The 140507-nt window shown below is 53.9% G+C and overlaps 6 protein-coding genes across 8 annotated transcripts in view; 2 read left to right on the forward strand and 4 right to left on the reverse strand.

The window, feature by feature from the left end:
* Positions 1 to 17265: 17265 nt before the first annotated feature.
* Positions 17266 to 18538, reverse strand: LOC135442961 (NAD(P)(+)--arginine ADP-ribosyltransferase 2-like). Its single transcript, XM_064703230.1, has 2 exons — positions 17768 to 18538; positions 17266 to 17351 (listed from the first exon to the last, which is right to left on the reverse strand). The coding sequence occupies exons 1-2, from the start codon at positions 18507 to 18509 to the stop codon at positions 17266 to 17268; spliced, it is 828 nt and encodes a 275-aa protein (XP_064559300.1). The 5' UTR covers positions 18510 to 18538.
* Positions 18539 to 28769: 10231 nt separating this feature from the next.
* LOC135442962 (NAD(P)(+)--arginine ADP-ribosyltransferase 2-like) lies at positions 28770 to 29978 on the forward strand. Its single transcript, XM_064703231.1, has 2 exons — positions 28770 to 29469; positions 29893 to 29978. Exons 1-2 carry the CDS (start codon positions 28770 to 28772, stop codon positions 29976 to 29978), a joined length of 786 nt encoding a protein of 261 aa, XP_064559301.1.
* Positions 29979 to 33590: 3612 nt separating this feature from the next.
* Positions 33591 to 36978, forward strand: LOC135443458 (NAD(P)(+)--arginine ADP-ribosyltransferase 2-like). Of its 2 annotated transcripts, none has more exons than XM_064703668.1 (3): positions 33591 to 33654; positions 34500 to 35275; positions 35691 to 36594. In XM_064703668.1, exons 2-3 carry the CDS (start codon positions 34534 to 34536, stop codon positions 35774 to 35776), a joined length of 828 nt encoding a protein of 275 aa, XP_064559738.1. In that variant the 5' UTR covers positions 33591 to 33654; positions 34500 to 34533; the 3' UTR covers positions 35777 to 36594. The 2 variants fall into 2 exon arrangements, with proteins under 2 accessions (XP_064559738.1, XP_064559739.1); XM_064703669.1 differs by having other exon boundaries at positions 33625 to 33731; positions 35691 to 36978.
* Positions 36979 to 39489: 2511 nt separating this feature from the next.
* On the reverse strand, positions 39490 to 64159 carry PUF60 (poly(U) binding splicing factor 60). 2 transcript variants are annotated; one of them, XM_064706839.1, is made up of 11 exons: positions 64030 to 64159; positions 57286 to 57381; positions 54924 to 55013; positions 53946 to 53996; positions 49542 to 49703; positions 48399 to 48491; positions 47061 to 47274; positions 46370 to 46560; positions 44234 to 44369; positions 42777 to 43015; positions 39766 to 40209 (listed from the first exon to the last, which is right to left on the reverse strand). In XM_064706839.1, exons 1-11 carry the CDS (start codon positions 64054 to 64056, stop codon positions 39910 to 39912), a joined length of 1599 nt encoding a protein of 532 aa, XP_064562909.1. In that variant the 5' UTR covers positions 64057 to 64159; the 3' UTR covers positions 39766 to 39909. The 2 variants fall into 2 exon arrangements, with proteins under 2 accessions (XP_064562910.1, XP_064562909.1); XM_064706840.1 differs by lacking the exon at positions 53946 to 53996 and having other exon boundaries at positions 39490 to 40209.
* Positions 64160 to 67489: 3330 nt separating this feature from the next.
* On the reverse strand, positions 67490 to 108020 carry NRBP2 (nuclear receptor binding protein 2). The gene is made up of 18 exons (XM_064706841.1): positions 107689 to 108020; positions 82755 to 82877; positions 82088 to 82189; positions 81713 to 81802; positions 81250 to 81290; positions 80847 to 80941; positions 80435 to 80458; positions 79913 to 79996; positions 78260 to 78315; positions 77758 to 77853; positions 76291 to 76423; positions 75936 to 76038; positions 75537 to 75587; positions 74835 to 74970; positions 74221 to 74274; positions 73204 to 73267; positions 72359 to 72414; positions 67490 to 70531 (listed from the first exon to the last, which is right to left on the reverse strand). Exons 1-18 carry the CDS (start codon positions 107803 to 107805, stop codon positions 70463 to 70465), a joined length of 1494 nt encoding a protein of 497 aa, XP_064562911.1. The 5' UTR covers positions 107806 to 108020; the 3' UTR covers positions 67490 to 70462.
* A 24715-nt stretch (positions 108021 to 132735) lies between these two features.
* EPPK1 (epiplakin 1) overlaps positions 132736 to 140507 on the reverse strand; it is a 45309-nt gene continuing 37537 nt past the window's right edge. The window contains 2 exon segments of the mRNA XM_064703232.1: positions 132736 to 135407; positions 140132 to 140228. Coding sequence (XP_064559302.1) covers positions 132736 to 135407; positions 140132 to 140228 — 2769 coding nt within the window.

Below are 140507 nucleotides of genomic sequence, written 5' to 3' on the forward strand. Positions count from 1 at the left end.
GTAAAGAAGTCCAATAGAAACGAAGTTTTTTTTGGAGAAACTGAAGTTAAAATTAGAGAAGCTACTGTATAACTTTTGAATTTTCTGGGGGGAAAAGGTTAAGGGTATCAAACGGGAAACTGTAATTTGTAGAACCAGAGGTAAAATATCTTAGGCACTTAGCAAATAAAGGTAGCTGGAAACTCAACCATGAGAGAATTGCAGGAATTTTTTCCCTTCTCTCTCCCTCTTCAAAGAAGAAGATCAGAAAACTACTTAGATTATTGAAATATTACAGATTGTGGACTGAGGGGTACACACAGGCAGTCAAATTTGTGTAAGCAAAATTGACAGAAGGAGATGATATAAAACAGACCAAGGAAGATATAGTTAAATTAAAAGAGGTGAAGTTAAAATAGCCTAAATACCAGCTTTAAGCTTACCCTTGTTAGAAAAATCCTTTATCATTTATACATAAATACAGAAAATTGAGTAACTCGTAAAATTTTAATTCAGGAGGGAGGAAGAGTAAAAAAACAACAAACTAGTAGCTTATATATCAAAGATGTTAGGCCCAGTAAGCCACAGCCAGCCAGTACGTATTTAAGCTATTTTAAGCTGTAACAGCTACTGCAATCCTAGTAAAAGAAAGTTGTAAGCTTACTTTTGGAAGTAAACTAGTTGTGTGTACACCTCGTACCATCTGAGGTGTGTTGAATCAAAGAAAAGAGAAAAAGATAAGGAAAGAAAAAGAAAGTAAGAAGAGAAGAAAGAGAGAAGTTGAAGTAGGGGGGTGGTTAGCAGACTCTGGTATGTTGAAATGTGAAGACATCTTGGTGCTAGAGGAGAGCAGAAGTGTGAATGCGGTTTTTTGTTTGCATGAAAGGCAGGAAAGTGTCTTTCCACATGGTTGTTAGGAGGTTATTCAGTGCCGAACTGAGGTCCAGAAAGGGTTTAGCAGGACGGGCCCACCTTGAGGAAAAAAAGAGGATAAGTTGACTAAAGAAGGAAAAAGAATGTCAGGAGCACCTGGGGACGCCAAGTTTGGGGTTGTCAAGTCTGGGAGGTGTCTGACCACTCCCTACGAGCGGCGGGGTCTCGGGGGCTGCGGCAGGGACCGATCCATGGAGGTGACCCTCGGTGGTGCTGGCAGCAGAGGACACAGGTTTGTGGCCAGGAGCGGGCTGGCTCCATGGCAGAACTGCCGGGGGGCTCCCAGACTGTCGGGGTCCCGAGTCCAGGATGGCAGCGTCAGCCCGGTAAGTGGGCCAAGAGAGAGAGAGAGGGAAAGAGAAAAAGAGAAGAAGAGAGAGAAGGAAAGAGAGAGAAGGAAAGAGAAAGAGACAGAAGAAGAGGGGCAAAAGGGACCCAAGGCAGCCCCACGGTCCCCATGCCCGTGGCTGTTCTCCCCTACTCCTGCCCTGCAGGGAAGTGGCAGCAGCTGGGGAAGGGCGAAGAACAGCATCGACAGCAATGCTGTGAAAAAGGGGGGGGAGGGGGGCCAACACTAAACAGATAAAATCAAAGCAGAGATTGCTGACTCTCCAAAGCTCACAAAGTGGTTTATTTTTTAAAGTAAGTGTTTTTTTCCCATTTTGTTTGCTGTTAAAAAGAGGAGGCATTTGCTCTGAAGAGTAGGTCTGTAAGACTAATAGAGTTAAATGCTGCCCAAAAAGTAAAAAACCATAGTTGTGATTCATCTCGTGTAAAAATTGGCCTGGCCTTATTTAACTAACTGTAACTGACAGAAAGAAGAATTTGCCTCTGCAGCTATTAGCACAGCCGGATATAAGAAGAAGAGGCTGCTGTGGAGAAAGCTTTTAGCTAAACCCAGAAAGTCTGGAAGAAAAGCAAATGGTAAAAGTTAATGCAGTATTATCTTTCTTTTATTACTATGCTATTAAGAAGTCCTTTCCAGGTACCGCTGAAGCAACAATCGGAATCATGGAAAGAGGGTGAATTCATGCCAGCAGAATCAAAGGACTTGTGAAGGAACCTGAGGAATGGATTATCACATTTAAACCTGGTGATATCAAACTGACTTTCCAATGGGGACTGAGTGGTAATGGTTTAGGAAAACCCAAATGATCCAAGGAATGTACAAAGAATAACACCGAATTAAGAAATAAGGCAACTCCTATATCACTGGTTTCAAGCACTGCCTGAATAAAACATCTCCTTTGTGGGGAGGAATACTTCAGATAGAAGGATCAAGACTGTTTTTTTATTCTGACCTTAGCCTGTGAATTGTACAGGGAAGAAGGGAAATTACCATTTCCATCAATATCATACTGCAAACTTTATTTGATTCATCTGGATACTGGACATGCTAGCTGGGTTATAAGTAAATGCTTGAATCGTGAGAATAATTAGCATTGTAGTTCACAAAATGTATGCTCTTGTTGTAAGAAGTGTTAAAATAATAATTTTGTTTTGTAGATGGGAATTATTAGTGCCTGTTGAATGGGAGATACCATAGGAATGGTGGGAAACCTCAGTTAAGGGATGTCAAAAATGATTTGTCTCGAAATTAGTTAAGAGCAAGTGACAAGTAAATAGAGGGCAGGACCAGATTGGCCTCTGTATTTCACCACCAAGAAGATCAAATTAATCTGCTGTGGGTTGCAACCTCGCAGGCATGGGAGGTGGGAGTATAAGCCATACTGGACCTCTGTTATTCCTGTTTCTGTACCTCATTTGTTGTCTTTTACATTTCGGGATACCAGCAAGATCATGTCACAAATGCTACAGAAATCATCACATGGAAAGAAACCAAAGTTCCTCTTTTATTACACACACCTATGTCAAGAGCCACTGTTATAACCCATCCAAAGCAAGAACCTGTATGCAAAACAGAGAAAATTATTGGATTGCAAGAAACTTAGGAAGAAGTGGTAATAGATTTGGAGTTGAATGTCTAAAAGGCGAGAGATGGATTTGTTTTACATTTAAAGATACAGTTCAGGATACGGTAAACAAAAACTAGTAAACAAAAAGGTAAAACCAGCACAGTAATTTAACTCTGTATTGACCCCAAATTATCTGTTGAGTCATGTTACAAGACTCCAAGCAGTTATAGAAATTATAACAAATAAAGCCACCCAGGCATTAGAGTTAATATCAAGTCAGCAAAGCCAAACAAAAACTGTAGAGTATCAGAATAGATTGGCTTTGGACTGTTTATTGGCTAAAAAAGGGGGTGCTTGTGGAAAGTTTAATATATCAGATTGTTGAAAATTGATGACCACAGAAAAGTCATTCTAGAAAAAGCAAAAGAAATCAAAGGAAAAAGATATATATAATAACCCAAGTATCAGTCCAAAAATTAGAAAACAACGTTAAAACCTAGATGATGATGTAATATATTAGAAGAAATTAAGATTTTTCATTTTATGTGTTACAACTGTTTTGATATTTCTTCTTTGTATAATCCCCTGTTTTATTTTGCCAGCATAGTCCAGTAGATGCAAGTAGACAAGAAATATTGCTCAAGCCAAATGATTTACAAAGTAAAAGAGTGGGAATTACAAAAATTGCATATTTTATGATTGGCTTTTTGCAAATATTCAAATGAATTTTATATGTATTGCGTTAGAAAGTAATGCTGTGTTAATTTTCTTAAGGAGTGTGTTAAATATAGTTGTAGGTTATAACAAAATGTTAAAACAAAAACTATGCTATGTAGGATATTTTTTTAAAGAAACGACACACACCAGATAGCACCCACAGGACACATGAGTCCTTCAGAGAAAAAGAAATCATTGCTCCATTATGAGAAGAAACGAACTTCTTCCCACCTCAAAGGCGCTGTCAGGATTCAGAGGAAGAAGCTGACACTGCCCAGACAGAATCGTGTGTTTGAATGGAATTTATGCATCATGTATGAGGTGTATGAATATGCAACAGGCACTTGCTTTTAAGGGTTAATCCTCTGTTAACGTGGGTCCTTTTTTTGGCTCCTGTTGCCAAGAAAACGTACCTGGACTGTCCATAACTCTTTGTTTTTATTGTCTCATATTGTCCTAATTCAAATTGTCCAAATTATTATTACTCTAATTGTATGACTATTTTTATAGCCCTTTTATTACTATTAAACTTTTAAAATTTTAAAAACTGTAATGGGTTAAAACTTTAAGTTTGTTTATCAAAGTTGACAAAGCTATTCCAGTAAGACTGCCGCACCACCTCTAGTTTATTTAAGTAAATTTCCAGACTTAAAAGGATAAGGAAGATGAAAGCAAAAGACAATAGGTTTCACAAACATTTGTTTATCTGTTTAGTAAACTGTTAATATGGGTGGGGGGGTTGCTATGATTGATAACACCGTATCAGCTTATCTGCTCAGTAAACCTAGGATTCCAGGAACTCAGCAGATTGAGCCTAAAAATTCCAGGAATCAGACAAAGGAAAATTACCAACCTTCATCTTCAGACCCTGGGAGGTGGACTATGACCACCTAAACACAAAAGAAGAATACGCAGAGTACTACACATCAACCCGGCAGAAGGACTGTATGAGAACTCCACGGAAAAACAGAAGAGGGTGACAGTGGCGGAGCGGAGACTCCCCTGTCACCCAGCGCTGATTTGCTTATTGCTTTGCCCGCTGTAATTAATAAATTCTCAATTGGTTTTACTTGGCATGTTGTCGGCTCAATTTATAACAAAAACAAGTTATTGGCATTTTGCACATTGGTAACAGAAAAAACTTATAAGAGATGAGACATTAGAACTTTATATGTCTTCTCATAATACCCCTATTCTACCAGTAAAGAAGTCCAATAGAAACGAAGTTTTTTTTGGAGAAACTGAAGTTAAAATTAGAGAAGCTACTGTATAACTTTTGAATTTTCTGGGGGGAAAAGGTTAAGGGTATCAAACGGGAAACTGTAATTTGTAGAACCAGAGGTAAAATATCTTAGGCACTTAGCAAATAAAGGTAGCTGGAAACTCAACCATGAGAGAATTGCAGGAATTTTTTCCCTTCTCTCTCCCTCTTCAAAGAAGAAGATCAGAAAACTACTTAGATTATTGAAATATTACAGATTGTGGACTGAGGGGTACACACAGGCAGTCAAATTTGTGTAAGCAAAATTGACAGAAGGAGATGATATAAAACAGACCAAGGAAGATATAGTTAAATTAAAAGAGGTGAAGTTAAAATAGCCTAAATACCAGCTTTAAGCTTACCCTTGTTAGAAAAATCCTTTATCATTTATACATAAATACAGAAAATTGAGTAACTCGTAAAATTTTAATTCAGGAGGGAGGAAGAGTAAAAAAACAACAAACTAGTAGCTTATATATCAAAGATGTTAGGCCCAGTAAGCCACAGCCAGCCAGTACGTATTTAAGCTATTTTAAGCTGTAACAGCTACTGCAATCCTAGTAAAAGAAAGTTGTAAGCTTACTTTTGGAAGTAAACTAGTTGTGTGTACACCTCGTACCATCTGAGGTGTGTTGAATCAAAGAAAAGAGAAAAAGATAAGGAAAGAAAAAGAAAGTAAGAAGAGAAGAAAGAGAGAAGTTGAAGTAGGGGGGTGGTTAGCAGACTCTGGTATGTTGAAATGTGAAGACATCTTGGTGCTAGAGGAGAGCAGAAGTGTGAATGCGGTTTTTTGTTTGCATGAAAGGCAGGAAAGTGTCTTTCCACATGGTTGTTAGGAGGTTATTCAGTGCCGAACTGAGGTCCAGAAAGGGTTTAGCAGGACGGGCCCACCTTGAGGAAAAAAAGAGGATAAGTTGACTAAAGAAGGAAAAAGAATGTCAGGAGCACCTGGGGACGCCAAGTTTGGGGTTGTCAAGTCTGGGAGGTGTCTGACCACTCCCTACGAGCGGCGGGGTCTCGGGGGCTGCGGCAGGGACCGATCCATGGAGGTGACCCTCGGTGGTGCTGGCAGCAGAGGACACAGGTTTGTGGCCAGGAGCGGGCTGGCTCCATGGCAGAACTGCCGGGGGGCTCCCAGACTGTCGGGGTCCCGAGTCCAGGATGGCAGCGTCAGCCCGGTAAGTGGGCCGAGAGAGAGAGAGGGAAAGAGAAAAAGAGAAGAAGAAAGAGGAAAGGAAAGAGAAAGAGACAGAAGAAGAGAGAGAGAAGGAAAGAGAAAGAGACAGAAGAAGAGGGGCAAAAGGGACCCAAGGCAGCCCCACGGTCCCCATGCCCGTGGCTGTTCTCCCCTACTCCTGCCCTGCAGGGAAGTGGCAGCAGCTGGGGAAGGGCGAAGAACAGCATCGACAGCAATGCTGTGAAAAAGGGGGGGGAGGGGGGCCAACACTAAACAGATAAAATCAAAGCAGAGATTGCTGACTCTCCAAAGCTCACAAAGTGGTTTATTTTTTAAAGTAAGTGTTTTTTTCCCATTTTGTTTGCTGTTAAAAAGAGGAGGCATTTGCTCTGAAGAGTAGGTCTGTAAGACTAATAGAGTTAAATGCTGCCCAAAAAGTAAAAAACCATAGTTGTGATTCATCTCGTGTAAAAATTGGCCTGGCCTTATTTAACTAACTGTAACTGACAGAAAGAAGAATTTGCCTCTGCAGCTATTAGCACAGCCGGATATAAGAAGAAGAGGCTGCTGTAGAGAAAGCTTTTAGCTAAACCCAGAAAGTTGAGAAGGAAAGCAAATAGTAAAAGTTAATGCAGTATTATCTTTCTTTTATTACCATGCTATTAAGAAGTCCTTTCCAGGTACTACTGAAGCAACAATCAGAATCACAGAAAGAGGGTGAATTCATGCCAGCGGAATAAAAGGACTTGTGAAGGAACCTGAGGAATGGACTATCACATTTAAATCATGTGATACCAAACTGACTTTCCAAGGGGGACTGAGTGGTAATAGTTTGGGAAAACCCAAATGATCCAAGAAATGTACAAAGAATAATACTGAATTAAGAAATAAGATAACGCTTATATCACTGGTTTCAAGCACTGCCTGAATAAAGCATCTCCTTGGGGAAGAATACTTCAGACAGAAGGTTCAAGACTGTTTTTGTATTCTGACCTTAGCCTGTGAATTGTACAGGAAGAAGGGGAATTACCATCTCCATCAGTACCATACTGTAAACTTTATTTGATTCATTCCAATACCGGACATTCCAGCTGGGTTATATGCAAATGCTTGAATGGTGGGAATAATTAGCATTGTAGTTCACAAAATGTATGCTCTTGTTGTAAGAAGTGTTAAAATAATAATTTTGTTTTGTAGATGGGAATTATTAGTGCCTGTTGAATGGGAGATACCATAGGAATGGTGGGAAACCTCAGTTAAGGGATGTCAAAAATGATTTGTCTCGAAATTAGTTAAGAGCAAGTGACAAGTAAATAGAGGGCAGGACCAGATTGGCCTCTGTATTTCACCACCAAGAAGATCAAATTAATCTGCTGTGGGTTGCAACCTCGCAGGCATGGGAGGTGGGAGTATAAGCCATACTGGACCTCTGTTATTCCTGTTTCTGTACCTCATTTGTTGTCTTTTACATTTCGGGATACCAGCAAGATCATGTCACAAATGCTACAGAAATCATCACATGGAAAGAAACCAAAGTTCCTCTTTTATTACACACACCTATGTCAAGAGCCACTGTTATAACCCATCCAAAGCAAGAACCTGTATGCAAAACAGAGAAAATTATTGGATTGCAAGAAACTTAGGAAGAAGTGGTAATAGATTTGGAGATGAATGTCTAAAAGGAGAGAGATGGATTTGTTTTACATTGAAAGATACAGTTCAGGATACGGTAAACAAAAACTAGTAAACAAAAAGGTAAAACCAGCACAGCAATTTAACTCTGTATTGACCCCAAATTATCTGTTGAGTCATGTTACAAGACTCCAAGCAGTTATAGAAATTATAACAAATAAAGCCACCCAGGCATTAGAGTTAATATTAAGTCAGCAATGTCGACGGAAGGAGACCAGGACATCAGGTTGATCATCACAGGCCCAATTTTATTGATCAGCACAGCGGGTTAAATACAGTTCGTAATTAACTTCATGCATATTGCAAAAGTTGAGCTCAGGATTGGTTAGTTACATATCAGCAGTTACACCTACTTTTACATTCCTATGGTCCTACTTTTGATACTTTCTACATATTCTTAGGAGATATTCAGGACTAATCTCTACTCCCTTTCTCCATGTTGCAGCAAGGCCACTGATTGCAAGCTGCTGACATCTCCTTTCAGCTTGCTGACTGCTGATTTCTCAGCTTGACCAGTGGCAATATGTCAGCATGGCCTTTCTCAGCTAACCAACTATTAATAAAGCTCTCCACATTAAAGCTCTCCACACAGCAAAGCCAAACAAAAACTGTAGAGTATCAGAATAGATTGGCTTTGGACTGTTTATTGGCTAAAAAAGGGGGTGCTTGTGGAAAGTTTAATATATCAGATTGTTGAAAATTGATGACCACAGAAAAGTCATTCTAGAAAAAGCAAAAGAAATCAAAGGAAAAAGATATATATAATAACCCAAGTATCAGTCCAAAAATTAGAAAACAACGTTAAAACCTAGATGATGATGTAATATATTAGAAGAAATTAAGATTTTTCATTTTATGTGTTACAACTGTTTTGATATTTCTTCTTTGTATAATCCCCTGTTTTATTTTGCCAGCATAGTCCAGTAGATGCAAGTAGACAAGAAATATTGCTCAAGCCAAATGATTTACAAAGTAAAAGAGTGGGAATTACAAAAATTGCGTATTTTATGATTGGCTTTTTGCTAATATTCAAATGAATTTTATATGTATTGCGTTAGAAAGTAATGCTGTGTTAATTTTCTTAAGTAGTGTGTTAAATATAGTTGTAGGTTATAACAAAATGTTAAAACAAAAACTATGCTATGTAGGATATTTTTTTAAAGAAACGACACACACCAGATAGCACCCACAGGACACATGAGTCCTTCAGAGAAAAAGAAATCATTGCTCCATTATGAGAAGAAACGAACTTCTTCCCGCCTCAAAGGCGCTGTTAGGATTCAGAGGAAGAAGCTGACAGAAGCTGACACTGCCCAGACAGAATCCTGTGTTTGAATGGAATTTATGCATCATGGATGAGGTGTATGAATATGCAACAGGCTGTTGCTTTTAAGGGTTAATCCTCTGTTAACATGGGGACTTTTTCGGGCTTATTTTGCCCAGAAAGAGGTACCTGGACTGTCCATAACTCTTTGTTTTTATTGTCTCATATTGTCCTAATTCAAATTGTCCGAATTATTATGACTCTAATTGTATTACTATTTTTATACCCATTTTATAACGATTTAACTTTTAAAATTTTAAAAACAAGTGATTGGTGTTTTTCACGTACTACGAGCTGGGCGAGGACACCATCCGCCAGGCCTTCGCCCCCTTCGGGCCCATCAAGAGCATCGACATGTCCTGGGACTCCGTCACCATGAAGCACAAGGTGGGACAGGGTTAGGGTTCCCTGGAGGTTCCCTGCCTGCAGCAAGGGGTGGAACCAGAGGAGATTTAGGGTCCTGTCCCAGCCAAACCCTTGTGGGATTGCCTGAGTCTGGCAAAGAGGAGGTGAACTGTCCTGGGAAGGGGTGGAATTCCTTGGGGGCAGTGAGAGCTGGTGATGCTGATGCCCCATGATGAGGGGTTTTGTGGTCTTCTGCAAGGACATTTCTTTCATCCATGTGTCCTAAACACAAAATGATCAGCTTTGCAGAATTTTGGAAGGAATTCTTCCCTGTGAGGGTGGGCAGGCCCTGGCACAGGTTGCCCAGAGAAGCTGTGGCTGCCCCATCCCTGGAAGTGTCCAAAGTCAGGCTGGATGGGGTTTGGGGCAGCCTGGGCTGGTGGAAGGTGTGGAACTGGATTGGCTCTAAGGTCCCCACAACCCAAACCTTTCCATGGTTCCCAGCCCTCAAGGAACATCCTCCTCTCTTCAAGGTTTTCCAGATGCAGCCAGGAGAGGAAAGGGCCTCTATCCCTGTGAAGAACAGGCTCCTTTTAGCTCTGGAGATGAATGTTTGCAGCTGCCTGATCTGCTTAGGGCAGGATTCTGTGGTGGGAGCTGGGGGTGAGTGGGGTGAAGTGCATGGAATCAGAATCCACAGCATGTCTGAGCTCACAGGACCTCTGAGCTTGGGGGCAGCCACAGCACCTCTGAGCTCACAGGCACCCACAGCATCTCTGAGCTTGGGGGCAGCCACAGCACCTCCGACCTCTCCCACAGGACCTCTGAGCTCACAGACACCCACAGCATCTCTGAGCTCTCCCACAGCACCTCTGACCTCTCCCACAGCACCTCTGAGCTCACAGGCACCCACAGCACATCTGATCTCTCTCACAGCACTTCTGAGCTCTCCCACAGCATCTCTGAGCTCTCCCACTGCACTTCTGACCTCTCCCACAGCACCTCTGAGCTCAGCAACACCCACAGCATCTCTGAGCTCTCTCACAGCACATCTGATCTCTCCCACAGCACCTCTGAGCTCACAGGCACCCACAGCACATCTGATCTCTCTCACAGCACTTCTGAGCTCTCCCACAGCACCTCTGAGCTCAGCTACACCCACAGCATCTCTGATCTCTCCCACAGCACCTCTGAGCTCTCCCACAGCACCTCTGACCTCTCCCACAGCATCTCTGAGCTCACCCACAGCACGCCTCATCTCTCCCACAGCACCTCTGAGCTCTCCCACAGCTCTCTGAGCTTGGGGCACTCAGGGGCACCTGCAGGTTCCTCTGAGCTCAGGGCACTCAGGGGCACCTGGCCTTGCTCTTCAGGATTGATTTACCTGGGCCTGGAGTGCCAGGACATGGGAATGGTTTCCCACTGGCAGGAGGCAATTATACGGAATTCCCAGTATTCCATATAATCATATAATATCCCAATAATGAGGCGTGTTAGGCCCTGGCACAGGGTGCCCAGGGAAGCTGTGGCTGCCCCATCCCAAGGCTGGACAGGGCTTGGAGCCCCCTGGGATGGTGGAAGTTGTCCCTGCCCATGGCAGAGGGTGGGACAGGATGGGGTCTTGGTCCCTCCATCCCAAACCATCCTGGCATTCCCTGATCTTCCCGGAGTCCCTTGGAGGACTCAGAGCAGGCCCTGGTGAGGTGTCTCTGACTGAACTCTGGTGTCACTGAATCAAACCCCGGTGGCCTTTGGGCTGGAAGGGTGGGACAGGCACAGGCCAGGCCAGTCTGTCCCAAGAACCAAGTTTACCTTTGCCCCACAGCATCCCATAGAGGGGAGAGTACTGTGCAGAATCCCAGAGGAGCCCCCAGTCTGGGTGACAGGGTGGGCATTGGTTGGACTCAGTGGTCTTGGAGGTCTTTTCCCACCTGAATTGATTCTTTGAAACCCTGAGGTGTTGATCAAACAGAAGTTCATGGGAGTTGCAGTGAGGAGGAGGACAAGAATGGGGGATAGAAAAAGAACATTAAGCTGAACAATGGATTCATGGATTTTTGTGGGGGCTGTTGGAGGGGACTTGGTGATCTTGCCTGGGCATGTCCGGTTTGTTCCTTTGCTGGAGTCTCCTGACAGATATCCTGACCTTTGACAGGGAACCTACAGTGTTTCTTCTCCATTTGCTGATAGGGACAATGCTGGCAGCATTCCCAAGGAATGAGGGTTCCTCTCTTCCCAAAGGTGCCTGCAGTTAAACACACCTTGGGTCTCCTGTCCCAGCAGCCACAACCACCTCAATCTGTGGGACAGCCTGGCTTGGGAAAAGCTGAGCAGAGCTAAATACTCTCATTTAAGGTTTAAAAAAATTTAAAACCTCCAAACCACAAATCTTCAAAGTCTTTTTTAAATATAAAGCTCCATCCCAACCTGTTTTGAATTCTGAGCCTACCAGTACCCTTGGCTTGGGCTGTGAGGGGCAGCCACAGGAATTGTGTTCATGTGGAGCCTGGAATGGGATGGGGCAGAGCTTGGAATGCCCCAGGGGTGCCAGGGCCAGAGGGGAGTGGAATTCCTGTCCTTGAAGGTGCCCAGAGGCCACCTGGATGTGGCCCTGGAGCTCAGGCCAGGTGATCTGAGAGCCCGAGGGGCTCAGTCATGGAAGGGCTGGGCGCAGGTGTGTCACCCACCTGTGTGTCCTGTTGGGAGCACCCAGTGCACCGGGGGAATCCTTTACTGGGAGGGCAGGAAAGGAACACAAAGAGAATTGTGACAGAACTGGGGAATTGTTGAGGAAAAGCCAAAAATACGTGTGTGATATTTTTGGGATCCTGTCGCAGACATCTTTTCGTTAAAAATCCTTTCTTAGGATTTTTCCCTTCTGAGAAGCTGAGAGGCCTCAGAAACAAAATGTAAACAATGATTATCTGCTGCTGTGGAATGCAACAGGTGGATCCGTGATTGTTCTCATGTGGATGTTTGGAATTAATGGCCAATCACGGCAGAACTGGCTCTCTCTTTGTCCAAGCCATAGACCTTTGTTGATTCATTCTTTTGTATTCTTAACATAGCTAGCCTTCTGAGATGAAACTTTTCCTTCTATTCTTTAGTATAATTTTAATGTAATATATATCATAAAATAATAAATCAAGCCTTCTGTAACATGGAGTCAGATCTACATCTCTCATCCTAAGACCCCTGTGACCACTGTCACAGGGTCCCCTGCCAAAGGTGAGAAAAATTATGAATCTGACTCCATGTTCTTAGAAGGTTAATTTATTATTTTATGATATTATATTAATGAAGAATACTAAACTAAACTATACTAAAGAATACAGAAAAGATACAGACAGAAAACTGGAAAGACACTAATGAAATCTGTGACTCTCCCCAGAGTCCTGACACAGTTTGCCCATGATTGGTCATTAAGTAAAAACAATTCACATGAAACCACTGGAGCAATCACCTACCACATTCCAAAGCAGCAAAACACAGGAGAAGCAAATCAGATAATTATTGTTTACATTTTTTTGTGAGGCTTTTCAGCTTCCCAGGAGAAGAATTCTGGTGAAGGGATTTTCCCAGAAAATATGAGAGTGACATACCTGGATGGCAGCAGCACAGGGAAGATGGGAGTGGCGCCCAAGGCTCATTGTGCTTCCAGGGTGTGTCCCAGGAAATGGCACACAGCATTCCCAGCCAGGGAGTTCGGATCCAGGGGCCAGCAGCACACGGGCTGGAAACTTGCTGCCACATTTCTCTTCACAGAGAAAAGCAAGGCACAATTGTTCCCAAGAATATTTCTGAGTTTCACATTCTCTGAACATCAGAGAAAGGAAAAACAATTCTTATCATTTGCTGTGCCTGTGATAGCAGGGCCAGGTGTGAGTGTTTGTGTGTGGGACTGTCTGAATAGTCACGAGACAGAGTCAGGAGATGAGTGCAAAGAGAGCAGCTGTGTGCAGAGTGAGTGCTTGGCAGATTCACTTTGGATGGAATATAATACAGTATAATAAAGTAATTAATTGGCCTTCTAGTAAGATGAAGTCCTCCTCATCATTCCTCCTTCATTGGGCTGCCAGGCAGCAATAGGAACTCAATGATTATCCCTGAGAGGCTGAGCCTGCAGCCCATGGAGGGTGCCTGTGTGGTGCTGGTGTTCACAGGGGTCCCAGGAGAGGGAAGAGATGAGAATGTTGGCTCGATGTTTCAGAAGGTTGATTTATTATTTTATGATATATGTTATATTAAAACCATACTAAAAGAATAGAAGAAAGGATTTCATCAGAAGGCTTGAAAGGAATAGGAAAGGAATGATAATAAAATCTTGTGGCTGACCAGAGAGTCCAAGACAGATGGACTGTGATTGGCCATTAATTAAAAACAACCATATGGGACCAATCAAAGGTCCACCTGTTGCATTCCACAGCAGCAAATAATTATTGTTTACATTTAATTTCTGAGGCCTCTCAGCTTCTCAGGAGAAAAAATCCTAGCAAAAAGATTTTTCATAAAATATCATGGCAGCAATGCTGCAGTGGAGTTTGGGATTTGGGGTTTGGGGTTTGGGTGCTGGGCTGTGCCCCGTGCCTGTCTCCAGCCCTTCACCCCCTCCTCTCCTCCCTCCCTGCAGTCCACGGTGATGGTGCTGCAGAACATGGTGCATCCCAAGGACATCAATGACGACCTGGAGGGAGAGGTGACGGAGGAGTGCGGCAAGTTCGGGGCTGTCAACAGGGTCATCATCTACCAGGAGAAGCAGGACAAGAAGGAGGACGCTGAGATCATCGTCAAGATCTTTGTGGAGTTCTCCATGGCCTCAGAGACTCACAAGGCCATCCAGGCGCTCAGCGGGCGCTGGTTCGCGGGCAGGAAGGTGGTGGTTGAGGTCTATGATCAGGAGAGGTTCGACAACAGCGACCTCTCGGCATGAACTGTGCCCCAGGGCTGGGGCTGGGCCTGGGGATGGCCTGGACCTGATCCTGGGGCTGGGGATGGGCCTGGGCCTGTATCTGATCCTGGGCCTGGGGATAGGCCTGACTCTGATCCTAGGGCTGGGGATGGGCCTGGGGATAGGCCTGGATCTGGTCCTGGGGCTGGGACGGGCCTGGGGATGGGCCTGGATCTGATTCTGGATCTAATCCTGGGGCTGGGATGGGCCTGGGACTGGGCCTGGATCTGACCCTGGGCCTGGTACTGGATCTGACTCTGGGCCTGGGACTGGATCTGACCCTGGAGCTGGGACTGGGCCTGGATCTGAGCCTGGGACCACCTCTGATCCTGGGGCTGGGGATGGTCCAGCTCTTATCCCAGGGTTTGGCCAAGCTTGGACCCAGGGAATCAGCCCAGCTCTGTTCCAAGGAACTGGCCAATTCTCCTGGGGTTCTGCCCTGCCCTCTCTGCCTCCCGGGGTTTTTGTAGCCGTGTGTAAAGGACATTCCAGGACATTCCAGAGCGGGCACGGGGATCTGGTGTCTGGGGAGTTGAGATAAAAACGCAGAGAAAGCCGGTGTCACTTGTGTGTGTGTGTGTGTGTGACAGGGCTGGCACCACCTCGGCCTGGGCTGGCACGGGACTGGCACTGCACTGGCACCTCTTTGGCCCGGTTTGACACCTCTTCAGCCTGGGCTGGCACCCTGGGGAGCAGGGCTGGCACAGAGCTGGCACCCTGAGGAGCAGGGCTGGCCCCAGGAGGTGCTGTGGGTGCCCCTGCCCAGACCCTGCTCCCTCAGGCACACTGGGGTCAGTTCCCTGGGGGCAGGAGCGGCCCTTTCCCTCCAGGATGGGCTCCAGGGATTGGGATGTAGCCAAGGGGGAACCTGGGGAGGGGGAGTCACCCCTGCGGGCTCCTGTCCTGGCACTGGGAGGAACTGGGAGTGCTGGGATGGAGCCCCGATCCAGAGCTGAACCTGTGCTCAGGAATCCCACAGGACTGGGACCCAGCTGGAGGGAATGATCCTGTTACTGAAGAAATGCAAATCTGAGCAGAGTGACCTCCAGGGAACTGCAGCCGGGAATAGAGGGGATTCTGAGCCCAGCCTCCCTCTGGGGTTGCTGCCAGGCCTGGGGTTGTCCTGCATCTGAGCCTGGGACACTCACCCGGGGCTGGAACAGCTCAGCCTGGAGCACAGCCAGCAGGCTGAGTTTCCACAGCTGGAATGTTGGGGGGGTTGGGGGTCTGGATCAACTAGGGTTTGGGATGAAGGGATTTGGGGGTGCCATGTCTACAGCAGCTGGGATTTTGGGATGCAGGGATTTGAGGATGCTGGGGGGCTGTGGCAGCTGGGGTTTGGGATGTGGGGATTTGGGGATGCTGTGCCTACAGCAGCTTTGGTGCTGTCTTTGGCAGCCTCAGGCTTTCAGGAGTAGCTGCACAAATCTCTGAGCAGCTCTGTTGGGGGCCATGTCAAAGGAGCCTCTGGTGTTTAGGGAAAACATCCCAAAAATGCATGGGTTAAGCACGAGAGAACCAGCGTGCCCAGCAGGCAGTGCTGCTCACACCAGCACGGGACCGCCTGCCCTGCTCGCCTATCAGGGTGGGCCACTGACCCCAAACCATCTGTTCAGGACCTGCAGGAAACACGCAAGGAAGCAACCAAACCCTTCTGGCAGTGGAAGCACTGAGGAATTGGAGCTCTTGTCACACGGATCCATCAAATACATTTATGGACCGGATCCACACCGATGTTCTCCTTCTGTCCCAGAGAAGCTGTGGCTGCCCCATCCCTGGCCATGTCCAAGGCCAGGCTGGGCACTGCCTGGAGCAGCCTGGCCCAGGGGAAGGTGTCCCTGCCCATGGCAGGGCTGGCACCGGATGGGCTTTAAGGTCTCTCCATCCCAAACCATTGCAGAGCCCCCAGGGCCGGGATGGGGCGGGTACCCGGCAGCGCCAGCAGCTCGTGCTGCCACCTGCTGTTGGCACCCGGAACTGCAGCTGGGGGCAGTGCATGCGCAGTGGTACTGATTTCCCACACTCACTGCTGCCCTCCTGTGGACAATTCCCAAACTACACCTCCAGGAGATGAGACAGTAAAGAGGAAAAATCCCTGATTTGAAAGGAAAAAGAGCTTCCTGAGCCAAATATCAGGATTTTCTTCCATAAATAAATGGGCCGTGCTGCCTTTGTCCCCATTTATCTATTTTATTGTTTATCCTTCTTCATTCTGTTTCTTTTTTTTTCTTTCCTCCCAGTGCTTCTTCTGCAGTGTTATCTCAAGTCAGGAACTTTGGAACTGATCATTCATCCTTTTTCAATTGCACTGAGCAGCCCCCACCTGCCCTTCCTCAGTCCTTCCTGGTGCTCCAAACTCTTCCCCAACTCCATCCCTTCCCTGGACACGCTCCAGCCGCTCCAGGTCCTTTGTGAGGGTGTGCATTGAGTGAGGAAAAAGCGAGGATCATTTCTCCAGCACCTATTTGAACCTTTAAGTTGCCTCTATTAAAAATGCCAGGAACTGCTTTATTTTAGGAAATGAGACGCAATGCAGGAAGGGCCTTAAAGGAGCTGTAGCAGATACATCAGCCAGAAGCTGATTTTTTTAAACTTTTGATATGCCAAGCAAGCAAGAATCAAGTTTTTGACACATTTTTTATATGGCAGGGGAGTAAGCGGTAATTCATGGATGCATCAGGCAAGGCAGCCCCCCTCATGCTGGTCCTGCTGCCCTGGAATGGCTCCCTCTCTGGGTAACTCTAGGAGGGGCTTTTCCAGTATGGACACCTTGGTACAGTGACCATGGTGGCCACAGTGGCAATAATGACCACAGTGGTAACAATTAGCCACAGTGGTCACAGAGGACAAAGTGACCACAGTGGCCATAATGGCCTCAGTAGCCTTAGTGGCCTCTGGGGGTCCTGGTGCCCTTCATGATCATGGTGGCACCAGTGGCCTTCAAGACTACAGTCACTTTGGTGGCCTCATGGCTTAGAGGGTTCCAATGGCCACTGCCATGGCCATGTTAGCCAGGAGAAGCCCGCCAAGGTGGGAGGAGTTCCTGGGGAGGCTTCCACCTGTGGGGAAAAAGAGAGGGTTCAGGGGGACCATGGCATGAAGGGGTCAGGGGTTCAGGGGGCCATAGGGGAGCAGGACAGCGGTAACGGGGGTGCCCTAAGGCTGTGGGATCAGAGGGGGTCATAATGAGGTCCCTTTCCCCTGTGCCCAACCATGAGTGACCTTGTCCTCCCCACCCCTGTGGATGTCCCCAACACTGGCTGTTCCAGTACCCCTCACCTGACACTGCGTGTTCCCATCTCCTGTGCCCACCAGTGGCTTTCCCTGTCCATCTCCCCAGCACTGGGTACCCTGCCTCCCAACCACAGTGTGTGTCCCTTTCCCCTCTGGCCATGGGTGTCTCCAGAACTGTGTGTCCCTGTCCTCAACCCTCACTGACTGTCCCCATGCCCCAAGGCTGTTCCCATGATGTCACCTCGCAACCACTCGCAGTTGTAGTTGCTGAAGTTCCCAGTGGAGCGAAGCACAATCTGCACCTTCTTCCCTTCCCTGGTGACTTTGGTGACCTCAAAGGTCTCAAAGGGTGGGATCAGCACCTCCTTCTCGCTTTGATTGAAGGAGAACTTCTGGATGTCTGCTCCATGGCACATGTGCACCTCAAACATCGTGACGCACCCATAACCCTGGGCCACCGTTTTGTCCAGTGACGACGAAGCGAATTGACCAAAGCGGATTTCATGGCCAGGTGTCACATTGAACTGGACCGTCCTCACCCCACGGAACACATCTGGACACTCATGAGGGCGTCTCAGCTTCTGGAGGGCCTGGGTCAGCAGGAAATGCAGCGTTTTGAAGTGAAAGTTGTCCCGGTATTCCTGGCGGGAGCGCCCAGCCTCGCGCACGGCCGGGTTGAGCTGCTTGTGCACGTCCCCCATCGTGTAGGCCATGAGGGCCATGGCCTGGGCTGGGGACAGAGGGGATGAGGAGCTGCCCCGCTTCTGCCACTCGTCTGTGGCCTTCACCCAGGCCTGGGAAAACTCCTTGTTCTCCTGGAACTCAGAGCCATTGAGGGCCGGCAAGGCCTCAGTCATGGCAGGGCCACAGTTGAGGTACTGGTCATCAAAGGAGTTCTGGGCCATGTCCAGGGGCACCACCTTGATGTCCGCAGTGGCCACGGTCATTGCCAGCAGTGCCAGGGTGTGAGTCAGGGGGGCCATGGAGAAGAGAGGCCACAGTGGCCAGTGTGGGACACTGTGGGACACAGAGGGGACACAGAGGACAGACTGTGTGACACAGGGAAGACACTGAGTGATACCAGGGGATGCTGAGGGGACACAGGGGACGCTTAGGGACATGGGGGGACAATGGGGAGGCTTCCCTGGGGAGGGACTGGGGAGGGACTAGGAAGGGACAGTGGGGTCAGACCAGGGAGGGGAGGCAGCCCTGGCCAGAAGACACCAGGACGAGTCCTGAGACCCTGATTCCAAATCCTGGGGTCAATTCTGGTGGCTCTGGTGTCCTCCAGTTCCCCCCCAGGGACCCCAATCCCACTCCCACAGTTTTGGGTCATTCCCCTGGGGTCCTCTCAGCCCCCCCAAGACCCCAACCCAAATCTGGGGTCACTCCCTGAACTCCCAGTGTCCCTCTCAGCCCACCCCCAGATCCCAGTCCCACTCTGGGTCCTTTTTGGGGTTGTTGGAAATGATACAGTCCAGGATCACAACCCAAATCCCAGCATCATCCCCTCCTGCCTCAAGTGTCCCCCAGCTCTCCCATGGTCCTGGTCACAGTTCCTCCTGCTGCCCCCAGAGCCCTGTGAACCCCAGTCCCATGTCCCCCAGTGTCCCCCAGCTTCCTCAAGGTCTCCAAACCCCACATCACATTCCCTCCCCCCCCTCACCTCCAGGGCTCCCCCAGGGCCCCAGTCCCGATGTCAAGGTCCCCTCTCTCCCTGGAGGGGAGTGAGGGGACCTTGTGTCTCCTGGAGTTCCCCCAGCCCCTGACACCAAAATCAGCCAGAGTGAACTCCCTGGTGGAACTGGAGGCATCAGAGAGCCAGGATTCTTTATCGGCTCAGACTCACTGCAGATCTTTCCCGGTCCTGCAGCTTGGTGGGACTTTGCCACTTCTATCCACTGTACTTATAAATATTTATTAAAATAGGCTTCTTAGCTAATACAAAACCAGCATATTTCCTGTAAATAAGTGCCATGGCTCTGCCTCTCTCTTCTTTTATTTTTCTGAAGAATTCCTAAGAAGTCATCTGGAGGTCATTTTCACTAATTGCCCCAATATTCCAGATGACGTCACCCAAACTTCTGCTTTTGGCAGGCGCTGCTCCTTCTGTGTTACAGAACTTGTCAAAAAACCCGCTGGAGTTCCCTTTTATCTCTTTCTCCACTACTTTGAGCCATGTTTATTGTCCTCTGTAAATACTTATACGTCCTTTTATCATTTTTGCCAGTCAGACTTTAAGCTCTGACCAGCACCTGCGCCATGAGGGGAAAAGCCACACTATGAAAAACCAAGTCTCCACAAATCAGTCTTGAAACTTGATTGCAATAAAGGGACAGAGTTTCCACAGCCATACCCCTGTGGGGTTTCTCTCTCCAGGTTTCGGAGGGCGCAGCCTCCTTTTATCCCAAACTCCTGGCCACATGTTGCCCTCTCCCTTTCCCCATTGGCTGAGGTACAAAGAAGGTGCAGCCGTCCCAAACCACCTACCCCATATCCTCCTTCAAGCTGTCATTTTCTCCAAAAATTCAGAAGTTCAGGCTGTCCGGGTGATGGAATAGGCTGTGTGGGGACCAATTTCTCGTATTAGTCAAAAGTTCAGGACTTCCCACTTTCTGGTCAAACCACCAGGGTTCTGTGACAAACTTCATGTCTTCTTGTGTAGACATACTGAAAGCCATTTTGAAGACACTGACAACAATTTCTCCTAAAGACCCCCAACCCTCTGAGTCATTTTTCAAAGGCATCACCACCCATCTTTCCTATAAAATCCTTCCCTGTGATGGTGGTGATGCCCTGGCACAGGCTGCCCAGAGAAGCTCTGGCTGCCCCATCCCTGGCCGTGTCCAAGGCCAGGCTTTGCAGGGCCAGGAGCAGCCTGGCCCAGGGGAAGATGTCCCTGCCCATGGCAAAGCTGGCACCGGATGGGCTTTAAGGTCTCTCCATCGCAAACCATTGCAGAGCCTCCGGGACCGGGATGGGGTGGGGAGGGCGCTCGGCAGCGCCAGCAGCTCATGCTGCCGCCTGCTGTTGGGACCCAGAACTGCAGCTGGGAGGGGCACATGTGCAATGCCGCTGATTTCCCACGCTCGTTGCTGCCCTACGGTGCACAATTCCCAAACCGCAACTGCCAGAATCCCCAAATCCCAGAATGGGTCAGGCAGGAAGGACCCAGAGTGGGCACCTGGCCCAACCTCCCAGCTCAGGCAGCGACATCCCTGAGACCAGGATTGTGTTCAGAGCAGCCCAGAACTGGACATGGCACTGGGCAGAGCTGGACACGGCACTCCTGATGTGCCTCCCTGGGCAGGGCAGAGGGGCATGATCAATCCCTGACCTCCTGGCCCCACTCTTCCCAAGATCCTCTGGATTCCTCCTGGCCCCAGGACACACAGCCACCTACACTGGTCACTCACCAGCATCCCCATGTCCGTCTCCAGAGCTGCCCCAGCAGGTCCCCACCAGCAGGGATTGTGCCTTCCCAGGGACAGGACCTGTACTTGCCCTCTTGAACGTCCCAATTTCCAGCTTTTAACATCCCCCTGAAGTACAGGATATGGCAGGATACTCTGTCTGGAATGGGACCAAGGGACAATGTCCTATTTGTGGCCATTGGGGGTGCATTGAGAGGGGTCTGCTGCTAATTTTGGTGCTGAATTGGGCTAAAACCAGCCCAAATCACCAACGCCAATTTGACAACTGAGGCTGAAGCACCAGAGCTGGGCCTGGCCATCCATCAGCTGACCTTGGGAATGTCCAGTGCTGTCTCAGACAGAGTTTCCCCTCCCCTATTCCTGCTTGGAATGAAATGTGTATGACGCTCCTCCTTTAGGATGTGGATGCTCCCAGAGGATCCTCCTTGAGGCTGAGAAATAAAACATTCCCACAAGTATTTGTGTGGGGAGTGACATCGAGGCCTGCTTAAGAATTGTCACTTTTTGCTGGCTTTGTCAGATTTATTTAACGGAATAGTTTTAATTGGATTTTTTAATACAATTGCATTGCAAAATGGTACTAGTAGCCACAGTGGCTGTGGTAGCCTTGTGGCTGAGGGATTCTACGTGATCATGGTGGCCACAGTGACCTTGGTGGTTGTAGCGACCATGATGGCCAGAGTGGCTGTGGTGGCCTTGGTAGCCTTTGTGGCCTCATTTCCCTGGGGGTCCTGTTGGTCTTGGTGATCAGAGTGGCCAGAGTGATGACAGTAACCTTGGTGCCTTTGTGGCCAAGGCTGCCACAGTGGTCACAGTGACCTGGGAGTCCCTGGTGGCCTCACGGCTCAGAAGATCCCAGTGGCCACTGCCAGGGCTGCGGTGGTCAAGAGGAGTCCTCCGAGGTGGAAGGTGGCCCTGGGGATGCTCCCACCTGAGGGGCAAAGAGGGGCATCAGGGGGACCATCAGGGTAGTAAGGGGGTCAGGGATGGCCATAATGGGAAGTTAGGGGTGATAGGTGAGATGGGGGCCATGAGGTGACAGATGACAGGGTGTCAGGGAGGAACACAGGGCGGGTACCGGGGGGCCAGGGAGGTCAAGGGAGGCATTGTAGGCTTAGGGGTGACAGAGGTAAAGGGGAGTCAGGGATTGCCATGGGGGATTACAGAGGGTTAAAGGGAGGTTACAGGGTTTCAGGGAGTGGCATGGGGGGTCCTGGCCCACCCATGTTCTGTACACAGGGCCCATCCCCACAGCACTGCCTTTATCAGATAGGGACAGGGTTGGTACCCTGGGAGGGTCCCTGTCTCTGTCCCTGTTCCCTGGCACAGATGTTCCTGTGTCTGCTCCCTCCCAGAAGCGGGGATCCCCATCCCTGTTCTCTGTCATGGCTGTTCCTCTCCCTGTGCCCACTATGGGTGTCCCCAGACTTGGTGTCCCCAGCCCAGGGTATCCTTGTCCCACCACACACTGTGGGTGTCCCTGTCCCCCATCCCCAGTCAGTGTCATTGTCCCCTGTGCCTTATCATGGCCGTCCCCATTCCCCCTGGCTGTCCCCTGTAGTGTCACCTCCCAGCCATTCGCAGTTGTATTTGCTGTAGGTCCCGGTGGACTGGAGCTGGATCTGTGTCTTGTCCCCTTCCCGGGTGTATTGGGTGACCTTGAAGGTCTCAAAGGGTGGGATCAGAACCGCCTTCACTTCCTGACGTTCGGTGGAAAGCTGGATTTCCACACCATGGCACGTGTGCACCTCGAGCATTGTGGTACCGGGATGCTGGCCAATTGGTTTGCTCGGGAACATTGACAGGAATTTACCGAACCGGATGGTGTCGCTGCGCTGTGCCTCGATCCCAGTGTAATACACATCCAGGAACGCGTCCCGACACTGCCCTTTCTGAGCGTCCCGCAGAGTGGCCAGGGCATCGGTCAGCAGGAAATGCAGCGTTTTGAAGTGGAAATTGTCCTGGTATTCCTGGCTGGAGCGTCCAGCCACACGGACAGCATCATTGAATGTTCTCTCGCCAGCGAAGGCCATGATGGCGGTGGCCTGGTCTGGGGACAGAGGGGACACAGGGGGGCCCCGACTCTGCCACGCAGCTGCAGCCTTCACCCAAACCTCAGCAAACTCCTCGTTCTGCTGGAACTCAGACCCACTGAGGGTCAGCAATGCCGCCTTCATGGCAGGGCCACAGCCCTGGTACTGGTCATCAAAGGAGTACGGGGCCATGTCCAGGGGCACCACCTCGACAGCCGTGGTGGCCATGGCCATTGTCAGCAGTGCCAGGGTCTGAGCCAGGGGGGCCATGAAGAGGAGAGGCCACAGCGACCAAGTGTGGACACTGGAGGACACAGAGGGGACGTGGGGGAGACATGGGGAGGATTCCTCAGTGAGGGACTGGGGAGGGGAGTGAAGTCACCCCAGGGGGAAGGGAGGCACTCCTGGCCAGCAGACCCCAGGGCATGTCTGGAGTCCCTGATCCCAAATTCTGTGATTACTTATGCCTCCCCAATGTCCCCCAGCCCCAGGAACCCCAATCCCAATCCCACAGTACCATGGCCCCCCAGAAGCTCAATTCTAGTCCCATGACTACAAGTCCCCTCAGCCCCAGCAGGATCCTGACCCAAATCCTGGAGTCACACCCTGAGCCCCACTATGTCCTTTTCCACCCATCCCTATACTCCCAATCCCACTCCCCTTCCTCAATTTCTTTGATGTCACCCCAAGACCTCAACACAAATCCAGGCATCACCCCCTGCCCCCACAGTGTCTTTCAGACCCCCCCCAAGACCCCAATCCCACTCCCACCATCCCACGTCCTCCCTCATTTTCCCCAGAGCCCCCCATTACCCCAATCCCAGTCCTCTGACTCCCCTGGTGTCCCCAAGCACTGTAATCCCAATCCCATGTTGCCCCCAAGAGTCCCCAGGGGTCCCCTCAGCACCCCAGGACCCCAGTCCTAACCTGGGGACACTCTCTGAACCTCCAGTATCCTCTCAGCCCACCCCCAGACCACAACCCCACTCCCAATCTGGTGTCCCCTTTGGGGTTGTTGGAAACGATACACCCCAGGACCCCAGCCCCAATCCCAGGATCACCCTCTGCCCCCTGCAGAGTCCTCCAGCCCTCCCATGGCCCAGTCACACCCCAAGGTCTCCCCTGCTGCCCCCTGGAGCCCTGTGAGCCTCAGTCCCATGTCCCCACTGTCCCACAGCTTCCTGAAGGACTCCAACCCCACATCACATTCTCTCCCAGGGTCCCCCCAGTGTCCCCCAGGGACCCAGTCACAATGCCAAGGTCCCCTCTCTCCCCTTCCAAGTGTCCCCTGGAGTTCCCCCAGCCCCTGACACCAAAATCAGCCAGAGTGAACTCCCTGGTGGAACTGGAGGCATCAGAGAGCCAGGATTCTTTATCAGCTTGGACTGCAGATCTGTCCTGGTCCTGCAGGTCATGAGGGACTTTGCCACAGGGTCTTTATCCACCACAATTATGAATATTCATTTCACTGTGTCCCTCAACTATTTTAGAAACTTCACATTTCCTATAAATAATTTGCATGGTTCTGCCTCTTTCTTGAAATCCTTTTATGGTCCTGGAGAATGATAAAAATGAGTTTTCTCAGTGTGGTTTTCACTGAGTGCCCCAGTATAGCGGATGCCCTCACCTTGAACTTTCACTTTCGGCAGACGCTGCTCATTCTGTTACAGAACTTGCCAAAAACCCCTTACATGACTTTACTTTATCTCTTTCTCCACAGATTCTAGCCCCCTTTGCTCTTCTGTGTACACACTTTTGCATCCTTTCATTGGTTTTTACTTGTTCTTCTTTAAGCCCTATCCAGCAGTATTCAGGAGAACTCAAACTTTCTATTCTCTCTCTTGTTGCTCAGCCCCCATGACCTCAATCCCACCGTCCCATGTGACCCCAGTTTCCCCCAGTTCCACTCCCTATTGCTCACTGATTTGCTGCCACACCTCAGATGCCAGCTGGGATCCCCTATCAGATGACATCCCTGTAGGCACCTTGAGCCTGGGGATGATCTCTTAGGGGAGTGCCTGAGTGAGTTCCCTGGCCTTGCTGGTGTGGCAGGAGAAGTTCTACACCCCCAAAAACTGGATCCACCAACACCAGGAGATACCTGAGCCTATGTTGGTGTGGTAGCTCAGAAAAGCCATTTGCCAGTAATCCCCAGGAGTGTTTCATCTTTCAGTGATGCCTGGAGATGATGGTTTTGAATGCAAAGGGTGCTTTTCAAAGCACATCAGGCATTGCTCTATAACAGACCTGACAATTTTGTCCTAGGGACACTGAGGATCTGAGGCCACAGACCAGTGCCCATGGCATCGATTCCCCAGAGCTTTGCTGGTGCTTTTCTCCTTTATAAATTGCAGCATCAGTTAGGGAGGGCCTAACCTGGTTATTGGGAGTTACCTCTCACCCACCCACCCAGCCACCCTCTTTATTGTGTGCTTTTAGATAACCAGCCAATTTTCAATCTGCCCAACTCTATCCAGGCCTCACCTCTGGGGCTGAAATTCCTTTCTCAGGAATTAACACCAGGATGCTTTGTTGCAGAACCTCTTGTGCAGCTTTATTACAAATCTATTTACCCACAGATACTTGTCAATCCCCAAGCTGGTGTGCGCTGGAATGTAGTACGGCCACTTCTTTGGGCAGCTGAATGGAATCCACAAGGAACAATATTTGTTCTTTATATTTAATCAAAGATTGGTGTGCTGATAACTGACTTCCTTCTTCCCATATGGCTCCATGGCCATGAGCAATGCTCAAAGCAGATGGCAAGTGAGTTCCTACATTTGCTCTTTTTCTCACTGACAATTCCAGAGCTCTTTGTAATTCATCGAGTTCCACTCCTTGTTCCATCTTCTTGCAGTTACAATGAGTAGAGTATATATCATGAAGTTTTCTCTCAAATTGGATTTCCTGGCCTCTTGGATGAGGAGAGCAGTTGCTGCTATGGCCCAAATCCTGTCTGATGTCAAGTTGTTTGGAAAAACACCCCACAGGTCACCCAGAATGATCTTTGATTTGGACTCCTCAGAAAAGACATGGGTTCTGTAACACAAAGATGGCCCTGATGTCCACATCTCCCATGGGATTTCCTCTACTTTCAGCTTTTTGTGTATCAATGACAGCACCAGGCCCTGGGTGTCCTATCTACTATGCAGCTGCCCAAAGAAGTGAGCGTGATACAGTCCAGGGCACATCAGCTTGGGGATGGACAAATCCCTGTGGGAAACAGACTTGCATTAAAGCTGCACAAGAAGTTCCGCAACAAAGCATCCTGGTGTTAATTCCTGAGAAAGGAATTTCAGCCCCAGAGGTGAGGCCTGGATAGAGTTGGGCAGATTGAAAATTGGCTGCTTATCTAAAAGCCCACAATAAAGAGGGTGGCTGGGTGGGTGGGTGAGAGGTAACTCCCAATAACCAGGTTAGGCCCTCCCTAACTGATGCTGCAATTTATAAAGGAGAAAAGCACCAGCAAAGCTCTGGGGAATCGATGCCATGGGCACTGGTCTGTGGCCTCAGATCCTCAGTGTCCCTAGGACAAAATTGTCAGGTCTGTTATAGAGCAATGCCTGATATGTTTTCAAAAGAACCCTTTGAATTCAAAACCATCACCTCCAGGCATCACTGAAAGAGAAACACTCCTGGGGATTACTGGCAAATGGATTTTCTGAGCTACCACACCCACATAGGCTCAGGTATCTCCTGGTGTTAGTGGATTCCTTTTTTGGGGTTCCAAAACTTCTTCTGTTATACCAACAAGGCCGGGGAAGTCACCCAGGTGCTCCCCCAGGAGATCCATCTCCAGGCTCAAGGTGCCTACAGGGATGTCTGTTGAGGGATTTTTGCAGGAAAATGAATGCAGTGCTCAAGTCAGTCTTTATGGGGTCTGAGTAGAATTTCACATTGTCTCCCATAACTCAAAACCAGGAAGAGCCTCCTCAGGAGAAAAACAAGTCCAGGATGTGGGGCATGCTAAGAAGATGGAGCAAAAAACCACAGCAGAGCCCATGAAGTCAAAATAGTAACCCACAGAGAGAGGCATGAAAAAAGAAGACTAACCCATCAGCTGAAGGCTTGAAACACATGCACAGATTGGCTGAACCAATAATTCATTAGCTTGAGGTGCGTGAACAGTAGAACAGAGCATAAATACAGCGTGTTCTTGTAACAAATTTGACTTCACTTGATCATATTGATCCTGGCGTGATGTTCCATTGCTGATTCTCTGCAGATGTCACCTGATAGGAGACCCCAACTGGTATCTGAAGTGTGACTGCAACTCAGTGAGCAGTGGGGAATGGGACCTGGGGGGAACCTGGGGAGGACATGGGATGGTGGGATTGGGGACCTGGGAGGTGAGCAATAAGAGAGAGAATTGAATGTTTTAGATCCCTTAATGGTGCTGGATAGGGCTTAAAGAATAACTAGCAAAAATCAATAAAAGGATGTAAAATTGTGTACACAGCAGATCAAAGGTGGCTGGAACCTGTGGAGAAAGAGATAAAGGCCACACCTGTGAGGGGTTTTTGGCAAGTTCTGTAACACAGAAGGAGCAATGCCTGCCCAAAAGTGAAAGTTCAGGTTGAGGTCACCTGGGATATTGGGGCACTCAGTGAAAACTACATCCTGGCACCCCATTTTTATGACTCTCCAGGACAATAAAAAATATTTCCTAAAAGAGGCAGAGCCATGCAGATTATCTACGGGAAAAGTGCTGGTTTCTGTATTAGATAGGGGACACAATTCCATGAATATTTATAATTATGGTGGATAAATACCCAATGGCAAAGTCCCCCCTGATGTGCAGGTTCAGGAGAGATCTGCTGTGAGTCTGAGCTGAGAAAGAATTCTGGCTTTCTGATACCTCCAGTTCCTTCAGGGAGTTTACTCTGGCCAATTTAGGTATCAGGGACTGGGGACCCTTGTGGGGGAAACATGGGACAGTGGGATTGGGGTCTGGGGTGGCAATTGGGGTGTCAAGGGATTGAGATCCTGGAGTGGTCCAGGGGCAGCGATGGGGAACAAAGGACCATGGGAGTGGCAGTGGGGTACTGGGGCACACTTGGGGGGCACATGGGACTGGATCAGGGTCCAGGGGTCCCCGGGGTGGTCATGGGACTGAGAGTGGGATTGGGGTAAGGTGGGGAGGGGACAGGGACAAGTGGGACCCATTGGGGACCCAAAACCTTGGGCCAGGATCCTGGGGGACATGGGGTCACTGGGAGGGGTACAAGGGTTTGGGGTAATGGAGACACTGGGAAACACCGAGAGGCAGGGACACAGAACGGTGGGAGTGGAATTGAGATTCTGGGGGTCAATGGGGTTACTGGTGGGGGGAGTCAGGAAGTGACCTCAGGATTTGAGTCAGGGTCCTGCAAGGGTGCTTACAAGGCATCTTGAGGGGGGATATAGGACTGTGGGAGTGGGATTGGGAGTAAGGGGTCTGGGGAACACTGGGGCACCCAGGAGTGACCCACGGATTTGGGATGAGGTTCCAGGACATGCCCAGGTGTCTCCTGGCCAGGACTGTCCCCACTCTCTCTGGGCTGAACCCATTCTCCCTCCCCAAGGAAGCCTCCCCATGTCCTGCCATGTTCCTCAGCATCTCCTGTCTCCCGTCAGTGTCTCCTCAGCATCCCCTGGTGTCCCCCTGTGTCCTCCCTGTGTTTCACAATCTGTCCTCTGTGTCTCCTCTGTGCCCTACAGTGTCCCATAGCAGCGATTGTGGCCTCTCTTCTCCATGGCCCCCCTGTATCAGATCCTGGCACTCCTGGCAATAACCATGGCCACTGTGGACATCAAGGCAGTGCCCCTGGACATGGCCCAGAACTCCTTTGATGACCAGTACCTGAAGTGTAGCAATAAAATGACTGAGAAGTTGCCAGAACTCAAGCGCTCCGATTTCCTCAAGAATGGCACATTCGAAAAGATCTGGAATAAGGCCACAGCCGTGTGTGAGAATCAAGGCTACTGTGCATCCACTCTGACCAAAGACCAGGCCATCGCCCTCCTGGTCTACACAATGGGGGATGTGTATAGTGACTTCAATACAGCCGTGCGCACAGCTGGAAAGTCCAGCCAGCAATACCAGGACAAGTTCTACTTCAAAACACTGCATTTCCTGCTGACCAATGTCCTCCAGAAGCTGAGACGCCCTAATGAGTGTCTGAATGTGTTCCGGGGGGTGAAGGATGTCCAGTTTAAGGTGAACGCTGGAGATAAAGTCCGCTTCGGTCAATTTGCTTCGTCGTCACTGGACAAAAGTGTGGCCCAGGGTTTTGGGACAGACACAATGTTCGAGGTGCAGACCTGCCACGGAGCAGACATCCACAACTTCTCCTTCAAAAAACATGAGAAGGAGGTGCTGATCCCGCCCTTCGAGACCTTTGAGGTCACTTATGTCAAGAAAGAACAAAGCACATTGAACATTGGTCTTCGCTCCACTGGGATCTTCAGCAACTACGACTGCGAGTGGTTGCGAGGTGACATAATGGGAAGAATCTGGGGACATGGGAACACTCAGTGAGGGCTGGGGACAAGGAGTCACGGTGCTGCGGACACTCATGGCCCAGAGGGGACAGGGACACACACTGTGGGTGGGAGGTGGGACACCCACAGCTGGGGACAGGGGATGGGGACACCCATTGCCAGGTGACAGGGACACGGATATACAGGGCTGGGAACACTCACAGGGATGGAGAGGACAAGGCCACCCATGGTTGGTCACAGAGGAAAGAGATCTCATAATGGCCCCCTCTGACATCCCATACTCTCAGGATCCCCCATCACCCTGTCCCTCTCCCCATGGCCCTCCTGACCCCCTGACCCCTTCACCCCATGGTCCCTCCTGACCCCGCTCACCTTCTCACCCCATGATCCCCCTGACCCTCTCTTTGTCCCTCCAGGTGGGAGCCTCCCCAGGAACTCCCCCCACCTTGGGGGCTTTCTCCTGGCTACTGTGGCCATGGCAGTGGCCATTGGAACCCTCTGAGCCACACAGCAACCAAGGTCACTGTGGTCTTGGAGGCCAGTGTGGCCACCATGGTCACTGTAACAAAGCGTCCATCCTGGATAGCCCCTCTGAGAGCTTCTCTGCGAGGCAGTGGTGCCAGGGAAGCAGGACCAGCAGGAGGGGGACTGCCTTGCCTGATGTGTCAATCAATTGCCACTTACTCACTTTCTGTATAAGAAATGTATAAAAAACTTGATCCTTGCTTGCTTCGTGTGTCAAAAGTTTAACAAAATTTGCCGCTTGCTCACTTGAGGTATCTGCTACAGCTCTTTTATCGCCTTTCCTGCAGGTCCTCATTTCCTAAAATAAAGCTTTTCCGGGAATTTTTGTTAGAGGCAAATCAAAGTTTTATTTTTCAAACCTCGATCTTCAAAGAGATGCTGGAGAAATGTTCCTCCCTTTTTCCTCGTTCACTGCAGCCCCTCAGAAAGGACCTGGAGGGGCTGGAGCGTGTCCAGGGAAGGGATGGAGCTGTGGAAGGGTCTGGAGCAGCAGGAAGGGCTGAGGGAGCTGGTGGGGGCTGTTCAGCAGAATTAAAAAAGGATGAATAATCACTTTGGGGCTAGTTCCAAAGTTCTGAGGTAACACAAGAGAACATGCATTGGGAGGAAAAAAAAAAAAGAAACAGAATGAAGAAGGATAAACAATAAAATAGATAAATGGGGACAAAGGCAGCACGGCCCATTTATTTATGGAAGAAAATCCTGATGTTTTGCTCAGGAAACTCTTTTTTCTTTCAAATCAGGGATTTCCCTATTTACCCGCTCATATCCTGGAGTTTTGGTTTAGGAATTCTCCAGGACAATCGGAGGATTTCCAGAGAGAGGCAGAGCCATGCAAATTATTTACGAGAAATGTGCTATTTCTGTGTTAGATAGGAAAACTACTTTAATGAATATGTATAATTTTGCTGGATAAATTCCATGTGGCAAAGTCTGTCCTGAGCTGCAGGACCAGGAGAGATCCTCTGTGAGTCTGAGCTGATCAAGAATTCTGGCTTTCTGATGACTCCAGTTCCTTCAGGGAGTTCACTCAGGCTGATATCGGTATCAGGGGCTGGGGGGACTCCAGGGAACCCCTGGGGGGCGAGCAGGACATGTGACTATGGAATTGGCATTGGGATTGGGATTGCTGTCCTGTGAGGACACTGGGAGAGTCACAGGACTGGGACTGGGGTCATGGATTGCTCTGGGGGAAAGTGAGGAGGGACACAGGAGATGGTGGGAGTGGGATTGGGGTCATGGGGGGGCTGGGAGACATGGGAGGAGGGCAGGGGGTGATGCCTGGATTTGTGCTGAGGTTCTGGGGTGACATCAAAGTAACTGGGGACTGGCAGTGGCATTGGGATCTGGAGACAGGCCAAGGGGGACAATGAGGGGCTCAGGGTGTGAGCCCAGGATTTGAGTTGGGGTAGGGGGGCTGAGGAACTTGTATTGATGGGAGTAGGATTGGGCTTCTGGTGGTCCATGGTACTGTGACCACTGTCGCCACCAAGGTCATTGTGCAAAAATATCTATTAAACTATTCCATCAAAAGAATTCTGTTAAGGAATTCGGAAAAAGCCAGCAAAAAGGGCCCATTCTTAAGCAGGGCTCGATGGCAATCCCCACACCAACACTTTTGGAAGCGTGTCTTTCTCTCAGCCTCGAGGAGGCTCCTTGGGGAACAACCCTTTCCCAAGGGAGGAATGTCACACACATTTCATTCCATACAGGAATAGGGGAGGAGAATCTCTGAGAAGGGACGGGACATTCCCAAGGTCAGCTGATGGATGGCCAGGCCCAGCTCTGGTGCTTCAGCCTCAGTTGTCAAATTGGCGTTTGGTGATTTGGGCTGGTTTAAGCCCAATTCAGCACCAAAATCAGCAGCAGACCCCTCTCAATGCAGTCCCAATGGCCAGAAATGCGGCATTGTCCTTTGGCCACATTCCAGGCAGAGCATCCTGCCACATCCTGTGCTTCAGGGCGACATTAAAAGCTGGAAATTGGGAGTTTAAAGAGGGCAAGTGCAGGTCCTATCCCTGGGAAGGGATTGTCCCGGGTTCCCCTCCGGGGGCAGCTCTGGCGAAGGATCTGGAAATGCTGGTGGGTGACCAGTGTAGGTGGTCATGTGTCTGGGACCAGGAGGGATCCAGGGGACATTAGGAAGAATGGGGTGAGGAGGTCAGGGATTGATTGTGCCCCTCTGTCCTGCCCAGGGAGGCACATCAGGAGTGCTGTGCCCAGCTGTGTGTTCAGTGCCAGGTCCAGTGCTGCCCAGTGCCATGTCTCTTTCTGGGCTGCCCTGGACCCAATCCTGGTCTCAGCGATGACGCTGGCTGAGCTGGGAGGTTGGGCCAGGTGCCCACCCTGGGTTCTTCTGGCCTGACCCATTCTGGGATTTGGGGATTCTGGCAGTTGCAGTTCAGGAATTGTCCACCGGAGGGCAGCAGTGAGAGTGGGAATTCAGTGGCACTGTGCAGTTCCGGGTGCCAACAGCAGGCGGCAGCACGAGCTGCTGGCGCTGCCGAGCGCCCGCCCCGCCCCATCCCGGCCCCGGGGGCTCTGCAATGGTTTGGGATGGAGCGACCTTAAAGCCTTTCCCGTGCCAGCCCTGCCATGGGCAGGGACATCTTCCCCTGGGCCAGGCTGCTCCAGGAACCGCACAGTCTGGCCTTGGACGCAGCCAGGGATGTGACAGCCAGAGCTTCTCTGAGCAGCCTCTGCCAGGGCATCACCACCGTCAGAGGGAAGTATTTTATAGGAAAGATGGGTGGTGATGTCTTTGAAAAAGGACTCAGAGGGTTGGGAATCTTTAAGAGAAACTGTTGTCAGTGTCTTCAAAATGGCTCTTGACATCTCTGCATGAGAAGACATGAAGTTTGTCTCAGAACTCTGGTGGTTTGACCAGAAAGTTGGTAGTCCTGACCATTCACGTAATAAGAGAAATGGGTTCTCACTAAGTCAATTCCATAACCCTGACAGCCTGAAATTCTGAACTTTGGGAGAAAATGCGAGGTTCAAGGGGGATATGGGGTAGGTGGTTGGGGATGGCTGCACCTTCCTGCTACCTCAGCCAATGTGGAAAGGATGAAGGCAACATGCGGATGGGAGTTTGGGATAAAAGGAGGCTTTGCTCTCTGAGTGCTCGAGAGAGAAACCCCACAGGGGTATGGCTGTGGAAACTCTGTCCTTCTATTTGAATCAAGTTTCAAAACTGCTTTGAGGACCCTTGGCTTTTCACGGTGTGGCTTTTCCCCACATACTGAAGGTGCTGTGTAGAGCTTAAAGTCTGACTGGCGAAAATGATGAAAGGATGTAAAAGTATTTACAGAGCACAATAAACATGGCTCAAAGCAGTGGAGAAAGAGAAAATGGGGAACTCCAGAGGGGTTTTTTGCAACTTCTGAGACACAGAAGGAGCAGCGCCTGCCAAAAGTGGAAGTTTGGGCAACAACATCTGGAATACAGCAACAATAAGTGAAAATGAACTTCACATGACTTCTTAGGAATTTTCCAGAAAAATAAAAGAAGAGAGAGGCGGAGCCATGGCGCTTATTTACAGGAAATGTGCTGGTATTGTATTAGCTATGAAGTCCATTTTAATAAATATTTATAAGTACAGCGGATAGAAGTGGCAAAGTCCCACTGAGCTGCAGGACCAGGAGAGATCTGCAGTGAGTCTGAGCTGATCAAGAATTCTGGCTTTTTGATACCTCCAGTTCCATCAGGGAGTTCACTTCAGCTGATTTTGGTATCAGGGACTGGGGGCACTCCAGGGCACACAAGGAGGGGGGGAGAGGAAAACGTGACATCGGTACTGGGGTGCTGGGGGACACTGGGGGGACCCTGGGGGAGAATGCGACGTGGGGTTGGAGTCCTTCAGGAAGCTGGGGGGACCCTGGGGGGACATGGGACTGGTGTTCACAGGGCTCTGGGGGCAGCAAGGGGGAACTGGGAGCGTGACTGGGCCATGGGAGGGCTGGTGGACACTGCAGGGGGCAGAGGGGGACCCTGGGATTTGGGTTGGGGTCCTGGCGCGTATCATTTCCAACGCCCCCAAAAGGGGACACCAGGCTGGGATTTGGAATGGGGCCTGGGAGTGGGCTGAGAGGGACACTGGGCTTCAGAGAGTGACCCCAGATTTGGGTTGGGGTCTTGGTGGGGCAGAGGGGACTCCAGGGGAATGACCCAAAACTGTGGGAGTGGGATTGGGGTCCCTGGGAGGACTGGAGGACACCAGGGCCCCCAAGAGTGACCCCAAGATTTGGGATCAGGGTCCCAGGACACATCCAGGGGTCCTCTGGCCAGAGCTGCCTCCCCTCTCTGGGCTGACCCCACTGTCCCTCCACAGCCCCTCCCCAGAGAAGCCTCCCCATGTCCCCCCATGTCCCTCAGTGTCCCCTGTGTCCCATCAGAGTCCCCTGGTGCCCCTCTGTGTCTCCTCAGCATCCCCTGGTGTCCCTCAACATCCACCCTGTGTCACACAGTCTGTCCTCTGTGTCCCCTCTGTGTCCCACAGTGTCCCACACTGGCCACTGTGGCCTCTCTTCTCCATGGCCCCCCTGGCTCACACCCTGGCACTGCTGGCAATGACCGTGGCCACCATGTCCATCAAGGTGGTGCCCCTGGACATGGCCCAGAACTCCTTTGATGACCAGTACCTCAACTGTGGCCCTGCCATGGCTGAGGCCTTGCCGGCCCTCAATGGCTCTGAGTTCCAGGAGAACAAGGAGTTTTCCCAGGCCTGGGTGAAGGCCACGGCCGAGTGGCAGAAGCGGGGCTCCTCTTCATCCCCTCTGTCCCCAGCCCAGGCCATTGCCCTCATGGCCTACACGATGGGGGACGTGCACAAGCAGCTCAACCCGGCCGTGCGCGAGGCTGGGCGCTCCCGCCAGGAATACCGGGACAACTTCCACTTCAAAACGCTGCATTTCCTGCTGACCCAGGCCCTCCAGAAGCTGAGACGCCCTCATGAGTGTCCAGATGTGTTCCGTGGGGTGAGGACGGTCCAGTTCAATGTGACACCTGGCGATAAAATCCGCTTTGGTCAATTTGCTTCATCGTCGCTGGACAAAATGGTGGCCCAGGGTTATGGGAACGTCACAATGTTTGAGGTGCACACGTGCCATGGAGCAGACATCCAGAAGTTCTCCTTCAATCAAAGTGAGAAGGAGGTGCTGATCCCACCCTTTGAGACCTTTGAGGTCACCAAAGTCACCAGGGAAGGGAAGAAGGTGCAGATTGTGCTACGCTCCACTGGGAACTTCAGCAACTACAACTGCGAGTGGCTGCGAGGTGACATCATGGGAACAACCTGGGGGGATGGGGACACTCAGTGAGGGTTGGGGACAAGGACACACGGTGCTGGGGACACCCATGACCCAGAGAGGACAGGGACACACACTGTGGGTGGGAGACAGGACACCCAGAGCTGGGGACAAGGTCAGGGACAGCATTGTTTGGGCACAGGAGATGGGGACACCCAATGCCAGGTGAGTGGAACAGGGACATCCAGTGCTGGGAACACCTACTTGAGTTGGGACAACAAGGTCACCCATGGTTGGGCAAAGAGGAAAGGGCTCATTATGGCCCCCTCTGATCTCACAACTTCAGGGTCCCCCCTTACCCCTGTCCCTCTCCCCATGGCCCTCCTGACCCATATGACCCTCTCATCCCAGGATCCCCCTGACCCCTCTCTTTGTCCCCACAGGTGGGAGCCTCCCCAGGAACTCTCCCCAACTTGGCGGGCTTCTCCTGGCCACCATGGCCATGGCAGTGGCCATTGGTACCCTCTAAGCCATGAGGCCACCAGAGTTACTGTGGTCCTGGGGGCCACTGTGGCCAACATGAGCATGAAGGCCACAAGGACCTCCAGGGAATTGAGGCCACCAAGGCTACCGAGGCCATTATGACCACTATGGTCCCTTTGTCCCGTGTGACCACTGTGGCCGTTATTACCACTACGGCCACTGTGGCCACTTTGGCTTCTATGACCAATCTGGCCACTCTGGACATTGGAACCACCACGGTCAGGATGGCCATTGTGCCCATAGTGACCCCTGATGTCACCGTGCCCACTGTGGCTACTGTGGTCATTGTAACTACTGAGGCCACCGTGGCCAGTGTGGTTTCCAAGGTCACCAAGGTCACCGTGGCCACCATGGTCTCTGTGGCCACCATGGTCATTGTAACAAGGTGTCCATCCTGGAAAAGCCCCTCTGAGAGCTGCCCAGTGAGGCAGCTATGCCAGGACAGCATGGACAGCAGAGATTGGGCAGTGCCTGGGGCCACTTGGGCACTTCCCAATAGAGGAGTTTGGGAGTGGCAATGCCACGGCCACCTCCTAGCGCTCCTTGGCTGCCTCGCCTGTTTCATCAATAAATTGCTGCTTGCTCATGTGCCATACAAGAAATGTATCAAAAACTTGATCCTTGCTCACCTGGTGTATCAAATGTTTATCAGAAATTTGATCCTTGCTTGCCTGGTGTATCAATAGTTTACCAAAATTTGCTGCTGGCTCACCTGATGTATCTGCTACAGCTCCTATAATGCCTTTCCTGCAGAGCGCCTCATTTCCTAAAATAAAGCAGTTCCTGGAGTTTTTGTTAGAGGCAACTTAAAGCTTTATTTTTCAAACCTCGATCTTCAAAGATGGAGAAATTTCCCTCCCTTTTTCCTCGTTTGCTGCAGCCTCTCACAAAGGACCTGGAGGGGATGGAGCGTGTCCAGGGAAGGGATGGGGTTGGGGAAGAGTCTGGAGCACCAGGAAGGGCTGAGGTAGCTGGTGGGGGCTGCTCAGTGCAATTAAGAAGGATGAATTATCAGTTTGGGGCCAGTTCTATAGTTCCTGATTTGAGGTAACACAACAGAAAAAGCATTGGGAGGAAAAAAAGAAAAAGAAACAGAATAAAGAAGGATGAAAAATAAAATAGAGAAATGGGGACAGAGGCAGCACCACCCTTTTATTTATGAAAAAAATAAACCCTGATGTTTCGCTCAGGAAACTCCTTTTTCTTTCAAATCAGGGATTTCCCCTCTTTACCTGCTAATCTCGTGGAGTTGTGGTTCAGGAATTGTCCACAGGAGGGCAGCAGTGAGTGTGGAAAAATCAGCAGCACTGCGCATGCGCCGCGCCCAGCTGCAGTTCCGGGTGCCAACAGCAGGCGGCAGCACGAGCTGCTGGCGCTGCCGAGCGCCCGCCCCGCCCCATCCCGGCCCCGGGGGCTCTGCAATGGTTTGGGATGGAGCCCGTCCGGTGCCAGCCCTGCCATGGGCAGGGACATCTTCCCCTGGGCCAGGCTGCTCCAGGACCTGCTCAATCTGGCCTGGGACACGGCCAGGGATGGGGCAGCCACAGCTTCTCTAGGACAGAAGGAGAACATCGGTGTGGATCTGGTCCATAAATGTATTTGATGGATCCTCGTAACAAGAGCTCCAAGCCCTCAGTGCTTTCACTGCCAGAAGGGTTTGGTTGCTTCCCTGTGTGTTTCTTGCAGGTGCTGGACAGGTGGTTTAGGGTGGATTTGGGTCAGTGGCCCACCCTGACAAGGGAGCAGGGCAGGCTGTCCCGTGCTGGTGTGAGCAGCGCTGCCTGCTGGGCACGCTGGTTCTCTCGTGCTTAACCCGTGCATTTTTGGGATGTTTTCCCTAAACACCAGAGGCTCCTTTGACATGGCCCCAAACAGAGCTGCTCAGTGATTTTTGCAGCTACTCCCGAAAGCCTGGGGCTTCCAAAGACTGCACCAAAGCTGCTGTAGGCACAACATCCCAAAATCCCTATTTCCCAAAATCCTTGCATCCCCAAACCCCAGCATCCCAGTATCCCAAAACCCCAGCTGCTGCAGGCCCAGCACCCCCAAAATTCCTGCATGCCTATATTCCAGCATCCCCAAATCCCTGCATCCCTAAATCCCTGCATCCCAAAATCCATACATCCCCAAACCCCAGCTGCTGTAGGCACAGCACCCCCAAAATTCCTGCATCCCTATATTCCAGCATGCCCAAATCTCTACATCCCCAAACCCCAGCTGCTGTAGGCACAGCACCCCCAAAATTCCTGCATCCCTATATTCCAGCATGCCCAAATCTCTACATCCCCAAACCCCAGCGGCTGTAGACACAGCATTCCAAAATCCCTATATCCTAAATCCCAGTTGCTGTAGCACAGCATCCTCAAATCCCTGCATCCCAAAACCCAGCTGCTGTAGCACAGCATCCCAAAATCCCTCTATCCCAACTGCTGCAGGCACAGCATCCCCAAATCCCTGCATTCCCCAAATCCCTGCTCTTTTAGACAGGACATCCCAGCATTCCAACATCCCAGCTGTGAACACAGCTGCTGGCTGCGCTCCAGGCTGAGCCATTCCAGGCCCGGGTGAGTGTCCCAGGCTCAGCTGCAGGACATCCCCAGGCCTGGCAGCAACCCCAGAGAGAGGCTGGGCTGGGAATTCCCGCAATTCCCGGCTGCAGTTCCCTGGGGATCATCATCCTTAGATCTGCATTTCTTCAGTAACAGGATCATTTCCTCCGGCTGCGTCCCAGTTCTGTGGAATTCCCGAGCACAGGCTCAGCTCAGTTCCTCTGGATCGGGGCTCCATCCCAGTACCCCCAGTTCTTCCCAGTGCCAGGACAGGAGCCCCCAGGGGTGTCTCCCCCTCCCCAGGTTCCCCCTTGGCTCTATCCCAATCCCTGGGGTCCATCCTGGAGGGAAAGAGCCGCACCTGCCCCCAGGGAATTGACCCCGGTGTGCCTGAGGGAGCTGGGGCTGGGCAGGGGCACCCACAGCACCTCCTGGGGCCAGCCCTGCTCCCCAGGGTGCCAGCCTGGGCCGAGGAGGTGCCAAACTGGGCCGAGGAGGGGCCAGCCCTGTGCCAGCCTAGGCCGAGGACGTGCCAGTGCAGTGCCAGCCCTGTATCAGTGCAGCGCCAGCCCCGTGCCAGCCCGGGCCGAGGTGGTGCCAGGCCTGTCACACACACACACAAGTGACACCGGCTTTCTCTGTGTTTTTATCTCAACTCCCCAGACAACAGATCCCCGTGCCCGCCCTGGAATGTCCTGGAATGTTCTTTACACACGGCTACAAAAACCCCGGGAGGCAGAGGGGGCAGGGCCAGCCCCAGAGCAGAGCTTGGCCAAGCCCTGGGATCAGAGCTGGGCCAATTCCCTGGATCTGAGCTTGGCCAATTCCTTGGACAGAGCTGGGCTGATTCCCTGGATCAGAGCCTGGCCAAGCCCTGGGATGAGAGCTGGACCATTTCCCTGGATCTGAGCTCAACCAGGCTCTGGGATCACAGATAAACCAATTCCCAGGAGACAAGCCCAGCCAAGCCCTGGGATCAGAGCTGGGCCCATCCCCAGATCCAAGCCCAACCCTGCCCTAGGATCAGAGTAGGGCCCATTTCCTGGATCAAGGATCCGGGATCAGAGTTGGGCCCATCCCTAGCCCCAGGATCAAGTAGGCCCATTTCCTGGATCAAGGATCCGGGATCAGAGTTGGGCCCATCCCTAGCCCAGGATCAGAGTAGGGCCCATTTCCTGGATCAAGGATCCGGGATCAGAGTTGGGCCCATCCCTAGCCCCAGGACCATCCCCAGGGTCCAAGATCAGATCCAGGCCCAATCCCAGCCCAGGCCCAGGATCAGGTCTAGGCCCATCCCCAGGATCAGAGTCAGGCCCAGCCCCAGGCCAAGGTTCAGATGCAGGCTCAGGCCCAGTCCCAGCTCCAGATCAGATCCAGGCCCAGGCCCAGGCCCATCCCCAGGCTCAGGCCCATCCCAGCCCCAGGGTCAGATCCAGGCCCAGGATCAGGTCCAGGCCCAGCCCCAGGATCAGATCCAGGCCCAATCCAAATCCCAGGCCCAGGCCCATCCCCAGCCCCAGGATCAGGTCCAGGCCCATCTCCAGGCCCAGCCCCAGCCCCGGGGCGCAGTTCATGCCGAGAGGTCGCTGTTGTCGAACCTCTCCTGGTCGTAGACCTCGGCCACCACCTTCCTGCCCGCGAACCAGCGCCCATTGAGCGCCTGGATGGCCTTGTGAGTCTCTGAGGCCATGGAGAACTCCACAAAGATCTTGACGATGATCTCAGCGTCCTCCTCCTCGCCCTGCTTCTCCTGGTAGATGATGACCCTGTTGACAGCCCCGAACTTGCCGCACTCCTCCGTCACCTCTCCCTCCAGGTCGTCGTCGATGTCCTTGGGATCCACCATGTTCCGCAGCACCATCACCGTGGACTGCAGGGAGGGAGGAGAGGAGGGGATGAAGGCTGGAGACACACACGGGGCACAGCCCAGCACCCAAACCCCAAACCCACTGCAGGCACTGCTGCCATGATATTTTATGTAAAATCCTTCTGCTAGGATTTTTTCTCCTGAGAAGCTGAGAGGCCTCAGAAATGAAATGTAAACAAGAATTATCTGCTGCTGTGGCATGCAACAGGTGCATGTGTGATTGGTCTCATGTGGTTGTTTTTCATTAATGACCAATCACAGTCCAGGTGTCTCAGACTCTCTGGTCAGTCACAAGATTTTATTATCATTCCTTTCCTCTTCCTTTCCAGCCTTCTGATGAAATCCTTTTTTCTATTCTTTTAGTATAGTTTTAATACAATATATCTAATAAAATAATAAATCAGCCTTCTGAAACATCGAGTCAACAGTCTCATCTCTTCCCTCATCCTGGGACTCCTGTGAACACCAGCACCACACAGGCACCGTCCATGGGCTGCAGGCTCAGGCTCTCAGGGATAATCACTGAGCTTCTACTGCTGCCTGGCAACCCGACAAAGGAGGAATGATGAGGAGGACTTCATCTTATTAGAAGGCTAATTACTTTAATAATAATTAATTGCGCTAATAATTAAAATTAATAAAAATACTTTCAATTTTTAATGAATTTTACTCAATGTTTAATTTTAAATAATTAAAATAATAAAATTATTAATAATTACTTTAATAATTATTAATTACTTTATTATACTATGTTACATTACACCTAAAATGAATCTGCCAAGCACTCACTCTGCACACAACTGCTCTCTCTGCACTTATGTCCTGACTCTCTCTCGTGACTGTCCTGACACACACAAACACACACACACACACACACACCTGGCCCTGACAGACCAAGGAAACGAAACACCATCACTCTGGGTAAGCAATCTCCATATTGCATTCCACTTTGGCACAGCAAATGATAAGAATTGTTTTTCCTTTCTCTGATGTTCAGAGAATGTGAAACGGAAATATTCTTGGGAACAACTGTGCCTTGCTTTTCTCTGTGAAGAGAAATGTGGCAACAAGTTTCCAGGCCTGTGTGGTGCTGGCCCCTGGATCAGAACTCCCTGGCTGGGAATGCTGTGTGCCATTTCCTGGGACACACCCTGGAAGCACAACGAGCCTTGGGCACCACTCCCATCTTCCCTGTGCTGCTGCCATCCAGGTATGGCACTGTCACATTTGCTGGAAAAATCCCTTCGCCAGGATTTCTCTCCTGGGAAGCTGAAAAGCCTCACAAAAAAATGTAAACAATAATTTATCTGATTTGCTTCTCCTGTGTTTTGCTGCTTTGGAATGTGGTAGGTGATTGCTCCAGTGGTTTCATGTGAATTGTTTTTACTTAATGACCAATCATGGGCAAACTGTGTCAGGACTCTGGGGAGTCACGAGATTTCATAATTGTCTCTCCAGTTTTCTGTCTGTATCCTTTCTGTATTCTTTAGTATAGTTTAGTTTAGTCTTCTTTAATAATATAATATCATAAAACAATAAATTAGCCTTCTAAGAACACGTAGTCAGATTCACCATTTTCCTCGCCTTCGACAGGGACCCTGAAAACACCACACAGGTATTTTTGGCTTTTCCTCAACAGTTCCCCAGTTCTGTCACAATTCTCTTTGTGTTCCTTTCCTGCCCTCCCAGTAAAGGCTTTCCCAGGTGCTCTGGGTGCTCCCAACAGGACACACAGGTGGGTGACACACCTGCACCCAGCCCTTCCATGACTGAGCCCCTCGGGCTCTCAGATCACCTGGCCTGAGCTCCAGGGCCACGTCCAGGTGGCCTCTGGGCACCTTCAAGGACAGAAATTCCATCCCCTCTCTGGGCAGGCTGCTCTGTGCACCGGGCCCTGGCACCCCTGGGGCATTCCAGGCTCTGCCCCATCCCATTCCAGGCTCCACATTTCCTATGGCTGCTCCTCACAGCCCTGTCGTGTCCCTCAGAGGTGCTGTGGGTGCCCCTGTCACAGACATCTTTTATGAAAAATCCTTTCTTTAGGATTTCTCCTCCTGAGAAGCTGGAGGCCTCAGGAACAAAACGTAAACAGTGATTTTCTGCTGCTGTGGAATGCAACAGGTGCATCTGTGATTGGTCTCACGTAGTTGTTTCTAATTAATGGCCAATCACAGTCAGCTGGATCGGAATCTCTGTCCGAGCCACAAACCTTTGTTATCATTCTTTCTTTTCTATTCTTAGCTGGCCTTCTGGTGAACTCCTTTCTTCTATTCTTTTAGTATAGTTTTAATGTAATAGATATCATAAAATAATAAATCAAGCCTTCTGAAACATGAAGTCAGATCCTCATCTCTTCCCTCATCCTGGGACCTCTGTGAACACTGTCTCATGCCCCTGAGCCCAGAGGTGCTGTGGGAGAGCCCAGAGGTGCTGTGGGTGCCCTGAACTGCTATTGCTGAGCTCAGAGGTGCTGTGGGTGCCCCTCAGAGGTGCTCTGGGTGCCCCCGAGCCCCCGGCCCTGCAGAGCCCAGCCTGGCACCCAGCTGGCAGCTGTCCCCTGGCACACTCACCTCCTGCTTGCGCAGCAGCTTCTGCATGACCATGTGGCGGGCGCTGCTGCCTGAGATGCTCATGTGCTCCTGCTCGCTCAGCATCTCCGGCCGCTCCGACTCCTGGAACACCTCCTCCTCCTCCTTATTCTCCTTCTTCACCTCCACCAGCCCCAGCGCTGGGGGGCTGGCCAGGATGGGGTTCACAACGCCCACCTGCGGGATGGTCACCGGGATGGGCGGCCGGGCAGGGGTCACACCTGGGAGAGCACGGGGACAGGAGGGTGGTCAGTGACAGCTGGGCAGCGGTCAGTGACACTTGGGCAGCGGTCAGTTACACTTGGGCAGTGGTCAGTGACAGCTGGGTGATGGTCAGTGACATCTGGGCAGTGGTCAGTGACAGCTGGACAGTGACAGCTGGGCAGCGGTCAGTGACAGCTGGGCCATGGTCAGTGACAGCTGAGCAGTGGTCAGGGACAGCTGAGCAGTGGTCAGTGACATCTGAGCAGTGGTCAGTGACAGCTGGACAGTGACAGCTGGGCAGCGGTCAGTTACACTTGGGCAGTGGTCAGTGACAGCTGGGCAGTGGTCAGTGACACCTGGGCGATGGTCAGTGACAGCTGGACAGTGACAGCTGGGCAGTGGTCAGTGACACCTGGGCGATGGTCAGTGACACCCAGAAAATGTTCAGTGACACCCAGGCCACGCTCAGTGACACCTGGACAATGGTCAGTGACACCCAGTGCCAATTTCCCAGCTTTTCCCCCCATGCCAGGTGTTCCTGCTGGGAACCATGGCCTGTCCCATCTATTGGACACAAAATGAATCCATAAAACTTCCCAGCTCCAGCCCAGGCAGGGCCAGGAGCAGGAGTCCAGCTTCACGTGTGGCACAGAGTGACATGTGTGGAAAAGGGACACAGGGGACAGGGGGAGAGCACACACGGGTGACAGGAGGAAGGGACACACAGAGCTGACAAGAGGCACGGCACACAAGGGTGACAGGAGGAGGGGCACACAGAGGTGACAGGAGGCACAGCACACACGTGGCAGGAGGAGGGGATAGACATGTACAGGTGACAGGAGGAGAAGCACAAAGGTGACAAGAGCACATGCACATGACAGATAGAAGATGACACACAAATGCCAGGAGGAAGGGGACACAGGGGCCTGGAAGAAGGGACACACACAGGTGCCAGGAAGAAGGGACAGACACGGGTGACAGAAGGGGACACACACAGGTGATAGCAGACAGGGGACACAGGTACCAGGTGGAAGGGACAGACACAGGTGACAGAAGGGGATGCACAGAAGTGCCTGCAGACAGGGGACGGGGGTGCCAGGAGGAAGGGGACAGCGGGGCCAGGAAGAAGGGACACACACAGGTGCCAGGAAGAAGGGACAGACACAGGTGACAGAAGGGGACACACACAGGTGCCAGCAGACAGGGAACACACATACCAGGAGGAGGGGACCCACCTGTGATGACACCAGGGGCCTGTGCAGCCATCACAGCCTGGGGCAGGGCCCCCAGGGGCTGGGCCAGGGTCAGGGCAGGGGACACGAGCCCCGGGGTGGCCAACGTGCCCAGCACTGCAGCTCCTGCCACGGCTTCCTGTGGGACACAGGGAAAACCTGGGGTTAGCCCTGCCCCAGGGACTGTCCCTGCAGAGCAGCCAGCCAGGCTCAGCTCCCTGCACTCAGGACATTCCCAACACTCCATCCCCAGGAACAGAGCAGCCAGCCAGGCTCAGCTCCCTGCACCTGGAAATTCCAACACTCCATTACCAGGAGCTCCCAGGGCTGTGAGGGAAGGCAGAGGTGTCACCCAGGCCAGCAGGGACACAGAAACTCTGAATGAAACCCTGGGAGAAAAACCTCCTCCTGGAACCCCAATCCCAAGGAACACCCTGACTCCAGACACCCAGCACTCCAACAGCATCCAGGAGGAACATCCAGCAGAACAACAAGCACTTCCATGGAAGTACTGAAATAATGTCCCTAAAGCACACTCCAGGATCCCCATGTTTTTGGCTGTTGTTGCTTTCCAGGCCACTGCAGTCCTGGTTTAATTGCTCATATCCTCCTCTCCCTTGTGTTCTCGGGGTTCCTGTAATCCCTGGTGTGGCAGAGCAGAAGATCCCAAGGTTTTGTCCTTCCATCCCAGATGTCAGTGGATCTGTGACTGCTGTGATATCCCAACTCTCCCCTACATAAATGCCCAAGCCCTGGGATCCAACCCATCCCATCAGGGCTCTGCCCCCAGTGCCCACAAGGCCACTCCTATTTCCACTGGAGATGAAGCTCCTGTTGAAGGAGAATGGGAAAGTGCTGGAACAAACCCACTGGAATTTCTGGCTCCACTGGAAATGGCTAAAAAACTTCTCCCAATACTTCTGGTTCCTTCACTTCCCTGCAAGTCTGACTTTTCCGCCCTCAGGCAGACAGGGGTGACCCCTGCTCCTCTCTCTCTAGTGCCACTCTCCTGGCAGGAACAGATCCTGCAGTTTCCCGACAGAACAGCAGGATTTACATGTGTCTGTACCACATCCCCATCATTAAGCAGAGTTCATTCTCCCTTCCCAAGTGATTCTGATCCAGGTAATTCCAGCCATGTCTCAGCTTCCTCCCTGCCCTGACTGCAGGGCTATCCAGCCCTCTGGAATCTCTCCTGGGACCTGTGAGTTCCACATGAGGAGCAGCTCCTCCCACTCCTGCCTCCACCTTCCCCTTCAGGGAAACATTCCCAAAAAGCCTTTTGGAGCCTCAGCCACGCTGCAGCACCACCAGGGGCTGCTCTGCCCAGCAATTCCTGCCCAAGCAAACCCCACAACACAAACAGTGCTGGAATTGTCCTGCTCCATGGGCTGCAGTGCCATGGGGGGATCCTGCTGCCCAAGGCTGGGAGGGGGGCACAGCCTTGGGAATCTGTCCCACCCAGGAGCTCCTGGTACTTCAGGAAAACAAAATCAGAGAACTCAAGCTCTGTACCAATATCCAACCCACTCCATCTCTGCCTTTCCCTGTTTTTAGCAGCTTAAAGCCATCCCAGGCCTGTTCCACCCTGCTACAGGTGTGACCTACAGCCAGAGTGCTGCTCCTGCCCCCAGTCCTCATCCCTTCATGTCCTCTCCTGCTTTCTTTCAGCCTCTCCTGCAAACATTTTTCCCTCACTGCTGGCTTGGTTTCCAGACTAGGAATTCCCTCCACCCTTCCCCACCAGTTCTTGGAATGAAGGTCTCATCAGCTGTGCCAGATGATTCCACAATCTGGTGTCTCAGATTGCCCACTGCCAGGGACAAGCCTCCATGTGTGAAATCCTGAGACAGAGTATGATCTGCAATCATGGCACCCTGGAATGGCTTGTGCTGGAAGGGACCTTAAAGCTCATCCAGTCACACACCTGTCACGAGCAGGGACACCTTTCACTGTCCCAGGCTGCTCCAAGCTCTGCCCAACCTGGCCTGGAACACTTCCAGAGTTGGGGCAGCCTCTCTGGACACCCTGTGCAGTGCTCTGTGCTGTCCCTGTTCCATCCCTGTGTCTCACCTATCCCTCCCCTGTTCCACCCGGTGTCTCTCACCTGTCCATCCCCTGTCCCAGCCCGTGTCTCACCTGTGCTGTGATCTTGGCGGTGGCAGCGGCAGCAGCGACAGCAGCTGCAGGGGGCAGCCCCCCAGGTGTGGCAGGGGTCAGCAGTGGCATTGGGGGTGTCACAGCCTTGCCCACGCGCAGGTACTGACCCCCGAGGTCAAACAGGTTCATGGAGGACACGGCATCCTGGGAGGACTGGGCCTTCTCATACTCTGCAGGAGGAGATCATTCACTAGTGAGCCTTCCCTTGTTCAGTCATGGAATTATGGAATGGTCTGGGTGGGAAGGGACCTCAAACATCTTCCAGCCCCACTCCCTGCCATAGACACCTTCCACTGTCAGGCTGCTCCAAGCCTGTTCAGTTATGGAATTATGGAATGGTCTGGGTGGGAAGGGACCTCAAACATCTTCCAGCCCCACTCCCTGCCATAGACACCTTCCACTGTCCCAAGGCTGCTCCAAGCCTGTTCAACCTGGCCTTGGGCACTGCCAGGGCTGGGGCAGCCACAGCTGCTCTGGGCACCCTGTGCCAGGGCCTCACCCCCTCACAGCCACCATAAATTACATTTCTAAATCCAGCCCTGACCTGCTCCAAATTTATTCCCATCCCCTAAGGAAAATCCCAGCCCCGAGAGCAGGCCAGAGGACACCCCCTGCCCTGCCCCAGCCCAGGAACAGAGGACACCCCCTCCCCAGGTGCACCCAGCTGTACCAATGAAGCCGTAGCCTTTGTGCTTCCCTGTGGTGGGGTCCCTGGCCAGGGTGCAGGATTTGATCTTGCCAAAGGCCTCGAACACGCTCTTGATGTCATCATCGGACAGGTCCTGGTGCACCGAGGCCACGTAGATGCGGTTGAAGGCTCGGGCCTCCTCTGCCAGCTGGTCAATGATGGGCTGAGCCTGCCCGATGTTGCTGGGCCTCCCCACCTGCAGGGACAGGGTGGCAATGGAGCTGGGAAGGGCCTGGAGCACCTGAGGGAGCTGGGCAGGGGCTCAGCCTGGAGGAAAGGAGGCTCAGGGGGCCCTTGTGGTTCTGCACAGCTCCTGACAGGAGGGGACAGCCAGGGGGGGTCAGGCTGTGCTCCAGGGAACAGGGACAGGACAAGGGGAAACAACCTCAGGCTGGGCCAGGGGAGGCTCAGGATGGACATCAGGAGGAATCTCCTCAAGGAAAGGCATTCAGACATTGGAAGGGGCTGCCCAGGAGGTGCTGGAGTCCCCATTCCAGGAGACATCAAAGGAATGGCTGGATGTGGCACTCAGTGCTCTGGGCTGGGTGACAGACTGCTCGATGGCGAGATTTACCAGAACACTCCATTATCTGTGGTACGACAGCCATGGAGCAGGGCAGCTTGCCTGCTGTAAGACACCAGCTCAAGGGAACAGTCAGAACAGCTCCATATTCTGTGGTACGGACAGCCCATGGAGCAGGGCAGCATTTAGCCCCTGCCTGTGCAAAGCACAGCACAGCTCAGAGGGAACAGGCCCAGAACAGCTCCATTATCCTGTGGTTTGGTACGGACAGCCCAAGGAGCACCTGGTCCCTGCCTGCCTGTGCAAAGCACAGCACAGCTCAGAGGGAACAGGCCCAGAACAGCCTGCACTGACGGGGTCCTGGGCTCTGCTCCTCCTCCCTGTACCCATTTACCTTCCCTGACCTGCCAAACACAAACTTCCAGGGACTGAGCAGCATTCTGCAAGCAAACCACAGCATCCCTCCCTCTCTCCTAAACCCCCTGGGCCATGGCACTCTGCACACACTCAGGGCGTGTCAGAGACACCATGAAAGATATAAAGAATCCCCTTTGCTTTGTCTTCAAAAGAATTCCATGTGTGGGTGGGAAAACCTGAGTGCAGTCCCTGGGGCCAGTCTCAGGTGGGACTTGCAGGTTTCTCCCCAGGAGAAGGGACCCAGAGCCACCGTGTGCCCCATGTTGGACATCAAGGTCCATCAGGGAACAGTCTTTAGGTTCCTTCCCCCACCACAGGGCTGTGGGGAGCATTTCCAGGAAAAGGGCAGCAGGAATTTGCAGAGCAAGAGTGTTACTCACCTTGATGTTCCTTCCCCCCAGCATGACAGAGTTCATCTGCTCCAGGGCCAGCTGGGCAGCCTCAGGAACCTCGTATTCCACAAAGGCAAAGCCCTGGGATGGGAGGAGACACCTGTCAGTCACTCCAGCTGTGCCAAGCTTGCCCATGGACCTACAGGTGGGATTGATTCCCACCTCACTGATTCCTGCTCGTGGCCCAAGGAGATCCCTTAGAAAAGCATTTTAATGTGGCAGAAGATGCCTGCAGAGGTTCCCCCAAGGACATCTGACTCTGGAGCCTCTCAGACTCTGAGGCTCTGCAGCAAAACCCCACCTAACTAAGGGCTGCTGCCTTGTCAGCACTTCCAGAGCTTCAGGCTGGACAGCAGGAGGAATTTCTTCACTGGAAGGGTGGTCAAGCATTGGAAGGGGCTGTCCAAGGAGGTGTGGAGTCCCCATCCCTGGAGATGTCCAAGGAATGACTGAGTGTGGCACTCAGTGCTCTGGGAGCTCTTTTCCAACCTCAACGATTCTGACTCCATGCACTTCATCCCACACATCCCCAGCTCCCACCACAATCCTGCCCTAAGCAGATCAGGGAGCTGCAAACATTCACCCCCAGTGCTAAAAGGAGCCTGTTCTTCACAGGGATAGAGGCCCTTTCCTCTCCTGGCTGCATCTGGAAAGCCTTCAAGAGAGGAGGATGTTCCTTCAGGGCTGGGAATCATGGAAAGGTGTTGTAGGGACCTGAGAGCCCATGCAGTTCCACATCTTCCACTAGACCAGGTTACTCCAAACCCCATCCAGCCTGACTTTGGACACTTCCAGGAATGGGGCAGCCACAGCTTCTCTGGGCAACCTGTGCCAGGGCCTGCCCACCCTCACAGGGAAGAATTCCTTCCAAAATTCTGCAAAGCTGCTTATTTTGTGTTTAGGACACATGGCTGAAAGAAATGTCCTTGCAGAAGACCACAAAACACCTCATCATGGGGCATCAGCATCACCAGCTCTTGGTGCCCCCAAGGAATTCCACCCCTTCCCAGGACAGTTCACCTCCTCTTTGCCAGACCCAGGCAATCCCACAAGGGCTTGGCTGGGACAGGACCCTAAATCTCCTCTGGTTCCACCCCTTGCTGCAGGCAGGGAACCCTAACCCTGTCCCACCTTGTGCTTCATGGTGACGGAGTCCCAGGACATGTCGATGCTCTTGATGGGCCCGAAGGGGGCGAAGGCCTGGCGGATGGTGTCCTCGCCCAGCTCGTAGTAGATGGAGCCCACGTAGACCCGGCACATGATGGCGAGTGCGCGCTGCCTCTGGGCCGCCATCTGTAGCGAGACAAGGACTGGCCGGTCAGTGCCAGGCTGGCCACGGCCACGGGGCCTCCTCCCCCTGCTGCTTCCCTCCCGGAGCCAGCCACAGCCTGGACCAGAAGGAGTTCCCTGCTCGCTGCACAGGCCGCTGGAGCGGATCCGCCCGCCTCGGTCCCGGATAAAGTCCGGGGCACGCACGGCTCGGCCCCTCCGGCCGGGTCTCACCTCCAGCCTCGCCTGCAGGAGGAGGGAATCCCTTCGCTCTAGGGCAGCTTCCCCTCCAGGCAGCCAAGGGCTCAGCTCGGGGCACTGGGAGAACCCCTCCCGCTCCCCCCAGCAGCAGAGATCCATCGCACTCCCGCCCCCTCCCCGGCAGCACACAGGGCCTGGATTGGGAACCTGGGAACCTCCCCCCGCTCCCTCCGGCACCAGAGCCTCCCCCCGCCCCCGGCAGTGCGAGATCCAGTACTGGGCACCACCCCTGCCACAGCTCAACAGCAGAGCCAAGCACTCCCGTGGCCCAGCGGGACTCCTGGGAAGCGTGTGGTGCCAGTACTCATCCCTGCCTGGCGGCACTGGCTGTGCTGGGGCTGCCCCGCCATGCGGGCACTGCACGCAGGGTTCCTGCTACGGTGCCCTACGTCTGCCTGGAAACCTGCTCTCAGACAAATCCAGCCATTCTGACAGGAGGGATCCCAAAAGCAGAGCACAGTGTGTCTGTCCTTCGTGCTGTCACCCCCCGAGCAGCTCTAGAGCTGCTGAGGGACGGGGCCCTAGAGATGCGGCCACACCTCGGGGCTCTGGAGGAGTCACTGCCTGCAGGTGAGGGGACGGCTCTGGGGCAGGTGGGACACACCTGGGGCACCAAGAGGCTGGTGCAGAGCACGTGCAGCAGCAGCAGGTGATGCCTCTGGCCCTGCCCTGCAGCGCAGAGGGAGCTGTGAGCCCCCCCTTCCCTCCCTAGCACCCCCAGGGCAGAGGGGCTGCACCCAGCGCCTTCAGGAGATGACTTCTGGGGTGCCCTAAGGAGCAGAGGAGCTCTGCGACACCTGGGGACCCCTGGGGCAGAGGGAAAGCACTCAGGGCCTCCTCAAGGCTGATTTGTGGGGTGCCCCAACAAGCAGGAGCTGTGCCTGGGGATGCTGCAGCCCAAAAGGAGGGAGAGCTCATCTGTGACAGGCACAGCAGCAGGGACACAGCCTGTACCTGAGGGACTCCTGCTCCTGTCCAGGACTGCCACTGGAAACAGCCTGGGAGGGTTTGACTCCTGCCCTTCCATACAGGACACTGCAAACAGGGACAGCTCTCAACCCAGACTGTCCCTGAGGTGACATCCAGCCCCAACTGCTGCTCCTGAGGTGACATCAAGCCTCAAATGTTGCTCCTGAGGTGACATCCAGCCCCAATTGTTGCTCCTGAGGTGACATCAAGCCCCAGACTCTGCCCCTGAGGTGACATCAAGCCCCAGACTCTGCTCCTGTGGTGACATCCAGCTCCAAGTGCTGCTCCTGAGGTGACATTAAACCCCAATTGCTGCTCCTGAGGTGACATCAAGCCTCAAATATTGCTCCTGTGGTGACATCCGGCCCCAGCTGCTGCTCCTGAGGTGACATTAAACCCCAACTGCGGCTCCTGAGGTGACATCCAGCCCCAATTGCTGCTCCTGAGGTGACATTAAACCCCAATTGCTGCTCCTGAAGTGACATCCAGCCCCAATTGCTGCTCCTGAGGTGACATTAAACCCCAATTGCGGCTCCTGAGGTGACATCCAGCCCCAATTGCTGCTCCTGAGGTGACATTAAACCCAACTGCTGCTCCTGAGGTGACATCCAGCCCCAATTGCTGCTCCTGAGGTGACATTAAACCCCAACTGCGGCTCCTGAGGTGACATCCAGCCCCAATTGCTGCTCCTGAGGTGACATTAAACCCCAATTGCTGCTCCTGAAGTGACATCCAGCCCCAGCTGCTGCTCCTGGGGTGACATCCAGTTGCCCCCTGCCTGGCTAAGGATTTCCCAGCACGGCTGGGCCACGGCTCTCTTTACTCTGCAGGCTGTGACCAGCAGGACTATGGCACGTGCACATGCAGCACACAGAGGCTGGCTGCTCTGCCAGGTGCTCCAGCACATTCCCAGCTTTGGAAAGCCCCTCAGTGTGCAGCTCATCTGCTGAGGGGCTCAGAGCCACCAGCATAGCCACCCTGAGTGTCCCAGGGAGGTGCCTCTCTCAAGGAGCCTCTGCAGGAGGAAATGCCCACCTTGCCCTGCCACAGGACTCTAAAGGAGAGCTGGGGGAGTGAGGAGGACTCGGGATTTTCAGACAGCAGAAATCCCTCCTGCAAAGGGTGGCCAGGCACTGGAAGAGGCTGCCCAGGGAGGTGTGGAGTCCCCATCCCTGGAGGTGTCCTGGGAACACCTGGGCTGGTGACAGGGTGGGGATCAGGCACAGCTTGCACTCGATGATCTTGGAGGTTGTTTCCAGCCCCAATAACCCTGGGATTTTGGGCTTGCAGAAGGCAGAGCTGAGATGGGCTGTGCTGACTCTGTGACTGTGGGTCACCAACAGGAGCATCTGGCTGGGGGACGTGCCCTGGGCCCCTGAGCTCAGCACAGGTCGGTGTCAGGGCCTCCTGCCTGGACCTCTCAGTGCTCTCAGCAGCCCCAGGCTGATCTCACTGCTCCCTGTGCCTCCTTCTCCTCCTGTCACATGGAAAAGCACCTGAAGCCTCAGCCAGGCAGCAGCCCCCACCTGCAGCTGTGCAATGCTGCTCTAAAGGGACTGGAGGTTATTTCAAGGACAGGCCAAAACCACACCTTGGGGTGCTCTTGTAACCAAAGCAGGTGATGCACAGCCCTCACCACGAGTACCAGCCATGACACAGGGGATGGTGAAGGGACGTGGGAATCTCACACTGTGACACTGAGGACTGAGCCCAGGGGAAGCTGTCACTCAGGCCCTGAGACCCAGAGCTCAGGGAGTTCAGTTCAGGCTGTGCTGCCTCCACAAAGGAACTGGGGAACCCTGGCAATGGGAAAAGTGCTGGACAGGGGCCTGTTTGCACTTGGTGCATCCTGAGTGGGCTCTGGCATGAAGCACCTGCCAAGAATGGGATATCCTGACTGCTCTGAACTGTACCTGCTCCTGCTCCTGGGCTGTGTCCACCTGTCACTGCCCAGGGAGGAATGGCTGAGGAAAAGGGGTCACAAGCCATTAAAACTTTCCTGTGCCACCAACTCAGCTGTGCCCAGCTGGGAGAATGAGCCAGAAACAATCTAGGCCAAATTGCTGCAGTTCCACTGCCAGGCAGCAGCTCCAGGGATGGGGGGAGTTCCTGGGCATGAGGGCTCTGACACCATCTCTGCCAAATCCACACCAAGAAGGCTGCTCTGCTCCACTCCAAACTTACCCTGCCCCAGAACAGCCACTCTGGCTGCCCATTGACACACCACTCACTGCCAAGGGAGGGAGACTGGGCATTTCACCTCAGTGCCCTTTTCCTTGGAGTTCAAACCTCCACCTGTGTTTTGCACCAGGCACAAATCTCATAGTCCAGCAAGCCAGAGAGGTATTTACAAATGTGCAAATGAATTTACAAATGAACCTTTGGTGCACAGAGGAGTCACAGGACACTCTGCCCAGAAAAAGGAGGGGATGGCTCATGCCAGGTCATTCAGCTCTTTGTGGCCTCTGATTAGAAGGGGCACAAAGGCTCACAGGAGCTCTGTGATCAGCCCTGCAGTTCTGTCCCTCCCATCCTGCTTTGGCTGCACTCAGAACGTGCCATACTGCCCTGGTCTGGAGCGTGCACAGTAAAGAGAGTCTGAGCCTGGGCTGCACCATGCTCTGCCAACCTCCGGCACCCCGGCCCTCCCCAGCAGCGGCCGGCTCTGGCTGCTGGGAGGTCGTTCCACAACAAGTCGCCCCTTGGTGAGTTACCTTGGCCGTTAGTTTTAGGTCGGGACCTCAGAACTGTAGCATCCCTAGAAATGCAGCTCCCACAATTTCACGGGTGTGTTCAGAACTGGTGGAAATCTAAAGCTGTCTGTGCCCCCGAGTGGCAGTGTCCCCGCAGACTGCACAGCCTGGGGTCTTCTCGGGGCAGTGACACCTCGCTCTGCTCCTGGGCGTGTCCAGTACACGTGGGGATGTGGGAGGGCTGCGCTGGGCGCGGACAAGAGCATTGGCACCACTACGAACGTCCCCACGCTAGGCCCTGACTAAGACAAGTGCCCCAGAAGAAGTGAATATGTCTATTGACCGATTGTAAAGGTGAGAGAGGATCTCCAAAGCCCATTGTCACTGCTGCCATCTGAAAGACAGTAAAGACAGAGTTCAGTCTGTTGGAGCTGAGCATACTACGGCTGTTTGTACAAACTCAAGCAGAGCGGCGGCGCAGGGGCACCTGCGAGAGGCCTCTCCTTCCTCGGCCCTCACTGCCTGGTCCCCAGGAGCGTCCGGCGCCAGGACCCTGCTGAGCCCGGTCCCACCAGGCCAGGGTGGGCTTGTGCTGCTGCCGCTGCCTCGGGAAGCAGGGTGGGATCCCAGGGGGGACTCAAGGCAATAGCAACCTCTGTGACCACTGTCCTTGGTTCACCCCCAGCATTTAAAAGGAGCCCCTCAACTACAGCAGACCCTCAGAACCAGGCACAGCCCCAAACGGCCTCGGCTGCCGGGCAGGGAGAGCACATCCGCAGGGGTTCCTCAGGCGAAGCCCTCGTTTTGGGCTTCCTGACTTTGAGGAAAGGCGCTGAGAAATGTTCCAGAAACCTCTGAAGGAGGGGAGGTCAAACCCCAGTTAAGGGCTCTCCCGGTATGGGCATTCCAGTGCAAGCAGGAACAGCCAAGAGAACTTCTCCAGAATTGAGAGCACCCGGGTGCAGGGGAGGGAAATGGGGCAGCACTGGGACACAGGGACCCTCCCTCAGGCAGAGGAGATGGTGATAGGACACCGTTCCCAGGCTCTCTTCTCCCTTCACCACCTCAAACATGGCTCAGAAGCAAAGCCCACAGCAAAGTCTTTGGCTTCTCGTATCTCAAGAAGGGACGTCCAACAGGACAGGAACTTTTAACCATTTCCTCTGGGAACAAGAGAGATCTGCGGGCAATTTGTGAGGTTAGTCGGGGTGCCTGGGGGAGCTGCAGGCTCAGGGCTGTGCTCTGGTTCCGAGGGCCCTGAGAACTCCACCGTGTCGGGGGGAGCACGAGGCACGGGGAGCGGCTCGCAGGGGGCTCTCACCTGGAGGTTGGTGAGCTGCTGCTGCTGGTGGGCGATGGTTTGTTTCACCAGCACGCTCTTGATGCTCTGCTCCATCGCGTACTTCTTGGCCTGCAAGGAAAACAGGGGCTGTGGGGGCAGCACGGCACGGCGGGGCAGGGAAGGAGGCCTGCACAGCTCCCAGAACCTTCTGCTCTCCATGCCTAAGCACCAGGGCAATGCCCCCAGCTCCCCAGGGCCCTGGGACACAGAGGGTGTGGTGAGGGGCAGCCCAGGGAAGCAGCATGCACCGGGAGCTCAGCGTTCCCCTTTTCCATCCCCACAGCCCCCCACAGCCCCTTACCTGCAGGGCCGGGCGGGCACGGCCTCCTCCAGTCCTGTCCTCTGCTCTGAGAGCCTCTGCACAGACAGCTGCTACAGGAGGGAAGGGGCTCCAGCTCCCTGCTCCTCCCCATGGCCACCCCTGCGCTGGGCTCTGCCCCCTCAGCACGCCTGGCCTGCTCTGGATCTGCTCCCAAAACATGCCAGCACTTCCCTGGCTCTGCTCTCTAAGTGCCCCAGCTCACCTCTGGATCTGCTCCCAAAACACACCAGGCTCTTCCCTAGCTCTGCTCACCTCTGGATCTGCTCCCAAAACACACCAGGCTCTTCCCTAGCTCTGCTCACCTCTGGCTCTGCTCCCAAAACATGCCAGCTCTTCCCTGGATCTGCTCCCAAAACATGCCAGCTCTTCCCTGGCTCTGCTTTCCACTAGATCTGCTCCCAGAACATGCCAGCTCTTCCCTGGCTCTGCTCCCTAAATGCTCCAGTGTCACTGACATATTTTCTGAAAAATCACTTTGCCAGGATTTTTCTCCTGAGAAGCTGGGAAGCTTCAGCTTCTCCACGTTTTGCTGCTTTGGCATGTGATTTGGAGAACTGTTTACCCAGCATGTGAATTGTTTTTAACTAATGGCCAATCACAGCCAGCTGTGTCAGACTAGCCAAGTCTGTCATGAGATTTTATTATTCATTTCTTTCTAGGCTTCTGATGTCTCCTTTCTATTTCTTTAGTGTAGTTTTACTATATCATTTTCTTTTAATATAATATACACCACAATATAATAAATCAGCCTTCTGAAACATGGAGTCAAGATTCTCTTCCCTTGTCCTGGGGAACCTCAAATACCGCCACACCCCAGCGCACCTCTGGCTCTGCTCCCAAAACACAGCAGCTCTTCTCTCTGCTCCCCAAATACCCCAGCTCACCTCTGGCTCTGCTCCCCAAATACCCCAGCTCACCTCTGGATCTGCTCCCTAAATGCCCCAGCTCACCCCTGCCCTCCCAAGGCTCCCTTGGGGTTTCTCTCAGTCCTCCCCAAACCTGGCAAAGCCAGAGATGCTGGGGTGCCAGCACAGAGCTCAGTGCCAAGGCAAACCTCGCTCCCCAGGACACACACACACAGCCACCCCCTGGCACCTGGTGTCCCTGGCTGTGCTTGGGAGCTGCCAGGGAACAGCAGGATCTAACCCAGGGGTTTGAGGGCTGTGCTTTGGGAACTGGAAATGGACAGGGGGGCATGGATCTGTCAGCTCCAGATAAGCCAGAGGGAACACGGCTGGGAGGCAGCCAGCCCGCACAGAGGGACAGCTGGGACAGCCCAGACACAGCCCTACGGAGCCTCCTGAGGACAGGGGACACAGCTCTGTGTCCCTGCCACCCCGAGGACACAGAGGGACACAGCTCTGTGAACCTGCTACCCCGAGGACAGGGGACACAGCTCTGTGAACCTGCCACCCCGAGGACACAGAGGGACACAGCTCTGTGAACCTGCCACCCCGAGGACACAGAGGGACACAGCTCTGTGAACCTGCCACCCCGAGGACAGGGGACACAGCTCTGTGACCCTGCCACCCCGAGGACAGGGGACACAGCTCTGTGAACCTGCCACCCCGAGGACACAGAGGGACACAGCTCTGTGAACCTGCCACCTCGGGATACTCTGGACAGGGATACTCTGGGATGTGTCCCACTCTGGGTGTGGACAGTGACAGGCCAGGCGCAGCTGATCCCAATTTCAGCCCTCCTGGAGCTCCTCAGTGGCACCCACACCCTAGCTCAGAATTTCCATCTGACTCAGGATGCCATTTTTCTGAACTGACTTTTTTAAACGAAACCCACTCTCACCCACCCCAACAGCAATTCCCATCATGCTCCCAGAGGTGTCCATGAACTCCAAACCAAACCAAGCAGTTCCTGGCCCCAAATGTGCCTGTGGGACTCTCCAGCATGGCCACGACCCCACAGATCCAGTGGGGAGTTCCCTCTGGCGCCACCAGTGCCAGAGGCTCATTAAAGCACACCCCCACCCCCAAAGAGCAAACTCCCACCAGTTTTACTCACTTTCTGGAGAGCTTCCTGCTGCTCTGGGGTGAGAGGGGGCAGCCCCAGCTTGGCTGCCGTGCTTTGCCCGTTCTCCATCTTAATGGACTCCGTGCCCTGAGGAAACAGCAGATGCTCAGGGAAATCTGCTCTCACAGGAGTGACCTGTCTTCCCTCCCAGAAAACCAAAGCTTCATGTCAGAACATGAGAGCTGGCTAAGAACCCTTCCCAAACCCACCTGTACGCCAGGAAAACCAGTTCATATTCCCACCATTCCCTGTGGGAAGAGCCATCCCAGCAACTGTACAAACCAAGAGATTGTTGGATGTCAGGAAAACCAGTTCATATTCCCACCATCCCCTGTGGGAAGAGACATCCCAACAAGCCAAGCGATTGCTGGACACTTACAGAGTTCTCCAGCCAGGTTTGCTGTGAACAGACTATCAGATAATCCCCAGTCCTTGCGCACACCATCTCCATCCTCTCAACAGACCCACTGTCTAGTGTCCCCATCAATGCTCTCCTCCCCTCTCCCTCCCAGCTGACCCAGCTTTCTCAAGTTCTCAGTTTAAAACCTTCTCTGAAACGTTCCCAAATCACAGAATCATGGAATGCTTTGGAGGGACCCTAAAGCTCACACAGTCCCACTGCCTGCCATGGCAGGGACACTTCCCACCATCCCAGGCTGCTCCAAGCCCTGTCCAACCTGGCCTGGAACACTTCCAGGGATGCAGCAGCCTCAGCTTCTCTGGCAACCACTGCCAGGGGTCACCATTCTCACAGGGAAAGATTTCTCCCAAATACCCCAAGTGACCCTGACCTCTGGCAGCGGGAAGCCATTCCCCTCTGTCCTGCCAGCCCAAGCCCTTGCCTGAAGTCCCTTTCTAGCTCTCTGGAACTATGATTGCAGCACAGCAATCCCACTGCTGGAACCATGGATCCCACTGCTGGAACCGTGACTGACTCCAGCATGGTGATCCCACTGCTGGGGCCATGGATCCCTCTGCTGGGACAGTGACTGACTATAGAACAGCAATCCCACTGCTGGGGCCATGGATCCCTCTGCTGGGACAATGACTGACTATAGAACAGCAATCCCACTGCTGGGGCCATGGATCCAGCTTGGTGATCCCACTGCTGGGACCATGGATCCCACTGCTGGGGCCATGACTGACTCCAGCACAGTGATCCCACTGCTGGGGCCATGGATCCAGCTTGGCGATCCCACTGCTGGGACCATGGATCCCACTGCTGGGACCATGACTGACTATAGAACAGCAATCCCACTGCTGGGACCATGGATCCCACTGCTGGGACAATGACTGACTATAGAACAGCAATCCCACTGCTGGGGCCATGGATCCCACTGCTGGAACCATGACTGCCTCCTGCATGGTGATCCTGCGGCGAGGCATATGTGGCCCAAAGGGTCAGTGTCCGGCTAGCTGAGGGCAGGGGCCGACACCCAGCTGCAATTCCCTGCCAGCACCCCTTGGCGTTGGATGGCCTTGGGCGGTGCTGGCTGCGGACAGGCTCTCGCTGCTAAGATGGACAAGGAAAGGAGCTGGACACTCACTGGGGGTGAAGTCAGGTTTATTGAAGGACCCAAGACACCATCCAGGGAGTGACGAGGAATGGAGGGTGAAACAAGACTATAAAGGGGGTGGGTTTACGCTGAACCAATGGGGAAGGGTGATGGGATGAATTTAACATAACTGACATAATGGGGAAACCAATAAATACAAAGTAAAGGAGGGGCCCCAGGACTACAGCCGACCACAACCCCCACAGAGAAAAGATTCTGGAGAGTTGGGAGGAGTGGGGGGTGATTGACTGGGCCCAGGGAGGAGAGAAAGTCTACATATAAGGGAAGGAGAGGGAGAAGAAATGATATAACTGAAAAAACTGACAACCCCAATGGCGGGAGTTGCTATGGGGACAACATAATTGGCAGGACTAAACTGGGGGAGGGCAGAACCATTTACATTAAACAGGTGGAAACAATACATAAAATAGGGCAGTAATACAATAAACTTAACAACACACTACAACAGATCCCACTGCTCAGACCATGGATCCCACTCCTGGAACCATGACTGACTCCAACAATTCAGCAGCCCGGTGCTGGCACTGCTAGGACCCCAATTCCAGCCCGATCCAGTGCTGGCACCCCCAGCTCAGCCCCAGCAGCAGGACCTGGCCCTGCCTTAGGTGCTCACGTGGGTTCTGGTGGCACCATCCACCAAAACAGAGCTGTTCCTTCCCTCGACTCCACATTTCCCACCAACCATGCAAAAACCAGCGGGGACAACCCCAGCCTGTGGTCCTGGACATGTTCCTGTGGAAGGTCTTTGCTCTGAGTAAAAAGATCCATGGGAAAACCTCTGTTCAGAGCAGGAGCCATGACCAAAAGCAAAGCTTCTCCTGGACTGCCCTGAATAATGGAATGGTTTGGGCTGGAGGGACTCTAAAGCTCATCCCATTCCACCCCTGCCATGGCAGGGATCCCTTCCACTATCCCAGGCTGCTCCAACCTGGCCTTGGACACTGACAGGGATGAGGCAGCCACAGCTCCCCTTCCCAGCCCAGCCATTCCAGGATATATCCCCAATATTCTGACTCCTATTTTGCAGCAAGAATGAGACTCCTGGTTTTGTGCAGCCTCCAGGTTTGTGAACGTGGAGCAGACAGAAAACAAACACTCCCAGGACAAAATCCTGCTCTCCAGGTGTCTGGACAGCACCCAGAGCTGCAGGTGTTCCCCATGGCTGGAGTGGGACACAAGGAACACAGGGATGATGGCAACACCAGGGCACCAACAGGCACACAGAACAGAGGTGGCTGGAGCTGCAAACTGCAGTGCACAGAGCCACAGCCAAGCTGAAAGCAACAGCAAGAGCAAGGAATCATGGAATCTGAGTGGAAGCCTCACAGCACCGAGCAAGTCCACACCAGCAGGACAGTCCAAATGCCATCCCACTGGCCACAAACAAGCAGAATGCTGATCTGTCCCTCACCTGCACTAGATGCTGTACTGAGCCCAAGAGAGCACACTTAGGGAGCACCACCCTGATCCACACCAGCTGGAGTCAGGAATCAAAAAGCAGGCATGCCAGAGCTAGGACAGGGAGTGCTCCAAAATGCCCCCACAGAGGTTTTACTGTCCCAAAGGACTTGAGTGCCTGAACATGGCATTCCAGGGCAGAGAGCCAATTCGAAGATGCCAGAGAACATCAGGGGGAAGTCAGCCACAAAGTGAATAAAAGTGTCAGAAAGGCCATAGCAATGCCATGAGTTAGAGTGCTAAGATTAGCATGAAAGTAGAAAATGTCAGAATTACAAAGGACTCCTGCAGACAAGATGATGAGATTTGATCCTAGAATATGTATGTACAAGTCAATAATGAATAGTAATTTAATCCGATATAAAATCAAGTACTGATGCAATATTAAACTATTTTCCGCCTATGAGAAAAATGTATGATCAATTTGGGTGTCCTGGTCTCCTTCCGTCGACAATGAGGGGAGCACTGAACTGGGAGAACGATCACAGCCCTGTCATGGTGCCACACAATGTCCCAGACAGCTGGGATTCCTGCAGCAAGGAATCAGCTGGATCAGCCCCAGCAGGGGATCCCAGGGCCAGCACTGACACCAAGGGGCCATCCTGGAATCCCTGAGAATCCCACACACATCCCCTGAGTCCTGCTCTGTCCCACAGCACACCAAGGGCCATCCTGCATTCCCTGAGATTCCCACCCAGCACACCAAGGGGCAGGATCCTGCATTCCCTGAGAAACCCACCCAGCACACCAAGGGCCATCCTGCATTCCCTGAGATTCCCACCCAGCACACCAAGGGGCAGGATCCTGCATTCCCTGAGATTCCCACCCAGCACACCAAGGGCCATCCTGCATTCCCTGAGAATCCCACCCAGCACACCAAGGGCCATCCTGCATTCCCTGAGAATCCCACCCAGCACACCAAGGGCCATCCTGCATTCCCTGAGATTCCCACCCAGCACACCAAGGGCCATCCTGCATTCCCTGAGATTCCCACCCAGCACACCAAGGATCCATCCTGCATTCCCTGAGAATCCCACCCAGCACACCAAGGGGCAGGATCCTGCATTCCCTGAAAATCCCACCCAGCACACCAAGGGCCATCCTGCATTCCCTGAGAATCCCACCCAGCACACCAAGGATCCATCCTGCATTCCCTGAGAATCCCACCCAGCACACCAAGGATCCATCCTGCATTCCCTGAGAATCCCACCCAGCACACCAAGGATCCATCCTGCATTCCCTGAGAATCCCACCCAGCACACCAAGGGCCATCCTGCATTCCCTGAGAATCCCACCCAGCACACCAAGGATCCATCCTGCATTCCCTGAGAATCCCACCCAGCACACCAAGGATCCATCCTGCATTCCCTGAGAATCCCACCCAGCACACCAAGGATCCATCCTGCATTCCCTGAGAATCCCACCCAGCACACCAAGGATCCATCCTGCATTCCCTGAGAATCCCACCCAGCACACCAAGGGCCATCCTGCATTCCCTGAGAATCCCACCCAGCACACCAAGGATCCATCCTGCATTCCCTGAGATTCCCACCCAGCACACCAAGGATCCATCCTGCATTCCCTGAGAATCCCACCCAGCACACCAAGGATCCATCCTGCATTCCCTGAGAATCCCACCCAGCACACCAAGGGGCATCCTGCATCCCTGAGAATCCCACCCAGCACACCAAGGATCCTTTCCCGCATTCCCTGAGAATCCCACCAGCACACCAAGGGGCATCCTGCATCCCTGAAATCCCACCCAGCACACCAAGGCCATCCTGCATTCCCTGAGATCCCACCCAGCACACCAAGGTCCATCCGCATTCCCTGAGAATCTCACCCAGCACACCAAGGGCCATCCTGCATTCCCTGAGAATCCCACCCAGCACACCAAGGATCCATCCTGCATTCCCTGAGAATCCCACCCAGCACACCAAGGGGCAGGATCCTGCACTCCCTGAGAATCCCACACACATCCCCTGACCCTACTCTGTCCCACAGCACACCAAGGTACCCAGACTGTGCATAGCTCTTTGTTTTTATTGTCTTGTATTACAACACAATTATAATCTCAATTGTCCAAATTTTTATTACTCTAATTATATTACTATTTTTATAACCATTTTATTACTATTAATCTTTTAAAAATCTAAAAACAAGTGATTGGCGTTTTCCACACTATTTTTATAACCATTTTGTTACTATTAAAATGGTAAAATTTTAAAAACGAGTGATTGGCGTTTTTCACAAAAACCAACAGCCTCCCCCAAATTCCTGCTCTCTCTCACCTGCAGCCACCCAGCAAAGAGCAAGAAATGTCCCAGAACTCACAAAGGACTCCCATAAAATCAGGGAGTTCAGGTTTTATCCAGGCAGATTTAGGAACGGAGCCCAAAAGCAGCATTAAACAGGCGGATTTGGGATACCCAGCCCAACACCAAGCACTTAAACAGGTGAATTTGGGAATGGGAGCCCAAAACCAGCATTTAAACAAGTGGATTTGGGAAACTTAGTTCAACATGGAGCACTTAAACAGGTGAATTTGGGAACAGGAGCTCAAAGAGAAGCGTTTAAAGCAATGGATTTGGGAAACCTAGCCCAACACCAAGCATTTAAACAGGGGAATTTGGGAACTGGAGCCCAAAGAGAAGCATTTAAAGTGGATTTGGGAATGGGAGCCAAAACCCGGCATTTAAATAAATGGCTTAGGGAAAGCAAACCTAGCCCAACACTGAGCATTTACACAGGTGAATTTGGGAATAAGAGCCCAAAAGCAGCATTTAAACAAGTGGATTTGGGAAACCCAGCCCAACACTGAGCATTTAAACAGGTGAATTTGGGAACGGGAGCTCAAAGATAAGTGTTTAAAGCAATGGATTTGGGAAACCTAGCCCAAAAGCGTGCATTTAAACAGGCGAATTTGGGAACAGGAGCAGCATTTAAACAAGCGGATTTGGGAAACCTAGGCCAACACGGAGCATTTAAACAGAAGAATTTGGGACCGGGAGCTCAAAAAGCAGCATTTAAAGCAATGGATTTGGGAAACCCAGCCCAGCACCGAGCGCTTAAACAGGTGAATTTGGAAACGGGAGCCCAAAAGCAGCATTTAAGATTTGGGAAGCCTATCTCAACACCGAGCATTTAAAGAGGAGAATCTGGGAACGGGAGCCCAAAGAGCAGCGTTTAAAGCAATGGGTTTGGGAGCCCAAAGAAGCGTTTAAAGCGATGCATTTGGGAACGGGACCCCAAAGAAGCATTTAAAGCGATGCATTTGGGAACGGGACCCTAAAGAAGAGTTTAAAGCGATGCACTGGGAAGTAGAAACCCAAAGAAGAGTTTAAAGCCATGCATTTGGCAGCAGCAGCCCAGAACAGCGGCCTGCCTGCACGGCACCCAGCACGGGACGGCCGAGCCCGCTCCCCTCACTGGGACACCCACGGCGGGGCGGCAGCTCAGGACGGCGCGGGGGACACCGACACCTTCCACACGGAGAAGGCCGCCACGGGAGGCCACAAGAGACGGGAAGCGGCGCCGACCCCTCATAGCCGCGGGACCGGAGAAGGCCCGGCCCGGGCGGATCCGCCCGGCGGCCGCGCTGTATCCCGCCCCGAGGAGCCGGCCCGGCTCATCTCATCCCAGCCCGGCCCAGCCCGGCTCAGCCCAACCCGGCCCGGTCCCGGTCCCGCCGCCCCCTCACCAGAGCCGCCGTCGTTGTCGCCGCCATCTTGTCCTTCCCGTCTGCAGCACGCGGGTCTCGCGAGAGCTCCGCGGGGCGCGCGCGCGGGAAACGGCTCTGGAGGCCCTCGCGAGGAGAAGTCTCGCGAGAGCTCGCGGGGGGGTGTCATGTGACCCCAGCGGCTGTCAAGATGGCGCCGCCCGGCCGCTGCCGGAGAGGGGAGACGGGACGAGACAAAATAAAACAAACAAAACAAAATAAAATAAAATATGGTGTAATCCCGGGGGAACGGGGCTCCAGCGCGGCTGCTGCGGCCTCAGCGCTCCTGGATCGGTGCTGGGCTGGCAGTGCCCGGTGCCTCGGGACGGGCCAAAGCTGCCTGTGCCACGGGCAGGGCTGTGGCTGGCCGGGCCCCGAATAAAACGGGCTCAAACGTGCTAAAATGCGTTAAACCCGAGTAAACCCAGCTAAAACGGGATGGAACGTGCTAAATCCGACTGACACCGGGTGGCCTTTGGTCGCAGCCGAGGGAGGGAGCAGCGGAACCCCCCCGGTACCGGCCGTGGGCACCGGGAGGTGCCGGATGGGTCACGGGGGCGGACCGGATCAATAAATTATAAATTGCAGGTGTAAAAAATGCGTATTGTATGATTGGCTTTTCGCACATATTCAAATGAATATTGTATGTTTTATGTTAGAAAGTTATCCTGTGTTAGTTCTCTTAAGTAGTGTGTTAAATGTAGTTTTAGGTTATAAAAAAATGTTAAAATAGAAACTATGCTGTATAAGATAATTTTTTAAAGAAAGGACTCACACCAGATAGCAGCCACAGGACACCTCGATCTTTCAGAGAAAGAGAATTTATTGCTCCATTATCAGAAGAAAGGCACTTCTTCCCGCCTCGCTCAGCCCTGAAGATGCTGTCACGACTCAGAGGAAGAAGCTGACACTGCCCAGACAGAATCCTGTGTTTGAATGGAATTTATGCATCATGTGTGAGGTGTATGAATATGCAAAAGGCTGCTGCTTTTAAGGGTTAATCCTCTGTTAACGTGGGTCTTTTTTCGGGCTTATTTTGCCCAGAGAGAGATACCTGGACTGTCTGTAACTCTTTGTTTTTATTGTCTCATATTGTCCTAAATTTAGTTATTTTTATAACCATTTTGTTACTATTAAACTTTTTAAATTTTAAAACCAAGTGATTGGTGTTTTTCACAATTAGAAAGTGATGCTGTGTTAATTTTCTTAAGTAGTGTGTTAAACACAGTTTTAGGTTATAACATAATGTTAAAATAGAAACTATGCTGTGTAAGATACTTTTTTTAAAGAGAGCACTCGCACCAGATGGCAGCCAGATAGTATTGTCCTAATCCTAATTGTCCAAATTTTTATTACTCTAATTATATTGCTATTTTTATAACCACTTTATTACTATTAAACTTTTAAAATGTTAAAAAACAAGTGATTGGCGTTTTTCACACAAATATTGAAATGAATGCAATCTGTGTTGTGTTGGAAAGTTATGCTGCATTAATCTCTTTTAAATAGTGCTGTATTAATCTATTTTAGGTAATGTGGTAAATATAGGTTTTTGGCTGTAGCATAATATTAAAATAGAAACTATGTGATGTAAGATACTTTTTGTAATTTGCCCAAGGAATGGAAAAGATAATAAAGAAATTCTCATTATTCTATCTGGATTGGAATAACAGCACAGAAATAGAAATATAGAAATAACAGACACCACGATCCCAGAGAAGAATTGTTGCCTCCTTATTGGGGAAACCCAGAATTTGAGGAACCAAGGAAATTGATTTACAAGATGAGGAGGGAGCTAAAACTAAGCAGAAAAATGCCATGAATCATGTATGAGATCTATGAATATGAAACAGGCTCCTGCTTTTAAGGGTTAATCGTTTGTTAGCAAGGTGTGCCATATGGCAGAGGGCCAGGCACCCAAATTCCACAATTCTTCACTTTTTATTTGTATTTTTTTAATCTTATTTATTGTTTATTTTATTTATTTACTTTCATTTTATTTTATTTTATCTAACTTTATTTATTTAGCTTTTAAATTATTTTATTTATTTTATTTATTATTTTTATTTATATTTATTTATCCTTTTTTGTCTTATTTATTTTTATTTTATTTATTTTCTCTATTTTCATTTTATTTGTTTTTATTTATTTACTTTTATTTTATTGATTTTTATTGATTTGAGTTTATTTATTTGTTAATATTTATATTTATTTAACTTTATATAATTATTTATATTTATATAGTATATATTTTCCATTATTATATTTATATTTTTTATTTATTATAATTTTTATCTCTTATTATTCTAATTTTTATCACAATTTTCATTACTATTAAACCTCTAAAATTTTAACAAAAAGTGAATAACGTTTTTCACATCTTGGCTCTGCCCCTGGTGCCTGAATTTCAGTGCAGGGCCAGGGGCACAGGGAATGGAGCCGGGCTGGGAATGTTCATGTGGGGAGGAGAACGTTCCAGAACATTCCAGAGACACCTCAGAGCCATTCCAGGGGCTCCAGGATAGCTGGGGAGGGACAGGACCCAGGGATAAATGGGATTGTGGGAATTGGGAATTGTTCCTGGCAGTGTCAAGAGCAGGATGGGCAGGGATGGGAGCAACCTGGGACCCCTGAAATCCATGGATTTAGGGCTGTGTTGGACCCCATGAAATCCATGGATTTAGGGCTGTGTTGAACCCCGTTAAATCCATGGATTTAGGGCTGTGTTGGACCCCATGAAATCCATGGATTTAGGGCTGTGTTGGACCCCGTTAAATCCATGGATTTAGGGCTGTGTTGGACCCCATTAAATCCTTGGATTTAGGGCTGAGTTGGACCCCGTTAAATCCTTGGATTTAGGGCTGTGTTGGACCCCTGAAATCCATGGATTTAGGGCTGTGTTGGACCCCATTAAATCCATGGATTTAGGGCTGTGTTGGACCCCATGAAATCCATGGATTTAGGGCTGTGTTGAACCCCATGAAATCCATGGATTTAGGGCTGTGTTGAACCCCATTAAATCCATGGATTTAGGGCTGTGTTGAACCCCGTTAAATCCATGGATTTAGGGCTGTGTTGGACCCCGTTAAATCCATGGATTTATCGCTGTGTTGGACCCCGTTAAATCCATGGATTTAGTGGACAGCTGTGCCAGGAGGGGCCAGGAATGGGCTTTGATGTGCTGGAGTGTTCTGGAATGTCAGGGGCCCAGAGGGGCCGCACTGGAGGGACTGGGAATTGGCAGCTGTGAGGTGTCCCTAAATCCCTCCCCCTTGGGAGTCGGGAATCACAAGCAGAGCCCTCCAGTGGGGATGGAAATGGGCAGCTGGAGGTGTCCCTGCATCCCTCCTTTTGGCTTCCCAGGAGTCAGGAATCAGGAGCAGAGCCCTCCAGGCGGAATGGGCAACTGGCATCCCTCCCCTTGAGAGTCAGGAATCACAAGCAGGCTGGAACAGTGAGAATGGTTTATTGATTTGTGGGGATGGGCTTTATTGATTTGTCAGGTGGGACATTGGCACTGCTGGGGATGCAGCACTGCTGGGGATGCAGCAGGGCTGGGGATGCAGCACTGCTGGGGATGCAGCACTGCTGGGGATGCAGCACTGCTGGGAATGGAGCCTGGGCCAGGAATGCAGCGCTGCTGGGGATGGAGCAGGGCTGGGGATGGAGCACTGCTGGGGATGGAGCAGGGCTGGGGATGGAGCAGGGCTGGGAATGCAGCACTGTTGAGTGCAGCCCAAGCCAGGAGTGCAGCCCAAGCTGGGAATGCAGCCTGAGCCGGGAGTGCATCCCGAGCTGGCTGAGCGTGGGTGAAATCCCGGTGGGATGCAGCTGGAGAGCTGCAGCAGGAGCAGCGCAGGGCAGGTGGTGGCACCCGGAGCTCCTGCAGGGAGCAGGGTGCCAGGGGCAGCTTCCCACGGCACAGGGGAGCAGCAGCAGCAGCACTGGCACAGCACAGAGCAGGGTTCCAGAGCAGCTTTCCCTGGCACAGCACGAGCAGCACCAGCATGGAGCAGTGCAGAGCAGGGTGCCAGGGGCAGATTTCCTTGGCACAGCAGGTGGAGCACAGAGCACTGGCACAGCATAGAGCAGGATTTCAGAGCAGATTTCCCTGGCACAGCACAGAGCAGGATTTCAGAGCAGCTTTCTCTGGCACAGCAGGAGCAGCACCAGCATGGAGCAGTGCAGAGCAGGGTGCCAGGGGCAGATTTCCCTGGCCCAGCAGCAGCAGCACCAGCACAGAACACCAGCAGGATGCCAGGGACAGTTTCCCCTGCACAGCAGCAGCAGCACGGAGCAGCACCAGCACAGAGCAGGGTGCCAGGGGCAGATTTCCCTGGCACAGCAGCAGCACCAGCACAGAGCACTGGCATGGAACAGCAGTGTGGTGCAGATCACCAGGACAGCACAGAGCACTGGCACAGCACAGGATGCCACAGCTGGATTCCTCTGGCACAGCAGCAGCACCAGCACAGAGCACTGGCACAGCACAGGATGCCAGAGGCAATTTCTCCTGCACAGCAGGAGCAGCACCAGCACAAAGCAGGAGGCCAGAGATGGATTCCTCTGGCAGAACAGGAGCATCACAGAGCACTGGCACAGCACAGGATGCCAGAGCCGGACTTTTCTGGCAGAGCAGGACCAGCACCAGCACAGCACAGGGTGCCAGGGCCAGATTTCCCTGGCACAGTATGGGCAGCACAGAGCACTGACACAGCACAGCACAGAGCAGGCTGCCAGGGGCAGATTTCCCTGGCACAGCAGGAGCAGCACTGGCACAGAACACCAGCAGGGTGCCAGGGGCAGTTTCCCCTGCACAGCAGGAGCAGCACAGAGCACTGGCACAGCACAGGATGCCAGAGCTGGATTCCTCCGGCAGAGCAGGAGCAGCACTGGCACAAGGCAGCACAGAGCAGGATGCCAAGGGCAGATTTCCCTGGCACAGCAGGAGCAGCACTGGCACAGCACACTGGCATGGAGCACCAGCATGGTGCAGATCACCAGGACAGCGCCAGAGCTGGATATCCCCAGCACAGCAGGAGCAGCAGGAGCAGCACCAGCATAGAGCAGGATGCCAGAGCCAGTTTTCCTTGCCACAGTGGGAACAGGACAGCACAGAGCAGGGTGCCAGGGGCAGATTTCCCTGGTAGGAGCAGCACTGGCACAAACCCTGGCACAGAACAGCGCAGACCAGGGTGTCAGAGCCAGTTTCCTATGGCACAGCAGGAGCAACACTGGCACAGCACAGAGCAGGATTCCAGAGCCTGTTTCTGATGGCACAGCAGGAGCAGCACCAGCACAGATGCCAGAGGTGGTTTTCCCTGGCACAGCAGCAGCAGTACCAGCACAGGGCAGGATTTCAGAGCAGCTTTCCCCGCAGCAGCAGGAGCAGCATTGGCACAGCACAGAGCAGGATTTGAGAGCACGTTTTCCCTGGCTCAGCAGCACAGCACAGAGCAGGATTTCAGAGCAGCTTTCCTGGCACAGCAGCACAGCACAGAGCAGGATTTCAGAGCAGCTTTCCTGGCACAGCAGCACCAGCGCAGAGCAGGATTTCAGAGCAGCTTTCCTGGCACAGCAGCACCAGCGCAGAGCAGGATTTCAGAGCCAGTTTCCTATGGCACAGAGCAGGAGCAGCACCAGCACAGAGCAGGATTTCAAAGCAGCTTGCCTGGCACAGCTGGAGCAGCAGGATTTCAGGGCCAGCTCTCCCTGGCCCAGCTGGAGCAGCCCCACACGGCCCTTGCACAGGGACATTCCTGTCTGCAGCTCTCTCCCCGTGTGTCCCTGGCAAAGGGCAGCCCTGAGGTGGTGCCAGGGGCAGTGCCCATCTGCAGGCCGGGCAGGAACAGCTCCAGGGCTCTCTCTGAGAGATTGTGGAAGGCTGCAGGGGGAGCTGGGCCATGCCAAGGGTTCTGTGGAGCATCAGTGACGTTCCTGGTGGTGGGTCAGGGATTCCTTCTCACGTCCAGCTCACGGGGAGGGCTCTGAGCACAGGCAGCACCCTGCAGACCCCAGACCTGGAGAATTCCGGCCTCCAGGGCGGAATGTGACACATGGGAAGCTCCACGGGGCTCTGCTCTTCCTCTCCCTCCCCTCAGCAAGGAGCGCTCCAGATGGCAAAGGGGCAGGAATCAGCTGTGGGAGCTGCAGGAGAGGGGCTGGTCCTCCCCAGAGGGACATGGATCCGGCTGGGGGCTCCTGCAGCAGCTCCCAAACCCCCTGGAAGGCCCTGCTGAGGGTGCTCCCCTCGGAGCAGGGACCAGAGCACGTCCCAGGATGAACTCCTGGGCTTGGCCGAGCCCTGAGCACGGCCTGGGCGAGTCCCCGTGGGCCCAGTGGGTCCTGCTGGGCTGGCTGGGGCCGGGGAGCCCTTTGGGGTCCTCCCGGGGTGCCTCAGTCCCCTGGGCCGGGCTCACAGGGCTTGGGAGCGGTGCTTGTGGAAGGCGCTCTCCAGGAACGCGGCCAGCTTCTCACAGTCGTCCTGCAAGCACAGAGAAATGGGCTGGAAACCCTTTGGTCACAGAGAAATGGGCTGGAAACCCCTTTGGTCACAGAGAAATGGGCTGAAAACCCCTTTGGTCACTGAAAACCCCTTCGGTCATGGACGTGTTTCATGGAAAATCCTTTCCTTAGAATCTTTTCCTCCTGAGAAGCTGAGAGGCCTCAGGAACAAAATGTAAACAATGATTAACATCATAATAATTAGTAAACAATGGTTATCTGCTGCTGTGGAGTGCAACAGGTGCATCTGTGATTGGTCTCATGTGGTTGTTTCTAATTAATGGCCAATCACAGTCAGCTGGCTCGGACTCTCTGGTCAGTCACAAGATTTTATCATCATTCCTTTCTATTCCTTGGAAGCCTTCTGATTAAATCCTTTCTTCTATTCTTTAGTATAGTTTTAGTATATACTTTTCTTTTGATATAATATATATAATAAAATATTATATCATAAAATATTGTATTATGTATGTATATATGTAATAAAATAACAAATCAGCCTTCTGAAACATGGAGTCAAGATCCTCATCCCTTCCCTCTCCTGGGACCCCTGTGAACACGGTCACAGCCATTAATTAAAAACAATTCACACGCTGGGTAAACAATTCTCCCAATCACATCCCAAAGGAGTAAAACACGGAGAAGCTGAAGCTTCCCAGATCCTCAGGGAAAAAGATCCTCCTGGCCAAAGGCTGTGGTGGTGTTCACAGGGTCCCAGGATGAGGGAAGAGATGAGGATCTGACTCCATGTTTCAGAAGGCTGATTTATTATTTTATGATATATTATTTTAATACATATTTTTATCATATTTTATGACATATTATTTTATTGTATATATCATATTAAAAGAAAATTATATATTAAAACTATACTAAAAGAATAGAAAAAAGGATTTCATCAGAAGGCTTGAAAGGAAAGGAATAGAAAGGAATGATAATAAAATCTTGTGACTGACCAGCCAGACCGATCCAGATGACTGTGATTGGCCATTAATTAGAAATAACCCCATGAGACCAATCCCAGATGCACCTGTTGCATTCCACAGCAGCAGATAACCATTGTTTACATTTTGTTCCTGAGGCCTCTTAGCTCCTCAGGAGGAAAATCCTGGCAAAGGGATTTTTCATAAAATATCATTACTACAAATGGCCAATCACAGCCAGCTGTGTCAAGGCTGTGAGCAGTCACAACATTTCATTATTCATTATTTTCTAGACTTCTGATGTCTCCTTTCTCTTTCTTTAGTATAGTTTTAGTGTTATAATATAATATAATATAATATAATATAATATAATATAATATAATATAATATAATATAATATAATATAATATAATATAATATAATATAATATAATATAATATAATATAATATAATATAATATAATATAATATCTTAATAAATCAGCCAGCTCCCAATATAATATCATAAAATAATAAACCAGCCCTCTGAAACATGGAGCCAAGATTCTCATCTCTTCCCTTATCCTGGGACCCCTGTGAACACCACCACAGCCATTAATTAAAAACAATTCACGTGCTGGGATTGGAGCCCCAGGAGGGGCTGAGGGAGCTGGGAAGAGAATGTAGTCGTTAATCTGGGAGGTCTTTTCCCAAATGGATGGTTCTGAGATTCCTCAAGTGAGGAATTAGCCTCCCTCCTCTGGGAGCTGTCCTGGTACCCCCACTCAGAATTATTTAAGCTCCAGCTAATTAGCACGTGCCACAGCGGGCAGCTCCCCCTGGAACAGCTCCTGGAGCAGAAATCCCAGAAATCCTGAAGGGCTGTAGGAGCTCTGGGGAACTCACCTCGTGGATGAACCCGTAATGCACCAGCTCTGTGGCCAAATCCTTGGAGTTGTCAGCTGCAGAGACAAGGAGAACAGGAGAACAGGGGCATGGATTCAGCTCAGGGAGCTCCTGAGCCTGGGAGAGCTGGAAATGGGGCAGGGAGGAGGAACACGGTTCCTGAGCTCCCAAAACACAGCTCTGGATAATGTGGTACAAGCAAATGGGGAGTGAGGTCCCAAAACACAGCTCTGGACAATGTGCATGTGGAAATGGGGAGCAAGGCCCCAAAACACAGCTCTGGACAATGTTCCATGTGGAAATGGGGAGCAAGGCTCCTGAGAGCTCCCAAAACACAGCTCTGGACAATGTGGCACCAGGACAAGGGGAGCAAGGCCCCAAAACACAGCTCTGGACAATGTTCCATGTGGAAATGGGGAGTGAGGTCCCAAAACACAGCTCTGGACAATGTGGCACCAGGACAAGGGAGCAAGGTCCAAACACAGCTCTGGACAATGTTCATGTGAACGGGAGCAGCCAACACACTCTGGACAATGTGGCATGAAAAAAAGCTTTGTGTGGTCAGTAGGGCAGAGCCTGGGACAGGAGCAGCTGCCAGGCACCATTCCTCAGCTTTCTGAGGAAAGGAAAGTTCCAGGAAAGGAAAAAGGGAAAAAGAAAGAAAAAAGGCAAAAGGGAAAAGGAAGGGAAAAAGGGAAAAGGAAAGGAAAAAGGGAAGGGAGGAAAAGGAAAGGAAAAAGGGAAAAGGAAAGGAAGCTGTCTGGAAGCTGGCACACTCCATGCCCACCAGGGGCTCCCCCAGCCCCCCAGAGGAGGGTGCCCACCCGCCCTCCCTGCACACGTACTGGGCAGCAGGTCGTAGCTGAGCTGGCGGTGCAGCTTGTCCTCCAGGATCAGCAGGAGCGTGAGCTGCAGGGACACCAGAGAGTGCTCAGGCAGCCCTGGGGGACTGGGAGGGCTGGGCACTGCCGGAATGGGAGCTCTGGGGGAACTGAGAGCTCTGGGGGAATTTGTGACTTCTTTGGGAATTCCTTCATTGCACAGGACAGCAGTGAGATCTTTGGGGGCCACAGAAACTGGCTGAGGGCTTCCCCAGCCAGACTTCCCAGTCCCATTCCCATTTCCCAGTCCCATTCCCATTTCCCATTTCCAGCCCCATTCCCAGCAGGATGAGCAGGGAGAGGAGCAGGATCCAGACACTCAGGTGCCACTGGCAGATTCCCCAGTGCCATTTCCATTCCCAGTGCCATTTCTCAGTCCCCTTTCCCATTCCCATTCCCAGTTCCATTACCATCTCCCATTCCCAGGGGGATGGGCAGGACCCTGGCACTCATGTGCCACTGGCAGATTTCCCTGTCCCATTCCCTTTCCCATTTCCCACTCCCATTTCCTAATCCCATTTCCCATTCCCCATTCCCAGTCCAATTCCCATTTCCCAATCCCATTTCCCATTCCCAGTGGGATGAGCAAGACCCAGACACTCACATGCCACTGGCAGATTTTCTATTCCCAGCCCCATTTCCCATTCCCCAGTGCCATTCCCAATCCCATTTCCCACTCCCACTCCCAGCCCCATTCCCAGCAGGATGAGCAGGGATCAGGGCAGGACCCAGTCACTCACTTGCCACTGGCAGATTCCCAGTCTCCTTCCCTTTGCCATTTCCCAGTCCCATTCCCAATCCCATTTCCCACTCCCATTTCCCCGTTCCCAGTAGGATGAGCAGGACCCAGGCACTCACGTGCCACTGGCAGATTTCCCAGTCCCATTTCCCACTCCCAATCCCATTCCTATTCCCATTTCCCATTCCCAGCCCCATTCCCAGCAGGATGAGCAGGGATCAGGGCAGGACTCAAGCACTCACGTGCCACTGGCTCTTGTCCTCATTCAGCTCCATGTTGCACTGCATCTGCACCACCTGCAAGAGCCCAGCTGGGATCAGCCTGGGCACGGCCCCCGTGCCTCTGGCAGCCCTTTGGAATTCCTACAGGAGCCCCAAATTCCTACAGGAACCCCAAATTCCCATCCCAGCTCTCCCTGGGCTGACAGGAGAGGTGTCCCTGTGGCAGGGGTGGCAGCAGGGCAGGGCTGTCCCCACCTGGGTGGGAGCAGAGCAGGGCTGTCCCCAACTGCAGCTGCCCTGGAGCTCCCTCACTGTCACAGACATGTTTTATGAAAAATCCTTTGTGTTTTATTGAAAATCCCTTTGCCAGGGTTTTTCCTCCTGAGAAGCTGAGAGCCTCAGGAACAAGATGTAAACAATGGTTATCTGCTGCTGCGGGATGCAACAGGTGCATCTGTGATTGGTCTCATGGAGTTGTTTCTAATTAATGGCCAATCACAGTCAGCTGGATTGGACTCACTGGTCAGACACAAGATTTTATCATAATTCCTTTTCCTTTCCTTTTTCCTTTTTCCTTTTTCCTTTTTCTTTTCTCCTTTCCCCTTCCCTTCCCTTCCCTTTCTCCTTTTTCTCACCTTCCTGGTCTCCACGTCGAAGGGCTCTGGCGTGGGGGTTTTGGCTTTCTGTGGGTCCTCCGGGGGCTGGGACAGGGCTCGGGGCAGCGCATGGGGCCGGGAGGCGGCGAAGTTCATCAGGGGGTAAATCCCATTCCTGGGGAGACACCGAGGGGACACGGGGAGGGTGACATCCCCTGGCAGGGCTGGGGACAGCAGGCAGTGGGAACCTTGTGACAGTGGGACAGACCGGAGGGACATGATATCCCATCCTGGGAGTGGGCAGCTGGACGCAGGACATCCATGTGCCCGTCATGGGACAGCAGGGACACTCCTGTGTGCCCATCCAAGCACAGCTGGGGACACCAGGGACACTGCCATGTGCCCATCCAAACCCCACATCACCCTGGGACACCAGGGACACTCCTGTGTCCCCACCCCATGTCCCCACATCCCCCTGGGGACACCCGTGAGCCTCCCATGTCCCCATCCCGACTCCACAGTCCCCTGAGGACACCAGGGACACCCCCATGTCCCCGTCCCATGTCCCCACAGTCCCCTGGGGACACTCCCGTATCCCCATCCCAGGACAGCAGGGGACACCAGTGAGCCTCCCATGTCCCCATCCCATGTGCCCACATCCCCCTGGGGACACCAGGGGGCAGCAGGGACACCCCCATGTCCCCATCCCAACCCCACAGCCAGGGGGGCTCTCACACCCACCTGACATCCTCCAAGAACTTGTCCAGCTCCAGGAAGGAAACCTCGGAGTACCTGGGCAGGGAACAGGTATGGGGGGTCAGGGGGATCAGGGGGGTGCAGAGGGGTCCAGGAGGGTCAGGGCGGGTCCAGGGGGGTCCAGGGGGCTGCTGCCCATGGCAGGGGGGTCTCCAGCTTCTGGGGGGGTCTCTGGGCTGGGGTCTCCAGACTGGGGGGGTCTCCAAGCTCTGGGGGGGTCTCCAGGCTTGGGGGTCTCCAGGATCTGGGGACTCCAGGGTTGGGGGGGTCTCAGTGCTGGGGGGGTCTCCAGGCTCTGGGGGATCTCAGAGCTCAGGGTCTCCAGGCTCTGGGGGGTCTCCAGGCCCTGGGGGTGTCCCCAGGCTCTGGGTCCCCCCTCCTCACCTCCACTGCACCCCGGGCCGTCCCTCCCTGCGGATCTCGGCCATCACCATGTTCAGGTCCAGCTCCTTGATCTTCTCCTCCACCACGTTCTCGGGCATCAGATCTGGGGCACAGGCACGGGGTGGGGGGTGAGGGTGCTGCAGGCCCTGCTCCATCCTGACCATTCCCAGCTCTCCATCCTGACCATTCCCAGCTCTCCAGCCTGTCTCTGTTCCCCACCCTGACCATTCCCAGCTCTCCATTCCCAGCTCTCCACCCTGACCATTCCCAGCTCTCCAGCCCAGCTCAGCTCCCCCTGCCGACCCTCCCCATCCCTCCCCAGCTCCCAGGGCCCAGGATCACTCCCAGCACTCACACTGGTGGTTGATGAAGCAGTGAGCTGCCAGCAGCTTCAGCGAGTGCACCTCGAAGAGCACGCGGTGGAACAGGAGGCTGTTGGCGCTGGGGCGCCGGTCGGGGTTCAGGGTCAGGCAGGACAGGATGAACTCCTGGGGCACAGCAGGGCCAGGGGGTCAGCAGGGCTGGGCAGTGCCCTGCTGCTCCAACAGGGATCCTGGGGTCACTGGGACAGAGCTCATGGAGCTGCCCCTGTGCCCCATCCCGGCCCTGTGCCCAGCTCTCAGTGCCCATTCATCCCTTGGGCACTCCAGGGATGGGGTCTCCAACCCTCCCTGACCCCCTTTCCATGGGGAAACTCACCCTGAGCTCCCCTGGCCCAGCCTGGGGCCATTCCCTCTCCTCCTGTCCCCGTTCCCTGGGATAAATCCCACATCCCCCCTGGCTGTCCCCTGTCACAGACATCTTTTATGAAAAATCCTTTCCTTAGCATTTTTCCTCCTGAGAAGCTGAGGCCTCAGGAACAAAATGTAAACAATGATTATCTACTGCTGTGGAATGCAACAGGTGCATCTGTGATTGGTGTCATGTGGTTGTTGCTAATTAATGGCCAATCACAGTCAGCTGGCTCGGACAGAGAGTCCGAGCCACAAGCCTTTGTTATCTTTCTTTGCTATTCTATTCCTAGCTGGCCTTCTGATGCAATCCATTTTTCTATTCTTTTAGTATAGTTTTAATGTAATATCTATCATAAAATAATAAATCAGCCTTCTGAAACATGGAGTCAGATCCTCATCTCTTCCCTCATCCTCAGACCCCTGTGAACACGGTCACAGTCCCCTCCTGTCAGGAGCTGTGCAGAGCCACAGGGTCCCCCCTGAGCCCCCTCTTCTCCACCCTGAGCCCCTCCCCAGCTCCCCCAGACCCTTCCCCAGCTCTGTTCCCTCCCCCGGGCACATTCCAGCCCCTCAATGTCCTCATCTGGGCACCCCAGACCTGCCCCAGCAGTGCCAGCAAAGGGGCACTGCCCCAGGCCTGGCTTGGACCCCATTCCCCAGGAAATGCACCCAAAGGGAGCAGGAGCCCCAGGACACTCAGGGACAGGGGCAGGGACAGGGCAGAGCCCACCTGTACCCAGGGAATTGGCAAGTGGGGATTTGCACCCAGGAGGGAGAGATGAGGATGGGATTTATATTGAGGAGAGAGAGATGAGGATGGGTTTCAGCCCAGCAGTGACTCAGGACACAGATTTGTCCCCAGAAGTGGCCCAGGACAGGGATTGTCCCCAGGGGTCACACAGGACAGGGACTGTCCCCAAGAGTGACACAGGACAGGGATTGTCCCCAGGGGTGACACAGGAAACAGATTCACCCCCATGGGTCACAAAGGACAAGATTTGTCCCCCAGGAATGACACAGGACACATATTTGTCCCCAGGGGTCACACGGGACAGGGTCTGTCCCCTCAGGTCCCCCCGTGCCCTCACCCTCATGTTGGGGTCATCCAGGGAGTGCCGGGCCCGTGCGATCGCCTCCTCCGACACCCGCGTGTCCCCGTTGGTCTGGATCTCCAGCACGGCCATCTGACAGGGACAGGGACAGTCCTGGAGGGCTTCCAGGGGACAGGGACAGGCTGGGGGCTCCAGGGACAGGGGACATGGCCATCTGACAGGGGCAGGGACAGGGACAGGCTGGGGGGCAACAGGGACAGGACAGGGACAGGGACACGGCCATCCAACAGGGGCAGGGACAGGGGCATGTGGGGGGGCTCCAGGAGACAGGGACATGGCCAGTCTGGGGGGGGTTCCCAGGGCACAGGACAATGACAGGGGACAGCCCCAGACAGGGCAGGGACAAGAGACAGCCCCAGACAGGGACAGTCCTGGACAGGGGACAGCCTGGGACAGGGCAGGGACAGGGGACAGCCCTGGACAGGGGATATCCCCAGGCGGCGACAGCTCCCGACAGGCTCCCAGCCCCTTCCCACACCTCCAGCGCGCACATCCCGAAGGAAAAGATGTCCACGGCCGTCCCGTCTGCCTTCTCTGGGGAGGAGAGGGACATGGGGCAGAGCTCAGTGCTGGAGTGCACCTGGGCACCCCTGGGACAGCCCCACCTGGGCACCCTCAACCCATCCCCACTTGGATACCCTTGGGACATCCCATCCCCATGGGCAGACACTACTGCCCTCACCTGTTCTCCCCTGCCCTCACCTGTTCCCACCTGTGCTCCTTCCCTTCCCCTGCCATCCTCCACCGTGCACCCCCCGTGCCCATTCCTGTTCCCATTCCCTGTGCCTGTTCCCCATGCAGCCCCCCAGTGCCCCATACCCCATTCCCGTTCCCCATTTCCCTTCCCTGTGCCTGTTCCTGTTTCCCGTTCCCATTCCCTGTTTCCCCTTCCCTGTGCCTGTGCCCGTTCCCGCGCCTGTTCCCCATTCCCCATTCCCATTTCCCCATTCCCATTCCCCATTCCCGTTCCCATTCCCCACTCACAGCCATATTCCAGAGGGAAGAAGTGCAGGTTCCACAGCTCCCATTCTTCATCCCCATTTCCCTGTTCCCATTCCCATTCCCCATCCCCATTCCCGTGTCCCATTCCCGTTCCCCATCCCCATTCCCCATTTCCCTGTTTCCCATTCCCATTCCCTGCTCACGGCTGTACTTCGGGGGGAAGAAGTGCAGGTTCTGCTGCTCCCATTCCCATTCCCATTTCCATTCCCATCCCCACTCACGGCTGTATTGCGGGAGAAGAAGTGCAGGTTCCGCAGCTCCCATTCCCCTGTTCCCATTTCCCATTTCCCATTTTCCCCATTCCCATTCCCCATTTCCCTGTTCCCATTTCCCCATTCCCATTCCCATTCCCATTCCCCACTCACGGCCATATTCCGGAGGGAAGAAGTGCAGGTTCCGCAGCTCCCATTCCCCATTCCCATTCCCCATTTCCCTGTTCCCATTTCCCCATTCCCATTCCCCACTCACGGCTGTATTGTGGGAGAAGAAGTGCAGGTTCCGCAGCTCCCATTCCCCTGTTCCCATTTCCCATTTTCCCCATTCCCATTCCCCATTTCCCTGTTCCCATTTCCCCATTCCTATTCCCATTCCCCACTCACGGCCATATTCCGGAGGGCAGAAGTGCAGGTTCCACTGCTCCCATTCCCCATTCCCATTCCCCATTTCCCTGTTCCCATTTCCCCATTCCCATTCCCATTCCCATTCCCCACTCACGGCCATATTCCGGAGGGAAGAAGTGCAGGTTCCGCAGCTCCCATTCCCCATTCCCCATTTCCCCATTCCCATTCCCATTCCCATTCCCCACTCACGGCCATATTCTGGAGGGAAGAAGTGCAGGTTCCGCAGCTCCCATTCCCCCGTTCCCATTTCCCATTTTCCCCATTCCCATTCCCCATTTCCCTGTTCCCATTTCCCCATTCCCATTCCCATTCCCCATTTCCCTGTTCCCATTCCCCATTCCCATTCCCATTCCCCATTTCCCTGTTCCCATTCCCCATTCCCATTCCCATTCCCCATTTCCCTGTTCCCATTTCCCCATTCCCATTCCCATTCCCCATTTCCCTGTTCCCATTCCCCATTCCCATTCCCATTCCCCATTTCCCTGTTCCCATTCCCATTCCCCACTCACGGCCATATTCCGGAGGGAAGAAGTGCAGGTTCCGCTGCTCCTCGCGCTCGATCCTCATGGGGCTGCGCAGATCGTCCGGGAGCGCTGGGGAGAGAGAGGGGCACGGGCTGAGGGGCTGAGAGTGCCCACCCTGAGAGTGCCCACCTGTGAGTGCCCACCCTGGGAGTGCCCATCTGTCAGTGTGCCCGTCTATGGGGGTCTGTGAGTGCCCACCCATAAGAGTGCCCACCTGGGAGAGTGCCCACCCATGAGTGTGCCCACCCATGGGATCAGTGTGTGCCCACCCGTGGCATCAGGGGGGATCCATGCCCCTGCCCACCCCCATGCCAGGAGTCTCCTCTGCTCCCACCCACAGCAGCCATTCCCAGTGGGATGGAGGTGCCCCTTCCCCACAGAGCCCATGGTCATGTCTGGTGCCTGGTGTCCCCTCCCCACAGAGCTCATCCCTGGTGCCCCTGGTGGGTCTGGGGGCTGCAGGGGTGCCCCCAGGGCAGGGGGTGGCCGAGGGGAGGGGTCACTCACCGTTGGCAAACACCCGGTGCCAGACTGCCAGGGCAAGACAGGTCGGGGGGAAAGAAAAGGGCACAGCGAGGTTGGCACCCCAAAAAGGGACCCTGCTCCTGCCTGCCCAGGACCCCCCCCACCCCCTTTCTCCTGCCAACCCGCTTTGACCCTTCAGACCCCTTGGACCCCCTTGGATCCCCCAGACCCCTGTGCCCCCCTCAGACTCCCAGAGCCATGTGTCCTCCCACCCCCATGTGACACCCCCCAGTCCCCTATGAACCCTGTGACACCCCTGCCTCCCTCAGCCTCCCCAGATCCCTGTGACACCCCCAGCCCTCTGTGCGCCCCCAGACCCCCCATCCCCCTGTGCCCCCTGAGCCCCCCAGCCTCCCGTGCCCCCCTGGTGCCCCCCTGTGCCCCCCGGGCGCACCGGAGCCGATCTTGACGAGCCCGTTGTGCTGGATGAACACGGTGTCACTGGTCAGGTTCCCGTGGATGATGGGGGGGTCACAGGAGTGCAGGAAACTGGAGGACACAGGGGGCATGGGGGGGTCACATGGGGCATGGGGGGCATGGGGGGCACAGGGCACATGGGGGGGCATAGGGGGGTCACAGGGGGCAGAGGGGACACAGGGGCAGAGGGGGGTACAGGGGGGGTCACAGGGGGGTCACAGGAGTGCAGGAAACTGGGGAGGCACAGGGGGGGCATGGGGGGGCACAGGGGAGGCACACAGGGGGCACACAGGGGCACACGTGGGGGGCACAGAGTGTGCTGAGCTCTGCCCGCAGCCCCGCAGCCCTCAGGGCAGGGTTTGGAGCTGCAGGAGCCTCACCTGAGAGCTGAGAGGATTTGGGTGCACCAGCGCTTCCAGGCCTGGGGAGGGGACAGGGGGACACGGCTGCGTCAGAAGGGACAGGGACAGCCCCCTGTGCCCTGCCAGCCCTTCCCAGGGACAAGGACAGAGTGAGGACAGAGTGGGGACAGAGCTGTGTCATGGGGACAGGCTGGCACCCAGGGACAGGGAACATCCCCCCTCGTGCCAGGGACAGGACAGGGACATCCCCAGTGTGCTGCCATGCTCAGGGTCCATTCCCAGTGACAAGGACATCTCTCTGTGCCCTGCCACCCCTTCCCAGGGACAGGGACAGAGTGGGGATAGAGTGGGAACACAGCTCTGTCAGAGTGGGGACAGGGACAGGGACAGGGACATCCCCCCGTGCCCTGCCAGCCCCTCCCAGGGCCAGGGACACTCAGAGCCCCCTCCCCAGAGGGACCGTGGTGTCCCCGGCGCTCACCCGGGCGTTCATGGCCTTGTGGTTCTTCTTGGTTTTCTTGAGGAACTGCTTGAGGCTCCCCGAGGACACGTACTCTGTGATGAAAATCACCTGGGGGGGGATGGGGGGGTCAGCTGCCTCCAGGGCCCCCAGAAACCCCCAGAGACCCCCTAGACCCTCACCAGACACCCCAGAGACCCCCAGGACCCACTCATGGCCCCCCAGTACCCTCCCCGTGCCCTCAGAGCCCCCCAGTGCTCCCCCAGCCCCTCACCCAAGCCTCGTAGCTCCTGACGTCCAGCCAGTCCCCCCAGAGCCCCCTGGAGACCCCCCAGAGACCCCCCAGTGTCCCCCAGAATCCCCCCAGACCCCCCCAGCCCCTCACCAGACCCCTACCCGAGCCTTGCTGTCCCTGACATCCAGCCAGTACTTGTGCAGTTTGACAATGTTGGGGTGATCCACCAGCACCAGCTGCTCAAACATGGTCTGGATCTTCTCCTGGGGGCACAGGGGTACGGGTGAGGGACTGGCACAGGTGGGACAGTGAGGTATTGGAATGGGCAGGGCAGGTGAGCTCCTAGGGGCACAGGGCACAGGGGGAAGGTGAGGGGCTGGGGGCACAGGGCCCAGGTGAGGGGGGCACAGGTGAGGGGCTGACACAGGGCACAGGTGAGGGGCTGGGATGGGCAGGGCAAGTGAGGTGGGAGGTCCCAGGATGGGCAGGACAGGTGAGGTGGGAGCTCCTGGCACACAGAAGCTCCCAGGATGGCACAGGACAGGTGAGGAGGGAAGTGCTGGAATGGGGCAGGACAGGTGAGGAGGAAGCTCCTGGCATGGGCCAGGGCACCCCAAGCTCTGGGGATGTCCCAGGGCCTGGTCTGGGCTCCCTGGGAGCTCCCTGGAAGGGAACAGCTGAGGAGGGGCCTGTGTCAGGGACAGAGCCCTGCCAGGCCGAACCAGGCCATGCCAGGCTGTACCAGGCCGTGCCAGGCCGTGCTAGGCCATGTCAGTCCATGCCAGGCCATGCCAGGCTGTACCAGGCCATGCCAGGCCATGCCCTCACCTCGTGAGCTTTGAAGGCCTTCCTGTCGGTGAAGAGCAGCTCATTCCACACCACCTCCACGCCCTCCTCGGTGTCCATGGCCAGGAAGGTGCTCTGGATGCCAGGCATGTTCCCCTGGTTCACCTGGGGGCACAGGGGGGGTCAGGCCAGGCTGGCACCGCCTGCTGCGCGGGCACCCCCAAAAATACCAAATTTCTGTTCTCTTGGGGCTGGGAATGACCTGATCAGGAACAGCCCCCCAGAAATACCAAACTTCTGTTCAGGAATGGCCTGATAAGGAACAGGCCCCAAAAATACCAAATTTCTGTTCTCTTGGGGCTGGGAATGGCCTGATCAGGAACATCCCCCCAGAAATACCAAATTTCTGTTCAGGAACAGCCTGATCAGGAACAGGCACCCCCCAAAAATACCAAATTTCTGTTCTCTTGGGGCTGGGAACGGCCTGATCAGGAACAGCCCCCCAGAAATACCAAACTTCTGTTCTCTTTGTCCTGATCAGGAACAGGCACCCCCCAAAAATACCAAATTTCTGTTCTCTTTGGCCTGATCAGGAACAGAGCCCCAAAAATACCAAATTTCTGTTCAGGAACGGCCTGATCAGGAACAGGCCCCAAAAATACCAAATTTCTGTTCTCTTGGGGCCATCCTGGCCTGATCAGGAACAGAGCCCCAAAAATACCAAATTTCTGCTCTCTCTGGGCCAGGAACGGCCCCTGCTGGCCTGACCAGCCAGACCTGATTGGTTTGTGGGGCCACCTCCATCCAGGTGTTTCTGGGCATCTAGAAGGGCTCTGAGCACAGGAACCTATGCTTTGGGAGGGTCACTGTGAGCAGGGCTCACTGCAGTCACCTCTGTGCACAGCAAATGCACAAATAAATCCATAAAAGCATAAATAAATACATAAAAATAATAAATGAACCAGCAGGAACCCCCTGCAATCACCTGTGTGCCACTGTGAGAGCTCTCACAATCACTGACACTTCCCACAATGCCAATGCACAAATAAATACATAAATAAATATGTAAATAAATGCACAAAAAATAATAAATAAACCAGCAGGACCCCCCTGCTTTGGGGGGTGCACTGTGAGCAGGGCTCACTGCAGTCACCTCTGTGCACAGCAAATGCACAACTACATTTATGCATAAATACATAAATAAATACATTAAAAATAATCAATGAACTAGCAGGACGCCCCTGCCATCACCTCTGTGTCACTGGCAGAGCACTGAGTGCTCCCACAATCACTGACAACGACACTTCCCACAGCAAATGCAGAAATAAATACACAAAACCCATAAAAAAATACAGAAAAAAATAATAAATGAACCAGCAGGACACCCCTGCAAACACCTCTGTGCCACTGGCAGAGCACTGAGTGCTCCCACAGTCACTGACACTGACAATTCCCACAGCAAATGCACAAATAAATACACAACAAATAATAAATGAACCAGCAGGAACAGGAACTCCCTGGTCTGGGAGGTCACTGTGAGCAGAGTTCACTGCAGTCACCTCTGTGCACACTCAATGCACAAATAAATACATAAATAAATACATAAAATGAACCAGCAGGACCCCCCTGCAATCACCTCTGTGTCATTATGAGTGCTCCCACAATCACTGACACTTCCCACAGCAAATGCACAAATAAATACACAAATAATTACATCAAAAATAAAAAATGAACAGCAGGAGGTGCACTGTGAGCAGAGCTCATAGCAGTCACTTCTGTGTCACTGGCAGAGCAGAGAGTGCTCCCACAGTCACTGGCACTGACACTTCCCACAGCAAATGCACAAGTAAATACATAAATAAATACACAAAAAAATGATAAATGAACAGCAGGAGCAGGAACCCCCTGCTCTGGGAGGGGCACTGTGAGCAGAGCTCACTGCACAGTCACCTCTGTGCACATCAAATACACAAATAAATTCATAAATAAATACACAAAAAATAATAAATGAACCAGCAGGAGGTGCAGTGACACCTCTGTGTCACTGTATTTCCAGAATCACTGACACTGAGACCTCCCACAGCAAATGCACAAATAAATACAAAAAACATAAATAAACACATAAAAATAATAAATGAACCAGCAGGAACAGGAGCCCCTGCTCTGGGAGGTCACTGTGAGCAGAGCTCACTGTAGTCACCTCTGTGCACAGCAAATGCACAAATAAATACACAAATAATTACATCAAAAATAATAAATGAACAGCAGGAGGCCCCTGGTTTGGGAGGTCAAGTGTGAGCAGAGTTCACTGCAGTCACCTCTGTGCACAGCAAATGCACAAATAAATACACAAATAAATACACAAAAAATGATAAATGAACCAGCAGGAACAGGAGCTCCCTGCGATCACCTCTGTGTCACTGGCAGAGCACTGAGTGCTCCCACAATCACTTCCCACAGCAAATGCACAAATAAATACACAAAAAACAATAAATGAACCAGCAGGAACAGGAACCCTGTGCTCTGGGAGGTGCACGATGAGCACAGCTCATTGCAGTCACCTCCGTGTCACCGACAGAGCACTGAGTGCTCCCACAGTCACTGACACCAACACTTCCCACAGCAAATGCACAAATAAATGCAGAAAAATAATCAATGAGCCAGCCTGAACCTGATTCCTGCCCAGGAAAAGCAGTCTCCCCATGCTCTTACAGCACTCCCTGCCACAGCCACTGATTTAGAAATGCAGCCTTTTTGGGGTGAAGGTCCCTGGAGAGGCTCTGGCTGGGAACTGGAGCTGGAGCCGATCTCCAGCCGGTGCTCTGGGCCAGGAGGCAGCAGCAGAAGTGTCAGGAACTCAGTGCCAGAGCTCAGGAATTTCCTCTGAAGTGTTGGAACCCAGGAAATTCCTCTGACTGCCTGGGACCCTGGCAGGGGGCTCAGAGACCTTGGCACCCAGTCAAAACCAGCTGGGCCTTCAATTTTAACCCATGGAAACAATTACCAACTTTGTGTGAGGATTTACAAGCCACGAGGGTTCAAGAAGAACGTTAGTGAATTTATCACAGGGAGAAAAAGTAGAATTTTAAAAGTTTTTAGAATAAAGTTCAAAAAACAAAATAAAAGAATCTAAGCATGTTCTGTCTTTCTTCTCCTCCTTCTTAGCCTCCATCTCCTGCTGTGATGGTGGCACTTTAAGATTGGTTTAGCGTAGAGACAGACTGTCCAACATAAGTAATACGTATTAGAAAATTATTGTTAATAAAGAACACGTAGTTTTTAGTATAAAAAGATAACAGCGCCCTGAGGGCAGTCAGTGTGCCATGAACAAATCTCGGCAAGTCAAAGGAAGAAAATGTATTAAAAAAGAGGAAATAAACGACCTGGAGCTGGTGCTGAGCTGGCCCTGTAGCTCCTCACAGGGGTGACAGTGACTGTGACAGTCCTGTCCCCAGCCCTGCACACCTGTCCCAGAGCCACCCACACCTGCACTGCCCAGGGAACATCAGGGCTGGGCAAATCAGAGAAAATCAGGGGTGGGGAAAGCAGAGAAATTCAGGTGTGGGGAAAGCCAAAGAAATTCAGGTGTGGGGAAAGCAAAGCCACCACATCACCTGTGAGCATCCTGAGGCGCCTCAGGACAGCACCTGTACAGGAGCTTCCCAACTCCAGGGGCCACAGATCCCCACCCCAATCCCCACCCCGTGGGGGCAGGTCTGGAGGTGTGACCTTCACAGGTGTGACCTCTGCAGGTGTGACACCCACGGGTGTCACCTCCTCAGGTGACATCTTGCAAAGACCCTCCCGCTCCCCAGACCAGCCACGGCCACCAGGACCCATCTCCAGCCCAGGTAATGCCCCCAAGGCACCTGGCTCAGACCCCGGGACAGGCTCATGGTGGGAGCAGAGGTGCCTGCTGCATCTTGACCCCAAAGCATCCCAGTGGAACTGGGACTGCAGCTCCCACCCGTTCCTGCCCTTCCTGTGGGGCTGGGGGCACTCCAGGGGATGCTGTGCCCCGGGGGCTGATCCCAGTGCCAGGGTGCTCATTCTGCCACTGGGGTTCATCCCACTGCCCAGGTTTGGGATTCATCCCACTGCTGGGGTTTATCCCACTGGCCAGGTTTGGGGTTCATCCACTGGCCAGGTTTGGGGTTTATCCAGTGCCCGGGTTCGGGGCTGACCCTGCAGCCAGGGCTGGTCTCCACGGGGCTCGGGGCAGCCTAGGCGCCCAACACCCCCGGCTCGTTAGCAGGGCACGCCCAGGCAGTTCACGGTTCATGTTGCAGCCACACAAAGCACCTCTGTTCCTCCTCCACCTCTGTTCCTCCTCCCGCCTGGCACAGAACCGCTCAGAGCCCGTCACGGACAGCGAGGGACGTGGGCACAACCTTCCCAGCGATCCCAGCGATTCCAGTGATCCCAGCGACCCCAGAGATCCCAGTGATCCCAGTGACCCCAGTGATCCCAATGATCCCAGTGATCCCAGTGATCCCAGCGATCCCAATGATCCCAGTGATCCCAGCGATTCCAGTGATTCCAGTGACCCCAGAGATCCCAATGATCCCAGTGACCCCAGAGATCCCAGTGATCCCAGTGACCCCAGTGATCCCAATGATCCCAGTGATCCCAGTGATCCCAGCGATCCCAATGATCCCAGTGATCCCAGCGATTCCAGTGATTCCAGTGACCCCAGAGATCCCAGTGCACAGCCAGAGTGGGAACCGCAGAATTGTGTTGGAATCACAGCTTTGGGTTGGAGGGACCTTAAAGCCCATCTGGTCCTGGTCCCTCCCACCTCCAAACAAACTCTTTCCGGGCCCGAGGGGCATCCCAGCGCTCAGAGCTGGGGCAGGGGATCTGCTGGGATCCGGGATCTCAGCTCAAGCAGTGGGATCAGTGCCAGGACTTGCTGGGATCCAGGATCTCAGTGGGATGAACTCCATGAGTGGGATGAGCCCCAGCAGTGGGACCAGTGCCAGGACCTGCCGGGATCCAGGAAGCTCTGGAACGTGTCAGGCCGGACCCTTCCCGGCTGCGTGCAGACACGAACGTGCTCTGCCTTGTGCTGAGTGAGAACAGAGCTGGTGATCATCACCAGCTGCTCCCGCTCTGAGCTCGGCCTGGCCTCCATAAATAAATAAACAAACGCGGCATTTTCCACACAGCCTGACGGGGATGAAAGGCGGCGACACAGATCTCCAGGGTTTATGCCCTGTGGTTTATTCCCTGTGGTTTATCCCTGGGGTTTTATTCCCCATGGTTCATCCTCCATGGTTTATTCCCCGTGGTTCATCCCCCATGGTTTATCCGCCGCGGTTTATCCCCATGGCTTATCCCTGTGGTGTATTCCCTGTGATTTATCCCCGTGATCAATCCCCAGTGCTTTATCCCCATGGTTTATCCCCTGTGGTCTATTCCCCGTGGTTTATCCCTGTGGTTCATCCCCATGCTTTATCCCCCATGGTTTATCCCCCGGGGTTTAACCCTCGTGGTTTATCCACCGCGGTTTATCCCCATGGTTTATCCCTGTGGTACATCCCCCGTGGTTTATCCCTGTGGTCGATCCCCAGTGGTTCATCCCCCGTGGTTTATCCCGCTCCCGGCAGCTCCGTGCGCTGCTCGGCGCCGTGCCGGGAGCGCTCGGCCGGCTCGGCCGGAGGAGCCGCTGGGGACGGGGCAGGGCCGGTTCAGCAAAGATCGGGTTGCAGCTTCCAAGCAATCGCTCCCTCCTGAGCCTTTCTCGTCAGCGAGCACTGAGCCAGGCCCGGGAACGGGCTCAGGGATGGAGCTCTGGGGCTGGGGGAGCAGGCGGGGGGATGGGGCTGAGCCAGACCCGGGAACGGGCTCGGGGCTGGGGGAGCAGCCAGAATTGGGGCTGAGCCAGGAACGTGCTCGGGGCTGAGGGAGCAACCGGGGGATGGAGCTGAGCCAGGCCCGGGAACGGGCTCAGGGCTGGGGGAGCAACTGGGAGATGGGGCCGGGAATAACGGGGAGAGGAGGTTTTGCTCCTGTGGCAGGGGGGCTGCAAGGTCCCTTCTGTTTCCCACCTGAACCACCCCATGATTCTCCCCTCATGGTGTGCAGCGATTGTCCCAGCCCTTTGTGCCCCCACGGCATTTGGGATTTGGGGGAGCACAGGGCCAAAGGGTGAACGTGGCGTGCCTGGAAAATCCCCGCGCAGGAAATGCCGGCCCTTCCTGTCCACCCCACTGTCCTGGGACATGGGGACACCCGGGAGTGTGTCCCGCTCCTGGTGGGACACAGGGACACCTGGCAGTGTGTCCCGCTCCTGGTGGGACACCCTGGACTGTGTCTGGCTCCTGGTGGGACACGGGGACACCCCGCAGGCAGCAGGGACAGGGGGAGCCCCCACAGAGGCTGCTGGCCCAGGGGCACCCGTGTCCCCCAAACCCTGTGTCTCCTGGCCCTGAGCCACCCGTGGCCCCCAAACACCACATCCCCTGCCCCGACCGAGGCTGTCCCCGTCTGTGGCCCCAGGCAGGGCAGGCGCGGCTGTTGCAACACAGAAACTGCTTCGGAAAACACGGGAAAGCAAAAACACCGAGCTGGGAGCGCTGAGGCCCCAGGCAGGGACACCTGAGCCACGTCCTGCACGTCCCCAAAGGTCAGGGACACCTGAGCCCTGTCCTGCATGTCCCCAAGGGTCAGGGACACCTGAGCTGTGTCCTGCATGTCCCCAAGGGTCAGGGACACCTGAGCTGTGTCCTGCACGTCCCCAAGGCTCAGGGACACCTGAGCTGTGTCCTGTACATCCCCAAGGGTCAGGGACACCTGAGCTGTGTCCTGCACGTCCCCGAGGGTCAGGGACACCTGAGCCGTGTCCTGCACGTCCCCAAGGGTCAGGGACATCTGAGCCCTGTCCTGCATGTCCCCAAGGGTCAGGGACACCTGAGCTGTGTCCTGCACGTCCCCAAGGGTCAGGGACACCTGAGCCACGTCCTGCATGTCCCCAAGGACTCGGGACACCTGAGCTGTGTCCTTCATGTCCCCAAGGGTAAGAGACATCTGAGCCCTGTCCTGCACGTCCCCAAGGGTCAGGGATACCTGAGCTGTGTCCTGCATGTCCCCAAGGCTCAGGGACACCTGAGCTGTGTCCTGCACGTCCCCAAGGGTCAGGGACACCTGAGCCCTGTCCTGCATGTCCCCAAGGGTCAGGGACACCTGAGACCTGTCCTGCACATCCCCAAGGGTCAGGGACACCTGAGCCCTGTCCTGCACATCCCCAAGGGTCAGGGACACCTGAGCTGTGTCCTGCACATCCCCAAGGCTCAGGGACACCTGAGCTGTGTCCTGCATGTCCCCAAGGGTCAGGGACACCTGAGCCCTGTCCTGCATGTCCCCAAGGGTCAGGGACACCTGAGCTGTGTCCTGCACATCCCCAAGGATTGGGGACACCAGAGCCCTGTCCTGCATGTCCCCAAGGGTCAGGGACACCTGAGCCACGTCCTGCACGTCCCCAAGGGTCAGGGACACCTGAGCTGTGTCCTGCATGTCCCCAAGGGTCAGGGACACCTGAGCTGTGTCCTGCACGTCCCCAAGGGTCAGGGACAGGGAGTGGCAGCACGGGCAGAGCCCGCGGCCCCGGAGCTGAGGGGTCACCAACCCCTGTGCCCTGCCCTGTAGAAGGAGCTAACAGCAGGCCTGTTAGCTAAAAGAGCGTGAAGAAGCCGAGAAGTAACAAGAAGCTGACAAAGAGCTCTCTCCAAAGCTGTAACCCAGGAGACCGAGAGAAGAAAGATAAGAGAACCTTGCAGCTAGATGAAGTAGTTTTAGAAAGTCAGTTAAAGTCACTATAACTTTTCACCAATACTATTATGTTGACTTATTGTAGCCAATAGCTAGAGCAGAAAAAGCATAAACAATTAGAAAATGTATAAAAGCCAGCCATGTTCAATAATGAAGAGTTGCCAACTGAAACTGCTTGCAGTCTCTACTTTGTGTTGAGACCGCCTCGAGAACGACACTGCCCGAGGGAAGGGGCTGTCACACCCCTGTCCCAGGTGACAGCACGTTCCAGGCTCCAGCTCCTGCTCCAGGGGCCCATCCAACACCCAAGGGAAGGGGCTGTCACACCCCTGTCCCAGGATCCCAGCTCCTGCTCCAAGGGCTCCATCCAAGACCGTGCCCAGGTAAGCGGATGTCACATCCCATGTCCCAGATGAGACCACACTCCAGGCTCTAGCTCCTGCTCCAAGGGCTCCATCCAAGACTGTGCTCAGGTAAGGGGCTGTCACATCCCATGTCCCAGGCTCCAGCTCCTGCTCCAGGCCCCATCCAAGCCCAGAGTGGCACCTGCACCCGTCTGTGCCCAGCGAGGGCACCGGCAGCAGCAGCAGCAGCCCCAGGCCAGCACAGATGCCATCCCTCACTGGCAGTAGCCGTGCCCAGGGCTGGGCACAGCTCAGCCCCGCGGCGGTGCCAAGGGATCCGTGGCGCCAGACAAACCTGTTCTGTCCCTGCCATCCTGTTACACAACCCGCAGGTGAGGGCAAGGCAGCGGATGGAAAATATTTGGATTCCAGTGAAGCATTTGATCCTGTCTGCCACCAAGCCGTGAGCTCAGCACGAACCCAGCCAGGCACAGGGGGGCACAGGGGGGCACAACCGTGTGCCCCTCAGGCACTGCTGCCCCCTCAGGCCATCCTGGGCCATGGAGAACCAGCAGAGCAGGGGCAGAGAGCAGCAGGGCTGCCCACTCACCCAGGAGAAGCACCTGAAGCAAAGTAGAAATTTTCCAGAGTAGAAATCTATTATAATCTAGGTGAAATGCACATTTTGAGTTAAATCTGTAGCTTGCTGTTTAGCCTGACTGCCTGGTCTCACAGAAAACCTGTGCTCAGAGAAACTGCTTCAGCTGAAGGACAAGAGATAAGGGGTGGGGGAAAGGAGCAGCCAAAGCAAAGCAACCTGACTCAAGAGTTCTTTCTGATAAAGAAGAATTAGCAGCAAATGTCACTCAAAATCAGTAGATTGAATATGTATGAACCTACTGTGAAATAGCATACATATGTATTTGAGAGAGAGATTTAAAATAATCTGAAGTCCCCAGAAGTACGCATGTCATTTTAAAATATGATTCCCACACGCGTCCAGGGTGGTAATAAACATACCAGCTTTACAACTGCACAAAAGCTGTGGAGTTTGTTTGTTTGTTTCTGCAAGTCACACCCCAGTGCGTGGCTGTGCCCGGGCCTGGGAGAGCGGGCAGGGAAACTGAGTCAGGGACAGCCCAGCGGGGTGGGCAGTGCCAGAGCTGCCCCAGTCAGGGCAGGAAGGGCACCCACAGCACCCAGCCCTTCTCCAGGAACCCTCCCTGTGACAGAACCATCAAAGTCCAGGGTGGTGTGGGTGGGAAGGGACCTCAGAGGTCACCTCGTTTCACCCTGCCATGGCAGGGACATCTCCCACCAGCCCAGGTCACTCCAAGCCCCATCCAGCCTGGGCTTGGGCACGTCCAGGGATCCAGAGACAGCCACAGCTGCTCTGGGAATTCCATTGCAATACCCTAACATCCTCATGGGGAAGAATTCCTTCCCAAAATCCCATCCATCCCAATATGTATCACTGCTCCCATTGCAACACCTCACCATCCTCATGGGGAGGAATCCCTTCCCAAATCTCATCACAGTATCTAACAGCGCACCCACTGCAGCATCTCACCACCCTGACAGGGAGGAATCCCATCCCAAAATCCCATCCCACTATCTCACACTGTTCCCATTGCAATACCCCACCACTCTCACAAGCAGGAATTCTTTCCCAAATCCCATCCCAAATATAGCACTGCTCCCTCTGCAACACCTCACCACCCTGACAGGGAGGAATTCCTTCCCAAATTCCATCCCAAATCTAACACTGCTCCCACTGCAGCACCTCATCACCCTCACAGGCAGGAATTCCTTCCCAAAATCCCATTCCCAAATCTAACACTGCTCCCATTGCAACCCCACCACTCTCACAGGCAGGAATTCCTTCCCAAATCCCATCCCATACCCAGCACTGCTCCCTCTGCAACACCTCACCACCCTGACAGGGAGTAATTCCTTCCCAAAATCCCATTCCCAAATCTAACACTGCTCCCATTGCAACCCCACCACCCTGACAGGCAGGAATTCCTTCCCAAAATCCCATCCATCCCATATCTAAAACTGCTCCCATTCCAACACCCCACCACCCTGACAGGCAGGAATCCCTTCCCCAATCCCATCCCATACCCAGCACTGCTCCCCGTGGGAGGGTTGGCAGCCTCTGCTTCCCTGCGTGCCCACGGCTGCCCTTCCCTGCTGCCCAGCAAACACTGCCCTCCCTGTTCTCGTCCCTGTTCTCCGGCAAGGGGACACCCGAGTATTTTTCCACTGGCCGAGCAGGGCCAGGGCAGCTCCTGCAGGGGCAGCAGCAGCAGGGTTGGTGTTTATTTCCCGGCTCCCTGCCCTCACCAGGGCAGCCCCTGCAGGGGCAGCAGCAGCAGCAGGGTTGGTGTTTATTTCCCGGCTCCCTGCCCACACCAGGGCAGCTCCTGCAGGGGCAGCAGCAGCAGCAGGGTTGGTGTTTATTTCCCGGCTCCCTGCCCACAACCAGGGCAGCCCCTGCAGGGGCAGCAGCAGCAGCAGGGTTGGTGTTTATTTCCCGGCTCCCTGCCCACACCAGGGCAGCTCCTGCAGGGGCAGCAGCAGCAGGGTTGGTGTTTATTTCCCGGCTCCCTGCCCACACCAGGGCAGCTCCTGCAGGGGCAGCAGCAGCAGCAGGGTTGGTGTTTATTTCCCGGCTCCCTGCCCACACCAGGGCAGCCCCTGCAGGGGCAGCAGCAGCAGCAGCAGCAGGGTTGGTGTTTATTTCCCGGCTCCCTGCCCACACCAGGGCAGCTCCTGCAGGGGCAGCAGCAGCAGGGTCAGCAGGGTCAGCAGCAGGGTCAGTGTTTATTTCCTGGCTCCCTGCCCTCGCCTGCAGCCAGAGCTGGCAGCGATGTTTGCTTTACCCCCTGGCCCTGCTTGGCCCCAGAGGAGACATGAGCGTGGTGACACCTCAGCCCAGCCTGGGGAGGTGACACGAGCCTGGGGTCATGCCAGCACTGCCCTGGGAGGTGACACCACTCTGGGGTCACCCCATGGCAGCCCTGGGAGGGGGCACAGGCCTGGGCTCATGGACAAGAGCAGCCCAGGGAATCCTGCAGAGCTCCAGGACACACATCCCTGCTGGAAGGGCAGCCCAGGGAGCTCCAGGACACACAGCCCTGCTGGGAGAGCAGCCCTGCAGAGCTCCAGGACACACATCCCTGCTGGAAGGGCAGCCCTGCAGAGCTCCAGGACACACATCCCTGCTGGGAGAGCAGCCCTGCAGAGCTCCAGGACACACATCCCTGCTGGAAGGGCAGCCCAGGGAGCTCCAGGACACACATCCCTGCTGGAAGAGCAGCCCAGGGAGCTCCAGGACACACATCCCTGCTGGGAGAGCAGCCCTGCAGAGCTCCAGGACACACATCCCTGCTGGAAGAGCAGCCCAGGGAGAGCTCCAGGACACACATCCCTGCTGGAAGAGCAGCCCTGCAGAGCTCCAGGACACACAGCCCTGCTGGGAGAGCAGCCCAGGGATCCCTGCAGAGCTCCAGGACACACAGCCCTGCTGGAAGGGCAGCCCAGGGAGAGCTCCAGGACACACAGCCCTGCTGGAAGAGCAGCCCTGCAGAGCTCCAGGACACACAGCCCTGCTGGGAGAGCAGCCCTGCAGAGCTCCAGGACACACATCCCTGCTGGGAGAGCAGCCCAGGGAGCTCCAGGACACACATCCCTGCTGGAAGGGCAGCCCAGGGAGCTCCAGGACACACATCCCTGCTGGAAGGACATCCCAGGGAGCTCCAGGACACACATCGCTGCTGGGAGAGCAGCCCAGGGAGAGCTCCAGGACACACATCCCTGCTGGAAGGGCTGCCCAGGGATCCCTGCAGAGCTCCAGGACACACATCCCTGCTGGAAGAGCAGCCCTGCAGAGCTCCAGGACACACATCCCTGCTGGAAGAGCAGCCCAGGGAGCTCCAGGACACACATCCCTGCTGGAAGGACATCCCAGCTCAGCAGGCTCTGAGGGAGGAGCAGTGGCCAGCAGGAACCAGCCCAGCTGGGAGGAACTCAGGCAGATTTCCGTGTTCTTGCCCCGCTGAGTAGCTGAGCCCTGAGCAGAGCAGCTCCAGGAGAGGCAGGAACCCCTCAGAACCCCTCAGTGAGCAGTGCCAGCCCTGCAGGAGCTCAGCCAGGTTTGCCATGCAGCCTGGATTGCCAAGCAAACTGTATTTGCCCTCTGTATGGCAGTTTTCTTCTGTTCAGTGGGCAGTTTTCCTTATCTCCCGCACAACCTGGGAGACATCTGCTGATAACAGCCATTGAATGTCACTGCATGGCTGATAAGAACTGCAGCATCCCACTGGGAGATGTGAGCCCAGAGGCGAGAGCCAAGCATTCCCAACTGAATATAATGTGGTGATTCTGGAACACCAGCACAACACCAACACTGCAGCCAGATTTCCAGCTGAACTTCTATAGGATCCCTGCTCCAGCAGAACTATCCCTGACACTCCAGCAGCCACAATTCCAATTGGACTTTTCTATAGGATCCCTGCTCCAGCAGAACTATCCCTGACACTCCAGCAGCCACAATTCCAATTGGACTTTTCTATAGGATCCCTGATCCAGCAGAACCACATTTGACACTCCAAAAAAACTGCAGCCACAATTCCAATGGGATTTCTATAGGATCCCTGCTCCAGCAGAACCACCCCTGACACTCCGGAAGGGCTGCAGCCACAATTCCAATGGGACTGCCACCAATACCCTGACCCACAGGGTGTCAGGCTGTGTTCTAACTCTGTCGGTGGTGTTTTAGTTCACTGCATTGTTTATTTTTTTTTCTTCCCTATTAAAGAACTGTTATTCCTGCTCCCATATTTTTTGCCCAAGAGCCCCTAAAATTAAAAATTATAACAATTCAGAGGGGGGAGGTTTTACATTCTCCATTTCAGGGGAGGCTCCTGCCTTCCTCAGCACACACCTGTGTGTTCAAACCCAGACAAGCGCTCAGGGCAGAGCTGAGCCGCATTCCAGGAGCTTCACCCAGCCCGGGACAGCCCAGCCCGGCACGGAACACGAACCAAACCCTCCGGGACAGCCGAGGGCTCGGGTTACAGCACAGGAAACGCAGGAAGGGGCACGGAGGGGGCTGGAGCCGGCTGCAGCTCAAACAAACCCATCCCCCTGGGAAAGAGAGGGAAAGGGCCAAAAACCAGCGTGGATAAAGGCAGGAAAGGGAAAAAAAACAGGGAAAATGGCAGGAATTGTAACGCGGTGGGAGGCGGGAGCACAGGGGGAACGGGCTGAGAGCTGGGGGTAAAGGAGCTGCAGCCTGGAATCCCTGTGAAAAACAGGGATAAAGGAGCTGCAGCCTGGAATTGCTGTACAAAACAGGGATGGGATAAAGGAGCTGCAGCCCAGAATTCCTGTGAAAAACAGGGATGGGATAAAGGAGTTGCAGCCTGGAATATGTACAGGATTGAGGAGCTGCAGCCTGGAATTCCCATGGAGAACAGGGACAGGATTAAGGAGCTGCAGCCTTAAATTCCTTTCAGAACACGGACAGGGATTGAGGAGCGTGTTCCTGCATGAAAAACCACAATTCCTGCGCTGAATCCTCTCAGCAGGCTGACGTCAGCCCCTCCCCAGCAGCCAGAACAAGGCTCGGGATTGTTTCGGCCCGGGAGAGCTCCCCGAGGATTAAAGGCTCGGTGAAATGCAGAGCACGGCACGGCGAGAGCAGCACCAGGGCTCCATCCATCATCCATCCATCATCCATCCGTCCATCCATCCATCCATCCATCATCCATCCATCCATCCGTCCATCCATCATCCATCCATCCATCCATCCATCCATCCATCCATCCATCCATCCATCCATCCCTGCTTTGTCCACGGAAGGTGATGGGGAAGACTCCAAAACCCAGCACAGCCTGGGCTCAATCCGGGCTCCAAACCCGGCACAGCCTGGGCATGATTTGGGCTCCAATCCCAGCACAGCCCAGGCTCAATCCATGCTCCAAACTTGGCACAGCCCAGGCTCAATCCATGCTCCAAACCTGGCACAGCCCAGGCCCGGTCCGGGCTCCAAACTCGGCACAGCCCAGGCTCAATCCATGCTCCAAACCCGGCACAGCCCAGGCTCGGTCCGGGCTCCAAACCCGGCACAGCCCGAGATCCATCCATGCTCCAAACCCAGCACAGCCTGGGCTCAATCCATGCTCCAAACCCAGCACAGCCCGGGCTCAATCCATGCTCCAAACCCGGCACAGTCCATGCTCCAAACCCAGCACAGCTCGGGCTCAATCCAGGCTCCAAACTGGCACAGCCCAGGCTCAATCTGTGCTCCAAATCCAGCATAGCCTGAGATCCATCCATGCTCCAAACCCAGCACAGCCCGGGCTCAATCCATGCTCCAAACTGGCACAGCCTGGGCATGATTTGGGCTCCAAACCCGGCACAGCCCAGGCTCGATCTGTGCCAGAGCCGTGCTGGGGACAGAGCTGCACCGTCTGCTTCCAGTAACATTTATCCACTGGTGAGCTCTTGAATTCCATTTCCTTTGGTTCACCCTCAACTGGGGTGTCCCAGAGCCCCCATTCACGGCACAGCCAGGGTGAAACCTCCACTGTCCTCAAGTGTTGGATATTAACCCTAAAGTCTTGGATATTAGCCAAAATTCTTGGATATTAACCCTAAACTCTTAGATATCATCCTAAATTCTTGGATATTAACCTTAAAGTCCTGGGTATTAGCCATAATTCTTGGATATTAACCCTAAATCCCTGGCTATTAACTCTGAAGTCCTAAACCCTATTAACCCTAAATTTTTGGCTATCATCCTAAATTCTTGGATATTAACCCTACATTCATGGATATCACCCTAAATTCTTGGCTATTAACCCTAAAGTTCTGGATATTAGCCAAAATTCTTGGATATTACCCCTAAATTATTGGCTATTAGGCCTAAATTCTTGAATATCACCCTAAATTCTTGGATATTAACCCTAAATTTTTGGATATCATCCTGAATTCTTGGATATTGACCCTAAATTCATGTATATGAATTCTTGGATATTACCCCTAAATTCTTAGATACCATCCTAAATTCTTGGATATTAACCCAAAAGTCCTGGATATTAACCCTAAATTCTCAGATATCATCCTAAAATCATGGATATTGCCCCTAAACTCATGGATATCACCCCTGAATTCTCAGCTATTAACCCAAAACTCTTGGCAGCTCCCCTGCGAGATGCGCTGAGCTGGGCAGGGTCACCCCAAACTTGCCCTGCAAGGTTCCCCCGGGGCAAACAGAAGCCAGGGAGGGCAGGACAAGGGAGGGATGGCAGGAAGGGAAGGAGGCAGGGATGGCAGGAGGGGAAGGAGCTGAGCCCTGCAGCTGATCCCTCTGTGCTGGAATGGCTCCTCACAGCTCCTCTCGGCTCCTCACGGCTCCCTGGGGACAGCTGGCAGCAGAGCAGCTTTCAAAAATAACCCCGTGGCAGGAATTGCAGGGCTGGAGCCTTCCCAAAGCCTTCCCCAGCGTGGAGCCGGGATCTGCTGCCAAGTGCGACCTCATCCATGCCTAAAAATGGGAACCCCCGCACTGCCGGGATCCCAGCCCTGCCTCCCTCCCTCCCAGCGCTGCTTTTCCATGCTTTGTTTTCCTTTTCCCACCCCGAACCTCCCCCCTGCCTCTGGCTGGTTTTTAACAGCATTTTATGTTCATTAAACGCTGCCTCAGCGTTTCTGCCCCGCGTTTTCTGCTGCTGGTTTTTCCCTCCTCTCACCCTCCTGGAGGAGTCAGAGCTCGGAGCTGGGGAGCCCCAGGATGGTTTGGGTGGGGAAGGGTCTGTAACACCCCCAGTGCCACCCTGTGCTATGGCAGGGACACGTTCCATGGGCAGGGACACGTTCCATGGGCAGGGACACCTTCCATGGCACCAGGGACACCTTCCATGGGACCAGGGACACCTTCCATGGGCAGGGACACCTTCCATGGGCAGGGACACCTTCCATGGGATCAGGGACACCTTCCATGGCCAGGGACACCTTCCATGGGACCAGGGACACCTTCCATGGGCAGGGACACCTCCCATGGGCAGGGACCTTCCATGGCACCAGGAACACCTTCCATGGCACCAGGAACACCTTCCATGGCCAGGGACACCTCCCATGGGCAGGGACACCTTCCATGGGCAGGGAAACCTTCCATAGTGCCAGGGACACCTTCCATGGCACCAGGAACACCTTCCATGGCCAGGGACACCTTTCATGGGACCAGGGACACCTTCCATGGGCAGGGACACCTTCTGTCAATCAGGGACACCTCCCATGGGCAGGGACCTTCCATGGCACCAGGGACACCTTCCATGGCACCAGGGACACCTTCCATGGGATCAGGGACACCTTCCATGGCACCAGGAACACCTTCCATGGCACCAGGGACACCTTCCATGGGCAGGGACACCTTCCATGGGCAGGGACACCTCCCATGGGCAGGGACACCTTCCATGGGACCAGGGACACCTTCCATGGAACCAGGGACACCTTCCATGGGCAGGGACACCTTCCATGGATAGGGACACCTTCTATGGACCAGGGACACCTTCCATAGGCAAGGAAACCTTCCATGGGCGGGGACACCTTCCATGGGACCAGGAACACCTTCCATGGCACCAGGAACACCTTCCATGGCCAGAGACACCTTCCATGGCCAGGGACACCTTCCATGGGACCAGGGACACCTTCCTTGGGCAGGGACACCTTCCATGGCCAGGGACACCTTCCATGGGACCAGGGACGCCTTCCATGGGCAGGGACACCTTCCATGGCACCAGGGACACCTTCCATGGGCAGGGACACCTTCCATGGGCAGGGACACCTTCCATGGCCAGGGACACCTTCCATGGGACCAGGGACACCTTCCATGGGCAGGGACACCTTCCATGGGTAGGGACACCTTCCATGGACCAGGGACACCTTCCATGGACACCTTCCATGGACCAGGGACACCTTCCACGGGCAAGGACACCTCCCACTCTCCCAGGTTCCTCCAAACCCCAGTGTCCAGCCTGGCCTGGAAAACCTGCAGGGATCCAGGGGCAGCCTCAGCTGCTCTGGGAATCCCATCCCAGCCCCTCCCCACCCTGCCAGGGAACAATTCCTCATTCCCAATCTCCCATCCAGCCCTGCCCTCTGGCACTGGGAGCCATTCCTTGTGTCCTCTCCCTCCTGGGAGCCATTCCCCTGTCCTCTCCCTCCTGTCCCCAGTCCCTCTCCAGCTCTCCTGGAGGCCCTTCAGGCCCTGTAAGAGCTCCAGGATCTCCCCAGAGCTCAGTTTTTCCCTTGAACCCCCCAGATCTGCACCCCACAGGATTTCTGTGCTGAGAATCAGAAGCCCATCCCATCCCGGTCCCTCTGGGTGCCCCATCCCTTCCCTCACTCTATCCCAAGCCTATTAACCCTATTACCCTAAATTTTTTGACATCATCCTGAATTCTTGGATATTAAACCTAAATTTTCGGATATAATCTAAATTCTCGGATATTGACCCTAATTTCTCAGATATCATCCTGAATTCTTGAATATTAACCCCAAATTCTTAGATGTCATCTTGAATTCTTTGCTATTAACCCTAAATTTTTGGATATCATCCTGAATTCTTGGATATTAACCCTAAAATCCCAAAGCAAATCCCACACTGAAGCAGCAGCAGAACCACGAGCAGGGGCCAGTTCCAGGCTGACTCAGAGGAATAAATCACAGGAACAATTTTAAATTTCCATCCATGAGCCCCATCTGAGCACTCCCACCCCAGGGAAGGGCTGCAGGAGCCCAGACCTGTCCAGAGCAGCCCCAGAGGGGCAGAACTGACAGGTGGGGATGGGGAGGGGGTGGAAATCACAGCCTGAGCCCAGGAAATGGGACAGACAGACAGACAGACAGACAGATGTGGTGGGAGCAGCAAACTCCTGCTGGTCACAGCCCCCTTTCCCGGGCAAACTGGGGGTTTGGGACCCCAAAGCAGCAGGGATAAACCAGACTGATAAACCAGGCTCACCACAGCCCTGCCCACACCAACAGAGGCACAAAACCTCCCAGAAAAAGCAGAAAGCCAAATTTATTCTCCCTTCTGCTCATAATCTCCAGGGTGGGTGGGAAAAGCAAAGGAGGTCACAGAGCGCCGGTGCTCCCAGGTGGGAAATGGTGTGCCAGCAGCAGTTCCCAACCAGCAGCTGTAGTATATGGCAGGGATAATTCATGCTATTAATGTATAAAATATTGTAAAATCCAAACTATGTCTTTTGACCATCCTGGCCGGGAGCAGCGTCTTATTCATATACATCTAGTTCCCGGACTTTGTTGAGATAACATCGGGATTTTTAACGTAAGAATAGCGGCTTCCAGGCCGATAATCGTTGGCTTCCCCGAGTTGTCGGGTCCACCTTGGAAGGGATTATCGCCCTGCTGATTACATCTGTCGAGATAACCAACGGTGCCATCCTGATCCATGTGAATACATGGCTTCTGCGGTGTCGACTGACAACACCGAGACACATGGACTGGATCTTTGTCCACCTCTGCACATGGAAATCAACAACGATGCATGTGAAGAGACACAAAGAACATTCGGTCATCTCTGCCTCGGGCAGAATAAACTGTATAAAACCTCGCTGCAAGAAGCAGCATTTGTGAACAGGGGACACTCTGACGCTCGGAGTCAGATCCATGTTCACCCGGTGCTGACCCCAGGCTCGACGCTGACTCTTTTGCTGTGGTGGTTTCAAAGACCAAACTTCAGTCTCGCAGACAAATTAATAAATCTTTGCTAAATTTTTGATAATTTTGGCTCACAATTTGATCATTTATAACAGCGGGAAAAGCAAAGAGGTCATGGATCAAGGCTGAGGGAGCCCCGGTGCTCCCAGGTGGGAAATGGTGTGGTAGCAGCAGCTCCCAACCAGCAGCAGAGCTCTGACAGGGGCAGGGCAGGGCTGGGACACTGCCAGGGACACGGGGCTGCTCCTCTGTCATGGGTGTTCACAGGGGTCCCAGGATGAGGAAAGGGACGAGGACCTGACTCCATGTTTCCGAAGGCTGATTTATTATTTTATGGTATATATTATATTAAACTATACTAAAAGAATAGAAGGAAAGGTTTCATCAGAAGGCCAGCTAGAATAGAATATTAAAGAATGATAAAAAAGGCTTGTGGCTCAGAGAGAGAGTCCAAGCCAGCTGACTGTGATTGGCCGTTAATTAGAAACAACCACATGAGACCAATCACAGATGCACCTGTTGCATTCCACAGCAGCAGATAACCATTGTTTACATTTTGTTCCTGAGGCCTCACAGCTTCTCAGGAGAAAAAACCCTAAGGAAAGGATTTTTCATAGAAGTTGTCTGTGACACTCCACCAGAACCCCAAGCTCTGCCCACCGGGACCCCGATGGCCCTGCCCTCCAAACCCCAGTTCTGAGGGTCCCACACAGGGCTGGACCCCTCTGAAAACTGATTGGGGAAATAAATAATGGCAGTGGGGCTCCAGCAAGAGCTCCCTGTGGGGACAAAGCCCAGCAGAGCTGAGGGTGGATCTGCAGCGCCTGGCTCCTTCCTGCAGGTCACAAACACCTGGGCATCTGCACAAACACCTGTGAACCTGCACACAAACACCTGGGAATCTGCACAAACACCTGGGAATGTGCACAAACAGCTGTGAACCTGCACAATCAAACATCTGTGAATTTGTACAAGCATCTGTGAATCTGCACAAAGAAACACCTGGGAATCTGCACAAACAATCATCTGGAAACCTGCACAAACATCTGGGAACCTGAACAAACGTCTGGGAACCTGCACAAACACCTGGGAACCTGCACACAAACACCTGGGAATCTGCACAAACAGCTGTGAACCTGCACAAACACCTGGGAATCTGCACAAACATCTGAGAACCTGCACACAAACACCTGGGAATGTGCACAAACACCTGTGAACCTGCACAATCAAACATCTGTGAATTTGTACAAGCATCTGTGAATCTGCACAAAGAGACACCTGGGAATCTGCATAAACAAACATCTGGAAACCTGCACAAACATCTGGAAATCTGCACAATCAAACACCTGGGAATCTGCACAAACATCTGAGAACCTGCACACAAACACCTGGGAATCTGCACAAACACCTGGGAACCTGCACACAAACACCTGGGAATCTGCACAAACACCTGGGAATGTGCACAAACACCTGTGAACCTGCACAATCAAACATCTGTGAATTTGTACAAGCATCTGTGAATCTGCACAAAGAAACACCTGGGAATCTGCATAAACAAACATCTGGAAACCTGCACAAACATCTGGGAATCTGCACAAACACCTGGGAATCTGCACAAAGAAACACCTGGGAATCTGCACAAACACCTGTGAACCTGCACAAACATCTGTGAATTTGTACAAGCATCTATGAATCTGCACAAAGAAACACGTGGGAATCTACATAAACAAACATCTGGGAACCTGCACAAATACCTGGGAATCACACAAACACCTGGAAATCTGCACAAACACCTGAGAACCTGCACAAACATCTGTGAATTTGTACAAGCATCTATGAATCTGCACAAAGAAACACGTGGGAATCTACATAAACAAACACCTGGGAATGTGCACAAACACCTGGGAACCTGCGCACAAACACCTGGGAATGTGCACAAACACCTGTGAACCTGCACAAACACCTGGGAATCTGCACAAACACCTGGGAACCTGCACAAACACCTGGGAACCTGCACACAAACACCTGGGAATCTGCACAAACACCTGAGAACCTGCATAGCTCCTGCACAAACCTCCTCCAGCGGGCAATCACGGAGCATTCCTGCTGCTCTGGCTCTCCTGGTCAGGTCTGGGCATGGCAGCACCGCTCCAGAAAGTTCGTGCATAATTCAGTACGGAAATCCTCAATAAACATCAATATTGAACATCACTGTTTGGCACTGAAATCCTCACCATTAAACACCACTGGTTGTATGGCATTGAAATGCTCATTAAACATCACTGGCATTGAAATCCTCACCAATAAATGTCACTGTTTGGCATTGAAACCCTCACCATTAAACATCACTGGCATTGAAATCCTCACCAATAAATGTCACTGTTTGGCATTGAAACCCTCACCATTAAACATCACTGGCATTGAAATCCTCACCAATAAATGCCAAACTGTTTGCTTGGCATTGAGATCCTCACCATTAAATATCACTTTGGCATTGAAATCTTCACCATTAAATATCACTATTTGTTTTGGTACTGAAATCCTCAGCATAAAACATCACTGCTATTGAAATCCTCACCATGAAAGATCACTTTTCGGCATTGAAATCCTCACCATTAAACATCCCTGGCACTGAAACCCTCACCATGAAACACCACTGACACTGAAACCCTCACCATGAAACACCACTGGCATTGAAATCCTCACCAATAAATGCCACTGTTTGGCAATGAAATCCTCACCATTAAACACCACTGACATTGAAATCCTCACCACTAAACACCACTGACACTGAAATCCTCACTAATAAACATGTTTGTTTGGCATTGAAATCCTCACCATGAAACACTGAAATCTTCACCAAAAAATGTCACTGTTTGGCAATGAAATCCTCACCATTAAACATCACTGACATTGAAATCCTGACCAATAAACACCAATGGCATTGAAATCCTCACCATTAAATATCAATGGCATTGAAATACTCACCATTAAACATTGAAATCCTCACCAATAAATATCACTGTTTGGCATTGAAATCCTCACCAAGAAACATCACTGACATTCAAATCCTCACCATTAAACGTCACTGTTTGGCATTGAAATCCTCACCATGAAACACTGAAATCTTCACCAATAAATGTCACTGTTTGGCAATGAAATCCTCACCATTAAACAAACTCCACTGACATTGAAATCCTCACCAATAAACACGTCTGTTTGGCATTGAAATCCTCACCATGAAACATGACTGTTTGCTTGACACTGAAATCCTCACCATTACACATCGCTGGCAGTTGAAATCCTCACCAATAAATGTCACTGTCTGGCATTGAAATCCTCACCATTAAACATTGAAATCCTCACCAATAAATATCACTGTTTGGCATTGAAATCCTCACCACTAAACATCACTGTTTGGCATAGAAATCCTCACCTTTACCCATCGCTGGTTGGCCAGAACAGACAGAAGGAATTTCCACAATATCCCTGCTAAACCTCCCCTGGCCCAGCCTGAGGCCATTCCCTGTACTCCTGTCCCTGTTCCCTGGTATCAGATCCCAAATCCTCCCGGCTGTGCCCTCCTGTCAGGAGCTGTGCAGAGCCACAAGATCCCCCCTGAGCCTCCTTTGCTCCAGGCTGAGCCCCTTCCCAGCTCCTCCAGACCTTCCCAGCTCCATTCCTGTCTCTGAACTCTCTCCAGCTCCTCGATATTCTCCATTTCACGAGGGTCAGGGTCAAGCCCTCGGTGTGGGGAAGGCGTTTTACAGAGAGGAGGAGGGAGCAGGAGCAGGGGAAGGGGGTGTGGAAGCACCTGACAGTGCTGAGGGATAGAGCAGATGATCAGCCAGGAGGAGTTATCAACCAGGAGTGATCAGCCAGGAGCAGGGATCAGCCAGGAGCAGGGATCAGCCCCAGGAGCAGGGATCAGCCAGGAGCAGGGATCAGCCAGGAGCAGGGATCAGCCCCAGGAGCAGGGATCAGCCCCAGGAGCAGGGATCAGCCCCAGGGATCAGCCCCAGGAACAGGGATCAGCCCCAGGAGCAGGGATCAGCCCCAGGGATCAGCCCCAGGGATCAGCCCCAGGGATCAGCCCCCAGAGCAGGGATCAGCCCCAGGGATCAGCCAGGAGCAGGAATCAGCCCCAGGGATCAGCCAGGAGCAGGGATCAGGAGCAGGATCAGCCCAGGGCAGGGATCAGCCCAGGGATCAGCCCCAGGGATCAGCCAGGAGCAGGGATCAGCCAGGAGCAGGGATCAGCCGCAGGAGCAGGGATCAGCCAGGAGCAGGGATCAGCCCCAGGAGCAGGGATCAGCCCCAGGAGCAGGGATCAGCCAGGAGCAGGAATCAGCTCCAGGAGCAGGGATCAGCCCCAGGAACAGGGATCAGCCAGGAGCAGGGATCAGGAGCACGGATCAGCCCCAGGAGCAGGGATCAGCCAGGAGCAGGGATCAGCCCCAGGAACAGGGATCAGCCCCAGGAGCAGGGATCAGCCCCAGGGATCAGCCCCAGGGATCAGCCAGGAGCAGGAATCAGTAGCTCAGCAAAGCCCAGCCTGGGAATTCAGGCCGGGAGATGCAGCCCTGGGCTGAGCTGAGCGCCGGGGCCAGTGCTGTCCCGGGACAGGAGAGATAAGGGGCAGATAAAGGGTTTGGCCTTGGGGACAGGGGTGATAAGGAGAAGATAAAGGGTCCGGCCTTGGAGACAGGGGAGATAAGGGGCAGATTAAAGGTCTGGCCTCGGGGACAGTGGAGATAAGGAGCAGATCAAGGGTTTGGCCTTGGATGGGCCTTTCCCCTCCGGGCTCCGGCAGTGCCTGTGGTCTGTCCATCCCCCAGCAGAGTGTCTGTCCCCCAGCCCCGTGTCCATCTCCCAGCCCAGCGTCTGTCCCCCAGCCCCGTGCCCGTCACCCAGCCCCTGCCTGGGGCCAGGATTCACCTCCGGCTCTGCTCCCTGTTCTGGGGGCCCTGGCAGGCACAGGGTGGCTCCAGCCCCATTTTTGGGAGTCACTCCTGGTGCTGCAGCCTGGCATAGGAAGATGAGCTGAGCCGTTCTCTGGAGAGGAGGAACGGCGCTCTCCAGCCCCGACCCAGCACCGGTGACCGGCACGTCCCCGCTCCCGCAGGAGCTCCGGGGTCACCGTGCTGCCACCTGCGGGGCTGGCACCGGGCACAGCTCCGGGACCCGGCCCCCAGAACCCTCCGGTAGCCTCCAGCGGCCCCGCAGGGCGGTCACCGGCTGCCCAGCACGGCCGGTCCCACCGGAACCGGGGCCGCGGGACGGGCCTGGACTGACCCGGGGCTCTCCACACCAGGGCTCCCCACACCGGCGCACGGCGAGCCCAGCTCGGCCTCCGGTACCGGGACACGGTGAGCCCGAGCCCTGCCCCAGACACCCCAGAGCAGGGCAGGGTGAAACGCGAGCCCTTGCAGCCCGCACCAGCAGCCGCACCGGGCACGGTGAGATCGGCTCCCCACGGCAGGCACGGAGAGATCGGCTCCCCGGGCACGGTGAGATCGGGTCCCCGCACATCTGGGCACCGTGAGATCGGCTCCCCGCACCGGCACAGCCCGCACCGAGACACGGCGGGTTCGGCTTCCAATACCGAGACACGGCGGGCTCGGCTCCCCGCACCGAGACACGGCGGGTTCGGCTTCCAATACCGAGACACGGCGGGCTCGGCTTCCAACACCGAGACACGGCGGGTTCGGTTCCCCGCACCGAGACACGGCGGGCTCGGCTTCCAACACACCGAGACACGGCGGGATCGGCTTCCAAAACCGGTACAGCCCGCACCCAGACACGGCGGGCTCCGCTTTCCACACCGAGACACGGCGGGCTCGGCTCCTCATACCGAGACACGAATCGCCGTGGCATGGCGAGCTCGGCTTTCCTCACCGGCACAGCCCGAGCCGGGCATGACCGAGCTCGGCTCCCCGCTCCTCCGGCTGTCCCCGGGGACTCGCTCCCCGCATCGCCCTCCGGCCGCGGCCCTCGCCGTGCCCCGCACAGCCCGGTGGCCCCGTCCCCATCCCCGGGATCCCCGTCCCCATCCTCGGCATTCCCATCTCCTCTCCGGCCTCCCCCCGCCCGGCGTTCCGCGCTCCCACCTGCTCGCGGCGCTTCTGCCAGCGGCCGCAGGGACTCTCCTCCAGCACCTCGCTCTCCTCCTCGCTCTCCTCCTCCTTCTCCTGCGCCAGCCGCGCGTCCGGCTCGGGCACCGCCATCCCCGCCGCGATCCGCGCTCCAAGGGCTGTGCCGAGCTGTGCCGGGCTCTAGTCCGACCCGATCCGCTTAGATCCGATCCAATCCGACCCGAACCGATCCACTCTGAACCACCGCGAGCCGAGCTGATGCGCGCCGAACCGAACGGAACCAAGCCGAAGGGGGCGAACCAGAGCCAAGCCGAGCCGAGCCGAGCCGCACCGCAGCGCCCCGAGCCCCACCGCGATCTGCCGGTGCCGTGCGGGGCCGGCCCGGGCTCGTCCCGCCCCGCTCCGGACGTGCGGCCGCGCACGCCCCGCCCCGCCGGGAGGGGCTCCCGCACCGGCGGCAGCAGCTCCCGCACCACCGGCACTCCCGGCAGCGGCTCCGGCATCCCCGGAGGGGCTCCCGCACCCCCGATAGTCCCCCGCACCCCGCACCGGGCTCGACCCGCCCCGGGGCCGTCCGGTTCGTGTCCGTGTCCTGCCCCGCCAGCAGCCGCCGGTTGCCCCCTTCCGGGGCCCGGGGGCTCGTCCCCACCCTCGGAGACCCGTTTCCGTTCCCCCCTCGGAGACCCGTTCCCGTCCCCGCCTCGCAGCCCCATTCCCGTTCCCGTCCCACCCTCGGACCCCCGTTCCCGTTCCCCATCTCGGAGCCCCGTTCCCGTCCCGTGCCCCTGGGGCTGCCTTGCCCGGGCTCCCCCCGGCGCTGCCCCCATCTCGGGGGTCCCTCCCTGCCAGGGCCCCTTCCCGAGCCACTCCCGCTCCGGTACCGGGGGCTCTGCGGGACCCCCTGGCCGGGCCCCGGGCACCCAGAGCTCCGCACCAGCCCCCACCCGGCGCCCAGCAGATGTTTTCGTTCCACCGGGAACTCTCTGGCTCGTTAGATTATTTTTTTGGCTGTTTTTTTTTTCTTTTTCTGGCCGTCTCAAGTTACTTTTAGCCCTCCTCCCACCCTTTTTCCGCGCGGCGCTGGCGCCTGGCGGGCTCGGGCTCGTCCTCCCCCTGCGGGCTGCGGCTGCTCCGGGTGACCGAGGGGACCGCGGGGCCAGGGGGGGACACGGGAAGGGCACGGCAGGTATGGCCACAGCGTCCCGGCCTGGCACGGGACAAGGGAGCACGAGGTGTGTCCTGGTGGGGGCCACCACCATGTCCCTCTGGGTCACCACCACGTCCTGCTGGCCACCACCAGGTCCCCCAGGGCCACCACCAGGTCCTTCTGTGTCACCACCAGATCCTTCTGTGACCCCCAGCCCCTGTTCCAGCCCGGTGGCAGGAGCTGCCAGAGTGGGCCACCTTGTCCCCTGTGTGCCAGGAGCTGCCAGGGTGGGTCACCATGTCCCCTGTGTGCCAGGGTGGGTCACCGTGTCCCCTGTGTGCCAGGAGCTGCCCCTGGATCACCTTGTCCCCTGTGTGCCAGGTGGGGCTCCCAGCGTTGGTCACCTTGTCCCCTGTGTGCCAGGGTGGGTCACCTTGTCCCCTGCGTGCCAGGGTTGGTCACCATGACCCCTGTGTGCCAGGGTGGGTCACCTTGTTCCCTGTGTGGCAGGGTGGGTCACCTTGTTCCCTGTGTGCCAGGGTGGGTCACCTTGTCCCCTGCATGCCAGGCAGGGCTGGAAGGGGTGCCAGCCCCTGGCTGTTATCACGGCAGACTCTGGGAATGAGTTCAAGGACCAGGGATGGAAATGTTGTCACCAAACACAAACTGAGCTCCACGCCCAGGAACTGTCCCCATCCCCAGAGCCCCTGCAGCACCTTGGGGCCACTCCTGGCCTCTGCTAGCTCCCTGTGACACCCCCGGGGCCACCTCCCAGCCCCGATGGCAGCCCTGTGACCATCTCCTGGCCTCGATGGCAGCCCTGTGACCCTCTCCTGGCCTCTATGGCAGCCCTGTGACCATCTCCTGGCCATGGCTGAGTCCAGCTGTCAATGGTGCCACCCCTGTGAGCGACTCCTGGACCTGCCTTTCACCACCTCCAGCACCCCCAAAAGGGATAAGCAGATAAGCAATGCCTTGGAAGGGTTTGCTGATCCACTGAAGTTTCTGGGTGGTTGGGCTGCAGTGCTGGCTGTGGTGGCACAGGGAGGGGTGGCACAGGTGTGGACAGGTGAAACCAGTTCCTGAGCTGGGACAGCACCTGGGCTGGGGCCGGGCAGGGCTGGAGCACATGGAGGGCACAGGCAGGGCATGGGGAGGGTACGGGGAGAGGCTCCTCAGTGTCCCAGACCTGTCCTCCCCTCTGCAGCTCCCTCCTAACTTGCTGGGCAGCGCAGGTGAGCTCACCTGTCCTGCCTGTGCTCCCAGGTGTGTCTTTGCACACAGGGAGGGCACAGGGAGGGCATAGGTAGAGGCTCCTCAGTGTCCCAGACCTGTCCTCCCCTCTGCAGCTCCCTCCTCGCTCGCTGGGGAGGCACACCTGTCCTACCTGCCCCTTCCAGATGTGTCACTGCACACAGGGAGGACACAGAGAGAGGCTCCTCAGTGTTCCACACCTCTCCTCCCCTCTCCAGGTCCCTGCTCCTTCACTGGGCAGCACAGGTGAGCTCACCTGTCCTGCCTGCCCCGGCCAGGTGTGTCACTGCACACGGGGAGGGCTCACAGAGGGCACACGGAAGGCACAAGGAGAGGCTCCTGGCTGTCCCACACCTCCCCTCTCCAGCTCCCTCCTCACTCGCTGGGGAGCACAGGGGAGCTCACCTGTCCTACCTGCCCCCTCCAGGTGTGTCACTGCACGCAGGGAGGCAGCAGGGAGCCCCATGGAGCTGTGGAGCACAGGGAGCAGGGAAATCTCTGGCTGTGCCCGCAGGTGAGTGCTGGGAGCGGGGAAATCTCTGGCTGTGCCTGCAGGTGAGTGCTGGGAGCAGGGAAATCTCTGGCTGTGCCTGCAGGTGAGTGCTGGGAGAAGGGAAATCTCTGGCTGTGCCCGCAGGTGAGTGCTGGGAGCAGGGAAATCTCTGGCTGTGCCTGCAGGTGAGTGCTGGGAGCAGGGAAATCTCTGGCTGTGCCCGCAGGTGAGTGCTGGGAGCGGGGAAATCTCTGGCTGTGCCCGCAGGTGAGTGCTGGGAGCGGGGAAATCTCTGGCTGTGCCCGCAGGTGAGTGCTGGGAGCAGGGAAATCTCTGGCTGTGCCTGCAGGTGAGTGCTCACAGAAAGGAAATCTCTGGCTGTGCCCGCAGGTGAGTGCTGGGAGCGGGGAAATCTCTGGCTGTGCCCGCAGGTGAGTGCTCACAGAAGGGAAATCTCTGGCTGTGCCCGCAGGTGAGTGCTCACAGAAAGGAAATCTCTGGCTGTGCCCGCAGGTGAGTGCTGGGAGCGGGGAAATCTCTGGCTGTGCCTGCAGGTGAGTGCTGGGAGCGGGGAAATCTCTGGCTGTGCCCGCAGGTGAGTGCTGGGAGAAAGGAAATCTCTGGCTGTTCCTGCAGGTGAGTGCTGGGAGCAGGGAAATCTCTGGCTGTGCCCGCAGGTGAGTGCTGGGAGAAGGGAAATCTCTGGCTGTGCCCGCAGGTGAGTGCTGGGAGTGGGGAAATCTCTGGCTGTGCCCGCAGGTGAGTGCTGGGAGCAGGGAAATCTCTGCCTGTCCCTGGGGTGGGTGCTCCGTGTGAGAGCAGCGGAATTCGTTGCCACAGGGCGCTCGCAGCTGATTTTAAAGGCATTTTAAAAAAGCCATTAGGCAAATTTGCGGCAGGGAAATTGATTGAGGGCCATTAAGCGGAGACACCGATGCAGCCTCTGGCTCCAGAGGCTCTGTGCTGTGCATTGCCAGGAGCTGGAGCACAGCCTGTTCCCTGCTTGGCTCCTTGTGCTGCTCCTGTGACAAACGCCGATCACTTGTTTTTAAAATTTTTTAAACGTTTAATAGTAATAAAATGGTTATAAAAATAATACAATTAGAGTAATAAAATTTTTGACAATTTGAATTAGGGCAATATGAGACAACAAAACCAAAGAGTTACGGACAGTCTGGGTACCTTTTCTGCGCAGCACGAGCCCGAAAAAGGACCCCCGTTAACAGAGGATTAACCCTTAAAAACAACAGCCTGTTGCATATTCATACAGCTCATCCATGATGCATAAATTCCATTCAAACACAGGATTCTGTCTGGGCAGTGCCAGCTCCTTCCTCTGAATCCTGACAGCGCCTTCGAGGCAGGAAGAAGTTCATTTCTTCTGATAATGGAGCAATAAATTCTTTTTCTCTGAAGAAAGAGAAAGAATTCTTTTTGGGCGTCCTGTCGCTGCTATCTCGCTACGAGTCCTTTCTTTAGAAAAGAATATCCTACATAGCATAATTTCTATTTTAACAATTTTTATAACCTAAAACTGTATTTAACACACTACTTAAGAGAATTTATACAGCGTTACTTTCTAACACAGCACATATAATATTCATTTGAATATTTTCGAAAAGCCAATCATAAAAGTACATGGGTTTTTCACAGGAACATAAGACAATTGTGGCCTCCTCTGTTCTGACAACAATTGAAGATGGAGAATGGGAGTTCTACCAATGGGTTCATTTGTCATATTTGCATTGAAAAGGCAGAAAGGTTGGAACGAGGAAGACTTCATTTATTTCCTCATTTCGGGACCCCTCCCCATGAAAGGGACCACCGACCCATTTCAAGGGACAAACCACACATGCTTAATGGCTTTTGAACTAATTACCATACTTAATAGCTTTTGAACTAATTACCATACGAAGCGGGGAATGGGATGTACCAAAGTCATGAATATGTATTTGTGTTTTGGGTATTCAGTACTTGTATAGATAAAAGGGCTCTGTAATCACCTGTAAATGGTGGTGTGTATTTGGGAGCTATCCCACAATAAACAAACACTTTCTAACTCTAAACTGGCACAGTTGGATATTGTTACCAGATCAATATCCATATTGGGAATGGGATGTACCAAAATCATGAATATGTATTTGAATTTTGGGTATTCAATACTTGTACAGATAAAATCTGTAATCACCTGTAAATCATGGTGTGTATTTGGGAGCTATCCCACAATAAACAAACACTTTCTAACTTTAAACTGTAAGAGCATTTTTGGATATCAAAATCCATAGATCAATATCCATATTGGGAGTGGGATGTACCAAAGTTATGAATATGTATTTTTATTTTGGGTATTCAGTACTTGTACAGATAAAAGGGCTCTGTAATCACCTGTAAGTTAATACTTTATGGATATTTTATTGGAGAGCTCTGGGTGTCAGGGGTGCACAGACCCAAATCTGACCCGCCATGGGTTTGGGATGAACACGTTTTTATACCCGCATCATTCTATAATTACATATTAATTATTAAAGTCACATTGTTCTGTTGTACACATTGATTTCATCTGAGCATGGGTTTCTCATGATCCCCTTCAAACCCCTGACACAGTTCCTCATGATTCTTTAAGCAATAATTATATCTAATCACACCTCACAATTATCTCATTTATCATTCACAGGTGCAGCTTCACATGATCCAGCAAAGGTCTGACATCCCCCAGGGCCCACCTTTAACATTTCCCAGGGCCTGATAAGCCTGACTCTCCTTCTAGATCCCCGAATTTTGTGATTTTAAATTATTTTACTGTCACTGAGAGGGAGCAGGGCCCGGGCAGGGCGGGCAGGGTGGGCTTCAGCCCTGCCTGTGGCTGCTGTCCTGGACCAGGGGACCCACAGGGCTCCACAGAGTCCCCAGGTGTCCCCAGGTGAGCCAGGTGTGCCCAGGTGAGCCAGGTGTGCCCAGGTGTGCCCAGGTGGGCAGGGTGGGCTCGAGCCTTGCCCTTGGTTGCTATTTCAGGGCCAGGGCACACACAGGGTTCCACAGCCACACCCTGAGCCCCCAGCTCTGCCTGGAGCTGGAATCTCAACAACAGCCCTGCCAGAGCGCCCAGGTGTGCCCAGGTGAGCCCAGGTGAGCCAAAGTGTACCCAGGTGTGCCCAGGTGAGCCCAGGTGTGCTCAGATGTGCCCAGGTGAGCCCAGGTGTGCCCAGGTGCTCCCAGGTGTGCCCAGGTGTGCCCAGGTGTGCCCAGGTGTGCCCAGGTGTGCCCAGGTGAGCCCAGGTGCACCCAGGTGTGCTCAGGTGTGCCCAGGTGAGCCCAGGTGTGCCCAGGTGTGCCCAGGTGTCTCCAGTTGAGCCCAGGTGTCTCCATGTGAGCCCAGGTGTGCCCAGGTGTGCCCAGGTGTGCCCAGGTGTGGCTCAGGTGTGCCCAGGTGTGCCCAGGTGTGCTCAGGTGTGCCCAGGTGAGCCCAGGTGAGCCGAAGTGTACCCAGGTGTGCTCAGATGTCTCCAGGTGTGCTCAGGTGTGCACAGGTGTGCCCAGGTGTGTCTCAGGTGAGCCCAGGTGAGCCCGGGTGAGCCCAGGTGTGCCCAGCTGTGCCCAGGTGAGCCCAGGTGTGCCCAGGTGTGCCCAGGTGTGCTCAGGTGTGCCCAGCTGTGCCCAGGTGTGCCCAGGTGTGTCCAAGTGTGCCCAGGTGTGCCCAGGTGTGCCCAGGTGTGCCCAGGTGAGCCCAGGTATGCTCATGTGTGCACAGGTGTACCCAGGTGTGCCCAGATGTGGCTCAGGTGTGCCCAGGTGTGCCCAGGTGTGCCCAGGTGTGCCCAGATGTGGCTCAGGTGAGCCCAGGTGTGCCCAGGTGAGCCCAGGTGAGCCCAGGTGTGCCCAGGTGTCTCCAGTTGAGCCCAGGTGTCTCCACGTGAGCCCAGGTGTGCCCAGGTGTGCCCAGGTGAGCCCAGGTGTGCCCAGGTGTGCCCAGGTGTGCCCAGGTGTGCCCAGGTGTGCCGCAGCCCCTGCCTTGTCCCATGCACAGTGCAATGACCGCCTGTGCTGGCCCTGCTGAGGCGCCTCCAGCCCCGGGACAGGTTTGTGCCTCTCCCTCGTGAGGAGAAGGGCACGGAAGGGCTGGAGCAGCTCCAGGGGCAGGAGCGGAGCTGGGTTTTAAAGTTTTAAAAGTTAAATAGTAATAAAATGGTTATAAAAATAGGAATACAATTAGAGTAATAATAATTTGGACAATTTGAATTAGGACAGTACAAGACAACAAAAACAAAGAGTTACAGACAGTCCAGGGACATTTTCTGGGCAAAATAAGCCTGAAAAAGGACCCACATTAACAGAGGATTAACCCTTAAAAAAACCAGCCTGTTGTATATTCATCATCTCATCCATGATGCATAAATTCCATTCAAACACAGGATTCTGTCTGGGCAGTGTTTTGAAAATCTCCAATCACTTGTTTTTAAAATTTTAGAAGTTTAATAATAGTATTAAATGGTTATAAAAATAGTAATATAATTAGAGTAATAAAAATTTGGACAATTGGGATGAGACAATAAAGAAAAAGAGATATGGACGGTCTGGGCACCTCTTTCTGGGCAAAATAAGGGTTAAGGTACAGGTCAGGGTTAGGGTCCAAAAAAGGACCCACGGTTAACAGAGGATTAACCCTTAAAAGCAGCTTGTTGCACATTCATACCCCTCATCCATGATGCATAAATTCCATTCAAACACAGGATTCTGTCTGGGCAGTGTCAGCTTCTTCCTCTGAATCCTGACAGTGCCTTCGAAGCGGGAAGAAGTTCCTTTCTTCTGATAATGGAGCAATAAATTCTCTTTCTCTGAAAGATTTAGGTGTCCTGTAACTGCTACCTCAGTGCGAGTCCTTTCTTTAAAAAAAAAGTATCCTACATAGCATCATTTCTATTTTAACATTTTGTTATAACCTAAAACTATATTTAACACAGTAGTTAAGAGAATTAATACAGCATTACTTTCTAACACAACACATCTAATATTCACTTGAATATTTGCCAAAAGCCAATGATAAAATCTGCATTTTTCACAGCGGGGAAGGAGAGACCTCCTCACCCCCAAACCCCCTGACAGGAGGGGACAGCCGGGGGGTCGGGATCTGCTCCAGGGAACAGGACAGGAATGAGGGAACGGTCTCAGGCTGTGCCAGGTTTGGGAGGGATTTTAGGAAAATTCCTTGCTGGAAAGGGCTGAGCAGCCCTGGCACAGCCGCCCGGGGCAGGGGGCAGTGCCCATTCCTGGGGGGATTTACCAGCCCTGGGGATGTGGCACGTGGGGACAGGGGCAGGGGTGGCCTGGGGACAGCTTGGCACGATGGGATCAGGGGATTTTCCAGCCCAAGCCATTCCATGGCTCCCGTGCCCTGGAGGTGCTGCATTTCCTTCAGTGTGGCAGTGTTCCTCACTCGGGGTCACCAAATGTGGAAATCTTCCTCACTTGAGATCGCCAAGTGTAGAATTCTGCTTCACTCGGGACCACCAAATATGGAATTTTCCTTCACTTGGTGTCACCAAATGTGCAGTTCTTCCTCACTGAGGTCCACCAAATGTGGAATTCTTCTTCACTCGGGGTCACCAAATGTGGAATTCTTCTTCACTTGGGGTCACCAAATGTGGAATTCTTCCTCACTGAGGTCCACCAAATGTGGAATTCTTCTTCACTCGGGGGTCACCAAATGTGGAACTTTCCTTTCCTTGTGGTCACCAATAGTGGAATTCTTGTTCACTTGGGGTCACCAAATGTGGAATTCTTCACTCAGGGACACCAAGTGTGGAATTTTCCTTCTCTTGGGGCTCACCAGCTGTGGAATTCTTCTTCACTTGGGGCCACCAAATGTGGAATTCTTCCTCACTCCAGGCTCACCAAATGTGGTCGCGTTCGCAAGGGTCCCAGGATGAGGGAAGAGATGAGAATCTTGGCTCCATGTTTAAGAAGGCTGATTTATTATTTCATTATATATTTTATGATATATTATTTTAATATATAGATAATATTTTATGGTATATTATTTTATTATATATATTATATTAAAAGGAAATTATATATTAAAACTATACTAAAGAATAGAGAAAAGGATTTCATCAGAAGGCTTGCAAGGAATAGAAAGGAATGATAATAAAATCTTGTGACTGACCAGAGCCTCTGACAGCTGGACTGTGATTGGCCATTAATTAGAAACAACCACCTGAGACCAATCACAGATGCACCTGTTGCATTCCACAGCAGCAGATAATTATTGTTTTACTAATTATTATAATGTTAATTATTGTTTACATGTTCCTTAGGCCTCTCAGCTTCTCAGGAGGAGAAAAAATAATAGCAAAAGGATTTTTCATAAAATATATATGTGGCACTTCCCCAGCCCCTCCGAGGCCATTTCCATCGGGAACCCCCTGGTTTGGGGCACCTTTAGTGCCAGACTCTGCCCTGTGCCCGTGCCAGCCCCTCTCGGGCTGTCCCCCTGCCCAGGGTCACCTTCTGCCACCCTGAGTGAAGAATTCCCAGTCAGGGACGCCTCTGGGTCAGGGCTCCAGCAGGGAATGCTGCTGACAGGGGAGCTCAGCTGCCACCAACGCCTCCTGTCCCCAGCGTGAAAAATGCCAATTGCTCGTTTTTAAATGTTTAAAGTTCAATAGTAATAAATGGTTATAAAAATAGGAATACAATTGGAGTAATAATAATTTGGACAATTTGAATTAGGACAATATGAGACAATAAAAACAAAGAGTTACAGACAGTCCAGGTACCTCTTTCTGGGCAAAATAAGCCTGAAAAAAGCCCCACATTAACCGATAATTAACCCTTAAAAGCAACAGCCTGTTGCATATTCATCATCTCATCCATGATGCATAAATTCCATTCAAACACAGGATTCTGTCTGGGCAGTGCCACCTTCTTCCTCTGCATCCTGACTGCTCTTCAGGGCTGAGCAAGGCAGGAAGAAGTTCATTTCCTCTGATTGGGGAGGAATAAATTCCTTTTCTCTGAAAGCTTCAGGTGTGCTGTGGCTGCTATCTGGTGTGAGTACCTCACTCCTTTCTTTAAAAAATATCCCACACACATAGTTTCTATTTTAACATTTTGTATAACCTAAAACTATATTTAACACACTACTTACAGAAATTAACACAGTATAACTTTGTAACATAACACATATAACATTCATTTTAGTATTTGAAAAAGCCAATAATAAAATCCACATTTTTCACAGCCGGCTCCTGCCTGGCTGCCCCGAGCACAGGAGCGGGCTGGAGCTCCTGCCTGAGGAGCTGGGGGATCTCAGCACGGGGATTATGGGTTTAAAGTTCCAGGTTTTGGTTTCCATCCAGGGCTGGGGCACGTGGGAGGCCGGGCAGGATTTGGGATTTGGGATTTGCTGCTGGGGGCGAGTTCTGTCTGCAGGGCAGGGGCAGGGGGCACTCGGAGGGTGGAGCCAGGGCTCCTGTCACCCTGTCCCCCTGTCCCTCTGTCCTCCTGTCCCCCTGTCCCCCTGTCCCCCTGTCACCCCTCGGAGAGTGGAGCTGTGGCTCCTGTCACCCTGTTCCCCCTGTCACCCCTCGGAGAGTGGAGCTGTGGCTCCTGTCACCCTGTCCCCCTGTCTCCCTGTCCCTCTGTCCTCCTGTCACCCTGTTCCCCCCGTCCCCAGGAGCCCTGGGCACGGTTCTCTCCAGGGCTGGGGACCCCTGGAGTTCCCGGTGCTGCCGACCCTGCAGGGCTGGAAGGTGCAGGGGCTCCAAAACCCCACACCTGGGGTGAGCAGAGGTGACCCCACACCTGGGGTGAGCAGGTTGACCTCACAGGTGACCCCACAGGTGACCCCACAGGTGACCCCACACCTGGGCTGTGCAGAGGTGACCCCACACCTGGGGTGAGCAGGGGCTCCAAAACCCCACACCTGGGGTGAGCAGGGGTGACCCCACAGGTGACCCCACACCTGGGCTGTGCAGCCACCCTGCAGCTCCTGCCGTTATTTAACAGGGGTTATAATAATTCCTGGTGTTATTTAATGAGGGTTATAATAACTCCTTGTTATTTAATGAGGGTTATAATAACTCCTGGCATTATTTAATGAGGCTTATAACAACTCCTCACTATTGAACAGGGGTTATAATAACTCCTCACTATTTAACCAGAGGTCCCAGCTGGGGATCCCCCTGAAGGTGCCCTGAGCTGGCACAGCCCGTGGCCGCTCCCCAGCCCCTCTCAGGTCAGTTTGTTTTACCCCTCCTGGCACCTCTGCAGACCCTGGGGTTGGGGGGAACAGCCTGGCACGGTGGGATGCCCCCCAGCCCTGCCTGGCACGGTGGTCCTGAAATAAACAGGGTAGGAGATCTTTCTCCTTTTAATGACTTTATTAAAAATCAACTTGGGTGTGGAGAACCGATGGGTTGCGCTCACGCCACAGCTGCTCCCAGGAATGGCACAGAGGAGAAAGAAAAATGCAGCTTTGTCTGCTGGTCTGCAGGCAGAGCTGGGGCTTTCATCCTCACGGGAGCACCAGGAGATTCCTAATTTTTTGGTTTGACATTCAAAGTCCTCTGTCCAGCCGACATCTTTTAGGTTAGGGTGGGGGTAAAAAGGGTCTTAGCGGACACTGGATTCTGTTCCTCATGTCTAGACACCATTTCGATCTCCTAATTCCATGGTGGCTCATTGTTTTAGGGGTTTTTCCTGCTAGATTTGGGGAGGGGTTTCCTCATTTGCACCCCGATGTCACCCTCTCCTCACAGCCCCGGGTGCCACCTTCCAGGAAGCAGCAGGGGGACACCCCACAAAGGGGAATTTCCAACCATCAAGAACAGGTAATAATTAAAGGAAAACCGTCAACAACAGGGGATGACAACGTGACATTATTAACAACAAATAGAACTCCAACTTGGCAGCAATTGGCTTAGCTTGTGAACTCTGCAACCTTTAAAAAAATGGACAACTTTTCTACTCGTAACAGGACCATCACTCCGGGGGCAGCAGGAGCCCCTGGCACGGTGGTCCCAGCACTCCAGGAGAATCAGGAGCCCCCAGCCCCAGCTGGCATGGTGGTCCCACTCCAGGAGACAAGCCCCCAGCCCAGCTGGCACGGTGGTCCACGCTCCAGGAGAATCAGGAGCCCCCTCAGCCCCAGCTGGCAGGTGGTCCACTGCTCCAGGAGAATCAGGAGCCCCTGGCACGGTGGTCCCAGCACTCCAGGAGCAGCAGGAGCCCCCAGCCCCAGCTGGCACGGTGGTCCCACTGCTCCAGGAGAATCAGGAGCCCCCAGCCCCAGCTGGCACGGTGGTCCCACTGCTCCAGGAGAATCAGGAGCCCCTGGCACGGTGGTCCCAGCACTCCAGGAGAATCAGGAGCCCCCAGCCCCAGCTGGCACGGTGGTCCCACTGCTCCAGGAGCAGCAGAAACTCCCAGCCCCAGCTGGCACGGTGGTCCCACTGCTCCAGGAGCAGCAGGAGCCCCCAGCCCCAGCTGGCATGGTGGTCCCAGCACTCAGGAGCATCAGGAGCCCCAGGCACGGGTCCAGCCTCCGCGCAGGCCGCCTCCGAGGGCCCGGCCCAGGGGGAATCTCCCGTGCCTCCCTTCCCCTCTCGCAGCCCGGGGCCCCTCTCGGTTCGTGCCTATTTTTATCCGCGTTTGATGATGGGGCCGGGCTGCGGGGCTGTCATGTGCTGCAGCTGCTGCTGCACAGCCCGCTCTGTGCTGAGGTGCCAGGTTTGGGTGCCAAAGCGGCTCTGTGGACATGGCAAGCATCCTGCTGCTGCTCCGTCTGTCTGTCCGGGCACTCTGAGGCGTTATGAGTAAAAAAAGGCTACCCATTTTTTTTGTAAAAAGGTTGCAGAGTGAACCAGTTAAACCAGGTGCTGCCAAGGTGGAATTCTAACTGTTTGTTATTGTAATCGCTGGTCATTTTTGGTAACTGCTCATTTTTTATCAGTAAGGCCCTGCGTAAAGCTAAGTTGATAGCCCTTCTTGGACAGAGGGGACCAGGTGAGGGGGCATCAGAGGGCATGCAAAATAACCTCGAGACCAGCATGCCATGGGAAGCCAGCCCACCAAACTTACCGAAAAGACCCCAAAACAATGAACCAACACAGAATTAAGAGATCAGAGTGATGTCTGGACATGAGGAACAAAGTACCGAGTCTGCAGAGATGCTGAGAACCTTTGTTGCCCCTTGCCCTGAGCAAAGACCTCAGCTGGAACCAAGACCAAGAGACTGCAAAAGCCAAAAGTCGAAACATGGGGTATATTGCCACTGCTCTTTTGGGGATGTGACCCCCAGTTCAGCCCTTTAGTGGACAAAACTGCACATTCCTCCTCCTCCGAGTCACCCTGGGGTCGACCGAGAAACTGCGGACCCATTGAGCTTCCCAACCTTGAGCTGGTCACTTTTAATAAAGACAGTAAAAGGAGAAAAAGTCTCCTGCCTTGTTTATTTCTTGAGGGATTGGTTTGTGCGGCTGAGCTCCACCAGGCTGTGATTGCCCTGAACCTCAGCTCCTCACCTGCAGCATCACCTGGAGCCAGCAGGTGCCACCAGGTGAAACAGCAGCCCCCCCCAACCAGGTCTCGTAACTTTTGGAGATCTATTTCTCACCCGAGATAGCTCAGCTACCTTTGGAGGCAGAAAATCGCAGGATTTTTGGAGGTATAAAATCGGCAGAATAGCTTCTGTGGCAGTGCTGGAAACAAAATGGTTTTAGTAAAAGGCAAAATAACAAACAGAGAAAAACTGAGCCAGGTGCAAGAGTGTCACAGACGTGTTTTATGAAAATCCTTTCCTTAGGATTTTTCCTCCTGAGAAGCTGAGAGGCCTCAGGAACAAAATGTAAACAATGGTTATCTGCTGCTGTGGAATGCAACAGGTGCATCTGTGATTGGTCTCATGTGGTTGTTTGTAATTAATGGCCAAGCACAGTGAGCTGGCTGGGACTCTCTGGTCAGTCACAAGCCTTTGTTATCATTCTTTCCTTTTCTATTCTTAGCTGGCCTTCTGATGAAATCCTTTCCTCTATTCTTTTAGTATAATTTTAATGTAATATATATCATAAAATAATAAATCAGCCTTCTGAAACACGGAGTCAGATCCTCGTCTCTTCCCTCATCCTGGGACCCCTGTGAACACGGTCACACAAGAGGTGTGCGACCTTGCCCCTGGTAAAACACCTCACAAAAACAATGAGTTTCTTTGTTCTATTCTTTTTCTAGGAAATTGCCCCGGCGGGACTTTTTGGCTCCTGCCCAATTGGCTGTTCTTGAGTTTGAGGTGAAGTCTCTTAGGCCTATGAGATGCCTTTTCACCTAATGGAGAGAAACTTCTGGGTGTATTTCCTTTTTAAGGGGACAAAGGAGATTCCTTTTTCACCTGATTGAGGCAAGAAACTTCTGGGCTTCTTTCCTTTTTAAGGGGACAAAAGCTAATTTTGCCACTCCGTCACCAAGGGGAACATTCCTGTAAGCAGGTGACTCAGGTGTGCGGATTTGGAGGTGCAGGTCAGGGGGAACTCAGCACCGGGATCAGAGCTGGGAAAAACGCCAATAACTCGTTTTTAAAATGTTAAAAGTTTAATAGTAATAAAATGTGTGTAAAAATAGGAGTATATTGGAGTACTAAAAATGTGGACAATTTGGATTAGGAAAATACGAGGCAATAAAAACAAAGAAGTACGGACATCCTGGTGCCTCTTTCTGGGAAAAATAAGCCCGAAAAAGGACCCATGTTAACAGAGGATTAACCCTCAAAAGCAACAGCCTGTTGCATATTCATACACCTCATCCATGATGCATAAATTCCATTCAAACACAGGATTCTGTCAGGTCAGTGTCAGCTTCTTCCTCTGAATCCTGACGGCTCCTCAGGGCTGAGTGAGGCAGGAAGAACTCAATAAGGGAGCAATAAATTCTCTTTCTCTGAAAGATTTAGGTGTCCTGTGGCTGCTATCTCAGTGAGAGTCCTCTCTTTAAAAAAACGTATCTTACACAGCATAGTTTCTATTTTAACATTTTGTTGTAACATAAAACTATATTTAACACACTACTTAAGAGAATTAACACAGCATAACTTTTTAAGATAACACATACAATAATAATTTGAATATTTGCAAAAAAACCCAATCATTTAATACGCATTTTTCAGAGAGCCATCCCGGCAGAGGGGCAGAGCAGTTTCCCGGTGCCGCTGAGTTCATCCCACGGGCCGGGCAGGGGCTGCAGCGCTCCGAGCGGTCCGTCTGTCCGTCCAGCCCTGCCCTGGGCAGGAAACGCGTCCGCAGCTCCTCCCGGAGCGCTGCGAGCCGCGGGACCGCAGCCAGGTGTGCCGGGGGTGAGGCTGGGAGCCGGGGGATGGGGACAGCGGACTGCGGAAAACGCGGATTTTATCATTGGCTTTTGGCAAATATTAAAATGAATGTTATATGTGCTGTGTTAGAAAGTTGTGCTGTGTTAATTCTATTAAGTAGTGTGTTAAATATAATTGTAAGTTATTTAAAAAAATGTATTAAAAAACGTTAAAATAGAAACTATGCTATGTCAGATACATTTTTTTAAGACAGGACTCGCACTGAGATAGCAGCCACAGGACACCTAAATCTTTCAGAGAAAGAGAATTTATTGCTCCCTTATCAGAAGAAATGAACTTCTTCCTGCCTCACTCAGCCCTGAAGAGCCGTCAGGATTCAGAGGAAGAAGCTGACACTGCCCAGACAGAATCCTGTGTTTGAATGGAATTTATGCATCATGGATGAGCTGTATGAATATGCAACAGGCTGTTGCTTTTAAGGGTTAATCCTCTGTTAACGTGGGTCCTTTCAGAGGCTTATTTTGCCCAGAAAGAAGTACCTGGACTGTCTGTAACTCTTTGTTTTTATTGTCTCATATTGTCCTAATCCAAATTGTCCAGCTTATAATTACTCTAATTATATTGCTATTTTTATTAACACTGTATTACTATTAAACTTTTAAAATTTTAAAAACAAGTGATTGGCGTTTTTCACAGGCTGGAGGTGGCTGAAATAGGGTGGCCAAAATCGCTTCAGGGGCACGGACAGGACATGGACAGACCATGGGACAGGACACCACTGAGGGACACCAGGGGACCACCACCATGGGCTGAGGGACACCTGGGGATCATCCCCACAGGCTGGGGGACAGCAGGGGGACCATCATTACAGGACAGCTGGTTGGATTCTGGAGCAGGATAGCTGGGTTTTGGGCACAGCCAGTTGGAATTTGGGGCAGACTGGCTGGGTTTTGGGCACAGCTGGTTGGAATTTGGAACAGAATGCCTGCATTTTGTGCACAGCTGTCAGTCTGTTCCCGTTGCCTGTGGCTGTCACACACAAAGGACACCTGGTTTGTGTCAGCCCCTGCTGCCAGCCCCAGCCCTCTGTAGCTCCTGGGAGCATTCCATGTGCTCCTCAGGCCCTGATGGATGGGATAATGGGATGAGATCCATGGGATGGGATAAAGGGATAGGATGGGATGGGATAATGGGATGGGATGGGAAGGGATGGGATAATGGGATGGGCAGCTCTGGGGAGCTGAGGAGGGTACAATCCCTGCCACCCTTTTGTCAGAACCTCTCCCACCCATGGAGGATGAGCAGGAAGGACACCGGGACCCCCAGCCTGAGGACTCCGGGCTGCAGGAGCCTCTCCTGGCTGTCACACAGGGAGGACTCTGGGCTCTCACATCCCAGCAATCCCTGTCCCAACAACCTTTAACACCTTCCTGAGCTCTGATTAAAATGAAGACGTGGAACCAGCTCAGTGGAAAACCGGACAAAGGTTCCTCATAACCTGGCCTGGTTTGTTCCTTTTTATCTTTGTTCCAGGTCAAACCTTTCATGGAGAGAGGTGCAGCAGACAGAGCTGGGGACAGGTGTGACCTCTGGGGCTGAAGAAAGGTGCTGGAGATCCCAGGGCTCCAATGCTGAGCCCTCTCTTTGTGCTGCTGGGACAAACCAGGACAATTTGGGACGAACCAGGACAATTTGGGACAACCAGATCCCAGCAGCAGCAAAGCCAAAAAGGAAATTTCTGCTCCCCTGGCTGGAAGGGGAGCTCCAAGGGAGCACATCTGCTCTCAGAGCCAAACAAATGGAATATTTTATTAACAGTTCTGTCAATAAATAGCAGGGGAGCCGAGGGCTGGCCCGGGTGACATTGAGGCTGCAGGAAGTCACGGCACCATCAGGGGCAGCCCAAATGCACAGTCATGCCCTCAGCTGTGCCAGTACCAGCTGTGTTTTCTCTGGGGCTGGACTGAAGGCACCTGAGCCAGTAATTCATGTCCACACTCAGGTGTTTATTATTTATCATCAGTAAAACAGTCTCACTGCTGTGAGTTATGCAGCTTTTCATTAGAAGGCACAGAATGGCCAACAATCTCTTGTTACAAGAGCCTTTAAGACTAAACTATCCAATTAAGAACTGACACCTGGATTATTTTCCCTTTTAACCCAATAACTGATGCCACAGAGCCCACAACGGGGACTATTCTGCCCAATTACAAAATGCCACCCAAACCCATGGAGAAGGAGGAAGAAGCAGCATGAAGAAGAAACCCAGTACAGCACCCTGTGCCCTCCCTCTTGCTTCCATCCACAACACACTAAAAATCCCAAAACCTCAATTTCTCACCAAGTGATACACCTACACTGCTCTCTATAATCTATTTCACACTTTTGTGGATTCCACTCTATCTTGAGGTCCAGGAAACTTTCTCCAGGAATGAGGGTGAAAGCCTGTAAGAGTCGAAATGAGAGATGCGGGACTCCAGGCAGCTCTCCAAAATGCAGTTTATTGCATGCAAATTGCAGTTTATTGCCTACAAAATGCAGTTTATTGTATACAAAATGCAGTTTATTCCATCCAAGGTGTCACAGCAGCCCAGTGTCGTGGGCAACAGCTGTGCCCACAGCTGTCAGCTCCAGCTTCATGCAGGCCTGGAGACACTTTGGTTTTGGTTACAATGCATTATATATTTTTCTTTTGGTTATAATTCATTATATACTTTGCTGAGCATTTTAGTACAGTAGAACCAACCTATACCTTAATTTTTATCTACAGTCTATCATAACTACTGTAATTACCATATTCATGTTACTGTTCTCCAGTCACTAAAAGTTAGTACATTATAGTTTAAGGTGGAAGTTGTTTTTCAGTTTTCTTGCAGCAGAAAATTCTGAGACTTTTTTTCTACTTGCAACTTTGCTGACTTGTTTGCCTGTGCTCTTTCTGCCTGGTGAAAACATCTTCTTGTTTGAGGTGGGTTTATCCTTTGCTCTAAGGCATAAAAACCCTTCTAACTAACACACCCTTTGCCTCCTTGGTTAGCCAGTAAGACTGGCTCAGCAATTCTTTTCTATATCAAAACTTGCTTCCATCTCTATTCCTTCATCAGACTCAACAGTTAAAAATCTTTCTGCTAAGCATACATATCTGTGAGACTTTCCTGTCAAACTTTCACCCTTCCCAACAAAAGTCAGTGCTGCCCTGGGGGTCAGGACGCCCCAAAACAGACACAGAAATATTCCCTGTGTGCCCTGGGTTTGCACACACAGCCCCTGGACAAACAGCTGAGCACGGAGTCCGTGGCATGGGGGTGACCAGGAGGGACAGGCTGGGTGGGCTTAGCAGCCCCAGGGGGATGTGGGATCAGGGGAATGGGGTCCTGGCTGTAGGATTCACGGGGGGTAGGACGGTCAGGACAGACGGAGATGAAAGATCTCTGCAGCCAGGTCAGGAACTTGGGGTTTATTGCAGAGGGCCTGGGTGCAGGGCCCTGCTGGGATTTGGGGTTTATTGCAAAGGGCCTGGGTGCAGGGCCCTGCTGGGATTTGGGGTTTATTGCAGAGGGCCTGGGTGCAGGGCCCTGCTGGGATTTGGGGTTTATTGCAAAGGGCCTGGGTGCAGGGGCCTGCTGGGATTTGGGGTTTATTGCAAAGGGCCTGGGTGCAGGGCCCTGCTGGGATTTGGGGTTTATTGCAAAGGGCCTGGGTGCAGGGCCCTGCTGGGATTTGGGGTTTATTGCAGAGGCCTGGGTGCAGGGCCCTGCTGGGATTTGGGGTTCATTGCAGAGGCCTGGGTGCAGGGCCCTGCTGGGATCTGGGGTTTATTGCAAAGGGCCTGGGTGCAGGGCCTGCTGGGATTTGGGGGTTATTGCAAAGGGCCTAGGTGCAGGGGCCTTTTGGGATTTGGGGTTTATTGCAAAGGGCTGGGTGCAGGGCCCTGCTGGGATTTGGGGTTCATTGCAAAGGCCTGGGTGCAGGGCCTTTTGGGATTTGGGGTTCATTGCAAAGGGCCTGGGTGCAGGGCCCTGCTGGGATTTGGGGTTTATTGCAGAGGGCCTGGGTGCAGGGCCCTGATGGGATTTGGGGTTTATTGCAAAGGGCCTGGGTGCAGAGCCCTGCTGGGATTTGGGGTTCATTGCAAAGGGCCTGGGTGCAGGGCCCTGCTGGGATTTGGGGTTTATTGCAAAGGGCCGGGGTGCAGGGCCCTGCTGGGATTTGGGGTTTATTGCAAAGGGCCTGGGTGCAGGGCCCTGCTGGGATTTGGGGTTTATTGCAAAGGGCCTGGGGGCAGGGCCCTGCTGGGATTTGGGGTTCATTGCAAAGGGCCTGGGTGCAGGGGCCTTTTGGGATTTGGGGTTTATTGCAAAGGGCCTGGGTGCAGGGCCCTGCTGGGATTTGGGGTTCATTGCAAAGGGCCTGGGTGCAGGGCCCTGCTGGGATTTGGGGTTTATTGCAAAGGGCCTGGGTGCAGGGCCCTGCTGGGATTTGGGGTTTATTGCAAAGGGCCTGGGTGCAGGGGCCTGCTGGGATTTGGGGTTTATTGCAAAGTCCTGGGTGCAGGGGCCTGCTGGGATTTGGGGTTTATTGCAAAGGCCTGGGTGCAGGGCCCTGCTGGGATTTGGGGTTTATTGCAGAGGGCCTGGGTGCAGGGGCCTGCTGGGAGCTGCCAGACACAGCTTGGAGCAGGCCCCAAAGAGGGAGAGAGAGATAAAGAGAAGGCAAGAGGGTGGTAAAGAGAGAATGGGAGAATAAAACAGAGGATCAGAGGGCGAGGTTCCCGTTACAATAGAATAAATCTTCTTCTGGTCTTGGAACTTGTGGTTTATTGCAGAGGGCCTAAGTGCAGGGCCCTGCTGGGAGCTGCCAGCCACAGCTCGGAGCAGGCCTGAGAGAAGAGAGGGGGAGAGAGGATGAGAGGGTAAGAGCATAAAAGGGTAAGAGAGCAAAAGTCAAGAGCTAAGAGACAAGAGCTAAGAGAGTGAAGTTCCCGTTACAATACCATAAATCTTCTTCTGTGTTGAATATTCTGATTCTCACTAACCAATCTAGTATAAGGTACAAATCCTATAGCATTTCCATACAACCTATAAGAATCACAACATTACCATACTGTGCTACATTTTAAACCCCAAAAACTCCTCTTTCAACCCCTTCTGCCAAGCTGGCATGGTCTGCTGGACCCTTGCACCTGCTTACAGCAGGTGGTGTAGAGGGTGTTGTTCCATCAAAAGGGGATTACCTTCAGCTGGGCCCACCATTGTTTTCCACTTGTTCAGTAACTGAGGTATCTCAGAGCTTGCTTTCATTTCAATCTCGCTTACAGTTTCCATATTCTCAAAATCTTTTGCCAGACAATCATGTTTATAAGGCTTTCCTGTTTCATCTTCCCCAACACCTGGCTGCTCTCCTGCCCCTGGAGGCATTTCCAGAGGGGCAGAGGGTGCCAGGCAGGGCTCTGTGTGCCCCAGCCATGCCAGGCAGGGTTCTGTGTGCCCCAGCCGTGCAGCAGGAGCAGAGGCAGATCTGAGGGAGGAGGAGAGCAGGAGCAGCTGCTCAGGACAGATGTGCAGGGAGATAAAAGAGCCCAGGGTAGCCTTATCAGGGACCAGGAGTGGCTCTGCTCGGGCTGATGGAGGGGTTGGCGTGTGAGAAAACGGGCTGGGAACGTTGGGGGCTGCTGGAAAGGAGGGTAGGGCTGGCCTGGGAGTGCCTTGCCAGCCCACAGGAGTGCCCTGATGGCCCCTTGGCTGTGTTGGGGTGGGCTGGGGGCTCCAGGGGGGTCGTGGACCAGGCTGGCACCACGTCCCACACTCACTGCAGAGCTGTGTGGCCCCCGTGGGTGCCTGGAGGGGGACTTTCTACAGGAGCATGTGGCGACAGGGGACACGGTGGGACAGTTTTGGGCTGAAAGAGTGGAATTACATCAGGTATCAGATGGAACTGTTCCTTGTGAAGGTGGGCAGGTTGCCCAGAGCAGCTGTGGCTGCCCCTGGATCCCTGGCAGTGTCCAAGGCCAGGCTGGTCATTGGGGCTTGGATCACCTTGGGATAGAGGAAGGTGTCCCCAGTGGTGGGACAGGAGGAATTTTAATGTCCCTTCCCACCAAACCCTTCCATGGCTCCGTGATTCTGTGGTCATTCCGCAGGCAGAGCCGCTGTGGGCACTCCCTCTGCTGTCCCACCATGCCCGTGGGCACGGTTTGGGATTTGCTGCTTCCCCGTTCCTTTTCCAGCAGCTCAGGTCCCGTCCTGGAGCTTTCTCTGTCACCCCACTCCTGTACCACGGAGCCAAGGCGTTTTCTGGTGCCACATTCCCGCAGGGATGGGGTCCCGTCAGTGCCACATTCCCGCAGGGATGGGGTCAGTGCCGCATTCCCATGGGATGGGGTCCCTGCAATGCCACATTCCCGCAGGGATGGGGTCCCTGCAATGCCATATTTCCGCAGGGATGGGGTCAGTGCCACATATCCACAGGGATGGGGTCCCGTCAGTGCCACATTCCTGCAGGGATGGGGTCGGTGCCACATTCCCGCAGGGATGGGGTCCCGTCAGTGCCACATTCCTGCAGGGATGGGGTCAGTGCCGCATTCCCATGGGATGGGGTCCCTGCAATGCCATATTTCCGCAGGGATGGGGTCAGTGCCACATATCCGCAGGGATGGGGTCCCTGTCCGACCTCCCCGTGCCCCGGGAGCGTTCGGGGCCGCTCCATCCCTCCCGTTATGCAACGAGCTCGTAACTATGCAAATGTATTCCGCTCCCGGCTCGCACAACCTCCTGATTTCCTTCAGCTCCCGGCTCTCAAAACCTCCTGTTTGCTTTCAGCTCTCGGCTCTCAAAACCTCCTGTTTTCTTTCAGCCGCTTTTTTTGGAAATGCAGCGCTTCCTGTGGGAGCGCAGCCCGAGTCCCCGGAGCCATCTGGAGCCATCCGGAGCCACCCGGAGCTGTGCCAGCCTCGGGCTGGGGTGGCACCGGGTCCCTGCAGAGCCACCCGGAGCCCTGCCAGCCTCGGGCAGGAGTGGCACCGAGTCCCCGGAGCCATCCGGAGCTGTGCCAGCCTCGGGCTGGGGTGGCACCGAGTCCCCGGAGCCATCAGGAGCTCTGCCAGCCTCCCTCAGGTGGCACCGAGTCTCCGGAACCCTGCCAGCCCCGGGCAGGCCGCAGTGGCACCGGGTCCCTGCAGATCCCTCCCCGCTCTGGTTTTGAGCCCCCTGTCCCCATCCCGCAGCCCCCGGCGTGTCCTGGAGCCCGCAGCGCCCTGTCAGTGCCAGGAGCGGTGACACGGGGCCTGCAGTGCCACCCTCAGAGCGGTCACACGGGGGCCACAATGTCACCGTCTGTGTCACCCTGGGGGCAGCGACACGGGGACCACAGTGCCACCCTCAGGGCAGTGACACGAGAGCCACAGTGTTACCCTTGGAACAGCGACACAGTGGCTGCAGTGTCACCATCTGTGCCATCCTCAGGGCAGTGACACGGGGGCTGCAGTGCCACCATCTGTGCCACTCTCGGAGCGGTGACATGAGGACCGCAGTGCCACCCTCAGGGCAGTGACACAGGGACCGCAGCGTCTCCATCTGTGCCACCCTCAGAGCAGTGACACAGTGGCTGCAGTGCCACCATCGGGGCAGTGACACGGGGGCTGCAGTGTCATCCTCAGGGCAGTGACACAGTGGCTGCAGTGCCACCCTCGGGGCAGTGACACGGGGCCTGCAGTGCCACCCTCAGAGCGGTCACACGGGGGCCACAATGTCACCGTCTGTGTCACCCTGGGGGCAGCGACACGGGGACCACAGTGCCACCCTCAGGGCAGTGACACGAGAGCCACAGTGTCACCCTTGGAACAGCGACACAGTGGCTGCAGTGTCACCATCTGTGCCATCCTCAGGGCAGTGACACGGGGGCTGCAGTGCCACCATCTGTGCCATTCTCGGAGCATTGACATGAGGACCGCAGTGCCACCCTCAGGGCAGTGACACAGGGACCGCAGTGTCTCCATCTGTGCCACCCTCAGAGCAGTGACACAGTGGCTGCAGTGCCACCCTCGGGGCAGTGACACGGGGACCACAGTGCCACCATCTGTGCCACTCTCAGAGCAGTGACATGGGGACCGCAGTGCCACCATCGGGGCAGTGACACGGGGGCTGCAGTGTCATCCTCAGGGCAGTGACACAGTGGCTGCAGTGCCACCCTCGGGGCAGTGACACAGTGGCTGCAGTGCCACCCTCGGGGCAGTGACACGGGGACCACAGTGCCACCCTCAGGGCAGTGACACGGGGGCTGCAGTGCCACCCTCGGGGCAGTGACACGGGGGCTGCAGTGTCACCCTCGGGGCAGTGACACGGAGGCTGCAGTGCCACCATCTGTGCCACCCTCGAGGCAGTGACACGGGGGTCACAGTCCCAAGGCTCCCAGACACCCCCCAGTCCCCTCTGGGAAAGCTCTGCCGGGCAAAAGAAATCTCAGCACAGCCAGAGATGAGACAGCAGGAGTTTATCCGAGCTCCACATCAGCACATCCCACATCAGCACATCCAGGGGTGGGACAACAGGAGTTTATCCCAGCCCCACATCCAGCACGTCCCACATCCAGCACATCCCACATCAGCACATCCAGGGGTGGGACAACAGGAGTTTATCCCAGCCCCACATCCAGCACGTCCCACATCCAGCACATCCCACATCAGCACAGCCAGGTGAGACAGCAGGAGTTTATCCAAGCCCCACCCCGCCCCACACATGGGTTTGTCACCACAGGGACACATGGAGGGATCCGAGGAGCAAAGCCCCACGAGTACCCAGGACCCTGCTGCGCTGGGATCACGGTCAGTGGTGGGACACACAGAGGGACATGAGGAGCAAAGTCCCAGTGGATCTCAGGACCCTGCTGCACTGGGGCTGGGTCAGTGGTGGGACACATGGAGGGACACAAGGAACAAAGTCCCATGGGTGCCCAGGACCCTGCTGTGGCGGGATCATAGTCAGTGGTGGGACACATGGAGGGACATGAGGGGCAAAGTCCCACGGGTGCCTCGGACCCTGCTGTGCCGGGATCTCGGTCAGTGGTGCCGTGGGCGGCTCTGCTCCAGCCGGGGCCCGGTGGTGATGGTGGTGGTGATGGTGATCCTGTTCACCGTCAGCCCTCCCGGGTGGTGTCCCAGAACGCCTCCGCTGTCGACACGCTTGGATGGAGCAGTCCACGGAACTGGCGCTCTGGCGGGTCACAGGAGTAGGAGCCCTCGGAGCGCAGCAGGTCCATGGTGTGCGCGGGGAGGGCCCTGAGGTGCTGCTCCAGGCTCTGGCTGGCCAGGCTGCTGGTGGTGCTGAGCAAGTCCCTGATGGGAGGTCCCCCACGGACAGCCCAGCAGCCCTGACGCTTCCCTCGGGGATGTGGTCGAGAAGAGAGGTCCCACAGGACACCTGCTGCCCTGAACTCCCCACTGACACCTCGCTCTGGTGCCTTCAGGGTCTCCTCCGGGCCCATCCATCGGGCTGGGGTTCACTCTGTGCCACGGGCTCGCCTGGGACCCTCACGTTGCTGTCTCTTGCTGCTGCTGTGGTCTGGTGACAATGGTGGTGACACGGTCTCACCGCTCAGGCTCAGCTCTCCGGCTCGTAGAGCTCCAGCACCCTCCCTCTGTTTCTCCTCGGGGTGTAGCGGAGTGCAGCAGGTCCCACAGGACACATCCCTGCCCTGGAACTCTGGAGCCTCCGTACATTGTGTTTTCAGGGTTGTTTAGGGTCCTCTTGGATGGGGTCAGCCTCCTTCTGCTGCTGCAAGGTCCCTGTTGGATCTTGACTGAAATTGGAATTCTGCCCTGCAGATTCATTTCTTGATAGAGTGGTGACAACAGCATTACTGTCAGGGCAGCGTCCCCCCACGGTACAGCTCCAGCAGCTCCTGCCGCTTCTCCTCGGGGATGTGGTCAGAGAAGAGCAGGTCCCACAGGGACACCTGCCTGCCCTGGAACTCCCCCACTGACACCTCGGCTCTGGTGGCCTTCAGGGTCTCCTCCCAGGCCCCATCCCCATCCAGGGCCGTGGGTTCAGCCTCTGTGGCCACCGGCTCTGCCCTGGGACCACTCACAGGCGCTGTTCTCTCTGCTCTCTCTGCTGCTGCTGTCCTGGTGACAATGGTGGTGACAACGGTCCTCACCTGCTCCAGGCTCAGCTCTCCTGCCTCGTAGAGCTCCAGCACCTCCCTCCTGTTCTCCTCGGGGATGTAGCGGGAGTGCAGCAGGTCCCACAGCGAGACCTCATGGCCCTGGAACTCTGGAGCCTCCACGTGGACCATTGTGGTTTTCAGGGTTGTTTTCCAGGGTTCCTCTTTGGGATGGTGGTCACCCTCCTCTCCTGCTGCTGTCACAGGATCCCTGTTGGAACTCTTGACTGAAATTTGGAATTTCCTGCTTGCAGATTCTTTTTTCTTGATGAGAGTGGTGACAACAAGCATTAACTGCTCCAAGGGCAGCGTCCCCCCACGGTACAGCTCCAGCAGCTCCTGCCGCTTCTCCTCGGGGATGTGGTCAGAGAAGAGCAGGTCCCACAGGGAAGTCTGTCCATCCTGGAACTCCCCCACTGACACCTCGGCTCTGGTGGCCTTCAGGGTCTCCTCCCAGGCCCCATCCCCATCCAGGGCCGTGGGTTCAGCCTCTGTGGCCACCGGCTCTGCCCTGGGACCACTCACAGACTCTGCTGTCTCTGCTGCTGCTGTCCTGGTGACAATGGTGGTGACAACGGTCCTCACCTGCTCCAGGCTCAGCTCTCCTGCCTCGTAGAGCTCCAGCACCTCCCTCCTGTTCTCCTCGGGGATGTAGCGGGAGTGCAGCAGGTCCCACAGGGACACCTGCCTGCCCTGGAACTCTGGAGCCTCCACGTGGACCATTGTGGTTTTCAGGGTTGTTTTCCAGGCTTCCTCTCTGGGAGGTTTGTCATCACCCTCCTCTCCTGCTGCTGTCACGGGGTCCTTGCTGGAACTCTTGACTGTAATGTGCAATTTCCTGCCTGCAGATTCTTTTTTCCTAATCAGAGTGCTGACAACAGTTGTCATCTGCTCCAGAGTTAATAACCTCTCATGGTACAGGTCCAGCAGCTCCTCCCTCTTCTCCTCGGGGATGTAATCAGAGAAGATCAGGTCCCACAGGGACACCTGCTGTCCCTGCAGCTCCCCAGCCGGCACACTGATGGTGGTGCACCTCAGGGCCTCATCCAGGTGTTCTGAACAATCCTTTTCACCCTCCCCAGCTGCTGGCACTGCCCTGTGTGTGCCCCTGGTGTTCACCACCCGCGCGGCGTTCGCGGCCTCTGTCCGGTTCACCATGGTGGTGACCACAGCGCCCACCTGCTCTGTGCTCAGTATCCCTGCCCTGTACAGCTCCAGCAGCTCCTGACGCTTGTCCTGAGGCACGTATCTGGAGAAGAGCAGGTCCAGCACAGACACGTTTTGCCCCCGGAACTCCCCAGCAGTAACACGGACCGTCATGGACTTGAGGGACTTCCTGAGCTGCTGCTCCTGGGCCTGCGTGTCCTGAGCTGGGGGTGACGCCCTCGCCTCGTTGTTGGGCTTGGCTGTGGGTGAGCGCAGAGCCCCGCTGTCCCTTTCTGCTGCCGTGATGGTGGCGGTGAGGACCTCGATCATCTGTGCAATGCTCACTGCCCCCGCCTTGTATCTCCTGAGCAGCTTCTCTCTCTGGTGCTCGGGGACGTAGCGGGAGAAGAGGAGCTCCCAGACGGTGACGCTCTGGCCCTGGAAGAGCCCCACAGCCAGCGTGGTGCGCGCGGCCTGCAGGGCTCTGCGGGCATCCTCGCTCAGCTGGTAGAGCACGGAGCCCTTGTCCATCAGCTGCAGCATCAGCAGCCCCGTGTCCGGGTCGGGCACGCAGCGGCGCAGCAGCTGCAGGTAGGTCAGGTTCTCGTGGGTGTTGGGGTCGAAGCAAGTCCTCGTTTGATTCTCAGGGTCGGAAAGGATCTGGTTCATCTCTTCATCGAAGTAGCCACGCTTGTAGGCCACCTCCACGGGGACACGGTGGCCGCGCACGGGGTCGATGATGCCGCCGGTGGCGATCTGGGCCTGCAGCAGGCGGATGCCGTGGTCCCTGACGATCAGCCCCTTCTGCATGGCCTGGAACAGGGAGATCCTGCGGCCCGTGTAGGGCTCCGTGTACCCGGTCACGGCTCCCTCGGCCGACAGCAGCTTCTCGTAGAAGTCGTGGCCAATGAGCCCCTGAGCCAGCGCCTCCGTCACCGAGAGCCGCGCGGCGCTGGCCGGGTCCGTGAGCAGCCCCGAGGCCGCCTGGGCCTCCAGCAGCACCAGCGCCGTGCCCGGGCTCAGCATGCCCCTCACCATGGCCTCGTGGATGCTCAGCCTCTTCCCCTTGGCCTGGAGGAAGACTCCGGCGATGAAGCTGCTGCCGCCGTCCCCGTCCATCTCCTTGTGCTCACCTGGGCTGCTCTGCTCGTTGTTTATGGAGCATCCACTCATCTTCCTCATCGTCTCTGGGACAGAATCCTGCTCCTGTGGCGTGCTGGGCGTGTCTGGGGAGGGAGTGAGACATAAACTTTAAGGAATTTATAGATTTTAGAGGAGCTAAGATTTTAGTTAGAGATAAGCTTTATTGGAGTTAATTAAAATAAATGGGTAGGCCTTGGTGAAGTTAAGAGTTAGTAGTTAGCTAATAATTATTGCTTGTCAACACAATGCGTGGTTAGCTGGGTTTATAATGAAGAATATAGAAATTGATAAATAGCTTTTAGGAACATAATTGTTTTTAGGAACACAAGACAATTGTTTTTAGGAATATAAGACAATTGTGGCCTCCTCTGTTCTGAAACCAATTGAAGATGGAGAATGGGAGTTCTACCAATGGGTCCATTTGTCATGTTTGCATTGAAAAGGCAGAAAGGTCGGAACGAGGAAGACTTCATTTACTTCCTCATTTTAGGACCCCTCCCCATGACAGGGACCACCGACCCATTTCAAGTAATACACTGCGCATGCTTAATTGCTTTTGAACTAATTACCATATGAAGTGGGGAATGGGATGTATTAAAGTCATGAATATGTATTTGTGTTTTGGGTATTCAATACTTGTACAGATAAAAGGGCTCTGTAATCACCTGTAAATTGAGATGTGTGTATTTGGGAGCTATCCCACAATAAACAAACACTTTCTAACTCTAAACTTTCAGAGAGTTTTTGGATATCAAAATCCATCGATCAATATCCATATTGGGAATGGGATGTACCAAAGTCATGAATGTGTATTTGTATTTTGGGTATTCAGTACTTGTATAGATAAAAGGACTCTTTAATCACCTGTAAATTAATACTTGTACAGATAAAAGGGCTCTGTAATCACCTGTAAATTGCAATGTATATTTGGGACCTATCCCACAATAAACACACACTTTCTAACTCTAAACTGTCAGAGAGGTTTTGGATATCGGTTCTGAAACATAGAGTCAAATCCTCGTCTCTTCCTTCAACATAAAACCCCTGTGACCACGCTCCTCACAGCTCTGTCACACAGACAAATCCTTTTCCAGCCGCACAACCAAGGACACCCTCACAGCCTCAGGCCCAAAAAGTGCAAACAAAAGCGAATTGAGGAGAGCAAGCTGGGAGGATGTGGCTGCATAACCTGTAATTGCAGCTGTAATTGGACAATTAGCCCCGATATGCAAACGAACCCAAACTTATAAAAGAGTGAAAAGTCATGACCCATCATCCATCTGGGGTGTAACCATGGCTGGGCTCTGGCACTGCCCAAGGCGTGTCCTTTGAAGGCCCTTTAATAAATACCTGCTTTATTTAACCCAGTCTGGCCTCTGTCCTGGGGATGGTGGGACACAGAGCACAGCCCGGGTGTGTGTGTGGATGCTCCTGGGGGCTGTGTGATCCCACACCACCCTGGCACTCCACAGGGCACGGGAATGGTCCTAGGGATGGATGAGCGGCTGTTCAGACCTGGGGGCAGCAGCAGGAGCTGAGGGAGAGCTTTCCCCTGGCTCTGGGTCCTCTCTTTGAATTCTCTGGGTCTCTGCTTTTTCCACGGCCACTGTGCAGGTAGAGACCCCTGACACGGACATCTTTTATGGAAAATACTTTCTTTAGAATTTCTTCCTCCTGAGAAGCTGAGAGGCCTCAGGAACAAGATGTAAACATTGATTATCTGCTGATGTGGAATGAAACAGGTAAATCTTTGATTGGCCCATGTTAGATGTTTCTAGTTAATGACCAATCACAGCCCAGCTGGCTCAGACAGAGAGCCGAGCCACAAACCTTTGTTATAATTTTTTGCTATTCCTTCTTAGCTAGCCTTCTGAAGAAGTCCTTTCTTCTATTATTTTAGTATAGTTTTAATGTAATATATATAATGAAATAATAAATCAAGCCTTCTGAAACATGGAGTCATATCCTCATCTCTTCCCTCATCCAAGAACCCCTGTGAACACCAGCACAGACCCCAAACACCCTCCTGTCACCCTCCTGTCCTACAAAACCAGGCTCTGTGTTATTTAATGAAGAAATCACAGATGCATCATGGAATCCCAGGATAATCTGGGTGGGAAGAGGCCTTAAAACCCATCTGGTCCCAGCCCCTGCCACAGGCAGGGATGCCACCCACTCCCAGGATGTCTCACGTTGTCACCTGGTCCCCTGTAAACACACTCCCAGCATCTCCAGCACGGTGCAGCAGCGATGAGGCCACAGCCTCGTAAAAGCAGCAGAATCGAAACCCAGAGGATCTCCTGGGGAACACCCACGGCCCGTAAACTCCTCTGAGTGACACTAATGACACGTTATCAGGGTCGCAGCTCCAGTGCCTGGCTGTTTACTGAGCACTGGGGATGTCTCTGAGTCACTGCTTTGATCCATTGAGTCCTGGATTGATGCTGGGGCGGAGGCTCCGCGGTGGGGCTGAGATTCACCCACAGCCCCAGCCCAGCCCTGCTGTCCGGGTCATCCTACTCACCATCATTCCACCAGCGATCTCCTGGAGAGTCCCTCAGCCCAAAGCAACCTATGGACTACCTTGGCCAGAGCCCTTGGACAAGATCACATCTGTCTCTCCACAGACAAGATGAAAACCATGGTGAATGACATCAAGAGAGAAACTGACAGCTGGCTGAGAGGACTGTTCAAAGGCTGGGGACTCGGGCTGGTTGGGATCTGTTCTGAAAACGGTGATTTTAGTATTGTTTATTCTAGTTGTTGTTATTGTCGTTGTTAGCATTGTTTTCGGGCGAATCAAACGCATGGTTCTCAAGTTAATTTCAAGCTCATCTCCCCCTCCTGAAGTCTACCATTTGGAAGCCCTCAGTGCTCCAGTGGATGACATGGAAGCCTCAGTGGAAAACAGTGACCCGCCTGAAGCAGAGGAACCGATTTACCAACCAGGTAAGGAGGGAGAAGTCTCAGGGGACAAAGGACACCTGGATGGCCCAATGTCCCCAGGGCTGAGAGGCATCTTCTGAACTCTGCCAATCACACCACGCCCCTGCTGGAATGCCAAGATTGACGGACAGCACTCAGCAGGGGCAAGGGAGGGGAAGGGAGAGGGTATTGGCACACCTGGGGAAAGAACTGGGATACTGAGACAGGCTATTACATCACACTGCAACATCCAGGGACCCTCCCCGTGGCTCTGTCCCACTCCTGTCCATCCCTGCCCAGCTCCGAGGGTGCAGGGGAGGTGATGGGCTGGCTGTGCTGCCTGCCGGGCTGGCACTGCCCACTGGAGCGTGGTGTCAGTGATCCAGTGATTCCCACTGCTCCAGCCCCCCTGCTCCAGCCCTGGATCCCAGTGATTCCCACTGCTCCAGCCCTGGATCCCAGTGATTCCCACTGATCCAGCCCCCCTGCTCCAGCCCTGGATCCCAGTGATTCCCACTGATCCAGCCCTGGATCCAGTGATTCCCACTGCTCCAGCCCTGGATCCAGTGATTCCCACTGCTCCAGCCCTGGATCCAGTGATTCCCACTGCTCCAGTCCCTGGATCCAGTGATTCCCACTGCTCCAGCCCCGACTGCTCCAGCCCTGGATCCAGCGTTTCCCACTGCTCCAGCCCTGGATCCAGTGATTCCCACTGCTCCAGCCCCCCTGCTCCAGCCCTGGATCCCAGTGATTCCCACTGCTCCAGCCCTGGATCCAGTGATTCCCACTGCTCCAGCCCTGGATCCAGCGATTCCCCCTGGATCCAGTGACACCTCTGTAGGACACGGCTGTCGTGTGAACACCCTGCACCGCCAGCCCGTTTCCCAACCGCAGCCTGTCATTAGCAGCTCTCATTAGCAGCTCTCTAATCAGCCGCCGGGGCCGGGGCTGGGCCGATCACGCAGCTCCCGGGGCTGGCTCGGCCAGGAGGCTCCGGTGGGAGCGGTTTTATAGCCGGGGCCAGCCGGGGTGGCCCCAAAACAAGGGGGTCCCCAGCCTATAACTGCCCCGGGGACAGAAATCACACCAGTACCCCCAGAACAGCACTGACACTGGGAGGAAAATTACACCAGTGCCCCCAGTACACCACTGGGGACAGAAATCACACCAGTGCTCCCAGTACAGCACTGAGGAGGGAAATCACACCAGTGCCCCCAGTACAGCCCATCCTGGGGACAGAAATCACACCAGTGCCCCCAGTACAGCACTGGGGACAGAAATCACACCAGTGCCCCCAGTACAGCACTGGGGACAGAAATCACACCAGTGCTCCCAGTACAGCCCATCCTGGGGACAGAAATCACACCGGTGCCCCCAGTACAGCACTGACACGGGGACAGAAATCACACCAGTGCTCCCAGTACAGCCCATCCTGGGGACAGAAATCACACCAGTGCCCCCCAGTACAGCCCAGCTCCTGCCCTCTGCCTCCTCTCCAAGCCCCACTGCTCCAGCCCTGGATCCAGCGATTCCCATTGCTCCAGCCCCGGATCCCAACGATTCCCACTGCTCCAGCGATCCCGCAGCCCCGGGTCGGTCCCGCAGCTCCCTCTGTTTCCCTCCCGCACCCCAGCTCTGCTGAAGCACCGGGGACACAAAACGCGTCACACAGAGCAGCAGCTCCAGCCAGCCCTGGTGACACTCGGTCACTTTGTCCCTTCCCAAAAAGGACCAAGTTCTGCCGGGAGATCTCCCGCTCACCGATCCCGGCAGTTTCAGCAGCTCTGCCCGGAGCTGGGGATGGGGGCGAGGTCCCCGCTCCCCGTGCAGGTCCCCTGTGGTGGCCTCGGTGACCCCAGGTGGGCTCTGTCCTCTGTCCTACCTCCTGGCCGTGAATCCAGAGAGGCTGGATCGCCGGCAGGCTCCGATGATGATGATCCTGATCCTGATCCTGATCCTCCTCCTCCTCCTCCCGCCGGCTCCCAGCCAGGTGAGCGGAGGCGCAGGTGCCCGATTTAAATCCTGCCCTTCCCTGCCCCTGGGGACGGCAGGGAGCCCTGCCCTGTGCTGGGTGGCCCTGTCCTGGACTGGGTGGCCCTGCCCTGGCCTGGCACACGGGAGCAGAGCTGGAAAACTGACCTGGACCGGGCATGGATCTCCCCCAGCTCCTCTCAGTGCCTGCTTTAGCTGCAGGTGCTGTCACAGTGAGCGTTCCAATGCCACACGGGCCACCTTCAGGGTGTGGTGGGATGCCCTGG

This window comes from Zonotrichia leucophrys, chromosome 2, assembly GCF_028769735.1.
Source record: "Zonotrichia leucophrys gambelii isolate GWCS_2022_RI chromosome 2, RI_Zleu_2.0, whole genome shotgun sequence".
NCBI lineage: Eukaryota > Metazoa > Chordata > Aves > Passeriformes > Passerellidae > Zonotrichia > Zonotrichia leucophrys.

Excerpts from the sequence above, each read along its gene's own strand:
- NRBP2 (XM_064706841.1), bottom strand. The coding sequence starts at position 107,805 with ATGGCGGTGCCCGAGCCGGACGCGCGGCTGGCGCAGGAGAAGGAGGAG. Across the intron at positions 80,942-81,249 it reads CAAATCCTCTCAGCTCTCAG|TTTCCTGCACTCCTGTGACC; the intron begins GTGAGGCTCCTG and ends TGTGTCCTCCAG. Across the intron at positions 78,316-79,912 it reads CTTCCCTCCGGAATATGGCC|AGAAGGCAGACGGGACGGCC; the intron begins GTGAGTGGGGAA and ends TCTCCTCCCCAG.
- LOC135442961 (XM_064703230.1), bottom strand. The coding sequence starts at position 18,509 with ATGGCCCCCCTGACTCACACCCTGGCACTGCTGGCAATGACCGTGGCC. Across the intron at positions 17,352-17,767 it reads CAACTGCGAGTGGTTGCGAG|GTGGAAGCCTCCCCAGGAAC; the intron begins GTGACATCATGG and ends TTTTCCCCACAG.
- LOC135442962 (XM_064703231.1), top strand. The coding sequence starts at position 28,770 with ATGGCCACTGTGGACATCAAGGCAGTGCCCCTGGACATGGCCCAGAAC. Across the intron at positions 29,470-29,892 it reads CGACTGCGAGTGGTTGCGAG|GTGGGAGCCTCCCCAGGAAC; the intron begins GTGACATAATGG and ends TTGTCCCTCCAG.
- LOC135443458 (XM_064703668.1), top strand. The coding sequence starts at position 34,534 with ATGGCCCCCCTGGCTCACACCCTGGCACTGCTGGCAATGACCGTGGCC. Across the intron at positions 35,276-35,690 it reads CAACTGCGAGTGGCTGCGAG|GTGGGAGCCTCCCCAGGAAC; the intron begins GTGACATCATGG and ends TTGTCCCCACAG.
- PUF60 (XM_064706839.1), bottom strand. The coding sequence starts at position 64,056 with ATGGCGGCGACAACGACGGCGGCTCTG. Across the intron at positions 53,997-54,923 it reads AGCAGCTCACCAACCTCCAG|ATGGCAGCAGTGACAATGGG; the intron begins GTGAGAGCCCCC and ends ACTGTCTTTCAG. Across the intron at positions 40,210-42,776 it reads AGCTGCTGCGCAAGCAGGAG|TCCACGGTGATGGTGCTGCG; the intron begins GTGAGTGTGCCA and ends CCCTCCCTGCAG.